This window comes from Amblyomma mixtum, chromosome 7, assembly GCF_055824585.1.
Source record: "Amblyomma mixtum isolate Tamu chromosome 7, ASM5582458v1, whole genome shotgun sequence".
Lineage (NCBI taxonomy): Eukaryota > Metazoa > Arthropoda > Arachnida > Ixodida > Ixodidae > Amblyomma > Amblyomma mixtum.
The window spans coordinates 64,906,279-65,044,101 of record NC_143018.1 but is presented as its reverse complement, the minus strand read 5'-3'; the positions used below and the strand labels follow the sequence as shown (position 1 = coordinate 65,044,101).

Genomic DNA, 137,823 nt, shown 5'->3' with positions numbered 1-137,823 from the left:
TCCTCAATATGGTAGTCATGTTTGATGTGTAGCCGGTCCAAGAGGCGGCGACCGGACGTGGTCTGTGCAAGACGCGTGTATTGGTTGACTAAGTGGGCCTCTCGAAGCTCCTGAAATGTGTTCACCACGCCTAAGGCCAGAAGTCGCTGGTTGGACGTGGTGACCGGGAGGTCGAGAGCCCGCTTGATGACTTTCCGGTGGATGACCTCCAGTTCGTCATCATCATGTTTGCGCAGGTGCAAGTAGGGGGTTGAGTAGAGGATTCTACTCGTTACGAAAGCATGGGCAAGCCGCAGTGCATCCTTGCTTCGTAATCCGCCCCGCTTGTTGGAGACCCGGCGGACCATGCGGCCCACCTGGTCTCCCACCGTGCGAAGTTTGGCTAGGGTGGTGTCGACTCTGCGTTGGTGGTGTATGAAGAGACCAAGGACGCGGATCTCCTTGGACTCCCGGATCGGTCCCGAGGGAAGACTGATGCAAAGCGATGTTCTGTCCCGAGGAGAGGGACGTATGTGCACAAATTCTGATTTAGATGGGGCGCACTGGAGTCCGCAGTAGGCCGCGTAGTCGTCGACTAGGGTCGCCGCTGCTTGCAGGCAGGATTCCATGTGGCCCAGGTTACCTTGCGTGGCCCAGATTGTAATGTCATCCGCATAAAGAGCGTGATGTATCCCGGGCAAAGAGGACAATTTGGAGGGAAGATGAAGCATTGCCAAATTGAAGAGGAGGGGAGACAGGACCGCGCCTTGAGGTGTTCCCCTCGAGCCGATGGTGTATGGCCCGTGTTCCGCATCTTGTATGCGTATGTAGGCTTGACGGTCTGTAAGAAATTGTTTTATGTAGTTGAATGTTTTGTGGCCACAGTTGGTGTTACTGAGGTGGTCCAGGATTACTTCGTGTTTGACGTTGTCGAATGCGCCTTTAAGATCCAAGGCCAGGACCACCTTGTCGTTGTGGGGACATTGGACAGGATCTAAGATGTCGTGGTGAAGCTGCAGAAGTATATCCTGTGCAGACTTGTGAGGGCGAAAACCGAACATGGTGTCCGCGAAAGTGTGCTGTGTTTCGAGAAAATCGGAGAGTCTGTCGCGCACCATCGTCTCCATCAGCTTGCCGACACAAGACGTGAGGGAGATGGGGCGAAGGTTCTCCACATCAATAGGTTTGCCGGCTTTCGGAATAAAGGTCACGAGAGCCGATTTCCAATCGAGAGGGAGAGGAGTCTCTCCGTCCCAAATGCTATTGATGTATTTGAGGAGCGCGGCGTAGGCTGCGTCGGGAAGGTTGGCCAAGAGCTTGACCGTAACCTTGTCGCGCCCGGGTGCAGTGCCCCGCTTCATTTTGCTCAAGGCCGCCCGGAGGTCGTGGAGCTGGAACGGATTGTCCAGCTCCGTGTTCTCTTCGCCTGCATACGAGTACGCCGCCTGCCGGGGGTCCTTAGTGGTGCACAGGTAGCGATCCCTGAGCGTGTGCGCTAGTTGTTTTGTCGTTCCTGTAAAGTTGTGCAAGGCCCTATGTAATTGGCGTTGGGCTTCCGTGCGTGTTTGTATTGGATCGATGAGAGCGCGGAACAGGCGCCACGTGTTGCGGCCAGACATCTGGCGAGCAGCCGCGTTGCACCGGTCCACCCAGTTAGTGTCGGCTAGCTGAGTAGCATATTCCGCTGCCTGTTGTGTGAGTTCGAGGATGCGGTTCTTTAGGCGTCTGTTATGTTTCTGTTTCTTCCATCGCTTCGTGAGGCTGCGACGGGCCTCCCAAAGGTGGAGAAGGTGGTTGTCCACGTCTGTTTGTGTTTCTGTAAGCTGTATCTGCTGTTCGTGTTGTGTGAGTGTAGAAGTGAGCGATCTGGACCAGGCGTCGTATCCCGACTGGAGGGGGTCTACAATAGGTAGAGAGGTGCGGAAAGTCGTCCAGTCAGGGATACGAGCTTGTTTTAGTGGGCGTTTCAGGGGACGCATGTAAATGGTTGTGTTGATTATACAGTGATCACTACCTAGAGTGTCCTCTGTATTCAGCCAGTCGGCATGTCGTATGTTGCGTGTAAATGTGAGGTCCGGGCAAGTATCTCGTTGAATGGAATTGCCGACACGTGTTGACTAGAAAAGTTAATTAGGTCCTTTGGGCAATTAAGCAATGAACTAAGCTCACTCCCACTTACTTGGAGCATCACTATACGATCCCTTCAATTGGTTGCATGGTTACTAGGAGGAGGAGGTAAACTTTATTAAACAAGAGGTCTTAGGCGCGGATTGGGGTCATGTTCCCCTCCCCGCGGTGGGCTCCTCTTCTAGGCCGGACGCCAGGTGGCCGACCGACGATGTCGTTCGGTGACCTCTTCGGCTCGCTCTGTGGCTCGAAGTTGAACCTCCGGGTCCGAGCTGAGCAGCGCGGCCTCCCACTGAGATTGGGTAGAGAGCTGCAGACTGTGCGATGGCTTGTCTTGAGTACATGAGTATAGGATGTGCGGTGTGTCTGCCTTTTGGTGCCCACAGAGAGAACAGACGGGGCTGTAATGCTCCGGGAACCATATGGAGTACATGTATGGATTAAAGAAAGTGTCTGTTTGGAGCTGCCGCCAACTGACTTGTTGTGTTTTACTGAGGGATGTATGTGGTTCTGGGAAGATCTGTCTTTCTTTCTTGAAGTGGGTAGTAATTTCTTTGTAGGTTGTCATTCGCTCCTTGGCTGACCTGAGCTCGGGGTAGCGCACCTCCCGGTTAACCACGAATCCTCGGGCAAATTGGTGCGCCGCCTCGTTTTCAGGATGGTCCGAATGGGCGGGGACCCAGATCAATGTTATCTGGCGGGTATTGGAGATTTTTTGTAAGATTTTGATGGCTGCTGAGTGGGCCCTTCCTTTTGCAAAATTTCGAATTGCTGTTTTGGAGTCACTTATGATGTATTTGGCAGTGGTGGAGGTAATGGCTAAAGCTATGGCAGCTTCTTCGGCCTCCTCCGGAAATTTTGTTTTATCTATAGTCGCCGATGCAAGGGGAGAACCTCGATGATCGACAACTGCCAGAGAAAAGGCGTCTCTGTCCGCATGTTCTGCCACGTCAACGTGCGCCGTGTCTTTCTGAACTGAAAATCTTTCGTGAAGTTTTTGTGCCCTAGCCTTTCTTCTGTCCGTATCGTAGTGTGGATGCATGTTTTTGGGCAGAAGAGGGACTGTTAAGTGTTCGTGCACGTGTCTTGGAATTGGCAAGGTGTGTGTACGGATTCCTTCATATTCTATTCCTGCTTTCTTTAGGATGAAACGTCCCGTTTCAGTGCCTGATAGTCTTTCGTATTGTGCAATGAGGTGTGCTTCTATCATTTCCGCTAAGGTGTTATGAATTCCTAACTGTAATAGTTTTTCATTTGGAGTATGACGTGGGAGGTTGAGCGCAATTTTGTAGGACTGTCTAATTAGAGAATCCAGGTCGTCTCTTTCTCTTACTGTGAGGGTGACGTATGGTGTAGTGTAGTTGACTCTGCTAAGAACGAAGGCTTGTATTAGTCTCCTGGTCTCGGCTTCTTTAACTCCTCCTCGCCGATTCGCGATGCGTCTGATGAGGAAGGAGATTTGGTTGACAGTGTTTCTCAGTTTCTTAATTAACGTGTCGTTTTTTTGGTTAGACTGTATCAGCATTCCTAATATTCTTAGTGTTTCCACTTCTGGGATGGCTGCCCCTTCCGCGTAGATTTTGCATGGTTACTAGCCAAAGTACAATTGGCCCCGTTTGAAATTCGCGCACTGTGACGTGACGACCGTTTCGACCTATTGAAAAGCGTGACATTTCTGTCGACAACTGCTGCTTACAACGATGAGAAATTAAAGGCTTCCGCCTTAATAAAGTTCCACCACCGCCACCACCACGGCCGCCTCTTGCATTTCGACTCCATCGATACGCGGCACCTCTCGAATAATTTCGAACACCTGGGGACCTTTGACGTGCACTGACATCGCGCAGCACACGGGCGCTTTTATTACGAAAGCAATACTACTCGCACTTTCAAGGCTTCGCGTGACCCGGCCGCAGTTACGTTTGACCTTTACGGGAGTGAATATGGGCGACCAACTCGCTCCTTCAGATAGCCCGGCTGCAGTTATGCCGCGGCGCGCACCTGTGGCGCTACTGCCGCTGTGACGTCCTACCAGCTGTAATCTTTTCTTTCTCTCAGTCGCAACAGCATCAGAACAAAATAAAAAAATGGCAGAGGCTTAGTTTGGTTAAGCCCAGAAGGTTGCGAAAGCAAATTACGAGCAACTTTAGCGACTAAAGTAGTGAAAGGCGAAAGCCTGAGGGCTGCACGGAACGTCGGAATTAGCTTAATGTGCTATTGAGGTGTCCACTAAACCACAGAGTTGGTAAGGCGCCTTTCCTTTCTTCCAAATCAACGCAGTCTACAACGCTGTCTATGTCAGAGCGCATGAATGAACGCCGGGATTAGCTTAAAGGGCTGTTGAGGCGTCCAATAAACCAGAGAGTTGGTAAGGCGCCTTTCCTTTGCTCCAAATCAGCGCAGTCTACAACGCTGTCTATGTCAGATCGCATCAATAAACGCCTGATTAGCTTAAAGTGTTATTGAGGTGTCCACTAAACCACAGAGTTGGTAAGACGACTTTCATTGCCTCGAAATGAACGCAGTCCTCTCTCTTACTGCCTGGGATCTGCGGCGCTCCGTAGCTACCGCTGGGACCGCGCCCACGAACCGACTTGGCAGTTCAGATTTCACCTCGGTATGACGTCAGAGACGCGAGCGCCTCCACGCGTCATCAAACTGGAGGCCGTCTAAAGGTCAAACGTGACTACCGCCGGGACCACGCTGAAGGCTGAAAACCTAGCGCAGTATTGCTTTCGCAATAAAAAAAAATTCGCTGTGGCTTAGCTCGGTTAAGCCCGGTAATTGCGAAAGCAATATCCATACGTACGCCATGGTACAGCTGGTAGTGTAGCTGGTGGTGGTGCTTGTGGTTAGACTTGTGGTGATGCATCGGTTATATAATCCAATCCAATACAATCCAAACCAATCCAATCCCATGCAATCCAATCCAATCCACTCCACTCGAATCCAATCCACTCCACTCTAATCTAATCTAATGTAATCTAGTATAATCTATTCTAATGTAATCTAATGTAATCTAATGTAATCTAATACAATCTAATCCAATCAAATTTCATTAAATCCTATCCAATCAAATCCAATGCAAAGCAATCCAATCCAATAAATCCAATCCAATTCAATCCACTACAATGCAATCCAATCCACTACAATTCAATCCAATCCTATCCAGTGCAATGCAACCCAATGTAATGTAATCTAATCTAATTCAATCCAATCCAGTCCAATCCAATCCAATCTAATCTAATCTAATCTAATCTAGTCTAATCCAATCTAATGCAATCAAGTTCAAATGAAAGTCAATGGTGGTCACCGCCGCGGCACGATGGTGGTCACCGGCCGCGGCACGGCAACGGCGTGAAAGTGCAAGTAGTATTGCTTTCGCAATAAAACTACCGAAGACGCTTTGAGTCGTCGCGCAGCGGCGGCCGGTAGCCCCGCGTGACCTGTAGACGCGGCGCACTGCGTTCCAAGACTCTTTCAGTCGTCGCGCAGCGGCGGCCGTTAGCCACGCGTGACCTGTATACGCGACGCACTGCGTTCCTTCAGTTGGAGGCGCTGCGCTTTTGCTTTCGCAACCTACCAGGCTTAACCAAGACTAAGCCTCCGCCATTGTTTTTTTTTTTTGCGTGTCGCCTCCACCGAAACGCGGCCGCTGCTCACCAACAGCGACAAAATCTTATCGCCGTTACGTACAGTCGTTCTCAAAAGTATACAGCCCATGAGGTACGCTTCTGGGCTCTGCAGCGTACTCACGAACTCTACTCTCACGAAGGCGGTATGAACTGAAGTCCTCAACCCTCCCAAGCTTAGGGTTGTCAAATGTGCTGAAGAGCCCCGCTACACGTCTCGGAAGCAAACCGCTTGGGCTGTATATTGATCTCCCAGTGGCGAACAACACAGTTTTTTTTCTTAAATCTCTCATGCTCCGTGGTTTCGGTGACTACTGGCTTTCGTCGTCTTCAAAATTACGCTTCATACTTTCAGGGTATTTACCAGGATGAAACTGAAATTAGTTACGAAGAAATGACCTTGTAGGTGAAGTGTGAAAGCAGAAAAAATGTTTTTAATACTTTTGCTTCCATTTGTTCTTATGGAAGGTTGCGCCCCCAGTCGGCTCCGGCGTCCAAGAGCACCCATTATGTTTGTAAACACCGTAGTGGAGCAAAAGGTAGTTCTTCTTAGAAATCGTGGGTAAATAAAGTGGGTACAAAGATCATTCTAAAAAATTTCCTGACGATTACGTTACTTCCTAATGCGAATTTTGAGCGCAGCTCATCATCTGTTTCAGCTTTTCGATAGATTGAGGCAAAGAATTCGAGCAAGACATGCATGTACAATTAGAGACAACTTGCTATTTTTCAGACATATTCCTTCGTCAAGAAACACTTCACTAACATTTCTTGATTGTCATGAAGGAAGCTTTGTGGTGGGAGAAATAGTTGGATATATGCTCGACTTGCTGCACCCATGCCTGGTTCTCAAAGAAGAGGTAAATGCAAGTGTTTCGCGAGGTTGTCACAGCCGTAGGAGGCGCTACGAGCAAGAGGAGCGGGATGTTCTTCCACATAAGTGGTAAGAAATTCTTGTTTGTCTTTATATTTAGGTCCCTCCTACTAACATTGGTGTGGATCGACGGGCGGTTAATGCGAGTCGCAGGAAGTGCACGACGTGTTTGGTGAGCGCGCCACGGGAAAACTAGACAGCGACTACCAGCAAGCCGTTGGCCAACTTTGCGGCGCACAGCTCCCCAACTTCATCTGACTTGCCAAAATTTTGATCGGTTTCGGCTTGGGCTGCACGCATCGTGATCCGCTGATGCCGAGCCGGCGCTTCGGCAACCGGAGAACACCAAGCGCTATAGCGCAGTCCCCGCCACGGAGGAAGAGGGCGGAGGGTACACGCAGTGGCGAACGGCAGCGGCTATGCGTTTCGGCTTGGGCGTGCGGGAGAAATGGCGCCAGGAGTGCGCGCAGCTAGAGCCCCGCGCTGCCCCGGCTGCGGAGCTGGTTACGAGAGACAACGGCGACGCCGCGAAACGCAGGAACGGGCACCAAAGACTTGCGCTCTAAAAGCTCATCTTTCAAGACATTACTACCTAAATCGACAACTAGGAGCGCATTTCTTTTAGGGAAGATGTATTTGCCGTAAGTGCGGTTTATAGGCAACCTGCCATACTTGCCGTCACTACATTTTTACAAGACTGCAGCAACGCCACAAATTTATTAAGCCGGACTCAATATACCTGCCGTGCACTTCCTGCACAGGCTGGCAAATGTAACTTGCTGATAGCCCTTTCCGGGCAAAATGTTTTCATGGTCCCCAAAAGTACCTTTACTTGCTAGAAAGAGTGACACCGGCTCGATATTCGATTTTATAATTGCTGGAAGTATATTATAGTGTTCAATGCTTGTTTGCACGGCAAGTTAATCTCTTCACTAGAAGGCTTCATAACGATGGGAATAAAAACACTATAGCCTTTGAAATCTGATGTAAACATTTATTCGTGCTGCTGGTCGAATTCTCTTTGATGACCTTTGGATACTAGTCTACAATTTACCGGAATTTGTTACTTCGCAAAGGCATGACTTTGTGAGCTGGGTCAATACTCTATTGAGCCGTTTGTTCTGACCAACCCTATTAAACCACAGAAAACAAACGTATGGACTCGCAGAAAGATTATACGTATAAAGGCTAACTTAAATCACGAAAAAAGGGAAGCAGCAGAAAAACAGAAGAAAAACAGAACAGGCAACAACAAAATCCAATCCAGTGATACATTTTCAATGGTGGCACAGAAAGATTTTTCTAGTACCTGACGGAAATGCATCCAAAATAGTCCCGATGCGAATATCTTAGCAGTGCAAATACTCAAAAAAATCAACCCTTACAAAAATATTTTCACTTTAAGTTGACATTTTATTAAATCTCCTTCAACTGAACTTTTTGATAATAAATTCACTTGGTAATCACATATTCTGTTCAATTACTGTAACAAACTGGCCACTGCGTTCAAAGTGAACCATAATACAGTTTTGAAGGTGACTCAACTCGGCTCACTCGAGAAATTCTTCAGAGTGAAAATTGATGTCAACATTGCCAAAGAGGTATAAAATCATTTCCTAGGGCAAAAAGTAATACAACGTGTCCTCTAACGTTTTTAAATCCTGATGCATACGCTCCAAATATACGCTTTCCAGGCTTCCACGAAACCAAAACCATGTGCGCAACTTTGGCTGAAGCAACGTTTTCTAACCGGAACCACGAACTTTTATAGCAAATACCCTCTCCCAGCTCTCTGTAAGCAGCGAGAAAGAAGCTCGCGGAGTCGTCATTACAAGACACCGTGCACATGCGACAAGTATATTCACCGCCATCAGACATGGGTGCTCATGCTTACTTATTCGGTTCCAGTGCCACTATTCAAATTCGTTCCGCAATCTTACTATACCATCAAGCAAACTGGCTCGCTCGTCTTGAAGGACATTCAATGACATTTCCTTTTGACCTCATTCAACCGCGGTCCTCCACCACACGAGAGGTAAAACAAAGTCACAGCTGGCGGTCAGAAAAGTTCGCACCGCTGCAAAGGGTTCATGCGTGAGCCTGGCACGCATCCGAATGCGTCAGCAAACTCCGCGACATGCCTAAATGTCGTGTCGCACTGTCCATCGGCCACGCCCGGAGGTCCGTTGGTCCTCACGCACCGCACGTAGCATGCGGCAACGAAGAAGAGCTGCTCCGGGGACAGGAACTCGAGGCCGCGGACACGCTGGTCTTTGCCATCGTGGTGCGCTCGGTACGCGTATAAAGCAGTTTTCAGAGAAAGGGGCTCCAAGTACTGCGCGTATGTGGTACGCTCGACCTGCTAACGTAAATATCTGGGCTTTCAACTTGGAAGAAGTTATATCCTGCTGCGTTTCATTATGATCTTGAAAAGGCAGCTCGGGATCACATGTATGGAAACCAATTTTTAGAATATTTGCGCGAATGGTCGAGAAACAATTGTTAAAGAGTAAACGCTAGGAAAACTAATGCAATTATCCTTCGTCCAAAGAACAAGCCTATCTCCATGAATTTTGATCTAATGCTGAGTAACACTAGAAGTTGTAGACACTATAAAATATTTCGCTGGGAAGCTCACTGCAACCCTGAGTTGGGACAAATATATAAGTACTATCCGCAAGAAAGTGAAAAGTCATTTTTCTTTCTTTGCTTTGATGGGGATATTAAGCTTACCTTAAGCCTGATGTTCTCGAAACACACTGCTGTCCATGTATTCATAGGGCACTGGGTGCTACTTCAAGCTGCATTACGCAGCTTTTTGCCTAGTGTCCGCTTTTTCAACTGTAATGTCTCTGGAGAAAGTAAACTTTAAATTACATATGTCATTTACTATCTCTACCTTCCGCCAGGTGACAGCAGTAAGCCTAACCGCTCACAGAAATGTGACGACCAGGTCATATGAAATCGTATCAGTTGTTTGACCAGTACTTATTCGCTACATAAAACGGAGCGAATCGCAAACAAACAAAATTCTTATTACTAAAGTCAACCCTTGTTTTTGCATTGAACACAACAAAGTCAGGGGCAGAAATAAACACTTTTGGAACTGTGAGGACTGGAGACAACAGGAACTTGTAGAGACACCTACGATACCACAGCGGTCTATCGAAAGCTAGATGGTTGGTGTAACGCTGGAAGGCAGAAAGAGATAATGTGCTTCAGAGAAGAAACTTTAGTTGTTGAGTCCCAGCAGAAAAGTAAGAAAAGATTAATCGCCGATGGCAGCCTGGGGCGACAAAGTAGACCATAGACATAGAAAAAAAAGAAAGCCGCAGGACGCTGCTATTAAATGGAGAGAAGAAATATTTTCTTGGGTTAAGGTTGCAGCGGTAGGCACAGGAACCGAATAGCTGGAAAGCATTGGGAAAGGCTTTGTTTTGCAATGCATGCACTCTGGTTGATCATCATGACTATTTTCATAAGCAGCACCTGCCCTCTCCCCTTTATTATACTGCCTCAATCGAAGGTCCACAGTCAACACGGACAATAATTGCTTATTCTTTCCAATTTTAATTTTTGAAACAGGCCCACAAGCGGTACGCCGCCCGAAACCACTATGGCAACTGCACAGTGCAGTCCTGCCAAGGATGTTTCACAAAGAGTATGCCAGGACATTTTTATTCTCTTGAGATAAAATACACACCTTCATATCTGAGGACGAAATGTTTTCAAGCGTGTGAAACATTTGATCGAGCAATTTTACTGAGGTCGCTGGACTGAGCGCCTTCAATAGTAATTCGTTTGGTGGTGGGCCTCCCAAGAAAACATAAAAACAAAACAAAAACAAACAAAAACAATAAAAACAAAATCTAGGGGAGCTGAAGCGCGGTGGTCAGCACCGAAAGCGAAGCTTCTGCACGTAGATGTTTGAACATTCTGCTGGCCATGATCGCCACGAGACGTGCGCCGCCTGCCCGGCAGGCTACCCTCCTATGGTGCTGCTGTCACATGTAGGCAGCGTGCAGACCGCAAAAACTGGTGGCGATACGTTCTGTGTGTACGCGAGCTGTTCAGATGTCCTCGCTGCGTGGGCCCAGTGACGGCACATGACGCTGTCGAAATCCCACGTGAACAGAGGCATGCGAATTTGTGCAACACGTTGCTGGCGCACTGCTGGCCGGAAGTTGAGCGCGGACGAAGCCATCGTACGCGAAGTACGAGCACTCCCCGACCTCCAAGAATCTTAAGCTGGTCGGCCTGCCGCACTTTAAGAAAAAAAGGGTGCATGAAAGGGGTAAAAAGGACATAGCATTGACTTTTACACCCTTCAGAGGACACTAGGAATAACTTTGCACCCTTTAAAACACACTTCTGGTCACTTATGCCTTTTTTAGAAAAATTACACCCTATTTGCGCTCTCTACAAGTGTTGATAACTGCGCGTCGGTTCCTGTCCCTAGAACAAGGGGAAGACTATAGTTTGTTTGCTCGTATGTCACGAGGGGGGCTCGTGGAGCATTTTGTGTACAGTGCCTCGATGCACGCGGCGTCTTATATAAGGTATATAATGGAAGGTATATAACAGTCATTTCTGTTTTGTGGCATGTACCAGCCGCCATGAAAACTTCAACCAAGATTAGCTGCATCACGCGACTGCAGGAGCTTGGCGGCAGAAAGGGTCTCGGCGAGCCGAACGTATGACCGCGCTGGAGAGCTCAGAAATTGCCGCGATGTCTGCTTTGAGGAAGCATATGGACATAACACGCTTTTAAAAAAAAAAAAAAAACGAACGTCGCTTTTGTCGGACGTGAAATTTTTGGCTGCTGTATGAGAATTCCACTTTCCACGAATACCGGGTACAGTTAACGCAATGCGCGCAACTATAAGATTCGCTATAAGTGGGCTCGACTGTATTGCGAAATCTAGTCTGATGCAAGCAGTAGGAAACACGTTCGTGACAAGTTTGTGAGAATTCGGGTGGCCAACTGCATTGATAGCTTCGGCACCCACAGAAATAACGACGTTCAGTTCGAAGAATAACAATCGAGTCAGCCAGAGTCGACAAAATGTAAGCAGAAAATGGTGCTGAGAACGGTGGAATAATTTGAGCCATTCATACACTCTCGCATATAAAAAGGTACATGGCCAGCTGGTGCGCCTCGTTTGTTGTTTTTTCCTGCGCCACTGAAGAAGAATGCAGGGCTGTCAACGTTGAGAAAGGCAGCCGTGGTGGCTCAGTGGTAAGGCGCTCGTCTACCGACCAGCAAATATGTCACACGAAGACCATAATGGTCGGCGCCTGGCACGAGCAGAAGCCCTAGCCCAACATTATGGCAACAAATCAGGTGTATACTACGTGCAGCCCCCGGTCCTCACCACGGGGGATGGTACACGGTCGCGGTGGTTCACAACAGCAACACAGTTAACGGCCTCACCTTCAGAGCCAGCGGTGCAACACAAGCAGAGGAGGTCGCGATTGCACTCGCGGTCTCACAATTCAGTTCAAAATACATAATCACCGACTCGCGAGGGGCCTGTCGGAACGTCGAACAAGGCTGCACTCCCTTCCTAGCCTATAGAATCTACCAAAATTGCATACAGGATACAGACCCCGCACACCGTTTCCTTATATGGGCCCCTGATCATCAGGGGTTGGCAGGAAACGAGGCAGCAGACGCAGCAGCCCGCGCGCTCTCTCACTAGGCTGTTTTCTCCTCCCCCCCCTCCCCCCCTCCCCCCCCCCCCGCGCACCCGATCAGGAACCCGATTTTAATCCGGTCCATACATTCAAAGAAATTACAACCTATTATCAAGGCAGTCATCGCATTTACCCTCACCCATGTAAAGGCCTGAAGAAGGCGGATGAGCGGCTCCTTCTCCGCCTTCTCACCAATACATTTCTGGGCCCGGCAGCACTAAAACATTTTTACCGCTCCTTTAACGGCAGCTGCCCGCACTGTAGTGCGGTGTCTTTTGACACCTATCACATGGTGTGGGCCTGCCCCTCCAACCCTGCTATTCCCCCCTTCCCCAACACAACCCGGGAGGACTGGGAGGCGAGCCTGCTCGGCTGCCACGACTTACAGTCCCAACAAGCCTTAGTCGGGCGCGCTCGGGCGGCGGCCACCGCCACTGGGGCCCCATACTAAGGACCTCCACCTAGTGCTTGTAAGGATCGGTTCCTTACAGGCTGATCCAAACATACCTCCTGTCCCTTCTTAATGTTGTCACCACCACCACCTCCTCGTGTACCGAGCTGGAGTACCCGGGTTTGAACCCGACCGCGGCGGCTCCGTTTCGATGGAGGCGAAACGCAAGAGGCGCCCGTGTGCTGCGCGATGTCAGTGCACGGTAAAGATCCGCAGGTGGCCGAAATTATTCCGAAGACCTCCACTACGGCACCTCTTTCTCTCTTTCTTCTTCCACTTCCACCTTCCTGCCTTCCTTTACGGTGCGGTTCTGTGTCCGCCGAGATATGTGTGACAGATACTGCGCCATTTCCTTTCCTCAAAAACTTAAGTAAGAAAAGCAACGGAAAACAGAAGTCGCAGCAGGCATGAATTAAAGTCACGGAATCCGAATGTTGCACACAACACCACTGGCATGTGGCTGGTGCTTCATAGGGCAGAGGGGCCGCTGCGTTAACGTCAGATTGCGCGAGTAGATAAAAGCAAGCAATACGCTATAAATTCCAGCAAACCTCGCCGCGAATTCTGCAAGCTGCAGTTATTGCCACCCAGAGCTTACGGAGACACCTGTCTTCGCTAGATATAATCACCGATTAATCGAGGGATGGTATAGAAGCTTACGTCACGTCTTCTAGCCTGCATCGTAAATGCGCCATAGTCCAGCGTCATTCTCTTTCTTCAAGGCAGCAATCGAGGTCCTGAAGCGAGGTAGTGCGTCTCTGTCGCATACGTGTGAAAGATGCACCGCGATATTTCACTCTGAAGAGACGCTAGCCTCTTGAGGTAGTGCGTTTTTCAATATCTGTACTTTTTCAACCCTCAAAAGCGAGACCTGATACAGACGCTTGTATAGAACAAAAATAAGCCAATTTTCAGTTGACACCTGTTCTTTCCGTTAGGTCGCTTTCTCACTAGTAAAATTTTAGCCCGAAAACCTGTACAAGCCACACCGTAACATGCGTGGGCGAATCACGCAAGGTCATTCCCAGTACACAAAAAGCCCTAGTAGCTTCTTAACAATGCTGAACACTTCGCTTTGCTCTCACCTTAGTGTATGTGGCGTTGTCCATACACTGAAAGTGTTCCGTGAAGGCTTGTACTGCCTCCGGAGTCACAACGTAGGCCCACAGAAACAGCAGGCTCAGCGCTTCAGCCACGCGACTGCCGATCCCAGCGTAGTTGAGGGCGGGCGTGGCTCTGTGGTCGTAGTACGGGAAGCTGAAGGCATACGGCAGCAGAGACATATCGGGTTCCTTCCTCTCCGTTTGGAGTACGTACAGGCCCAGCTGTAGGATGATCTCGGACAAATGTCGGGAAGACGGGTCCAGGAACGACGCTCGAGCTGCGAGTTGCCAGTTGGCCACCAGCGACTCGCCCATGTCCAGTAAGCCTTCCTGGTGGGCATCCTCGGCGTCTGCATACCGGGTTCCGAAACGGCATCAGGGAACGCCGCATCCGTTCGTGATCTAGCAGTCCTTGGAAATTTAGAGTAGCATCTCTACGTGGGACAATCTCAGAGTAATTTTAGAGTCTCCATGTTACTACGTCGCAAGAATGTCCCGAACAATCACGCTGCGGCCCTCGAGATTGTTATGTGCTGGGGCTGGAAGGTGAACACTTTGTGATAGGTACTCTGTCTGCCTGTGTTGCCTAGGCGCTCTCTTATGACAGCTGGGGTGAAGGTGGGGTGAGGGAAGAATCATGTCGGAATTCCGGAGACAGGCAGACGACCATTGACTGTGTGGCAAAGTCAGTAACATAGTCTATGTGATATAGTCACAGTACACAGAAATAGCTAGAGCGAGAAACAGACCTCTGTTTTAAGCCTTCCTGGATATAAACGGTCCGTGGTACAACGTAAATATTGAATTCGTGTGGAACATACTGAAAGGTTAGGGCACTGGCCATGAGATAATTGATTGCCTAAAAGAAATGTACCAAGGAAATAAAGTTGAAATTGCATGATTAGCGATAAGAAGGATTACAACGGTCGAGGTACGCAGAGGATTATGACAGGGTTGTCCTCTATTGTCGCTGCCGTTCTTGCTGTATACCATACATATGAAAAGAAGGCTACAAGAAATAATCTAGATTGTAGTCTGTTGTGAAGAATCGGCGGAAAATCATGGAGCAGCGTCTTCCTGGTTGTGTGTGGACGGTATTTTACTATTAGCTGATGGCCAGGAAGATTTCCGGATTGTGTTTAGTTCTTGTGGAGACAAAAGAGACGCCCTATAGGCTTCTCTTTTGCCGCAGTTAAGTCAGGTATGTAAATTTTCAACCATTTCACTGATCAGGTACTACTGGCAGAATACAAATATCTCGGGGAATGGGTAAACGAAGGGCCGATATAAATGGGAAAGTACGAACAAACTGTAGGCGAAAGGGCTAAGAGATGCCGCGATAATCAAACTCGATAAGTTGTTGGACATGTTGGTCACGATGTTCAGGGTCATCCACTCTTAGTTAGAATGCGCTAGCGCATGGCCGTGCTCTTTGGAGGGTCACTGCGTCAGAAACGGCTGCGCTTCGAAGCGAAGTGGCAGATGACGCGAAGCACCACGTCGAGGTAAACCTTCTCCTGCGCCATTGTGCTGCGATGAGCGACTGTGTCGCACGCGGTGGCCCTCTGAAGAGTGCGGCCATGCGCTAGCACATTCTAAAAGTGGACGACCCTGTTCCTTATCTACAGCGCGATAAACGGGACAAGATGAGAAGAAACATGTAAAGACAAACACAGCGCTGACTGATGTCACAGCGCTGTGTTTGTCTTTACATGTTTCTTCTCATCTTATCCAGTTTATCGAGCTGTAGATATAAAATATGGATAATGAAACTTAGGGCATTATCCGGGCGCAACAAGTATGAAGTGCTGAGAGGTATTTATAATGACATAAGGCGCCAGGGCTTGCTTTTGGGAATGCCGTTATGTGCCTAATGGCAGATGTTCAGTCGGGACTAGAAACTAATCAAGAACTTTCGCAGGCTTATAGCACTAGGCGGACACGGCAGAAGCACTAATGCGGCAGTACAAGGTGACATGGGCTGGGCATCGTTCGAAGCACGGGAATCTCAGAGTACAATATTATATTGTGAGACAGGAGACAGAGCGCAGGATGGAGCGAGCTTTAATGGCACCCGCAAGTATGGCGACCAACCCTTCGAAGAAGAAGATGATCGATGATGATGGATATGTACAGATGAAGACGAAGATCGCATGTTGTGCTTTGAGCGATGATGATGGATATGTACAGATGAAGACGAAGGTCGCATGTTGTGCTTACACTTTCTCCCCTCGCGTACGAAAGCGACCGGCCCGGGCGCAGATTAGAGTACAGTAGGGCGACGGGCGAAGGGTTTGAGGCGGGAAACATGAACAATCTCGGCACCTCGGCAACGACGATCATTAACAGGATGAACAGGGGCAACGCGATAGTTCACCGGGGACGTTTGTTCGAGTACAGTATACGGACCAATATAACGGCTCAAAAATTTTTCACACAATCCCGGGGTACGCACTGGAGTCCACAGCAGTACCTCATCACCAGGGTGAAAAAATATGGCACGGTGGGAGAGATCATAGGTGTTTTTCCGGGAGGCTTGGGAGGCGTCGGTATTCAGGCGGGCAATGGCACGGCAGTAGGTAAGACGAGAAGTAAACTGTTCGTGAGAGAGTCTGGAAGAGGTTGAGGGGGCGGAGAAGAAAGACGCTTCGAGGGTGAAGGTAGGTTGACGTCCATACACAAGGAAGAATGGGGAGAAGTTGGTGGTTCTTTGCACGGCACTATTGTATGCAAAGGTAACGAAGGGAAGCATGGTGTCCCAGTTGCGGTGGTCGGGCTGGATGTAGGTGGCTAGCATATCGGACAGCGTGCGATGAAAGCGCTCTGTGAGCCCATTGGTCTGAGGGTGATAAGCTGAAGAGGTTTTGTGCACGGTTCTGGAGGCGTGAAGAACTTCGGCAATGATGCTGGAGAGGAAGGACTTGCCGCGGTCACTAATGAGGACACGAGGAGCTCCATGGCGCAGAAGGATGGCGTTCAGGAAGAAGTGGGCGATCTCTGAAGCAGAGCCGGAAGGAACAGGGGCCGTTTCAGCGTATCTAGTTAAGTGGTCGATGGCAGTGACGATCCAACGGTTGCCCGTTGGTGTTAATGGTAAGGGACCGTAGAGGTCAATCCCAACGACTTCAAAAGGGGAGAAAGGACAGGGGAGAGGCTGTAGAAGGCCCGCAGGGGCAGACGTGCTCCGTTTACGACGTTGGCAAGAGATGCAAGACGCAATATATTTTCCAACAGCGGTTGAGAGGCCAGGCCAAAAGAAACGGCGCTTGATGCGGTCATAAGTTTTCTGAAAGCCTAAGTGGCCAGCCGGGGGATCATCATGAAAGGCCTGCAAAACTTCTCGGCGAAGAGAACGGGGTACGACAGGGACCCATGAGTCACCGAAGGGGCTGTAATTGTGCCAAAGAAGGATGTTGTCGACTAGCTTGAAAGAGTTAAGTTGGCGACGTAGGCGGGCATTCGGTGGCCGCGTAGCACCGCTCAGACGGTCGATAAGAGTCCGGCAGTAAGGGTCGGCCCGCTGCGCTGAGGCGAGATCGCCAAGACTGGGAGCTGGCATGAAGTCAATGGGTGCGGCGGTCAAGGTTGAAATAGCCGTCGAAGGGGTAGTTTGGCAGTTTGAGGATGCGGAGGACACGGGTTGCGGATGCGGAGGTTGGGTTTGGGCGAGGGGACAACGAGATAGCGCATCGGCGTCCTGGTGTTTCTTGCCCGATTTATAGGTGACGGTAAAGTCATATTCCTGGAGACGGAGAATCCAGCGGCCGAGGCGGCCGGACAAGTTTTTCTGCGAGGACAACCAGCACAGGGCATGATGGTCAGTGACAACTGTGAACTGGCGGCCGTACAAATAAGGGCGAAATTTCTGAATGGCCCAGACAACAGCGAGGCACTCTTGCTCAGTTATCGTGTAGTTCTGCTCCGCTGCAGTCAGTGTACGACTGGCGTAGGCGATGACTTGCTCGCACGAAGAGTGCTGCCGCTGCAGAACTGCACCAATGCCGTGTCCACTGGCGTCCGTGTGTAAAATCGTTGGAGCATTGTCGTCGAAATGTGCTAGTATCGGATCAGATGTGAGAGCCTTCTTTAAGGTAGTAAAAGCGACCTCACAGGCCTCAGACCAAACAAACGGCTGGTCAGCGCAGAGGAGCTTATGCAAAGGGGCCGCAATAGAGGCAAAGTTGCGTATGAAGCGCCGGAAGTATGACGCTAGCCCCAGAAAACTGCGCAGGTCTTTGACGCGCGATGGGCGAGGAAAATGCAAAACTGCAGCCACTTTATCGGGATCAGGCTTTACACCCTTCTGGCTAACGACGTGACCGAGTACCTTGATAGAAGTGGAAGCAAAGCAACATTTCTTGGTGTTTATCTGAAGGCCGGCCTCAGAAAGTGCGCTTAATACTTCATCAAGACGAACAAGGTGTTCAGAAAAAGTCGAAGAAAAAATGACTATGTCGTCGAGGTAGCATAGGCATGTTTTCCACTTCAGGCCTCGGAGAACGGTGTCGATCATGCGCTCGAACGTGGCCGGAGCATTGCATAGGCCGAACGGCATAACGTTGAATTCGTATAATCCGTCGGGAGTGGCGAAAGCAGTTTTTTCCTTGTCGGCCTCATGCATAGGTATTTGCCAGTATCCGGATCTTAGGTCGAGACTAGAGAAAAATTGTGCACCTTGGAGACAGTCGAGGGCGTCATCAATCCGAGGCAGCGGATAAACATCTTTTCTAGTGATCTTGTTAAGGGCGCGATAGTCAACACAAAAGCGTACTGAGCCATCCTTCTTTTGAACCAGCACGACAGGCGAAGACCAAGGACTCGAAGAAGGGCGTATGATGTGGCGCGTGAGCATGTCGGCTACGTTATCTTGAATAACCTTGCGCTCACTAGAAGACACACGATACGGGCGACGGCGAATGATGCCCGAACCATCTGTGTAGATGCGATGCTTAGCTGCGGTGGTTTGGCTCAAGGTTGTTGCCTGGGTATCGAAGGAAGCGGCATGCTTCCTACATTACCCAGCACCTCCACCACTTGTGAGACAGGAGACAGAGCGCAGGATGGAGCGAGCTTTAATGGCACCCGCAAGTATGGCGACCAACCCTTCGAAGAAGAAGATGATCGATGATGATGGATATGTACAGATGAAGACGAAGATCGCATGTTGTGCTTTGAGCGATGATGATGGATATGTACAGATGAAGACGAAGGTCGCATGTTGTGCTTACAATATGAATAACGCCTGAGGGCATTCGACAATAACAGGTGGGGAGATAAGGTGTTTAAATACTCCGCTGACTCAAAGTGGCGGAAGAGACTACGAAGCTAACCAATATGTATGCAGGAAGCAAGGATGGAGATATGAAGTTTAAAAGACAAGTACAACCCGCAGAACGTAAAAACTGGATTAATAAAATTTAAAAGAAGCATTTTGTAGGACTATATTGAAAATGGAAAAAGAAGCTCCGGAAGGAATCGTTCTGTGATAACTCAAGAGTAGTGCCCTATTCGATGAAGCTAGATCAGGGTGTCTGAGGACTCGAAGCTACAAAAAAGTTTAATTCAAGAAGGTGACACGTGAAGCTACAAAAAAGTTTAATCCAAGAAGGTGACACTAGTTCAACACGTGGTAAGTCTGTAGAGATAATTGAACATCTTGTAGGTGGTAGAAATTTCCGGAGCCTTTCACTACGGCGTCTCTCATAGCCTGTGTCGCTTTGGGACGTTAAACCCCATAAACCAAGCAACCTGTACTAGAATGTGGCGATATCGATCCGGATGTCGATGCAGGTACAGTCACTCTCCCCGAGACCCTTCGGGGTAGAGAAACAATGTTTCTGCAGTACACGTTAGCAAAAAGCTGGAAGATTGGTGGCTTAAAAGCAGGCAGGGGACGTATGGTTACAAGTGCAGGATTATAGACTCTATTTAAAAAAAGAGATGAATTTATTGAACGATTTATCACACCGGTAACACTATTTAAGAAACATAAAAAAAGCCCAGCATGGTGGCAACTGCCACCACCCCGTTTCAAAGTGGACGCTGCTATCTTCCGTCAATCCAGTTGACAATAGTTGAGTTCAGAAAAAGTCTGCAGAGACACTTAAGACAGCTTACGTGTGAGAAGCCGTAAGCCCACCCGCTCACTTTGTCAACGCAGTCGCCGCGTGGTGCGGCGTGATGTAACCGAATGCCACGCAGCTGGCAAGCTCTGAAAGGCAGCCGCCGTACCACAGCCCGCGCTCCGCCTTATATGTAGGAAGCGATAACTAATGGGTTAATACCCATATATGGAGTGTTGGTCTTTCTCTACTTAACATTCATAAACCCTGGGATTCCTGATACCCCTCCTGGCGCAGTGGTGCAGCGGTTAAGCGACGCTTCACCGCCCTGCGATGACGGGTGCGGCCACCGGTGGGGCTTGTACGATCCAAGTTGTCCCGAGCAACCTTGCGCGACCAATGATTAATTTAACCCCAACCAGCCAGGTTGCATGAGTACGCCAACTTTCATGGATACCATCGACTGTCAACACACACACACTAACTTTGTCACCGAATAGCTCATGCGATCGTTCGATGACACATGAGAGGAGGAAATGAGCCCAGACATTTCAAGCTCCCTACAACATTTATATTACGGGAGTCCAGTACAATTGCTTGGTGTGGCGGGATGGTTTTGTTCAATGGCGGGAAAATAACAGCCTTAGTTCGTCGTTCAATTATACGCATGAAGTTTAATGTTGCCCATTCACCCGGCACTGTCACGATGCAGTGACATGCGGATATTTATTCTGAAATATTCTTTCCAGAGAAAAAGACGCTGGCTTCATCTCTAACATTAATAAATATTATATCGCGGTTTAGGTTTACAATATCGTAAAGGTATACTATATTAAAGTGGAAAGGTGAAAAAAAACGAAAAAAAGAAAGACGGGCATTAGTTAGCTAAACCACTTCCTTCCTCTGGCGCAAACACGACTGTGCAATTGGCGAAGCCTAACCGCGCGGTGCAATTTTGTTGTGCACAGCTTTGTAATGTTTGCACAAATGTGGTTAATATTTGTACCTTTCCATACGTATCCAGTATATAAAAAATAATTATGATGGGAGCTGTAGCAACCGGTCGGCGGCAGCGCCGGGCCGAACCAAACCAGTCAAGCAGCCGGGGCAAATGGTCGGAGTTTGTTCAATGGCTTGCGTTTTTAAAGCCAAGGAAACAGAGCAGGAAACAACAGGGTTTGTCGAGCGGCGCGCGTGGTCTTCGGCGCAAATGATAGCAAAGTGATAGGAGGCACGCGTGACCCTGACAGCGCAGTTCGCAGCAGGAGCTAATGCAGGTCAGCACGGCACACCTCACGTTACTTGAAGGTTTTATGGCTGTTTCACATGACGCGATTGTAGCCGCAGCGCTGCGGGATTTCCGACGTTTTGCGACAGAACGGCGCGTCTGCGTGACAGAACGTACCTGAATGTACCAGCATCCGCACGACGATCAAAGAAAACCAGTATGCTGCAGTTTAAAGGATTCATTCATTGTATGTCTCTTGATTTCCTGAAAACTTGATTGCCTGCAAGGCAACTGTAGGCCTTCTGGGAACTGCTTTCGCGCCAGCCGTAGCACAAGCGCCTGTTCGCGCATAGATACCTGATTTGTCGTCGTAGTTCTCGCCTCCAGGTTTTTCGAAGTACTGCAGCACAACAGATGTCGAGTTCCAGTCGTGGACCACGGTCAGGTTCTCATCATGAAGCTTCCAGCGGAGAAGCTGCCGACGCAGAGAGTGACGAACGTCCCGAATAAGCGCCCGAGCCTCTGGCCGAAGATTGCCGGGGAGAGTGGCGCCGCTGAACCTGAAAATGTGCGCGATGTGTTCGTTCAGTTGTATGGTGTAATGAAATAATGGAACCGAACATCTCTGAGGCTCAGGAAGCCGCCCGCTGTTCTAGTTTCTTACGTCGTCACCGCGGCCCCATCGTGGTGCAATGCAGACTTAGATACAACTGGCGGCGAAACGAATCTCCATTACTCTTGGTCGTTGGGCGTGGCATACATAGTGCTAGTGGAAATAGCGCTCTGAGAAAAATGTGAAGTCAAAGGCTACTTTCAGAGGACGGACAGAAGGGAAGGGTATGAGCGATGTGCGCAAGCGATATGCAGAAACACAAAACAGCCGAGTCCCCGCATGTAGTAGCATCCAAGCGACAAACGGAGTGCACTTCAATCCGCACGAGAAGCGACGAATGAAAAAACCGTCCCAATGTTTTTCCCCTCACTCGTACAGGGATTTTTTTCATATAGCCGGCAAATTGCTGAAAGCGATGCAGTGCGGTCTGCTTGCACAATCCTGTATGCGCTATTCAACACTGCAACGGACAAGGTTCCCTCTTCCCATCTACACGCACATCTTTGCATGAAATAGGGATACAAAGAAAATAACTAGCAGTTAATCCTTTTGCTAGATGCTTCGAGAACTATTTTTTCATAATATTGGGACCCCATAATTAACCACATCAAAATGATACCTGCAGTACTGTTTCAAATTATTGTTCGTTTGCCTCTGGTACTCCTGTCACGCTGCCTCCGAGACTTGCACTTAATAGTCGCTCAATAGGCAGCGCATTCAACGGCTTTGGAATAAAAGACAGCCAGCACTGTTACGAAGCAGTACTTAGGCTTTCTGATCGCTGCTCTGAAAAAATTATCCTCGATCTTGATGCATTATCAGTCTTGTCTTCGGACCAAAATTTTGCACATTTTTCTCAAAAATGCTTCGTCGATTGAAAGTCATTCATTTAATTCTTTATCAAGGTAGTCTAAATGCCACACAATTGCCAATTGAGCTTCATTTGGACATCACCAAAGTTCATTTTATCTACCACTGCTAGCTCCCCCAACGAAGAGTTGACTCTCCGTTAGAATGCAAGTTATTGCGAGATTTAACTAGTTCTGGAATCCAGAGGAAAGGACCAGAAACATGCTTGCGCCTGTCTCGGAACCTCTTTAAGCAAGAACTTGGTTTCACTTTTCTAAAGGACAGGTGTGAAGTATTGCCACAGTTCAAAACCAAAACTATCAGCGCGTGGTACACTACGACCCACCTGTGAAGCAAGGCGGCGCCGGTGACCACGAATGTTTTGCTGAAGCAGAACGCGCCATGCCCGAGATCCAACTTCTGCCTGGTGCCGTAGAAGTTCAAGAGAAGCTCCTGGTTTCCAAACCACGCCGCCACCTGAACCGTGCACCAGGACAGCAGAAGGTGCATTTCCTTGTCACCGTACTCTGCCCACATCTTCAAGAACTCGTAAAGAAATGGACGTGAATTGGTGAGAAACTGGACATCTTCATCCTCGTTCGTCACCACTCCGTAGTCCAGCAAGGCTAGCTTCCACCGCTCAAGCGTCAGGTTTGGGACCATTTGGTGCAAATAATAGTCATTCACCTTCAACGGCTTATGTGTGGCCGTGCTACTCCAAAGATAGTACAAAACTTTATCTTCAAGGTCTCGCGTTTCCTTATATGTCACCGAATCACCGTGAGTTAAAGTGCTGCTTGCTACCATGAGGTTTCTTTTCAAAACTTCGAAATAATGTTCCCTGCTGCCAGGGGAGCGAAGATGCTCTTTTGCCCTCCGGCCTAATATGTAGAATTCCTGTGATGGTCGCAACAGCACATTCTTTTTTCGCCCACTAGAGGTTACATCCACACTGAGGATGCCATCCCAACGAAGTCTGATCGACAGGTGCAGGAGGGTCCGGAGATGATCTGGATGCTGCGCCCTGAGAGGCCACACGATGTTCGCCGTTTGCAGGGCCAATATCACGTTCGGCAGTTCGTTGCAGCGGGCTCTTCCAACGCATTCGCAACTGAGGTAGAACGCTGCTGCGCGTTGCATCACACTTTGTCCACTCTTGGGTACCTTCATATCTTGAACAATGTGGGACACACGGGTGAGAGTGTACAGAAGTGCATCGTCACTGACGCTGACCTCATAGCGACTACTCCAGCCATCGCAGACGTATTGTGTGAAGCTGTCGCAAGGGTTCACTGAGGAGTTGATGGACTCTCGCAGCCGCTTCGAGTAGGCGGCGCATGCCAGCGTGTCGCAGGTCTCGTAGTGACGGTTCTCGACGCGCATTCGAAATGCCAAAAGCGCCGTCACTATAAAGGCCAGAAAGACGCAGGGAATCCCGGCGCAGGTCTTCATGCACACGCGGTTATTAGTGGCATCAGGACTCTGAAAGAGTGTGTCATGGGAAGATGAATTAATTCTCCACTATTCCGTGAACAAACATAAGGGTGTCGATATGTCTGATGTATTAGAAGCACATGGGCCTGTATAGCGTATGCGGACTTCCCTTTGCTTGTGACAGTGAGAAGAGCTAGACATTTTAAGAGAGCAAAATTGAGAAGTCGCTTGCTGTACAGGTCTTATTCATTAAATATATATTCCGGCGCAGTTATTTTTAAAAATAAGTAACTGGCCACTGCATCCGTAGCTGGGACCTTATGAAACTTTTGGCATTGAGAATTTTGGAAGTTCAAGGCATCTCACACGTATCAGCGGAATAACTTTGCAGGATGTGAGTATGCGGTAGAAAAATTATTATTGCGCAGTGAGATAATTGACTGGCCTAAAATGTTTCAGGCAATGAAAAGAGGTGCGTGATCTGTCCTCTAGTATTAATATCACGTGACTGGATCGCGATGCAGAGCTCGAATACTTTTTCCTTAGAGCGCTCATGGCGTGTACTTTTGCATATGGTCTCCATTTAATTCTGGCGCTATACACGCCGTCGGTGTAGAATGTCTCAACTGGTCGGTTTGCATGAGTTATCATCCAGGTAAAGAATTACGAACGGCGCCGTGCTGTATCCAAGAGGGCTAGATTCCCTGTAGCTGCTAGAACCAGTGAACGATGGTGCCTGTTCCTACCCAAGAAGTAATGAACCACTTTAACAGCTTCATTAAGGCGAAAGCCTTTAATGGCTCATGCTCGCGGTGTTCGTCCATGCTCGCGGTGTCCGTCCGTGCGCTAGAATCGTGCCAATTAAAGTGTCCACTGTTCCAAGAGGGCAGTTCTGCGCCTTCCCTCTGGTTCAGGTGTCCACCAAAATGTGTGACTGATACTGCGCCATTTCTTTTCCTCAAAAATCAATTTACGAATTTACCATATGCTTTCCAATCTCCCGCTCCATTGGTTTCGCAGCTTAAAGCACGACAAAGGTGTCCACTCCTGATTACAACGGACAACGGCGACGGCAACGGCGACGGCAACGCCGCGAAACGGAGAAACGAGCGCCAGAGAACTGCGCTCTAAAAGAGGTTTCGGGGAAATGAAAGGCGCAGTAACTGTCTTGCACTCTGCTCAATACTGGGGCCAGTGGTCGTCGCCAATATCGTTACTGTGTTGGGCGATATGGGCTTAATTATCCGATATGAGGCTGGAATCAGGGCCAGTGTCCGATAATGCTCTCTCTCTCTCTCTCTCTCTCAACCGTGATATTATAAATCACAAGTTGGCCGGAAGGCTTTCCCGCCGATGGATGACACATTGGTGAACTGTGGACTCTCCTCCGCCTAGCGGCGCGACCTCCTCCCTTCCTTAGCAACCAGCGCGCCGAAGGGGGGCGCTGTTGTGCATAGCAACAGTGACGTCACACAGTAGCGGGAGAACGAGCGCGCGCGTCGACGGTGGCAGCTGCACCGCCAATCCTTTGCCAGACGTGTGCTACTACTTCCGAGAACTGTTACTAATTCCGAGAAACGAACACCCACTATTAAACGGATGTTGTTTTCTTATGCTTATACGGGCTCATACTTATATAACGACGTCCTGGAAGTGTGCGCCATTGAAGGGGTACAATGCAAATATTAACTGCAAAACTCTGTGAGCTTATCAACGTCTGGCCTTTCGAATGCAACATGTTCTCATCAGGGCTTTCTGTGAGGCCTAGCTAGGCTTGTGGTAGAAGGAGTACTGAAACCAGTCATGCTGTTGTCCACAATAATTGCTAAAAACTTATCTTTCGGTTTCTGGATGCGTTGCTTACCATAATTTGAAGACCCGAGCGCTTCTGCCCCTCATCAGGACGCTCCACGGCGGGCTGCGCACGCGCGCTCAGAGACCTTGCGTTCGGCTGGCTTGCAGGGAAGCTTGGTTTGGTCGGTTCCTCAGCCTCGACGCCCACTTGGACTCGAATCGCGTTGCGTATGGTGCGCGTCGTGTAGTGCGGTTCTGCGTCAGTGCTCTGGACTTGCTCAGCTGGAACGGTGGTGAAGTCACCTGGAACGCCGCTTGGGGCAGCACCTGAGTTGCTTGCTGTTGGAAGCGGCGCTTGGCCCTCGCTCGAAGGTGGCATTACGGTACGCTCGGTTTCCATGAGGCCGAGCGGTTGTAATTGGCTCGCGGTGACGTCACACCGCTCAGTAGTCGGGAGCTGGGACGACGTTGGCTGCTCATCGCTTCTGTTGGTACCAGGAACGCCTGCTGCTCTAATTGTGGATGTCTCGGTGAGCGCTTTACGCGTGCCTGTCTGGTCAGGAGCCTGCTTACCATCATCGGCGACTTGTGTTCTTGTGTCGCTGCGATGCTCGGGTGACCTCTCGGCGCCTCTTTTTCGCTTCTTATGCGAGGTTTTGGACGAGTCCTTCTCCCGTTCCGTGTCTTTCGCGTGTTGGGGTGATTTCTTTTTCGCCCTCTTGGAGATTCTGGAGGACTTTGACACCTTCGTGGTTTCCTTGGACGCAGAATCGGGATCCATGGCCGACGCCGCTGGAGTGCTGCTTCTTCTTCAGCACGTTCGAATGCTACGCGTGGCCACGTTTTCTTTTGAACGCGAACAAAAGTAAAGAAAAAGAAAACACCAAGTAAGCGCCTTTCCAGCTGGTCAGCAGCAACAGCAACGAAAATTTCATATTCTGTCTAGCAGTCTAACAATAACAATAATTTTCGATGCTGGACTCGCGGGCTTCGTCGGCCATAAACCCATCGCCGCTCGGCGTCCGCGTGTATGGACGCAATTTTTTAAATACCGACGAGTGTAAATCAGTGGTAAGGTCCCTATGCCACTCAACCGAAATACTCGGGTGCGAACCCAGCTGCGGCAACCGCGCCTCGATTAAGGCGAAAGGCAAAAGGCGACTGTGTTATGTCAGCGCGCGTTAAAAATCTTTAAGTGGTCGAAATTATTCCGCTGCCATCCACTTCGGCGCCTATTTTTATCTTTCTTTCTCACTTCCACCTTCCTCCCTTCCCTCGCGGCGTAGTTGAGGTGCCCACCCAGATATTGGAAAGTTACAGCCCCATTTTCTTTTCTTAAAACCAATTTTTAATTTTTTTCCAAAGCATCTACGGTTGTAATCAGGACGTCAGTGGGGTAAATTGGTCTAACTGCCTTGGGTGACGATCCTGGCAGGTACTTAAGTGTCCCCCTTGATGCCTATTTTGAAAGCGAGAACTATTGGACTTTGCAGACGGGAGAGATACGGGGGAGACCAGAGAAGTGAACAGAGGACAGCCTCTCAATGTTTGCTAGCAAGGTCTTTTTTATCAGTATACTCTGATATGTACTAATCCAAGTACTGTATTGTTCACGTCTAAGCGTTAATAGGCTACGCATGATTTTCGCGGTATTTATATTTACTTCTGAATGGGATAGGTGCAGCAGGACGAATTTGTTAGGAGGATAAACGAAGGGGGGCTGGAAGTAGGACACCTGTTTTTACGGCAATTTGTGAAACAGTTTCTCTTGTTTCTGGTTGTCACCGATCATTTCACCCGCACGGTGTGCCAAGTGGACTTGGCCGCGTGCTACCAGACTTTGTTGTGTCCGCCAAAAATGCTTCAGGGAGCATTTCCGGTTACTGCATAAAGAAAATGCAGCAAGTGCTCGTTTTCTGACAATGCGTTTCTCCAACGAATATTTCTGTGAAGTAAACGAAAAAAAACCTGTGCCAGACCTTGTGCGATGTTTTTCGACAGTGGAGGCCCAGGCACTGACGTTTTAAAAAGTGTCAAGAAAATGCAGATGCCTTCAGGATCGAAGGCTCCTTCTCAAGCTACATGTGGGAAGGTTATTGTTTATGAAGGTTTCAGAGACAAGGGATCTCTTTCTACTGTGCGGATCGCATTATTTAATTTTCAAGCAACCAGAAACAATAGACCATGTTTTCGTACACCGCTGGGAAGATGTATAGTTAAGGACGTATTACAAAATATAATAAAGAAAAATTTTCTATTACACTCACACGGCATTTGCTAATTACGTGTAGGCAATGAAGGCGGGGTACTGTTTCATTTAATTATGCTGTATATGGCGCTCGAGAATGGCAGATTACCAGCTAGATCCGGAAGCCAGACGTGCTCGAATTTACTTTCGTGAAAGTATGCATTGCTTTGCGTCAATCTGAAAAGAGACATCAGATATTCCTGACTGGCACTCAAGAGTACAGCCCTTACTACTTCTGAGGTAATTTTAATTTTATGAAACGAACCTGTGGCTGGGGCTGACCACAACGTCGTCAATATACAGATATATATTGGCCTGAGTGACTTCCTTGCACCGGTTCTTGAGCATGAAACGACCACCTCAACCATGACGTAATCATGCAAGGAAGTCGCATGCTACTGCGCACACTTCTTGCTTGCACAATGACCTCAAAGATGAACCTATTCAAAGGAAGACGCGTTGTTCACGCCACAAAAACAAAAACAATTCGAGATACCAGTTGACTAAAAGCTTTATTAAGTAACGTCAAGATTGAGAGCCAGGAGTTTGGGATCGGCACACTAACAAACGAACACGTCATTGATAATTACAACTTAGAGCATTCCTGTAGTCCACAGAAACTTAAAAAGTCATTTACAATGCCGTTATTAGCATTTGAGCATTCAGGGTGAGAATACGTAATAAAAATATGCCTGCAATTTCAAAAATGATGTTCTGCAAATATTGTTTGAGCATGATGCAGGATAAAAAAACATATTGAAAATATGTCCCCCTCCTCCCTTTAAAAAGGTCATGCTGTAAGACTTTCTTAAAGGCACCCATTTCATACGTCAGACGGATTAATAAATCCAGCAGGCAACCGGGGTGAAGTCGCTTCTTCCTTATGGGCGTCAAGGCGTGGCCACCACAGAAGGGAGCGTCGTACCTGCACACAAGGAATGGAAAAAAATGATTGTAGGGGGCACTTAAGCTTCGCTTTAAGGGTATCACGCCATAGCGTTAATGGGTTGTCGCCCGTATGTTTGGAATTGGCCATTCTCCACTTTCAATTCTTAAGTCTCTGGGAGTCCGCATACCACTCCTGGCGCAGTGGCGGGGCCGTTGAGCGATGTGCCACTGCCCTGCGATGGCAGGTGCTGCCACCTGCGAGGGGCTTGTGACCCCCAAATTGCTGTTCTCGAGCAACCTCTCGCTAACAATCATTAATTTAACTGCCACCAGCTGCCGTGGTTAGTTTGGTCACAAACCAGTGGACAGGCTGTGATAGCGTCAAAAGGCCACGTGACCCAGGTGGCCCAACTATGTTGCTTCTGCGGGGATTCTTCGCTCACGACGCCGACACCGACAATGCCGAAGGCGACGACGGCGACACCGGATTTTCTCCACAACTGGAGAGTTCAAATAGTATAGACACCTAATTTTGGTTGCTTGTTTTCTGGTGTACAATGATGCGGAAGACACTACTATTCGTGAATCACCATGTGGTATTCGCCTATGACCACTAAATAATTTGTAATCGAATTTTTCTGCCATGCAGTTTCGGTTTCAACAGCCGAACGACCGTTGTGACGTCAAAGTGTGGCTATGCGTCACACGAGGCATGGAAAAACTTCGATATAATCGCTGCTTCATCGTTTTAATTCATTGCTGTGCTGAAGCCAACCTTCCTCAAGAGTCGCAATGGCAACGAATGTAGAAGCAGCGATTATATAGCAGTTTTTTCATGCCTGAAGTGACCTTTAACCACATTTTGATGTCACAGTCATCGTTCGGCAGAACCGAAAAATCACGGGAAAGAAATGCGATTATACATTATTTAGCGGTTGTAGCAGAATACCACGTGGTAATCACTGTATAATAATGTATTATGCATCATCACAAATAAGAAAACAAGGTCTCTATACACTCTTAACGCTGTCGGGATAAAATCGAAGCCACTCGTTTTCGGGGAAGAAAAAAAATTATGGGATTGAAATGCTGCCGATAGTATGATAAAGCTTATCGCGCAAAACAACAAGCCCCCGGCACAATGAAATAGCACCCTAACCAAAGCAAACACTTAGATTTTTATGGCTCTACACTGGTGGGAAATTTCAAACGAAAACGATATGGAAGAACAAGTAAGCACGTTAGGCGGTGTTCACACACAGGAGGTAAGCCTCTCCATGTGGTGGCAAATCTGTATCACATGATGGCAACGTCGCATGCTTCCCTCAATTTCAACTCGTAGACACGTGCAAGTTGCTCCTTGCGGATATTAGATGCTAATCTTGCTATTTTTACTATGCCCGGTACAGCAAGTGCCAAAGCTCCGAAAAGTCTCAGTGCGGTTTGGTCACAGAAACTTCTGCCTCCATGTTAAAGCGATTTGATGCATCATACCCAACAATTCTGTACTAAAGTATTTTAAAACGAGAACCAGCTTACGAAAGCACGCTTGCCGCAATATTCCCCACTTGTTTGATTATGCGCTGATAACATGAGCTACGAGAATTTCGTACTATTTTGTTGTTGTGCTTTAACATACATTGCATATCTCTTTTCTATCTGTCGCTAGGCTTATTACTTTGTTTTTTTTTTCATGTGTTCATGTAATTTTGCTATGTACTGCATTTTTTTATTCATATCATCCGGCCCATTCTGTTAAAAAGTGTTAAAAATGTGGCGCCCTCATTACACAATGCCCTACGAGCCTTTAAGGTATTTCAAAATTTCAAATAAATAAATAAAAATCATAAATCTGAAAACAATGTAACTATACTGGGCTAGCCTCGTTCCTGCACTAGGTGACCTACTCCTGGCTTCTTCATGACAGGCGTCTTCGAACTAAGCTCGATAACGCCGCGAGCGTTGTTAAAGTCGGCTGTTACTTCGATTACTTTAGTTTTCTATCGCACTGGTAACGCTCAGCAAACTGCTGCCATTTTTTGCGTATTTTATAATGGACTTAATAACTTACAACTGACTACGGAGCTTCCGACTTACAGTAAACTCAGGTTTTAGATGTGTAGTAGGATAAAAGTTAAGAAACTGGGAGTGGATTTCGCTGGGCCACGATCAGCGGCGTCCTGTATTACTCCGCTAGCCAATGACACCAGATAAGAAAATGAGTTTTCTAATGTTTCATTTCATTAAACAGGCCAGGAGCCAAAATTCCTGACCTTGTATAACTTTTTGTTCTGAAGAGCTTTTTGTTAAGATAAAAAGAAAAGCTTTAAGAACGGACTACTTTTCGTCCTATAGTCGGATACAAGTTAAGTCTGCAGTGAAGCTCCGTCCACATTTAGGGCCGCCGCACAAAATTCCTCCGTGACGAAAATAGTCCGTTCTTAAAGCTTGTCTTTTTATCTTAACAAAAAGCTCTTCAGAACAATAGGTTATACAAGGTCAGAAATTTTGGCTCCTGGCCTGTTTAATGAAATGAAACTTTAAAAAACTCATTTTGTTAGCGGTTGTCATTGGCTATAGCGGAGTAATACAGGACGCCGCTGATCGTAGCCCAGTGACATCCACTCCTGGTTTCTTGAGTTGTATCCTACTACACATCTAAAACCTGAGTTTACTGTAAGTCGGAAGCTCCGTAGTCAGTTGTAAGTTATTAGACACTTTTAGTTGGCCGTACGTAACGGGCTTACGTACGCAACGCTCACTACGTTGCGTACGGTACGAATGGCGCGTTCATCACACTTTTAATTAGCCGTACGTTAGCGTCCTTCCGAGTGGACGTACCAAGCGCACCCTAAAATTCTCCGCTGTGCTTCTCCGCGCCATCTGGCGCAAGAAATGACAACTGATGTTTGAAAAGTTCTTGACATCGGCCAAGCCAAGCCTCTAGCCAATCCTCCTCCAGCCGTTCTCGCTGTTTTGTTACTGTAGTTTTGCTTGCTTCAGGTTGTGATCCTCGTGTGCTCCGCGACTGCCACAGCAGCTATCGAAATGCCGAGAAGCATTTTACTGGTAACGAAGCTGGCTGCATCGCAAGTATTTTTTTTTTGTTCCAAGGAAAACTATGCAAGCAGAAGAAAATGAAATAATTGACTAAAAGCTAGAGAAGTGCTCCGCCAGGTGTCGTTGCTACGATGTAAACACGGTTAGGCCTACAGCTTGAAAATCGCCAAATTATTGGAAAAACAGGGGCTAGTTATCGCTTATACTTCTGCGTGTAGGCGAGAGTGTGCAAAATAAAAGCAAACCGCTACCATTTGAGCGAGCTATACCGTCGGAGAATGCAGCGGCGACATGTATTTATTTCGAAGCGGGCGAGCTGGGCGCCGCCATCTTGTCAACGCAACCCGTAACGTGCCCGTAGCGCACGCACGCAACGACACGATGCGTGCGTACGTACGCAAGCGGCCCAGCGGTACGGAACGTTCTGCGCATGCGCACTCGCGACCCGCAACGTTCCTGCGTGCGTAACGCCATTCCGTACGGCCAACTAAAAGTGTCTATTAAGTCCAGTATGAATACGCAAAAAATGGCAGCAGTTTGCTGAGCGTTAAGATAAAAAGAAAAGCTTTAAGAACGGACTACTTTTCGTCATGGAGGAATTTTGTGCGGCGGCCCTAAATGTGGACGGAGCTTCACTGCAGACTTATTTATTTATTTATTTATTTGAAATACTGCGGACCATGCATGGTCCTAGCAGGAGGGGCACATTCAAACACTCTTCAATACAAAAAATGACAAGCATATGCATAGAGAAAAAATAATAAGTCAGACAATCAATCAGAATTGAACATATAGACAGGCATCGCATCGCAATACAAAACAAACAAAACTCATGAAATAAAGAGATGACGTTCCAACTCTGCTACAAAATTGCTGGACAGAAAAATATGAGAAGGTAATGCATTCCATTCGGATACAGTTCTAGGGAAGTAACTATTTTTAAATGTGTTTGTGCGGGCGAAAATTGGTGCCAGTGAGTGTTCCTGCGTATGCCTGGTTCTTCTTGTAAAATGAGCTTCTTGTAAAATGTAACTTGTATCCGACTATAGGACTTGTAATTTCTAGCGAACATGTGTGTTGGATGTACTCACCACGGTCTCTGAAGAGCTTTCTGCCCTTTAAGTCGGCCCAGTCGAGTTTTGTTAAGCGTGGGATCGCAAATACATGCGCAAAGGCCGCGTTGCATAGGTTATTTGCGCATGAAAGGAAAACCAGTTTCCACGCAAGAGTCATGAGGCTCATCGCTGCAGGACATCCCATGAAAGTTTTGTCGAAAATAATCGAGCCGATGAGCCGTATGTGGTGTTTTATGTTTATTTTTGCACAAACTACAGTTGATAAGCGAGAAAACAATTTCCGCTCTCAGAAATGGTTTTAATGGGCAAGTGATTTCATAAAAATATGCCTTTGTTACACGTACTGTTTTGGCTTCCCAATGCGAGCGATTCTTGTGATGAACCCTAAGGGGATATTGCGGGTTTAACTTGCTACCATGTCCCCAACAGGAGATATAAGTTTACTCTTTACTACCGGAAAGTTAATCGGGACGAGGGTACATACAGCAGATCAGAATGTCAGGTAGTGCTCGCATGCATCAACAAAGCTACATTGATAAATATAGATTACTTGATCCCGCGATTAGCGTTTTTGTCGCCGACACAAGTTCCAACAAAAATACTCCTTTCCTGACATGCTGCACAGCTAAGCCTTAGGTACACTGAGCTGACCCTTACTGCGAGCAGCAATTGCATTGACAAAATCGGCAACTGCTTCCAGACCACCTGCCTTTATGAAGTTGAGGTACATTTCTAAAAGAATGGTCTATAAGTGGCTAGTTTTTTCAAGGACTTAGCATTATTACTTCCAAGCTCCTTCCCCTTTCCTTGTGTTCTCGCAGACAAAGCTTATGAGACCCATTTTCTGTGGGCACTGGCTTCAATTTTTAAGTTACACAAACCTACAGACTATGCTTAGTGACAATCATTGAACTGGAACTACATGCACTGCTGAAGACCAAAGGCTCACTAACTTATGCATAAAGCATGACTTGTCTCGTCACTGTTGTCACCACAGTGGTTGACGCCGTCGCATGTTAAATTGCTTGAGATGCAGAAGCCGTTGAGGCACTCAAAGTCCCGGCACTGGAGACCTGTAAGCAAAAATATTTCCAGCTGCTAAAACAGCTACAACAAAAATTCAACAGCAGTGGTCTAACAAGTATATCACTTGATGCATGCTACAAATTAAATGAAGGTAAGCCTTATATTAAGAAAAACTTCCTTGCGGTATAGTTACCTGAGGTTCAGGAGGTCATAAACACCTCGTCTAACGACAAAAAATAACAACTGCAAATAAAAAGGTTTATGTGCACTGTTAACATCATATTGCTGCATTTGTATTGGGATACACTGCTGCACTACTCTCTGGCTACGATAACACTGCTGTTGTGCACAGATGCAAACAGCACAATCAAGTGTGTTGTGTGAGACTTTCGTGCACCTCACAACATTTTCATCACGATAGCATTGGGCTTCTCAGCAAGTTCATATCACAGTGCCCTTCGGTGTAACTTGCTCTAGACGACTGTTTCTCACCACGAGGTCGGTTGTCCTTGTAGGCAGTGATGATCAGCCTGAAGCCATTTCCTTGTGGGCTCGAGTCGTTCGTATTGTACTTGAGGGTCACAAAGTTCGTTTGTGTAAAGATGGTCCCCACATCCGAGTGGGTTCTCCCACATGAAAGATCCGCTTGTGACCACAAGGAATATGTTGACCGAATCTCACAATCTGGCACCAGAGAAAATTGGACTCTTGTTCCCCTCAATAGTTACCATGTTGCACGCGAAAAATTTACTTGCGATGTATTGATGTATGATCCTGAGCAAAATATGACATACGTATGCGCAATTCAACAACTTTTCCTCAGCAACTCCCAAAATAAGCAGCATGATGCATTCATACATTTTAAAGTTCATGAGCAGAATTTTGTGTCAGTGCACTTTTGCGTTGTGTTTAACAGGATTAGAATTCTTGAATAAAACACCTGAATATGCAGCCGGCTCAGTCCTAATAGCAGCCAAGCATTCGAAATTTTAATATAGTGCCCTTTACCATGCAGGGTAATAGCTAAGAATAATATTATTTTTTTTCCTTTATCGAGATGAAAACTGTTGGGCCATGGATGTAATAAGAGCATTGTGCTTGAGAAGAGAACAACATTAAATATTGTTCGCAATAATATTTTCATAACGATTTCATTCATTCATCAAGAACAATTTTTGTGCATTTACCTTAACAGGATTAATTAAGTGAGTTCACCACTGCGCCAGTAGGAAATAAACTCCAATGCCACCAGTGGAACAATCATAGGGCGCCACGAAATCTGAAAATCTGAGCACTCCCAACATTCGGAAGTTGGCCTACCCCCCCCCCCCCCCCCCCGCCAAAATTCCAAGGGACCTCCAAAATTTTCAAACGAGGCCCATCTCAAAATATAGATTATGGAAAGCGGATTAAATTGTACGGATTAAGCGGGAATTACCTATTGTATAAGGTGGATTAATGGGTGCGATAAATCCGATGTGGTCATCTAAAGGACGGAACTGTAACATTCTAAAAAGTCACCAATATAAGCCATACAAGGGCACCGGAATAGGTTCCGACCAGGGTTTTGGCTGAAAAATCCCAAGAAGAACATTAGGCACTCATTGTAAGCAAATTTACAGGCAACCTAAATGTCATACTGTTTTCTTCTTTAAGAATGTGGTTAATAAGGCCCCAAGTTTATCCGCTGCCCTCTGTGTGCTTACATGTGCATTTGTGCTGCCTTCACTGCCAAGATTTGCTAAAAATGGTAAAATCAGCTTGCAAGCGAAGGTCTCTTTCTACACTAGTTTATACGACATGGCATTTGCATAGGCGACCACAGTTCTTACTCAGAGCTTAGTGAAATAGACGCAGATACACTTCAATTACGCATTTATCCTAAAAAGTGTGCTCTCTAGAAAACATCCATGCATGCTACCGACAGCTATTTACTTCCGACGAACTCTGTTCAAATTGCGCATGCGCGCGGCCCTTTTAACATAAATCATGCATAGATGCGAAAGCAACGCATTTTTTCCTGGCATTTAAAAATTCTGAACGCTAACGAACAACCATAAGTACGCATTCTCCTCAGCACCTTGGGATTCCCTATGGCGCCGGCGCCATCAAAAATCACTAGATGATCGTGGCAGTCCAAGGCCAGCTTTTCAAAGCGAAGCATGAAGCGCTGTAAGATGGAGTCAGTCTGGAAGCTGATCACACAGTTCAGGTTGTTCTCTCCTTCGGATGTGAGCACAGCGCCGTCAATATTCCTGTAGTGAGCGTAGTGCGCTTCTCTCATGCACAGTGACGAGGTATTCACTGCAAACATAGTAAAATAAATGTTTGGAGTATCGACTCCGCATACAAATATTTAATATTTCATTTTCTCCGTGGCAGGCATAAAGAAGAATGCCTCGCATCCTTACACAGAAATGCATGCATCACTCATGTGAGCCAGTTACTCAGAGTGCATAAATTTAATTGGATTGGATTGGAGTAAACTTTATTTGTGCCTGCAGTTGGACGCTCGCGCGCCCCGACGAGGGCCTACGTCGTCTAAGAGGCTGCCGTTACTCGGCGCGGGTCTCCGCTCGCCGTTGCCGGCTCGCTGGATCCCTGCCTTTCGAGCGCCCCGAGGACCTGCTGGACGGCCCATAGCTGTTGGTCATGGTCGTTGCTCTTCGCGGCTGCCTCCAGCCGCGGCGGGATTGTTGCTGATCTTGCTTCATTTGGATTTTTGATGCAGTCCCACAAGATGTGCGTGTGATCTGCCGGCTCCCTCCGGCAGACTCTACACGTATCGGTCGGGTAGGTCTCGGGGTACATGCGATGCATCAGTCTCGGGCTCGGTAGCGATCCGATCTGGAGCTGTCTCAGTAGTACCGCCTCCGCTCGACTCAGCCTCGGGTGCGGGGGTGGGAGAGTCCTGCGAGCCAGGCGGTAGGCCTTCGTGATTTCGCTGTAGTCGGTCATGCGGTCCTTGGCTCCGAACCACGTCGGACGGTGTGTTGCCGGGGCGCGGTTGGTTAGCGCTCGCGCCGCTGCATGAGCCGTCTCATTGTGGTTCGCACTGCGTTCCGACGCGTCGCCCGCGTGCGCCGGAAACCACTTGATTCTTACTTTTCTGTCTTGCAGTTTAGTCGCTCGTAGTACGCGCTCGGCCTCCCTGCAGACTTGGCCTTTGGCGAAGTTTCGCACCGCCTGTCTCGAGTCACTCAGCACCGTGTAGCAGTCTGCGTCAGCAATGGCCAGGGCGATGGCCACCTCCTCCGCTTGTTCCGCTCCGGCGCCTCTCACGCTCGCTGCCGTCCTCGTGGCGCCGGTCGACGCCTCTATGACGACCGCTGCGAAGGCGTTCCGTTGGTATTCGGCCGCGTCCAAGTACCGCGCGTGCTCGTCGTTGGCGTGCAGGTCGATGAGAGCCTTTGCCCTCGCCGCTCTTCTTTCCTTGTTATACTCGGGGTTCATGTTCTTGGGTATGGGGTCGATTCTGGTCTGGCGTCGGACCTCTTCGGGGACGGGGAGCTTCGTCTGCGCGTCGTTCGAGTGTCCTATTCCCAGGTCGTCCAGTATCTTCCTCCCGGCTTTGGTCGTGGACAGCCGCTCCAGTTGAGAGGTCCGTTGCGCTTCGGCTATTTCTTCGAGCGTGTTGTGGATCCCGAGTTGTAAGAGGCGGGTCGTGCTCGTGGACTCGAACAGGCCCAGCGCCGCCTTGTACGCTCTCCTGATGATTACATTAATTTTGTTGCGTTCGTGTTGCAGCCATCTATGGTAGGCTGCAACGTACGCGACGTGGCTGATGATGAAGGATGGGACGAGCCTGATTAGGCTCTCCTCTCTCATGCCAGCCTTCCGGGAAGTGACTCTTTTGAGGAGTCGCATAGCGTTGGCCGCTTTTGCCGTGAGACGGGCGATGGTTTCGCCGTTTCTTCCATGCTTTTCGATGACCATGCCTAGGATCCTGATTTTGCTGACCTCGGGGATCACGTTGCCGGATTTGGTTACGATTCTAATTTTTTCGCATTCGCGTTGTCTGGTCTTGCATCTGCCATTGTTGGTAGGTGGGAGTATTAGGAGCTCCGATTTGCTCGGCGAACATCTCAAGCCGGTGCCTTCCAGGTGGTCTTCTATCGCGTCGACGGCTGCTTGCAGAGCGCCCTCGATGTGGGCGTCACTGCCGCCGGTCACCCACAGTGTGATATCGTCCGCGTAGATGGTGTGCCTGACGTCTTCGATGTCCGCGAGCTTCTCAGCCACTCCGATCATTACCAGGTTGAACAGCATCGGCGAAATGACCGATCCCTGCGGTGTGCCGGTGCTCCCGAGCTTCTTCTCTTGCGTTTGTAGGTCGCCTGCTCGTAGCTGGGCGGTCCTGTCCGTGAGGAAGTCCTTGATGTAGTTGTAGGATCTTTCGCCCATGTTGAGCTTAGAGACTTGGGACAGAATCGCCGAGTGTTTCACATTATCAAAGGCGCTCTTTAGGTCGAGACCCAGGATTGCCTTGTTGTCGCGGGCGCTGCCGCCATTGTCTATGATTTGGTATTTGAGCTGCAGCATCGCGTCCTGCGTGCTGAGGTGCTGTCTAAAGCCGATCACCGTGGCCGGATACAGCCCCTCTCGTTCCAGGTAGTCTTGCCACCTGTTGAGCAGGACGTGCTCCAGCACCTTGCCCACGCAGGACGTGAGCGAGATGGGCCGAAGGTTGTCCGTGTCCGGTGGCTTCCCCGGCTTGGGTATCAGGATAGTCTTGGTTGTCTTCCACTGCTTTGGTAGCGCGGCCGCTCTCCAGCACTTGTTGAAGTATTTTGCGAGGTTCTCAATCGAGCCGTCGTCGAGGTTCTTGAGCGCCTTGTTCGTGACGAGGTCCGGGCCAGCTGCCGACCGGCTGTTGAGGGCGTGCAGGGCCGCGCGGACCTCCTCGACGTCGATGTCACGATCGAGCTTCGCGTTGGGTAGGCCGCCGTACGGCGCGTGTTGTTCGGTGGGCGTAGTGGGCAGGTATTTGTCATTGATGCGCCTGGTGACTGCATCAGCACCCTGTACCGAGACAGCCCGATGTATGAGCTTGGCGAGTCTATCCCTTTGGTATAAATTTAAAAAATTCCTTGTTTTGCTGCTGGGTTGATATTTGTCACCTCATTTTCCATACCCTTCTCCTCTAAATTTGTGGGCTTAGCTAGCTTCGGTCCAACTCACGGACTAGTTCACTTTGGTGACCCTGGCTCAGGGCATCCTCGAATATTGCATTGAAACAACGTTTTCTCTCTCTCCCTCCCTTGTCCTGTGCATTGTAAAATTATTACTATTAATAAGTATTCGTGTCCCGCGTTTGTCGCAAAAGTCGCTGACTGCTCTAAAGGGCAATTCGGTTAGTCGCTTTTCTAGTTATCTCAGTTCGCCTGTTTTCTGACGCCTGCGAACTATGTTATTACTATGGCACAAAGAGCATGGTTTTAGCAAAAAAAAAAGCATTTGTAAAGAATAACGGCAGGCTTCTCTGAGAGACCTTGTATATGCTCTATTGACATATGGCCAAAATGCATGCATAGCTTAATTAGCTAAATTATGCATATCAATCAGTGGACTCGAAAGTAGAAGCCATGTATAAAGACATCTGAAAGTACGCTCCCTTGTCTATTAGCCGGAAAAGATACACTTTAGAAGCCGTTTCTGTAAAAACGAAAGCACTGCGCCATGTCGCAGCAAGAAAAACAGTTCCACAAATGTACGGTCAGGCCGGAATTAAACGCCAACACGCATAATCTGTACTTTTCCACTTTTCAGCACGATATCTGTTTACAGCTGGATTACGAAGCTGTACTTCGGTAGACCCTTTAACATGTACCAGGCCAGCTACTAAGTGCACAGCACTTCCAACAATTTCGGGAAAAAAATTCGAAAATTAGATAATTTTAAGATACTTTTACAGAAATATTGAAGGTAACCGTCTATTCTTCTGAGGTAGCCAATATTTGTTTAAAGTGTTTGTATCGATCGCATCGAACAATCAAGACTCCCACAGAAAACCAATGGTGAACGCTTTGACGATAGCAAAAATCTTAACAGAAAAGAATTCAAGACTGCTGTCGGCTCATCTCCGGATATTTTTATTATTATATTGAAAACTTCCATTATATGTAAGAATTGAGATCATAAAAAGTTTCGCACTCAAAATGTTTTTGTCCAGATTTGATGGGTATGAATATTTTGTTTTGGTCACAGGTGGTGTTCGCGTTTCATTCCGGCCCGACTACACAAGCGCCAACGGCGATGGTGTTTTGACTCAGCTAGCATGCACAAAACGTATTAATTGAATGTTGATTAGCGGTTCCTACGATTACTATGATTCCCAGTCTCAGCCAGAACCGTACAGGGAGTAGCCGCGTCGCGATCGCGGAGTACCCGCTTCTTGTCACGAGCGAGGCCGATTGCTATTCCAAGGCGCACGGCAGCTGAGTCACAGCCTAAAACGGCGGTGCGTGGGCTCTCGCCCTATCCCGCCCCCAGCGTTCTTTTTTCAGGTACCCCGGGGGTCGGCGGAGCCGTGCACGCCCACGAGGCACAAGGACGGCGCATACATTACCCCGCACGGCTGCAAGTGCGAAGCAAAGCTCTCTTGTCCGCAGATACTCACAGTACTTGTTCTGGTCCGCGAAGGCGCCGTGCGTGCACATGAACAGCGATAACAGCAGAAATTGCCCTGCTGAAAAAAGTTCTATGATGCAATAAACTCATACAGTTTATCATACAAATATCATAGACATATCATACAAATCTTAGGAAATTATCCTTCAAATGTCATACATTTCTGTAAAATCATACAGTCATCATAGAGATGTCATAGAATATCATACGAATTGTATTATATATCATACAGATTGTATGATGAATGATATGATATTCTATGATGAATGATCTATGAGGTTATTGCATCATAGAACTTTTTTACAGCAGGGTGGAGCACGTATAAAGACCAGTGGTCTCGTTGGACGTTAGCCATGGTCAGTCCGGCCTGCGGATTACGTTAAGTCGGCTTTCTATCACGCACAGCCAACGCCTGCTCGGCTCGCCTCCACACGCGATAGTATCTCTCGCGTCATCCAGAGCTATCCGACGCCTTCCGCTAACAGGTGGCGCCACCGAAGCTTGGACCGCGGGGGGTCCTGCCAAGGCGATTCGAGTCTCCTTCGACGGCCGCAGGCGCTACTGCCTCTTCTTCCCACTAAAAACAGTGCGCGCGACTCGGAGAATATGCACGGCAGACGGGCATATCGGACAGGAAATGTGAGCTAGCAACTGCAGCACTGGGAATTATGCATCCCTGCACGGTGCGACAGCGTTGCAGGAACTTTAGCAGCAAGCACCTCGGAACCGGGGGTGGTCGCCCCCCAACATTTCTCCAGAGGGGACAGAGCCTCGCCCCCTCCCCCCACACCCCGGTCTTCAACTGCTTGTGCTCAGATCAGATTGCGGTTGTGATAACTAGGTTTGCAAGAGTTAAACCACATTCAATGTTTTTGCTAGCGAAGGTCCTCACGAATTGATAGTCGTTTTCCATAGTTCATCCTTTCGCTAAGCGAAGCAACCTTCCGTGCTCATCTGAGTGAAGTTGTCAAAAAAACCGAACTGGGATGCTATGCAGAATGCTTCGAGTTCTGCTCCGCTACGGGGCAGAGAGAGTAACCCCGTTGTTTCGTTACTTTCGCCAGAGACGGCAAGCCTGTAGCATGCAGTCAAAGGGTATCATGAGAAAGTACAAGGAGCAGGAAGGCACATAACCAACACGACAACTTTAATGCAAACTCCAACGTTGTACAATTTCAAAAACAATGCCGAAATCTCGCAAGCTTAGACCGAACGGATCCTTAGCGAAAAACACGGCTTTAAAGAAAAACAAGCAACGCTGCTCGTCACTGCACTCGTGTACAGCACACTTCTGTACACTGTCCCGTATCTAACGCTAACACAAACACATTCTAGAAAACCCGAACCTTCAACATGAGGAGCAGCTTGACATATCCCGCAAAGTTTCGCAATAGCACAGCGTAAAAACTGTGTAAGTTTGAAAATGCTGCAAATGCTTTAATTGGAAAATCTGATAGCAAAGTGTTATCATCGCCATTGTTCTTTCAAGATGTAGTTAACAAGCATCCATAAGTCAAGCATGCCTGAGGGCCGGAGGAGAGGAGGCAGGGTAGGGAGAAGAGACTTCCTCCAAAAGGCTTTCTATGGGGGCTGTATCTCTCCGTACTTTATCACATGAAACCCAGCTCTAATTTCCTTTACTGCAAATGTTATACTCGCCATTTATTTTGTTATTTTTCTTGAAAACAATTTCTTGAAACAATTTCTTGAAAACACCGACATAGCGCGATGACAGACCCCGTTGTCTAGCTCGCACCCAGCTGCACAAAAGCAGCTGGTGGGCTGGCCTCTGAGAGTCCCTGAGAGCCACAGCTCCCAGCCACCCTACGCGATATCAAGCCGACGCATCAGTAGGCTGTAATTATAAGGCTCAAGAATCTATAAATGTTTTCCCCAGTACCATGAAATATGAACTTATACTGCGCGATCTGAGTGTAAGTTATAACCCCTGATGGTCGACATTAATCCAGAGCCCTCCGCGTCGACGTCTCATTCTCTTTTCCTTCTGTCAATCTACCCTTGTACCCTTCTCTACCATCAAGATTGAAGTGTCTGCTGAGAAGAGAACGATTTACTGCGCCTTTCCTTTCGCACGATAACAATTCGTTCATCTTTCTTGGGACCCGCCCCGGTGGCTCAGTGGTTAGGGAGCTCGGCTACTGAGCCTGAGTTGCCGGGTGTGAACACGACACGACACGGCGGCCGCGTTTCGCGTTTCAGAGACGCGCACAGTCATCACACTTCAAGAAAGGAATACCCCAGTCAAACTCCTGAACTTTTCAACCCGCCTACCCGCGAGCACATCCACAAACTGAGTGGCCACACTAGTCCACCGGAACTAAACGGCCAAAGACCACCCGATGGACATAGCAGATGTAGATTTTCACTTAGTACAACTACTTCTCAAAGCCAGAAAAGGCCCTAGTCTCTACACATTAAACGTCTACAGTCCCTCTAAAGGCAAAGTAGTCCCTTGAAAAAGTCACTTCAAATCAGCGCCAAACACCCACTCATGATGCTAGGCAACTTTAACGCTACACACGTTCATTGGGGATATGCATCCAACTGCCGCAAAGGAGCAAAACTTTGGACCCTTTACGAAACCGAGAGAATCACACTCGCAAACGACCCGCAACAACATACACGCATTGGAAACAGTGATCAAAACAATACCATTCCCGATCTCGGCCTCCCAAATAACATCACGCACTGTCACTGGTCGAACACGCACACCTCTCTAGGTAGCGACCACTGCATCGTTCAGACCTCCCTCTCACCAACTTCCGTTGCTCACCGCGCTAGAAAACAACTCAAGATTACAAGCTTGGATCGGTTCCGCAATCTCCTTACAAATGCCTCACTGAAATCGAACATCTAACATACTAGATGGCAGACCTCACTAAGGATGTAAACATGGCCACGTATGATATACCGAGCACTCGGTACTCGGGGGGGATCGATAGCAGTCTAGTGCACATGTGGGAGGCCCACTCCAGCCTGCAAAAACGGCGGCTTAAAAACAAGCACAAGCGCTCCCTGAAGCTTAGGATCTCGGCCCTGATAAAACACGTTGAAGAACACCCAGCGCAACGTAGCCGACCACAGTGGGGACAGGTGCGTGACCGCCGAGCTGGAAACCTTGGGTTAAAGGGCCCGTGGAAATTCCCACGCTGCTTACTAGAACCCGATCACACTAGGACCACCAAACATCGTCGTGTAACATGCATGATCTATAGCCTAGACAAGGACGATGACACCCTGATCCAGAACTTCAAAGCCACTTATCTCATGACAACATCCAAGACTTCTCTTCCACCCTACTATAGAGCGCAAAACCCCGAACTATTCGAGGAGATAAGTGGGAAGTCCGAGCAGCCATGCTTCAACTTCGTACCAAGTGTGCTCCCGGAGCCGATCATATCACAAAGAAAGCTCTAAGAAACTTAGTTGACAACTCTATCCATGCTATAACGAGCCTCAACAGGCACTGGAATGAAGGCACTCTCTCTGAAGAATGGACCCACGTTTAAGTTACCTTCATCCATAAACCCGCAAACCACTAAGCCTCTCAAATTTCCGTCCAAGCTCCCTCACCTCTTGTCTCGGCAAGCTTTTAGAACACGCAATCCTCAACAGGTTGAACACTCACGTGCAAACCAGCAACCTATTCCCCCACTCGATGTCGGGTTTTCGAAGACCCCTTCACGCGAGACATAAACCTTCAATTATCCGAACACATCCTCCACACTCGGCACTGCAATCGAACCCGAGTGCTGCTTGCCTTAGACTTCCAAATGGCCTTTGACAACGTATCTCACACTGTAATATTAGACGCTCTATCCAATCTGGCTGTTGTAAGTCGAACGCACTACTACATCGCCGCTCTTCTCCAGGACCGCACAGCAGCAATCCGGGTCGGTTCCGTGAAATTCTCCGCTTTCCCTCAGAGTAAACGAGGAACGCCTAAGGGTCTGTACTCTCTCCCTCTCTCCTGTGTTTTGCCGCGCTGCGCACCTGTGGCGCTACTGCCGCTGTGACGTCATACAAGCTGTAGATTGTGTTTTCTATCTCTCAGTCGCAACAACATCAAAATCAAAGCATAAAAAATTGCCGAAGATGCTTTGAGTCGTCGCGCAGCGGCGGCCGGTAGCCACGCGTCTAGACGCGTGGCTACCGGCCGCCGCTGCGCGTGACCTGAAGACGCGGCGCACTGCGTTCCAAGACGCGTTCAGTCGTCGCGCAGCGACGGCTAGTAGCCACGCGTGACCTTTAGACGCGGCGCACTGCGTTCCTGCAGTTCGAGGCGCTGCGCTTTTGCTTTCGCAACCTACCAAGCTTAACCAAACCTAAGCCCTCGCAAATTTTTAAGGCGGGAGCCTTTAATGCCTCATCGTTGTAAGCAGGAGTTGTCGACAAAAATGTCACGCTTTTCAATTGGTCGAAATGTTGTGACGTCACAGTGCGCGAATTTCAAACCGGTCAATTGTGCTTTGGCTAGTAACCATGCAACCAATTAAACGGATGGCATAGTGATGCTCCAAGTAAGTGGGACTGAGGTTATTTAATTGCTTAATTGACCAAGTAGCCTAAGTAACCTTTCTAGTCACACCAGATAATTAAATAAAACAGAGTAGGAAATTGGTCGAGTTGGGGAATCGAAACAGGGCCTCCGGAGTGCGAGACGAGTATGCTACCACTCCGCCATGCCAGCTCGATGGTTTGGAATGAACAAAGGCGCGTCTAGTAAATACGGTGGCTTTGTTCACTCCCATCTTCCTGCCTTCCCGTTACGGCGAGGTTCAGGTGTCCACCGAGTTATGCCAGGCAGATATATTTCCTTTCCTCAAAAACCAATTTACAGACGAGCAATGCGTACAGCCGAACAGGGGATGGCTTTCTCTGGACTCCCTGGAAGCGTTGCAAGACGGTGTCGCGTTAAGAGGCGAAGCTTAACATCTTAACCACACATCAGTGACACCAGCAGCACCAACGCGCTCAAGGCTTCCGGCTCACCGCACTTAGGTCAACAAAGCGCCCCCCTGATTTTTTTATTTTACTTTCGCGCGTGGTCAAAAGAATGCGTGTGCACGTGATGCGTCGGCACGTTACGAAGAAGAAGCAACCTTCCTGCAGCGTCGCTCATGGATCTCGACCCTCCGGCCAAGGACAGCTCGAAGACGCCAAAGGCGTCCAGAATCTCCAGGAAGTCGACAAAGAAGGCAGCCCAGCACGCGAAGGAAACCGAACAGGAGAAGGACTCGCCGAGAGATCACCCGATCATCGCAGCGACACAAGAACCCAAGAAGTCGCCGATGAAGGTAAGCAGGCTTCTGACCAGGCAGGCAAGCATGAAGCGCTCGCCGAGACATCGAAGATTAGAGCAGCAGGCGTTCCTGGTACCACCAGAAATGATGAGCAGCCAACGTCGTCCCAGCTCCCGACGACTCAGCGGTGTGACGTCACCGCGGGCCGATTACAACCGCTCAGCCCCCCGGCAACAGAGCGTACCGTAATGCCAGCTTTGAGCGAGAGCCAAGCGCCGCTGCAAACAGCAAGCGACGAGTCAGCTGCTGCTGCCACAAGCGGCGTTCCTGGTGACCTCGCCACCGTTCCAACTGAGCAAGTCCAGAGCACTGACGCAGAGCCGCACTACACGACGCGCACCATACGCAAAGCGACTGCAGACCAAGTCGGCGTCGAGGCTGAGGAAACGACCAAGCAAAGCTGCCCTGCAGACCAGCCGGACACAAGGTCTCTCAGCGCGCGGGTGCAGCCCACCGTGGAGCACCCTGAAGATGGGAAGAAGCCTTCGGGTTTTCGAATGATGGTAAGGAACGCACTGCGAAATACGAGTTATAACCGATTTTCATGAGTGATGACGTCTCTAGCGCTGTACTTCATTCATCACGGACCCCATTGGGCCCAACAAAGTATACCGCAGAGAGCCTGTTGCATTTCACGTGGAAGATCTTTTGCACTATCGCAAGTTCAAGGGCATTTAAATATGTTCATGAGCTCGCAAAAGTTTTCAGTAAAAATTACCACTTTAACCCTTTGTCAAGGAGGCTCATGGGCCACCATGGTATTAAAATGAGTCAATTTAAACGTGCGCCAATAATATCACTCTGAATCAGTGTGCTTATGTCCCACCATTGCATCTACTTTTCTTGTTTTGTTCTTTCCCACTCGCTGCCGCTCGCTGCCTGCTGATTGTGGGCTCAAGCTGCGTATTTTCAAAATAGGGTGATTTTGTCCTGCAGCGCTGCATTGCCGTTTTGTGGCACGTATTAATATTTTTGTGGAGATTATAAGCGAGAGTTGTTGCTAAGAAAAAATTATAAAGGAAATATATGTACTTGAACGCACACTGAACCCAGGAAAGCAAGAAGTGCTGCTGAAATGTTTCGTTCCCACCTGGGTAGTAACAGGCTCCAGTGCCTACTGGTCATAGCAGCTACAGAGAATTTTGCGCGTTGTTGCATTCGGCGAGCTTTATCTTGACATTAACTGATGCATGTACAACAGTTAATGATGCAGCTCCACTTATTCGAACATTACGGACAAGCGGTGTGCATATCGCAATATTTAAACGCAGATCATAAGCAAAAAAGCACAAGGGACGCGCGTTATCTAGAAAAAAATTTACTCCAGCTTTTCGCCGCTGCCCAGTCGCCTGGTATTGTTTCTGGAGGCTACAGTATGAACGTCCTCTCATACCTTGAGGCATTTTAGGCGAGTCGATTACTAGGCTGCTCCGAAATAAATATTTGCCTGATATTCGCGTTCCATAAAAGTTTTGTGCCCGTAGCAGGCGAGAGGAGGGCAAAGCGTGGCACGGAGCAAAACGCGACATCTTGTTACTTTCCGCCCCATCGCATTTCAATGAGCTAACATGCTACCATGGTATTTATGCGTTATGAGCTGCCGCACGTGCATCATAGAAAGCGGCTGAAAAGGCGCAGCATTTTGTCATTTAGATTTGTCACAACTGAGCAGCTAAATCAACCTGGCGTCCTAGGTTAGTGCAGGTTAGTAATTACAGTCGTTTATTGGTGTCGTGTAATGCCAAGTTAAAGAATTTTCGCGCCCCTGGTGACTGAGATAAAATCATTCTAGCAGCAGGCTAGAGGCTGTGCAAAACGAGACATTATATTATGGCTCGGTTGCACTAAAGTAAATGATTCATTATGTCTAATGGCAAACAGCTCGAATAAAAAAAAAATGGTTTTATTGCATTCTCCAAAGCTGAGCACGTATTTTTACGCTTTCTAGGGAGCTCTGAACATAAAAAAGAAAAACAATAAATGCCGACTAGCGCAGCGAAAACGTGAAGAAGCCTGTGCAGAGATTCAAGCTCGGGGATATCGTAGCTCTACCCTGCGTGGTAAATTATGGGTGGGGATGTTCAAAAATGGCTTTATTGCATTCTCTAAAGCTGAGCACGCATTTTTACGCTCTCTAGGGAACTCTGAACATACAAAAGAAAAACAATAAATGCCGACTAGCGCACCGAACACGTGCAGAAACCTGTGCAGAGATTCAAGCTCGGAGATATCTGAGCTCTACCGTGCGCGGTAAATTATGGGTGGGGATGTTCAACAAGTGCCATGCAGGGGTGTGAATCCCGCCTCTGGCAATACTGGACAAAGTCGTTTTGGAATCGCTTAAGATGTATTTAGCATCCCAATGTGCAAGGGCTAAGGCGATGGCTGTCTCCTCTGCCGCCTCAGGCGTAGAGCCCGAGGGAAGACGGTGAGTTAGGGAGTTGGGTAGAGTTGGCTTGTAACTACCTGCTACTGCTTCAAGCGTTGTACATGCGGCGTGCGTCTACGCAATTGGGGTCCTGAGCTGGTCCGTAATACTTGTAAAGGTTATTAGCGCGAGTTGTGCGGTGAAGGATGTGATACACGAGATGGACGTCTGGAGGAAGGGGTCGAACAACGATAAGGGTGCAGATGTAGTAAATTTAAATAAGGTTCGTTGGGTGATTCGGCGGTGATGAAGGAGGAGACTACTGATGATGCAGATCATGAAACAAAGAAATATATTTACAGAATTTACAACGCTGAAAACTGAAAGTTAAAGAAACTAAGTCACACAGACAAATCAATAACTGCAACTTAAATGAAAAACAACCTCACACAGTGCAATAATTCTACTGTACCTTACTTATTGACTAAATGCATTTGTTGAAGCTAAGGTGCTGTGAAGGATGCATGCTAAGCACGGAGGTTCTACCTAGACTGATGTCCAAAGCTTTCGCGCCCCATTTTATAAGGGTTCCAGGAATAAAGAAGCTAGGGCGACAGTATCACTCGAGTAGGCTCAAAAACATTGAGTATAGGAGTTAATGGAGCAAAATTCCTACGCCTTCATTGTAGGGATGAGGAATATGGCGAATTTACTCAGTCGGTCCTGTGCACTGTTATATTTTACCCCACAGAATGGGGCAAAATGCGAAAAATTGAAGTTCTAAGTTCAATTATATTTGACTGTCTTCCTATTAAGCAGTACCCTTCATATTTGGTGAACGTGATGCCGGGATGGTAGGGAATCAGACGAAAATATTTGTTTTTTCACGTCTGCGAAGAAATACTGCGACGGTTTGCATATTTATGCCCCGTTTTGCCCCACTCTCCCTAAGTAGCCAGCCTCCTTGATCATTACTACAAAAAAACGTAATCATTTACTTGCTACACTCCTGAATCATTCGTAACTTCCATCTGACTAAGAAAAGGCCCCGGGCAAAACGAGATGTGCACTTGCTTTAAGCAGTGCGGAGAGCCGAGAATTTTAATAGAACACAAATGGAGAAGGGTTGCAATGATGGGCAATAAAATTTAAATACAGGCGTTTTTCCTTTTACAAATCATGAATTTGTTACCGCATCCTCAATTAAGTGTTTATGAACCCGAGTTGGTCGAATTTCGATGGAGGCAAAATTCTAGAGGCCCGTATACTGTGCGATGCCAGCGCACGTTAAAGAACCCCAGGTGGTTGAAATTTCCGGAGCCCTCCAATACTGCGTCCCTTACAGACTTCGCCGCTACGGGATGTTACGCCCCCGTAAACCATAAAATGTATTCTACATGACTCAGGTTTAAGAGTCTTCGTTGAGGATGCGGTAATAGATTCATGATTATTAGAAGGGAGTGCGGCTGGATTTAACTTTTTATTGCTCATCATTGCAACCTTTTTTCATTGTGTTCTGTTAAATATTTCGCCTCTGCATACTCTTTAATCAAGAGCACATTTTCTTTTGGCCGGGACCTTTTGCTTGGTCAGATGGACTTTAAAAGCAGGAGTGCAGCAGATAAAGGATTACTTTATACAACTTCATGTGCTTTCTCATGTACCGCGCATACAAAACTCTTGAACACGAAATAGCAGCGACCTAATTAATTTGCTGTGGTGCACCCTTTCAGAGCCATGAGGTCCCCAAGAAGCGCATCTGCGTCAAATGTTGCGCCGGGATATCCTGCCTATTGCTAGCCATCTTCGCCAGTGTGCTTCTGGCATTTCGAGCCCCCTCCCATGAACGTCACTACGAGACCTGCGACACGTTGGCATGCGCCGCCTACTCGAAGCGGCTGCAAGAGTCCATAAACTCCTCCGTGAAGCCTTGCGACAGCTTCACACATTACGTATGCGATGGCTGGAACAGTCGCTATGAAGCAAGCGTCAATGACGTTGCGCTCCTGTCCGCTCTAACTCGAATGTACCACATTGTACGAGATATGAACGTACCAAAGAGTGGTCAAAATATGATGGAACGCGCCGCAGCGTTCTACCTCAGTTGCGAATGCGTTGGAAGAGCCCGCTGCAACGAACTGCTACACGTCGCGCTGGCGCTGGAAGGAGCGAACATCGTGTGGCCTCTCAAGGCGCACCGTCCAGATTTCCTACGCTCTCTGCTGCACGTGTCGATCAAACTTCGTTGGGCAGGCATCCTTGCTTTCGAGGTAATCGCTACTAAGCGAAAAAAGTACCTGCTGCTGCGACCACCGCTAGCTTTCTTCATATTAGGCCGCAGGGCAAGGGAGCAACTTCGTTCCCCTGGCAGCAGGGAGCATTATTTCGAGGTATTGAAAACAAACTTCAAGGCCGCAAGCAGCACTGCGATCCACGGTGACCTGGTTACATTTGAAGAAACACGAAATGTCGAAATAAAGATATTGGACGTGCTTTGGAAAAACGCTGCCGCACATCCGACTTTCAAGATGAAAAATGACCTTTTCTACAAGTCCGTCCCAAACCTCACGCTGGAGCGGTGGAAGCGAGTTTTGGCCGACTATGGAGTGTCGTTGCGTGAGGATGAAGATGTCGACTTCCTGAGCGATTCAGTGCCCTTCGTTGGTACCTTCCTGAATTTGTGGAAGAAGTACGGGGAGGAACAGATGCACCTTCTGATGTCCTGGTGTACGGTTCAGGTGGCGGCATTGTTTGCGAACCAGGAGCTGCTGATCAATTTCTACGGCACCGAGCAGAAGGTACAGCTCATACACCGGGCGTTCTGCTTCAGCAAAACTTTCATCCTCACCGGCGATACCCTGCTTTACAGGTGCGTTGTAGTGTACAGTACTCTGATACTTTGGTTCAGCGATAGCTGGCGGCATTGTCTATCAGCGACCATACCTCGGAAAAATCCCGAGTGCTCACTCAAGCTCACTCACAAAACTTTGGTCAACCTACGTGAGCCTCATACTCATGAGGGCCTCGGCACATTCGAAGTCGTGAACTCAAACTCATTTACGATTACAACTCACTTGAGCTCACTCAAATTCACTACCCATCAGGTGTCAAGAACTCAGACGAGTCACGACTCACTGAGACTCGCGACTCATCAAGGCTCACTCAATCATTTCAACTCACGACTCATTTGGTCTCACTCGCTCATTTCGACTCACGACTCAATTGGACTTACGACTCATTTGGGCACGCTCATTTTGAATCATGACGCATGTGGACTCACTCAATTACTTCGACTCACGAGTCGTTTGGGCTCACTCATTTCGACTCAGGACTCATCTGGGCTCATTTAAGCGCAATGAGTATTACGAGCGCACAGTAAACGCGACCTTACTGACCCCGATTCATAATAATCTGATTGTGAGCACGGATCACCACGACTCGGATCATGATTAGAATGTGAGCCCGGATTCACGTCGACTCAGATCATGATGTGAACGTGAGTCTGGACTCACGACTCAGGTCATAATCTGAACGTGAGGCTGGACTCACTCACGACTCCGATCAGGATCTGAAATGACCATGAGTGAGCCCGGGTGAGTCCACTCATGAGAGTTCGCCCACTTATGTCAGCGACCCATAATCAAGTTCTTGCATAAGCCGGTTCCAAGACCCGCGCAAGCATGATGATTGGCTTTTCCTCAGGATTTCCGAGCAAGCTGCATTTACTACTCCTTTACGACCTAACTGAGACAGACAGAAAAAGTTTATTTGTTGCGAGTTAGTAATTCGTATGTCGAAGAAGCTAGTTCGCTTAGGTAAGAATGGAATGGTGTCTACATTAAGAACTGTCTGCAGTCGTTTGGCATACAAAATACCTCCAAAATAATTAGGATGTTCCTCATTCCGCTTAACCTCTTTGTAACTGTGTAATCGGTGGGGCCGAAGACGATGCGGTAAAGACACTAAAGATAAGCGTAATTCACAGACTCAACTGTCAACAGAGAACCGCGAGGAAGAGTTTCAGAGAAGTGCTGGGTGTTTTGTGCTGTAGAGCCGTTGAATGCGCTGCCTATCGAGAGACACTTCTTTTTCGCTCTTAAAATGCCACAAACTAGCAGCATGAGATAAAAACACGAAAAAAAAAAATAGAAATAACACTCCTGGTTTTGTGTTAGTTTGTTTCTTCCAAATACGAAGGAAAAATAGGTCGTGAAGCAGCTAGCAAAATAATTAAAGGCAAGTTACTTTAATTATAGCGCTTTTATTTGCATTGTAACACAAGGGATCGAAATGAGCGCAACCCTACCCATTCAAGATTTTAACGCCGCGTGACATCTTGTGTTGTTATAACATCTTGTGTTGTGCGCTTGTGTTATTCACAACATAATCTAGAGGACCTCCGCACTTCGTCGATTTCAGAGGATTCCTGGATATCTGAGGAACTTATTTGGATGTGCGAGGGGCGAAACATGAGCGACGGGATTTTCGTTCATAGCGTCTCGTGCTCAGTGAAGAATATTTGATTTACTGCTGAAACACCGGCGCGTGCACTGCCGTAACTTCGCTCGCGGCGTTCACTATTCCCTTCATTTCTCTCCTTATAATTGAGTGAAAGTGGCTTGTCTCTTCTGAATTCCTTCACTCAACTTTTGGCATTTGCGCAGTGTGTCACGATCAACGGTCAAGAATGTACTGCCGTAGTGCCCTCACTCTTGTGTACATGCCCGCTTTGCGTTGAGCGGGTTGTCAGGACGATTTAAGAAATGAGAAAGAACTAAACAGCGGGCTGCTTCCTGAACCACACAGATCTTCAGCTTCATTGTAACATTACGCCACGAGAGGAAAGTGACACATGGCGCACATTTCCAGGTTCAGCGACGCCACTCTCCCTGCGAACCTTCGGCCTCAAGCACGGGCGCTTATTTTGGACGTCCGTCAGTCTCTGCATGGGCGGCTTCTCCGCTGGAAGCATTATGATGAGAACGTGACGGTGGTCCACGACTGGAACTCCACCTCTGTTTCACTGCAGTACCTCGAGAAACTGGCAGGAGAGGACTACGCCGGCAAATCAGGTATGTATACGTGCGGATAGGCACCCGGATAAACACTTGCCTTAAAACAGTTCCCGTTAGTCCTAGAGTTTCGTTGCGGGTAGCCAAGTTGGAGTCTATGTCACAGGAAATGAATCAGTTCATTAAACCCCAAAGTTCTAACTTTCTCTGATAGCGTGGTGGCTGCAAGATTTCTTCCTGATCCTAAATCCGGTGACACTACAAATGAGCACAAATATACCGCCCCATTTCCCCTACCTGTGCTGAATCAAATATCACTGAATATATCCTGAAACTCCTTGTAACATTTATTGCGAAAAACAATCTAATCGTTTCTAAAACGCGGCTATAGGAAAAGGCTACCAACTACAACCCAATGATAAACGAAACTCCCTTGTACGTCCAAGATGTCCACAAGACATCCAAGGGAGTTTTAGTGCACATTGGGAACATACTTGTTGAGAACTGTTCATGGCCTCACATTCGCTCTTGACAACCGCAGCCACGATGACGTCTTATTCCTTCCTTAATCAAACGCTTTTGGGGCCAAAGCAGCGATGCGCTCACCAAAGCCAACCATGAATCTTTAAACCGATCTTACGGTCTTCAGCCGTTTCCTGGGAAGAGCGACGCCAAGTTAAGCTTCTTGCGCGTGAAATAAAAACAATTAAATGAATTAGCCCTGACTCGGGTTTGAACCCGTGCTGGTGCGAAGAGGTCAACTTCGTTGTCAGTGCAATAAAGCACTATGATACCACCTCTTTTTTTTCTTTATATCACTATGATACCACCTGAACCGATCACACGTCGTGTTAAACTGAAACACACACACGTTATGCATTGCACATCATCGTCTTCATCAACTTCGATCTGCAACGCGAACCGATCAGATAAGCTTTACCGCGACCAGAGCTTAACCCGACTCGAATATCGTCCACAGAGGTGCCGATGACCAAGCAAAGTAAAACCATCAACCAATCAGGCTAAACACATGCTTTCGCACGTCTTCTCGGTATAACTCCGTTAGAACCCTACAATTTTTATCACGCGTTGCACTCAGAAAATATGCTCCACATTCAGCGCTTCCTTGTCTGTCATACTGTTTCGAAGTGGTTGAAATATCTTCCAGGCAGGTACCATTAAGTGCAATTCCAAGGCCACGCATCAGGCCTTTCTCTAGTAACGTCTGGTGTTCAGTATGGTTCGAAGAAATGCGTGTGGACCCATCGTAGTTCTAGTTACATCAACGACCTGACGTCATATCTCAACGAAACAGTGTGAACATCCGAAGGGGCTGCATTATTTAGAAAAATTAGGCCGCATCAAGATCATGTATCAGGGCATGTAATTCGAAGGCAAGATAACCGCTGGTCCTTAAGGGTAACGCAGTGGATTATAAGAGAAAGCAAACGTAGCAGGGGACGGCAGAAAGTTAGGTGGGCGGATGAGGTTAAGAAGTTTGCGGGGATACAGTGGCGGCAACTGACGAAGGACAGGGTTAATTGGAGATACATGGGAGAGGCCTTTGCCCGGCAGCGTGTTCGCCAAATGCAGCCGGTACAGCCAGCGATGACAGCGCCGCCCACCGGCAGGTAGCAGCCACATTAAGGCTGGTTATAAATATTCATTCAGAACGACGGCTTGACATCGCCGCTATGGCGCAGTGGATTAGAGGCACGTGTCGCGTATGGAAGGTCGGCCGTTCGACTCCGCTCTCTGTACTGTAATTTTATTGTTTTTTTAATTTCATTTTTTTCCATCTTTTCCCTTTTAGGTCGCAAATCGTGATGCTTAGTGGCATATAACGCCGTTTAAGAGGATTATTATCCCTTTTAGGTAAGCCGTTGTGACAACCTTCAGTCACCGTGATCATTTCGCCGTGGTTTCAAGCCTTGTGGCTGTACAGGCTGCAGTTGGCGAATACGCCGGCCGGCAGTGGGTGTAGTCAGGCTGATGATGATGATGATGATCATGTAATTCTCAACCACAGAACAGCGAAATGGGGTCTGGAATAAAAAGTGGCGTCTAATCTCGATAAATTTTTACGACCACATAGAGAAAAATCAACCGTCTCCTTGGGATCGCTGACTGTTGGTTTCTGTCATGTGTATGCACTTACATATAGTATGTGCACGCACTGCAGATATGCTCTGACACTTTCACGTGCGCCCTTTCCCGCTTTACTGATCGCTATCGCCGAGCGCCTGGCCTGCGTTCGGCAATAACCGGTGCTCGGCTGCTGACCCGAAAGACGCAGGTTCGATCCCGGCCGCGGCGGTTGAATTTTTTTGGAGGAGAAATTCTAGAGGCCCGTGTACTGTGTGATGTCAGCGCACGTTAAATAACCCCAGGTGGCCGAAATTTCCGGAGCCCTCCACTACGGCGTCTCTCATAGCCTTAGTCGCTTTGGGACGTTAAGCCCCATAAAAACCAAAAACCAAAACCAATAACCGTGAACGACTTTTCTAAACAAGAATGCTTTTCTAAGTCATTCACTTTCCAGCCCACGCAGATGATATTCTCATTGGTCACCACGTGATTGCTAGGGGATGATGTTTTGCGACTTACTGCAACTGAAGGTTACGCTGGGCCTGCTGGCTTCTAGGAAGTCTCCTGTGGAGATGGTGCTGTGCAGTGCGTTGAGACAGGTCACATGTGGACGTAGTAAGATTGTGCACCGTTTCCGTTGCCGGATTACAGAGCCCGGGGATGTCCACCAGGACGGCTTAGTGGACATGGGCGGGTCGTTCGTGGCCAACTGGCAACTCGCCGCTCGAGCTTCGATCCGGAACCGTTCTTCCCGGCGTCTCTTCAAGGTCATCCACGAGCTGGGACTGTATGTACTCCAGGCTGATGCGGAGGAACCCGACGTGTCCCTGCTGCCGTACGCCTTCAGCTTTCCTTACTTCGATCATGGAGCCACTCACGCGCTCAACTACGCCGGGATCGGCAGTCGCTTGGCGGAAGCGCTCAGTCAGCTCTTCCTGTGGGCCTACTTTACGTCCCCTAAGGCAACACGTGCCTTCAAGAACCACTTTTATTGTATGGAGAACGCCACATCCAATGAGGTGAGAGTAGAGCCAAGCCATTCAGAGTTGTTAGCATACTACCAGAGTATTTTGTGTACAGTCTTGGACGCCTCATTACCGCCTCCTTGGCGACGGAGGGGCGTAATGCTGTCGCACCGAAACAATCCCCTTATTATTCAGCTTGTGGTATTCATACATTGATGTACCCTTCTACGCACTGCGCGTGTTTTCCAGGAGAAGGCATGCAAAATGCAGCGCGGAGAACTCCTTTGACGTCCGCTTTTTCGTTTTTGGCCCTTCGCGCGACGGCATCGCGGCGAGTTGAGAACAGAAATGCTGTTTTACAGCGCACGAGTTACGGAAAACTAGAGCAATATGCCGGAGCTGAATCGGCGATTTTCGCGCAGACCGCAAGATGGTGCACGAGCAATGATCTGGAGTGGTGGACACTGCGTTCTTCACACTGCCTTTGCTTTATTAATCTTTTCTTAATGGACCAATTTCCTTTTTGCTGTTATGTGTCAATCTCCGTTTATAACAAAACGAGCTGACCAACAGTATTGAACACGGAGTGTTGCTTTCTACGTGTCTCCATGGTTTTCGAGCGAAAATTAACTTATGATGCCAGATCAGGACAGACGTCTGGCATCAAGCACGTAGGTACAGACGCGTCATTACGGAGTTATATTTTGTAATACAAACTTAAAACGCTCGCATCTGAAGCGCGAAGCATGACTTTTTCTAGCTAACGCGTGCATATTGCGTAGCACTATAGAAAAAGCACGATAGCCGGAGAGATCAGCTTCAGCATTGGTACAGCTTGCTTATAAAATCAATCTAAATTATTTCCCGCAAATAATCTCCTGTCGAGAGGAACTTTCTAGCAAACGTTTCTGGCAAATCGACAATGATACAATATCTCTCGCGACATTCGCTCGCACCTCGGGCGTGCCTCAGGGACAGCAGGGACGCAGCCGGTTTCGAAAGCTTGTTACTGCATGCTACGCCTGCAAGCAATGCGTGTGAGTCAGCACACCGACGTCCAGCTCTGCGGCTGCGGTATCTTCCTCTAAATCGCATATCACTGCGCACTTCTGTCAGCCCAGATCTAATGGGCGCTGAAACTCCCTCGTACATTCACAGGATGTATAAGGGAGTTTCAGTCTCTATTGGGGAGATTAATTCTCAAAAAATTAACGGGTCAGTAATCGCAAGCCCGGAAAGATATATGCAATCGGAATCTACGAAGGTTATCAGTTTAGCATATGCACTGTGATAAAGTGCTGTGGTGCAGTTTATATTTGCAAAAAACGGTCTACCGTAATGTCAAAAGCACAGACTGATGGTCGAGTTGGCATTGCATTGCACACCACATATCTATCTTCGTCCGTGTGCGTTCGTACGTAGGCTCCATCGCAATATCGGCGGCCCTAACATTCCGAGCTTCATGAAAGTTTCCGGTTTGAATATTCACTCTCGCAGATCGACCGGAATTCATTTTCGCCGTACCTGGAGCCCCTCTCCCTGAAGACTGCTCTGTACGCGTACCGAGCGCGCAACGCCGCGACAGACGTTCGTGTCCGCGGCCTGGAGTTCCTGAGCCCAGAGCAGCTCTTCTTCCTCGCCGCGTGTTACGTGCGCTGCGCGAGGACCACCGGGCCTCCGGGCGTCGCCGACGGGCAATGCGACAAGGCGTTTCAGCATGTCGCCGAGTTTGCTTATGCGTTCGGATGCGCGCCAGGCACGCGCATGAACCCCTCGCATCGCAGTGAAATTTTGTGACCCCTTCGTGTGGTGTTTTTACTCTCGTGTGGTTGTGATTTGAGTGAATAGCATGGAAAACTTTACTGAATGTTCGTCAAGACAACCGAACCTGATACTCTTAGTAGAAAATTTGTGGAATGAATTGTAAATTGTGGCACTGTTACCGCTAAAGAGAGTTTTTACATAGATATGTTGACAGTAATCGCCACCGTAGTGTTATATGCAAGAAGTCAAACGCCACAAAGTTTCAGAAATCTTTCGGCAGGGAATTGGACTTCGTGAGGGCATTATATCAACGTCAGGAAGGCTAAGGTTTTATTATTTTTTCCTTGGTAAATTCTGGACAATGTGCGACACTGAAGCGATTCGATTTCTTCATTTGAATGGCATCCAGTCTTTCCATTACTACGCGTAACAAAGAAGAAATGCCGCCAGCGGATTGAAGGTTTTGTCGATTAATAAATATTGATACAACATCTTTCACTCAAATCTTTATTTTTGTCTTAAGCCTCCGTTTTCCTATCTATGGAGATATTTAAAAAGCGTATTACAAGAAAGGCAACGCTTGGTGATTCGCGCATCACCAGCTAGGTGGGGGGCTAGATCGCTGCTGCCACGCACGGAAGTGCGTCATAACCAAGTGACAACATATTTAAACAAAAAAGCGCATAAAATCGACATAAACTTTTACAATATTTAGTTGCAGCTTACACACCTGTAATACAACTGTAAGGTTTTGTTTTTATACTTAGTGTAAATATTTTTTAAGCGCATGGTTGAGGCGAGGCGGCGGACATGGCTTGAGGCAGAGCTCGCACACATGAACAGCAGAAAATGAATTTCGTGCAGACCGTCGGGTCGAAGACATTTAATTCTCCCATACGGAGATACTCGATGCCTATCAAGCGTACGAAAGCGTACCCCATGCCGTGCTTTTACCCATGTTCTTATTTCCCTGTGGGACGTGGGGCCTCCGGAGCTTCTGCTGGCCAACGTTCTACGTCTCTGTGAGGAAAACACGGTCGTCGCGCACTTCGGGGCCTCGATCGGCCCCATCGCAGGGAAGAAAGGTCGGCACCAAGGGTGTCTGTTGTCGCCACTCGTATACTCTCTATGGCGAGCATCGAGCGAGAGCTGCTCACGTCGCAGATTGGTTTCCGCCTCAGCTGGCATGGATGACGACCGCCGCGGACGATCTAGTGCTGCCTGTGGAATACCCCCCAAGCGTTTGCAATTTCTGCTAAGCAACTGTCAGAATGTGGTAACTGGTCTGAAAGTGCGGCGCAGTTCCAAGAATAGACTGTGGTTTTCGTTTTGGCTCGAACCAACATGGCGGATTAAGAATTGCCTTTGGAATATAGGACCTCCGCCCAGAGTTTATAGTTCCGATCTCTGGGAGCGGAGTTGTTTCCTGAAAATCCGTTACGGCCTTCACAAGGCTACCGACTGGCTACCGTTCCCTTCCGTGGCGCCGATTTGATCAGCCAGTGGAGAGTATGCTATTCTGAATGTGTGGGCAAGCCGACAAAACTGCGGAACACTTGGCTCTCTGCTGCCGAGGCCTTTCTACTCCACCACGGATGATAAATTCTACAGGCGTTTCGGTCTCCATTTCCCACCCAGCTAGAGAAAATCAATTGTGGTCACAGCAGCAAACGCAATATCCGAGCCCCAGTGGAGACGATCGAGAAGCACCTTGCTGGGTGGTGGGTGCTGTATGCCGACGATACTAGGAGCACCTAAAAAACAACTGTTTGGGGTATCATGTGGCAGCAGTCACTGAAATGGCCACCAAGCTTACGATGGGCTGCTGTCATTTCTGTTCCAGTTTGTGTGTGTGTGTGTGTGTGTGTGTGTGTGTGTGTGTGTGTGTGTGCGTGCGTGCGTGTGTGTGTGTGTGTGTGTGTGTGTGTGTGTGTGTGTGTGTGTGTGTGTGTGTGTGTGTGTGTGTGTGTGCGTGCACGCGCGCGTGCGCGCGTGCACTGTGCATTTGTTTGTGTACTCTGGCTGGGCACCACACCAGCTGCGCTCATCTGATTCAAAGTGCAACGCCACTGTCATCAGGGCTAGCTGGGCTCTCCACTGTACCACAAGGTTGAAAGAAGTTTCGTGCAGGATCTGAGATTTGGCGTGCGTAGCAATTTCATGGAGTGCAATTTCTAACTACGTACAGGGCTTCGATGGCGCACTGCTCTCGATGCCACTGTGATGCTTCAAGCCATTGAAAGCAAAGAAAGTTCCTTGTGCCCGCCCCTCAAAATTGTTATTTTTTTGGGAGGTTATGAAGATTGTGTGACGCCTTCAAATACGCAAGACCTGAAGTGTTCTGGAGCCAGACCATTTGTCTGGCTTTCATTCGTTACTGTCACATAAAGTGAAGTGCATATCTGCGCATGTTTCTGTAAAGAAGCTCTCCTGCAGTGCGGCCCGAGATAAAAGCCTCCATCTCCAACTTTTGTTTTTCAAACGAACGCAGCTTCTGACTGATCCTTTGCTCATCATCATGCGCTCACCAACCCTGACCATGAATCTTCTCAACCGACCTTTCGGTGTTTGCCTAGCAACAACGAACACCACATTAAGTTCGTTGTGTGTGAAATAAATATAATAAATATTGCTGTGACTGGAATGCGAACCTGCAGCGTAGCGAACAGATCAGCTTCACTTGCCAGTGCTCTAGAGCACTATGCTATCGCCAAAGCCGATCGCGCCTCGAGTTAAACTGCAACACGCTCTTGCACTCTGCATTGGACATTGTCGCCTTCATCAGCTTCCAGGCGCGAATAGATAGAATCACCTTAGCCTCGATCAGAGCTTTAAACTAGTCTAATATCCTTGCCGACGACCCAGCAAAGCAAAACCATGAGCCAATCAGGCTAAACACATGCTTTCGCACGTGTATTCCAGTTAACTATGTTAAAATCTTCCCCTTTTTCGTCTGTGTTCTCAATAATTAGATTATTTCTTGTCCGGCAAAGTGGGACCTGCAGTTGGAAATGGGGCATTGCATATCTTGGTTGCACATACGAGGATGTATGCGCTGACGTAAATGCGTGGCCTGAGTGAAGGTATCTTTGGGTACTGTTTTTCGAAACGCTTGAACAGATTCTTCTAGGATATTCACGAGGAAAAGCTATGTACTGCATTTTCTTAGCTGTGTATTTGCATGTTTTTCTTTCTTGAGTCCTTTTCGCCAAATTATTTATTCTGCTGCTGTTCCATCCACTCTTCCAATTTGAACCACTGCTGTGGGTCAGCGACCATACCGCGGCGCCTAGCCATGTCGGTATGACTTCACCCAAGGAGAAATTCAGAAATTCTCATTTTCTGTGAATTGCACGTGCACCCTAAAGAACCCCAGGTGGTGAAAATTAACCTGGACCCATGATATGGCATCCCTCATAGCTCGCGTGTCTCTGACGGATGGTAAGTGACACAATTTACAATTTAATTTTTGCCAATTTCTAGGAAGATCAAGTTAGTCTTTTGTCTGAAGAAGTTAATGTACAATCCCTCCATAATAGAGTAGGGAGATATTTACACATATTCGCGTTTAATTTTTGTGTAAGAAGGTGATCGGTGCCATAGGTGGAGCACGACACTACGTGGGAACACGCAATTTCCTCCTCCTCATTATCCCTCGAAAGGATAGAGCAGGCCAAAGAAAACGCTTCAAACATCTGAGTTCTAAGACACTTTAGCTGAGTCCTAGAGCCAAAAATACTATGCTGATATGACTTTATAGTCACTTAAGTTTGACGGCAGTGCCAAATTTAAGAGAAGAACCTTGATTGTTTGGCTGAAAGGCTCTTGGGAAAGCTGAAGAAAAAGGCTACACCTTCTCCTCAGGGGCACCAGGAAGAGACACGAATGAAGGTCGTGTCCATCCTGTATCTGCACGGTGTCCCTCATCGTCCAAAAAAGATCGCAGCATGACACAGTGTGCAGGTGGTGTTCTCCGCTCATAAAGTTTGGAAAGTGTGTGCTGCAGTGAATAAGAAGCTGGGACTGGCCTCTTCCAGAAAGGACGTTCAAAGGAGCACTGTGTCGTTCATTAGTTTCAAAAAAGGGGTGGTGTGTAGGATTCCTGTGTCATGCGGAAAGATATACTATGGTCGAACGGCTAGGTGCAGAAACGTCAGACTGAAAGGGCACGAAAATTCCCTTGACAAGAAAAAATCCCCTCCTTCTAACCTCGTGCTGCACTGCTACCAACTGAAATTGAAAACCCGAGTGCGGAACAGTGGGAGAGGATACTATCCAGCGACATCCTGAAAGTCCAACAAGGACTAGTAAAGCGTGCACGCAGGGCAGCTACCCTCAGCGGAGCCCTGTACTAGGGGAACGGACCCTGATGATAAGATGGAAGACTCCATCTGAAGCCGCAAAAAAATATTGTAAACTAGAGCAAATAAACGTTTTCCACAACCACCAGCGCTGCTACCAACGCAAAGAAAGATCATCCTTGCTTGCCGGACTTGCATAATACGTCAAAAGCATGCAACAGTAGTAACCATGTAGGCAGGAAAATTCTCAAAGGATAATGCATTTCGAAGAACTCAGACATGTGTGTGCCAAAACCCTCTGTGGCTTCGCAGAGAGACAAGACAGCGTTCCTTGATGAGTGGATTTCCTCGCCAGTGTAATCCTCGATGTTTTCCTGTTTTTTGTTTCGTTTAAGTCTCGTGCGTTTTCACCTTATTTATTTCCTGAGTGTTCCATTATACGTTCAGTTGTTCGACAGCGCCAGTGTCATCTCCTCTTTCGTTGGTCCTTTGTCTGTGTTGCGCTGGTGTTAAAGATGAACTACATCCAACTCGCCCAATACAGCGCACTGGCAAATTTAAAGCAAGAACAATTTGTCTGCAGCAGCGATCTTTTCTTGTCGGGCTCAGCCCAAATCTAAGCACCTACTCGAAGGGAAACAGCGTAAATGGGCGGCCATCATGAAAAATCACAACAATATTTTATGCAAAGAATTTATCAACTCTTATTTGTGGTACCCGAAGAACAACCGAAGCATTTCTTCTCGAACACTTTGGAAAGGAAAATATACAGGGAAAAATGAATACAACTCTACAGAGCAAATAGAATTCAATACAAAAACAAGAAGCGAATATGTGTATTATGAGCGTAGTTATATACAAATAGAAACAAAGACGCTGGTGACAGTAGAAATGTAAAAAAAAAACTGAAGCAAAATGTTCATATGTTGTAGGTCTAGCAGAGCTTTTCTGCATCAGCATGAATTCAGCGGAGCAAAGATCTTATTTATTGTGCTGCTTTGCATGTTGTGGCGAATAAGGAGCACAAAGAGACGATCGGTGGTGACAGCGGGAAAACAATAGAATGCAGTGCTGTCGAACATATAAGACATAAGAAGTAGCGAGGTGTCATTTGTTGTAACGGAGTAGATACATGCGCTTGCTTGTGAAAGAGGCGTACTTGACAGCACGTCAGCGACAGCTGCTGCTGCCATTCGGGTACAATATAGGTGGTTTCTTAGTATGCGCGAAATGTGCTGCCTTACTGTTTTTCGTCCGAGCTTGCACTTTGGTTCGCTGTCGCAGTTGCTCATTCTAACAGCGAACGAAAGTTCTGTCGAGCGTTGCACTTAGTAATTCCGGAGGCAAACATTAAGCATCACCACACGCTAGTAGTAAAAATGCTTCAAATATGGCCGCTTGTGAAATCCAACTACACCTTTTGCTTATGCATAAAGTGGTGTATTCATAATCATTGTCAGCTTCCCTACGTTCCCTGAAGGAGAAGGGCCTCTCCCATTTCCCTCCAGTTAACCCTGTACTGTGCCAACTGCCGCCAACATTCTGGAACATACCGAAGTTCTCTGTCCAAATTACACCAAGTGAAAAAACACTTTCCCATACGAGCTGTGCACGAACCAGCGCCGGCGCCAATAGAGCAGACTCGTCGCATCAGACCACTCGGCCATCGCGGCATCTTCACGCGCTCTGTGCTCTGAATGGCGTGTAACACTTCATAAAGTGTATAAATTATCGTCTTAATCTTCCGTCAATTTGCCCGTGTATATTCAAAATATACAGCATAAATATTGATTCAAAGAGTCTCGTGTCGCAGAAAAGCCAGCGTCGGCACCGTTGACAGTGAGAAAAATATTGCCACGTATCACTGTAGTGTCCGTTCGTTCGCGCAAGGCCCCAGGAAAGGGGTGTTATCACTTTTGTTTGTGACGCGAGAAGCGACCGGACTAATCTCGATTGATCACAGCCATGAAGAGTGGCATCTACGTGTTTCCAGATTACTCTAGATGATCTTGACCTGTTATCTCGAAGTTTCCTTGCCGCCTTTAAATTGAGCGATGCCACGAGCGGCGGGAATTCGTAGTTCGACGACTGACGAGCACGTTTGTTGCTTACGCCGCTGCGGAGTGATTCAGTTCTTTTGCGGGCGCAAGTCAGCCGAAATAAAGAGCTTCGTTTCCAAGTCTTGTTGGTGTCTTCCTGACTGCTGGACTGCCGTCACTACAACGTGACAATATGCTCAAAAAAATCTCCAGGGAAACAAACTAGGTGGGCCATCTGGGTCACATAACCTCGTGATGTCATCACAGCCCGCCCATCATGTCAAGTGTCAGTTAAATTAATGATTGCTCGCAAGAGGTTGCTCCGGAAGAGCAGCCTCTGTCTCATAAGGTCTGTCCACCGGTGGCAGCACCTGTCACTGCAGTGTCATTGCAGTGCCAGGAGTGGTATGAGGGCTGCCAAGGATCTTTCGATGTAACGTAGAGAGTGGCCAATTCCGCATACATGGGCATTAAACCATGAACGCCCTAACGTCATACGGCCGCCGCGGTGGCTCAGTGGTTATGGTGCTCGGCTGCTGACCCAAAAGATGCGGGCTCGATCCCGGCCGCGGCGGCTGGAATTTCTTTGGAGGAGAAATTCTAGAGGCCCGTGTACTGTGCGATGTCAGTGCACGTTAAAGAACCCCAGGTGGTCGAAATTTCCGGAGCCCTCCACTACGGCGTCTCTCGCAGCCCTAGTCGCTTTGGGACGTTAAACCCCATAAACCAACCAACCAACCCTAACGTCATAAGCTTGATGCGGAGCTTGAGTGCCCCTTTAGGTTATTTTGACCTAACAATGCACTTTTATCTTTCATAGAGATTTGTGGGGCGTAACTTTTAGGTTTATGTTGGCGTTCAGATTGATCCTTTCCGAGCCATTCTGAGCCACCTTTATTTCTCTTATTAACTTTAATTACTGCCTGCCAGTTTCTAGTGCCATATTGTGCAAATACAGTCGATGCCGCATATAACGAACATGAACCCCACGCTCCTATCGTTCTTTATATCGGGATGCTCGCTGCAATTTGGTTGTCCATAGTATAGATAACCACCACGAGGCGAACCTTTCGCGGAGTGCTGCGCAGTCGGTATCCGCGAGTCGCCATAGGCCTGGCCAAACTTTGAACCTGACAGGTGCGTTGTCGCCCATCGCTAGAAAGGGGTGATCGGCACCGTGCCTTTTAGGCCTAAAGCGTCTCGCAATGAAAGGTCGCCTTTAATTATGGGGCACACATTAAAGGCGAGAAATCACGAAAGTATCATCATTTCTGCGTTTACAGCCTTTACGTTTTGTAAGGACGCTGTCTTTGTGGGTGCTGCAGCGGTGGCCGGTTTCCTTCCACAGGAAATGTTCAACATCGTCCAAGCTTGTGTCCTAGCTACAATAAATTTTTCAGCTAGAGCAAGGGTCGAAAAGGTCAAACGCGTTTGGTGAGCTCAGCACGGTCACGGTGCAAGAGCAAGGGCCGTTTCGCAAGCTTGCATGCAGCATAACATTCGCGAATCGCAACCGCATATTTACTTTTGGTGAGTGGCCGTATGAGCCCGCACATTTGACTGGGTAAGCGCTCGAGTTCCCTCAGCTTGTAACGTTTGTTCTCACTTCTACGGAATCGATGATCAGTGCAAGGGACACAGGAGATGACTAGCACGACTTACGAACGCGCTCCAGTGCTGGATGAGATCGCGTCTTCTTGCCTAGTTCTTCTCAGGCACAATGAAGTCTATTTTTATATGGCCTGCCATAAAAAGGTTAGCGGAGCCCCGCGTCTGAAGGGAAGGACGAGCGCCTTTAACAATCCACGAGACTGCCTCTCATCCTCAGAAAAGAGGTCGTTTCTCGAAGCGGGCCAGCCCCATATTCTGCTCAAGCCGAGGTGATTTTGCGCACCAGCATCATCATCATCATCATCATCAGCCTGACTACGCCCACTGCAGGACAAAGGCCTCTCCCATGTCTCTCCAATTAAGCCTGTCATTTGCCAACTGCAGCCACTGTATACTCGCAAACTTCTTAATCTCATCCGCCCCCCTAACTTTCTGGTACCCCTGCTACGCTTGCCTTCTCTTCGAATCCACTCCGTTACCCTTCAGCGGTTTTCTTTGTCAGAGCTAGCTGTCACGGTCTCCCAGAGCTCGAGAGAAGTAGCGGTAACTAGATCACCCGGAGGTATCTTTATTTTGCAAGCCCACAGGATATGATCATATGATCGTAGTTGGCTCGTTGGCCGCAGTGTTTACAAGTCGGGTTGTACCTCTGCATTCTTACTGCATTCAAATCATGCACTCCATTCACTCGTCACGTGGCAAAAAGAAGCTTTGCTGGTGTAATCGTATGTTCGTGCGCCTACCCCAATTTCATGGAGAAGCACTAATCCGACGCTTTGATCCGATGTACAGCAAGTCCGTTGCGTACGTGGACGCAGCAAGTGGCAAGTCGGGTGCGGCGGTCGCCTCAGTGGTCGACGGCCGCGGTGCCCCCGTATCGGCAGCCACCATTAAAATCCGCAACGCGGAAACAGCTGAAAAAGTGGCGCTAGCGCTCGCTTGCGTTGGAACGGAAGCCAATTTTTTAATTAGCGATAGCAAAAAGGCCGTCTATAATTTTAGAAATGGCAGGATCTCGCGGGAAGCGGCAAAGATTCTGGCCAATAGACAGCTAAACAGAAAAGTTAGCCAAATTTAGACTCCCGCACACGCGTCCATTCCTGGCAACGACGCGGCCCACGATTTAGCCCGAGCTCTCTACTTCCAGGTAGCTGTGCAGCCGCCCGACTGCCGGAACATGGACGAGCGTCTGCAAAATTATGAGGAAATTGTTGAAAATTATAGCTTACAGAAGAGACTGGTGCCACCACCGGATAAAAGTCTAAACAATAGGGAGGCAATCGCATGGCGACGCCTCCACGCTGGGAACTTCGTAAACCCGGTCTGGGCATACCATGTGCATAGAGATAACAAAGAAAAGGATTAGTGCAAGCACTGTGGGGCGAGGGGGACCCTCGACCACATAACTTGGGAATGCGCTAGTTCCCCAGGGGCTAACGAAAACATAAATTGTAGAGAAACCTGGGAAGCCCAGCTGCAGAGCGAGGCCCCTGCTTCACAGCAACAAGCCCCTCCGCCTGGCGGAAGAAGCCGCGAGGAATCAAGACCTCTTCGCCTGCTTCTAATCGCGGAGGTCCCGGCCCCCGCCACCAGAGCCTGCGTGCCGGGGACGGAGAGTAGGGGGCTTCCTTATCTGGCGGAAAATAAAGTTGTTATCATCATCATCATCATCAAAAGCTTTGCTGCTCGTTGAATGCCTGCATGTAGTCAAAGCCACCCACGTGCCTTGTGGTAGTTCTGTATACGTTCTGAATCTCCACATACATCTACCGTGCGACATTGTAGTTCACTATACCTGTGCTCTGTGCCAATTTTTCACGTAACAACCCAGCAAAGCCGAAACCGAAATTGAAAGGGAAAACTAACGATTTCCTGAAGCGTCTAAAGTAAACAGAGGCATATCTTATCTAACCTTGCAGTTCATAAAATTTCGCGTATTATTTTGGCCAGAAAGTGTAATTTGAAAATTTGGTGCCAGCACTTTTTCATTTCATCAACAGTTATTTAAAAAGATTAGCCTGAACTATTGTTTGACTGGCAACTATCCCCACAAAGTTACCGCCCATTATGTAAAACAGTTTCTTTCTTACACCCATTTCTCCCGCGTACTTCTAAGTAATGGAACGATCTTCCTGGTGAAATTGTATCTATTACTGACGTAAATAACTTTCGCAAAGCTTTGGCTGGTGTTGTGTAAACTCTGACGATTTTGTTCTGCACTAATGTATTTTGTTTAGCTAACATTGTATACACAGGACTAATCTTTGATCTACCCGTTTCCTTTTTCTCCATTGTTTTGTTCTATATTTTCTGCCCACTCCCCTCTGCAATGCCTGCAAGACCCTGAGGGTAAAATAAATAAATAAATAAATAAAAGTGTAACATTATTTTGTATTACCACTCTATGTAGAGGCTTTCCAACATGTGAGGTATGCTGCGCTATCTATGGCGTTTTTGTAAACGATTTTGCTCAGTTTTATTTTACATTGTGAAAAAACAATAGTTTCAAAAATGCCTGCAGGTAGCGGAACAACGTGTTTATTTTAATGTTTGAATAGGCAAGGCTGGTTTGGTAAAGGTTACATTTCGCTGCTATCCCATAATAAAGCTCAGCGCGCACGTGATTTTTGAGCGTATAAAACGGCTGCGATGGGGTGGTGACGATTCGGTTCGCAGCCTTCGGGCTGCGGCCGTGTATCTGTTTTTTCAGCAGCGTCCGTTCCGGCGGACGCGGTTGCTGCGACGCGCGTCTTTACTCTCTAACTCTGTCCTCTTATCTTTCAACTCTCTTCTATCTGCACGTGGCAGCGGTGGTGGCTCGGCTTGAGCCAGCTGGCAGGCCTGTGCACTTTTTCTTTTCATCCTTCTCTCAGTCGCAACCAACCAAAAAACTATCTGTCCTCGCTTCGGCGAGCGCGGCTTCGGCCGCCTATCTGTTTTTATGTGTTGCATATTGCAATCACTCAGTTCAGCCCTTGGGCGCGGCCGGGCAGCCACCAAACCACGTGACGTGACGTCGCGACAGCCGGAGGAAAAGCTGGGCCCCAACTCGCGCGGTCGCGCGCGGTCGCGCGCGGCCGCAGCCACCACCTGACTCCCGCTCCTCCCGCTAGGGGCGCTGCGCCGGCGCGTGACGTCACGGAGGAAAAGCTGGGCCCCAAGTCGCGCGGTCGCGCGCGGCCGCAGCCACCACCTGACTCCCGCTCCTTCCGCTAGGGGCGCTGCACCGGCGCGTGACGTCACGGAGGAAAAGCTGAGAAAATCGAGTGCCGCCAAGCAATACCTCGCGCAAAAAGACCGCGCAGTATGCAACACATTCTTGGCTTAACCAAGCTAAGCCTGGGCATCTTATTTTCAGCAGCGTCCGCTCCGGCGGACGCAGTTGTTGCTGCGACGCGCGTCTTTTCTTTCCTTTTTTTCTCTTTCCTCTGATATTTTAACATGGCAGCGGTGGTGGCTTGGCTCGAGCCAGTAGGCAGGCTCGTGCGATTTCCTTTTCGTCCTTCTCTCTGTCACAACAACAGCAGTTTGCAGCGGGAGGTGGTGACGAACCGCGGCTAGGGCCACTAATCTGTTTCTTCAGCCACCTTTTCTCTTTCCTCTCTTCTTTTACCTCTCCTCTATCTGCACGTGGCAGCGGTGGTGGCTCGGCTTGAGCCAGTTGGCAGGCTCGTGCACTTTTCTTTTTCATCCTTCTCGCAGTCGCAACCAACCAACCCCACCCTGTCCAGTGCCAACGGTCTTTCGAATGCTGTGCTGAAGGAAGCTGTCTTCACTCTGAGCGACAGGTTGCGGGAACACTTGGCACGGCCGTCCACAAGCTTTGTAAGTGTGCTTTCTCTGTTAATTTCCCGTCTTTACCCCTGTGGCATGACACGAGCGGTTAGCTTGGCTAGCTCGTCGTGGTTAGTTCTTGAAACCTGAATGCTTGTGGTATCGCTTGCAAGCTCCTACCAGCGGTACTGTTAAAGAGAAGTCCTCGTTGATACTTCAGGCTGCTATTTAGACGGATAGTATCCCTAGGAACGCTTTGTACACCCGAACACAGCGCTTTTTGCCGTGCTGGATGTAATGTATCCGTACCGCTGACCATAGCGCCCATCCTCGACACACCTCACCAAACTGCGCGAAGTGCAAATTGCAGTTGTGAGAGTCCGCGTAGTGTTCTCGCTTTTTTGTCGATTTAGAATTTCTCGGTCCCATCGTGCTGGGCTGTTGCAAATATGCCTGGAGAAGCGGACGACCGTGTATCAGCTACGCAGTGGCCCATTCGTCGTCGAGCTTTTTTCTGCGAGCTTTTTAAAGTTTTTTCTTTATTTATTCTCAGAAACGGTACACAAACAGTTGGTTGGACCGATAGCAGGCTAGTCAGGTGTCCAAATACAAAACAAGCACAATATTACTGCAGACCGTGTAAATAAAAAACTCAAGATTAACACACACAATTGAATTCATTCCTACATTTCCATGGAAATTAAATAGTGTTTTAAAGATGCCGAGAAGTTATTTTTTTCTTTGACTTAATTTGGGATTTCATTCCGCACATCGGCTACGCTGTATTCTAGGAGTCTCCGGCCCTACATATTGTAACAAGGTGGTAAATTAAATAGATTCTTAGTTGCAGCTCTTGTTTGTTTCATTGGTAATCTAAATAAACTAAGGGGCAGGGGGTTGTTAGATTTTATTACGTTGTTTACTATTTCAGCTATCTCCAGTTTATATGCCATTGATAGGGGTAAGATACGAAGCCGCTGAAAGAGTGGCCTGCAGGAGCATGTACTATTTGAATAAGTTATCATACGAATAGCTCGTTTTTGAAGGCGAGAAACAGGATCTAGGCATGTTTTATATGTTCCACCCCGTGATCCCGGATCCTCGAAGGCGCTCTCTCGTCAGCAGGCGTCCACCAGCCTTGTCCTTATCCCGCCGTCAAAGAAGCTACACCATCATGCAGCCAGGTCGATCCCAGATCGCCGAGGTTGCCTTTAAGCGGTTGTCTTCTCTCCAGGCCTTCACGCTGCGCTGCAACGAAGGTGACTCCCTGAGCCACGTAGCGGAGCTCCGTTGATCCCAGATCCTCGAAGGCGCTATCTCGTCAGCAGCTGTCCACCAGCCTTGTCCTTATCCCGCCGCTGTCAACCAATTTGTTGCGAGCTACGGGCTGTGGACTCGGTGAAGGCACTGGTGAAGGAATTGGGTCTTTATTCACAGAATTTGACCCAAAAGAAAAAAAGGACCCCAGGCCCTTGGAAGGTACAGACTGGCTCTCCGAGCAGCTGCTCTCTTCCGCTGCCGGAGGAAGACTCTCCTCGTTGGCTCCCGTGCGTTGGTTTACTTCTAAACCAAGTTCAGCTGCCAACAGCAGCAATTCGTCTTTAGTCAATTTCTTTAAATCCATGGTTGGCGAGAGCCGACTACAAAATCTGCAAACTAATCACAGCCTGCTGTGAATAAATGCAGTCGATTGCTCAGATAGAACCCAGTTCTAAATCATCTGGCAATACGTAGTCGCTTTAGCACTCACCCAACCAGGAGCCCTCGATTGCCACCGTGACTTCCGAAGTCCGGAACTGCCAAGTCCGTCGATCCCAGATCGTCGATGTTGCCTTTTAGCGGTTGTATTCACGCCTGGCCTTCACGCTGCACTGCGACGAAGGTGACTCCCTGAGCCACGTAGGGGAGCTTCGTTGATCCCGGATCCTCGAAGACGCTTTCTCGTCAGCTGGCGTCCACCAGCCTTGTCCTTATCCCGCCGCTGCCCCCAGTTTGTTGCGAGGTACGGGCTGTGGACTCGGTGAAGGCACTGGTGAAGGAACTGGGTCTTTATTCACAGAATTTGACCCAAAAGAAAAAAGGACCCCAGGCCCTTGGAAGGTACAGACTGGCTCCCCGAGCAGCTGCTCTCTTCCGCTGCTGGAGGACGACTCTCCTCGATGACTCCCGTGCGTTCACTCTGCTCCCTCGGACGCCGTGCCCACGAGACCAAGCAGCGCGTTCTCGGGAGGAAGCGTCCCTGGGCACTGACGGTCGTGTTCTCGAACGCCGTGTCCACGTGTTCGCGTCCCTCGGCTTTTACGTTCGCGTTTTCGAACGCCGAACATGAGACCCGCGTCCCCGTCGAGGCCGGCACTCTGCGACGCCGAGTATGGGTCGGTACCACCACATGCTTCCAGGCAATAAGATAATTGACTGTACACAAAGGCGAAATACAGAATGCGTAGAATTGGAAGATCAAAGCAGGCCCTGGCCTTTAGTAAAACATGACAACCATAGGCTAATTTGGAGCAAATATTACTAATTTGTTCTTTTCAGTGCATATCAGACGCGAACAGGACACCAAGATACTTGCATTGAGGCACCCTCCGCAGAGTCATGTTGTCGATAGTTAGAGATATATGTTCGTAGTGAGTAAACACGGTGTACTTTATTTTCTTAGTATTAAGGGTTAGCCGATTACTTTTAAACTACTGCGAAACTTCACTAAGCTCTTCATTAATTATATATTTAAGTGCCTCTAAATTTTCCCCTGTAAAACGTAATGCTGTGTGATCGGCATATATTACAGCTTTTGAGTATTTCAGCGTTGATGGAAGGTCATTAATATACAGGGAAAAGAATAGCGGCCCAAGCACGGAGCCCTGAGGCACACCTAGATTAATGCTTTGCGGTAGTGAGGCTAAATTGTTCACGACAACATATTGTTTCCATCCTGTAAAATAGCTCTTAATTAGATCACAAATTTTCCCTCTTAAACCGTAGGCTTCCAATTTCTGTAGTAGTATTGTGTGATGAACCGTATCGAAAGCTTTTGATATGTCTACATATACTACTATGGCCAGCTTGTTATTATGCAGTGCAGAATTTATCAGTTGTGAAAGAACAAGAACTGCGGTGGCCGTATACCTTTGGGGCCTGAAGCCACCTGATTATGACATACAATGTTATATTTATTTAGAAAAATTTGTATACGTTTACAAAGCGCCTTTTCGAAAACTGTATTAATTGGATTTAATACCGATATTGATCGGTAGTTTCGCAGATCAGATCGCTCACTGCCTTTATGAATAGGTACAGCCTTTGCAACCTTCAGCTCGTCAGGATTTATTCCATTTGCCAATGAATGGTTAAAGATGTGTAGTAGATGGATTGCTAATATATCAATGTTGTTTTTTATCAGTATAACGGGTATTGCATCAGGTCCTGCCGCCTTGCCGGCTGAAAGGCAGCCGACTGCAGTGATTATTTCTTCTATGTCAGGCAGAGCAAAACTGTTGGTAACACGTTCCGGCATCTTCGCCGTAGGTGCGTCAGCATGAACCTGCGCGGTAACCGTAGGCCCAATGGAGGTAAAATAGGTATTAAATGATTCTACTGCGTCTTCCTCAACTGTCTCAGGAAGTGTTGCTGTACTGGATCGCAGGCCGATTGCATCGTTCACTATGTCCCAAATTTTTTTTGTATGCGCCTGTTTCACCATTGATGAATAATATTCCTTTTTTCTTTTTCTCATAAGAGACACAAATTCCTGCAACGCTTAAACTGGGTTTGGTAGTATTCGTTTGATCTCAACTGCTTTCATTTGTGATACCATTTGTCCTTATCTTTTAACACGGCTAATATTTCAGTATTCATCCAAGGACACGTTGGCTGGCTGTATTTATTAGTGTTCGGCAGAGAGCTCTGTTCAATGGCATTTTTAAGGATATCTAAAAAGTTCTTACACTCAGTATTGACGTTTTCATCATATGCCGTAGTGAAGTCGGCTTGTTCTAATGTTTCACGTAGTGTTACATAGTTTATCTTACTACGTATTGTACACTGTGTCAACTGTACTCGTGGAGGCAGGTCTTTTTCTATTACAAGAAAAATAGGTGAATCATCGGCTACCACCTCAGCGCAGGTATCAGCCAGCACACCCGGGACAATATTACAGAGGGCGTGATTATTAGAGTACTTGAAGTACTTGTTACGTGGGTAGGTTCTGTAATTACGTAAGGGAAATGATTCCGGAAGGAAAGTGTAGCTGCTCTGTACTCCATGTGTTAGATCTAAATTGAAATCGCCCATTATGACAATATTGAAAACATTCTGTTAGCATCATTTCAAACTTCTCAAGGAACTGCGTTATCGATGTGTTTGGTGGCTGATAAACCACACCAACCTACAAACCATCCTGAAGTTTTATGAATAGGGTTTCAATGCAGTCAAAACTAACAGACGCCACTCCCAATAGCTGGTAGGAGACACTATCTCTGACAAACATCCCTACCCCACCTCCCCTTGCTCGTGTATCCCGTGGCTGGGATAAACATTTATAACCCGGGAAAGAGACTACGTCATCATGCTTGAGCCAAGTTTCACTCACGGCTAATACATCAAAACAGGAATCATACCTTGCCATATTTACAATCAAGTTTTTTAGGTTACTTCATATGCTGCACACGGTACAATGCAAAATTGAAAAGCTTTTATCAAGCATCAAATCGTCAACTTGTTGAAACATAAAAGCCATGTCAATAGAAACAGACAAAATGTCATGCTAAGATATAAACAAAAGAAAAAAAGAAAAGTCAGACCCGCCGCGGTGGCTCAGTGGTTACGGCGCTCGGCTGCTGACCAGAAAGACGCACGTTCGATCCCGGCCGCGGTGGCTGAATTTCTTGAAGGCGAAATTCTAGAGGCCCGTGTGCTGTGCGATGTCAGTGCACGTTAAAGAACCACAGGTGGTCGAAATTTCCGGAGCCCTTCACTACGGCGTCCCTCATAGCCTGAGTCGCTTTGGGGCGTTAAACCCAATAAACCAAACCAAAAGAAAAGTCACACGACGTTGGCCAAGCCACCTTCACTTGTGATGTGCAGAACAGTGGAGTTGTCTGCCCTACGCATCAATATTTTTCCTTCTGACAACCAAAAAACTTTCAATTGTGGTCCTTAGCTGCTTTCTTTGCTTTAGATAGTAGTACTTTGTTTTCAACGTACAGGTGCTCATTAACAAACAAGGGTTCTTGTTCTTCAAAAGCAAGCAGTCTAGTGTTCAGTTTGGTCTCTTTAGCAGCACTCAGCAGATAGACCTTGTGATAAACTTGACCACCACGTTTGGCTTATCTTTATCTTCAGCGCCCACTCGATGCAAAAAATCAATGTCAGACTCGGCAAGTTCAACACCCAGGCAAGAAGCCACCTTCTGAACAGAGTTGACAAGGTCCTCATTCGGAGCAAATGGAAGTCCCTTGATTTCAAGATTTATGTTCCTGGTGAACTGCTTTAGCTCTAAAATCTCTTTTTTTTGTCTCTTGCAGTTCCGTTCTCTGAAGCTCGTTTGTGTTCTGATAATGTTCATTTTGTTTTTTGACTTCCGCAAGCTGCCGACAAAAACCTTCCACATCTGTTTTTAAGTTTTCAAACCCCTCATTCATGAAGTCAATTGACTCTTTAATGCCAGAGAGCTCAGCGCGAATTTCACTGCTTCAGCCGCCCAATTTTTCGACGCTGCTTTTCATGTCGGATGCAAATACATCAAGTTTAGTTAGAAGTTCGGTAAGGATCTTCGCTACTTCCTTAATGCTCCCTGGAGGCTTATCCCCGAGAGCCCTGAAATCTTGTAGGGCATCCTTTGCACTGTCTATTTTCGCACTGAGGAGCTCGGCGAAAGCACCCGGCAAAGTTAGTCCTAGAGGCGACAAAAATTCCACCACAACACGCCTGGCAGCAGCAGCGACGGCAAGGTGACGATGCCGTTTACAATAAAGCATACGAACAAGCACCAACCTGAAAAATTGAAGACAGTATCTTGACAGTATCTGTGTGCGTGTCCGCAGCTGCTGCCAGTATGTGAAGATACGTGTTTCCCACGGCTGAACGTAAGCGATAGTCCAGGTGGCGCTCACTGTGGGTGCCAGGAACGCCCACCTCAGTTATCCTCTGACGATAACACGGGGCACTGCACCGATGAAATGCTGCAGGAAATTGTAAAAGCGGCGTAGCGATGAGTGCCAGGAGAACGGAAGAGGCAAGGCAGCTGCCAAGGCAAGCACCGGTAGAGCACCACCGGTAAAGCGTACAGAAGAGCCGTCCAGAGTCCAGTACCCAAAAAATTCAAGTCAGTATCTTGATATACTGTGTGCGTGTCCGCTGCTGCTGCCAGTTGTCTGCAAGACAATGTGTTAATGTTTGTTGAGTCTTACAGCACTCATCTTCAATTTGTGTGTAGTACTAGCGAGAAACAGGCGGAATAATTACAGGACTGCATTTAATCCAGCAGTTATACAGCGCAAAAGCCGGCATGCCAAAGTGACTGTGCTGTGCACAATTTATTGACATAAAAGCTTATTCAAAAAGTGCTGGCTCATTCTAGCCTACATGTTGAAAGCAAAGTTGAAGACACTTCAACACCTTTCGTAGAAGCACCAATGAGGTATGTGGACTATTGGAGGCTTCCTTTGTGTGCTAGGAAGCAAGTTAGTGAGTCACAAAACTCTCGTGTCATTCCGTATCTACCCACTGACAACTTGGAGCGCTGGGCTGCACTCAGCAGAGCTGGATCACCAGCGAACTGTACGGAAACAGACCACCCACCTTCAGGTGTATTAATGCTTCTGTAAAGAAGTTATCCTGACTGACAGATGAATGGCATGTCAGTGCGCCTTCTATACACACCGCTATTGGTCGCTGAGTCTTTTTTTCCCCCGTATGCGAGAGAGATTGAGGTATATACGTGTGTGTTGTCTTCCTGGATAAAGTTGGTAGTGCCTATCTCGTCCCCGAAGCCTGCTGTTGTTCGCGTTCCATTAAACTCGATTGAAAGGCGTAAACCATCTCTACTGTGGCAACTTTTTTTTTCCAATGAAGAGAAAGCTAGAGGGGTGGAGTGTATTTAAATGCATCGCTACACCAATAGGTCTGCCACAGAATGGTGGTCTGGCACGTTGATCGCTCTGCGGTTGCCTCATTTCACCGCTGATGGTAGCTGGCGCCATCTATACAAGCTGCTTGTAACCAGACATGCCTAAAGATATTTACTGTAATCTAGAAAGTGTCTTTGCGACGAATTTTGAATTGCAAATATGCTGATATGTGAGAAGCGCTCCTTAAATAATGAGTGTTACCAAGGTACTGTCTTTTGAGATGAACCTATAAACAGCATGTATGGACTATATTCTGCTGCATAGGAGGGGAGATATTGTTTCGTTTCTGTAGCTTTGGCTGCATCGCCAAAAATACGTTACTGAGTATCACCTCGAACAAACACTGCTGATTTGCTTAAGTTTCTAGCTAAAATTGTCAACTATTATGTGTTAGGTTATAACAAGCTGTGTGGCAGTGCTATGATTACGCTGCATTTTTTTCGGTATTGCAGCAGGTTTCTTCTGTTAGAAATTAACAATAGTAGCGGTCTTTTCTGAGGACAAGGGCAGACTTTCTAGATGCTGCGCGGTCCAATCAGGGGTTTGTTTTGCAGTGGCGTTCTAGTTGATATAAAACAGGCCCTCAAATTGGTGCCTTTTACATTGCTTCAAAAGATCAGCGTGCTTGCCTTTTTAACATCTGCCATCCACTGGTATTTAGACAAACACTCAACAGCAGATGTGTATTTATGTAAATGTTTGTTTAATCACCTGCTATGCCGATAATCTCTCACAGACCACAACAGCTGCAGTATTTGTGCATATGAAATGAACCTAGATGGCCACTGGGGAGAACCTATAAGAATTGTTTATGTTTACGTTCATTTGGCAGCAGGAGACTCGTTTAGTGCTGAGAAAGTTTAAATCTGGAACGTTTTCTTCTCGCTTATTGATTCATACTTGTGACGCCAGAAGCAAAACATTTGTCAGGGTTTGAACATCGTTACAGTTATTATAGTGCGAAAGCATTGGTTTTTTGGTGCAATTTGGCGAGAATCGAATTTCAGGGGTGGCCAGGGCCAATTTTTGGGAATGACCCGGGCCAAATTTGGAGGTCAGCATTGTGTTGTCCACGTTCAATTATAGTTGGACATTGATTTTGGTCTGAATTGGCCAGGGCCAAATTAGGCGGTCACCATCGGCTTGGGCATGGTCTAATTTGGGGTTTGCTGGGGGCTCAGTGGTTATGGTGCTCGGCTGCTGGCCCGAAAGACGCGGGTTCGATCCCGGCCGCGGCGGCTGAATTTCTTTGGAGGAGAAATTCGAGGCCCGTGTACTGTGCGATGTCAGTGCACGTTAAAGAACCCCAGGTGGTCGAAATTTCCGGAGCCCTCCACTACGGCGTCTCTCATAGCCTTAGTCGCTTTGGGACGTTAAACCCCATAAACCAAACCAAACCAATATGAATGCGAAAGCCTTTAATGTCTCATCGTTGTAAGCAGCAGTTGTCGACGGAGAATGTCACGCTTTTCAGTTGGTCGAAACGGTCGTGACGTCACAGTGCGCCAATTTCAGACGGGGCCAATTGTACTTTGGCTAGTAACCATGCAACCAATTGAAGGGACCATATAGTGATGCTCCAGGTAAGTGGGACTGAGCTTAGTTAATTGCTTAATTACCCAATTAACTTCTCTAGTCAGGCCATATAAATAAATAAAACCTAGTAAGAAATTGGTCGAGCTCGGGAATCGAACCCCGGTCTTCGGAGTGCGAGACGAGCATGCTATCCACTCCGCCATGCCAGCTCGATGGTTTTGAATGAACAAAGGCACGTCTAGTGAATACGGTGTCTTCGCTCACTGCCATCCTCCTCCCTTCCCTTCCGGCGAGGTTTAGGTGTCCACCGAGATATGAGAGCGAAATACATTTCCTTTCCTCAAAAACCAATTTACCGACGAGCGAGGCGTAGAACCGAATGGGCGATGGCGTTCTATGGACTCCCTGGCAGCGTTGCAAGACGCTCTCGCGTTCCACTCTCAGAGGCGAAGCTTAACATCTTAACAACACATCAGTGACCACACTTTAGGTAAAAAAAGTGCACCCCCCCCCCCCTGAATTTTGACGGGTGTCCACCGAGATATGTGAGACAGTTACTGCGTAATTTTCTTTCCTCAAATACAATTTTCATTTTCTTCATTACGGGCCATCTTCGCCTTTCTTCTTTCACTCCCACTTCCTCCGTTCCTCTACGGTGCGGTTCAGGTGTCCACCGAGATGACAGAGATTTACTGCGCCATTTCCTTTCCTCAAAAACCGTTGCGTTGAAACGGCAAGGCATCGCGCCGAACGGGTGGTGGCGTTCCGTGGACTCCCTGGCAGCACTACAACACGCTGTCGCGTTCCACTCCTAAAGGCGAAGCTTAAGCTTAATTAGCAGTTAATTAGTATTCAGGCATTAATCTGTAATTAACCATTCATTAGTGATTCGTCATCACTTAGTAATTAGTACTCAATTACATGTGACGCCACCAGTGCACAGAAGCAGTCAAAGTGGTGCGGAAAACGCTTTCGCCTCTACGCACTTTAGACCGTCAAAGTGACCCCTGAATTTTTGTCGGTATCTATATGTTATGCTTTTCTTTTTTTAACTTGTCGCCGTTGTTGCTAGGTGTTGGCGCGAGATCAGACAGCCAAGATTCTTGTTTGGTGCTGCGCTCAATACCTATAAGGAATCTTGGCTGACTCCGTTATCACTGTTGGGAAGTGTTGATTAGTGTGGCCTTGCCTTGGATCCACATACTGTCCTGAAATCATTGCAGTATGCTTGGAGAAACGGTTGGTGGTAGCGATACCTGTACCGACCTTGGCTCTTTTCTAGTTTATAGAAGCTGTTTTCACTGCAAGTAGCCCCTGTTTTATTGGAATGTGATAATCAAGTTATGTGGACTAGCTTCAACTTGTCCTCTGTGTGTCGCCTGATGTGCTAGTAATGGAGATCAGGAAAGTGTACTGGGTGCCAAACATGTTCTTTGCTCTTCCCTGCATGGCTTGCAGTGCTGTTACTGAGGGGGACAGTTGGCTGATATCACTAGCCTCTCCGGGCGCCCTGGCAAAGGCTGGTGTCGCTCTGCCCAGCACAAACCAGGGAGCAGTGCTGAGAGACCCAGTAGCACTGACTGACTTACTTGGCTCTCCACTCCTGGGTGAGACCAGGCGTGACACGTCCGAACAGCCCTCCTTGGTTGAAGAAAACAGCAGCAGCGTTTGCCGTGAGTTCCTGGCAACCCTCCCCCCCCCTCCCCCCTTCAACCCCCATTTTATGCCTTCATCTTTTGTTTCTTTCTGGGCCCATTGTATTAGGATTTAGCTGTGTCCCTGTTGAAGGTGAAAGTTGGCAAGGGTTTCAGTTTGCTTGATCCCGGAATTTTACTTCGTAATGGGTCTCAGTGTGCGACAGAGTAAAAGAGAACGTGCAGCTCCTAACATCGGTGTGCAACAAGTCATCTGTGTTAGCTGGTTTGCGAAGTGATTGACACAATGGTGATGCCATGCGTGACTTCACTTCTACACAAACTAAAATGGCTGCAGTAGTCTATGAGTGATTGGCCATATTCATGGCCAAGAGGAAGTGTTGCTCTGCTTTTTGCTCTGGGTTATGCCCTCAAATTCACATTAGTTTGCCGAAACTCGTTATACCTCGTTCTACCAAGAACATGCCAATGAACAAGTATTCTTCCACAGCTGCCATTGTTCTTTCCTAGCAGGTTGCCCGTAACTTGCACACCTCTGCCGGCCTTGAGTTGTCTTGCTTCTGCGCGAATCTGTAACACTTAGTCCGTGTTGTGTTGGATGCGCATTTGAGCTTATGCTGGTGGTCTTCTCTCTGCCCTTGCACGGCTGCCACGCCGGACTCATCACTTGCAGCTGTTCGGAAAGAGGCTGCAGTGTCTGACTCGTTGGGCAGCAAGGACGGCTTTGAAGTGGCCAATGCAGAGACCACCAGAGACCACCAGAGACCCCACGGCTCGAACCGCGGCAGCTGGCCCAAGGAAGGCAAGTGCAATCTTATCTTCCTGTCCACGTCCAAGAGTGTGCCTGGTCAATTCCTCCAGAGGAACCTCGGATTATGAACTGTCTGGTAGCCAGTGCATCTCGGCTTGAGTCAATGTTGTAACTATCTCTTGGGGGCAGGAAAAAAATGTGTTCGCTGGTACTGCTGTGTGTTGTGACCATTCTCCTTAATGCAGTCTTGTTTTCCCATGGGAGTTTCCCCTGTGCTTATTCTATGCCAAAGGGCAATGTAAAAGAAAAAATGGTGTGAAACAGAAACGACACTGGGTTGACGGGGAGTGCAATCTGATAACGGTGCCCCTTTTCAGGAAAGCTCCCTACACCGTAGTTAGGGTGGTTTTCAAGCACACTTTAGTTCTTAGAGTTCTGCTTCTAGCATGCGGGAGCACACCTGGGCAGACCTGGTGCAGCTCATAAATTGCACTGGTCAGTCATAACATTGCTGTATTAAGCACGTGCGCAGCCATTTGCACTGGTGAATGCAGTCACGCCTGGTGAGAGGCGACTGTCTCGTGGTAGCAACTTGTATTCTCAACTTACAAAAGAACAGCCATACCAGTGTGACTGGCCCCAGGAAGTGAATTGCCCGTGTGCATACCTCTTTCACTCATTTTCGCTCACTCTAAGGAAGGCTCTGAACAGGGTCTCTCTACAGCCATTGGCAGGTCCTTGCCTTTGGGTTATTGCAATTTTTCCCCTGCTGAACTTTTCCTGTTGCTGTGTTTGTATGATGGGGCGTCTTCTTCCTTGGGGGCCCAGACACCATCCAAAGCAGCAACGGCGGGGGACACCACTGTGACTCTGGGACAAGGTGCCATTCCGCGCAGGCCTTCGGGACAACCCCTTCCAGGGAGGAGCATGCTGCGTGAGTGCTCCGTTTGTTTACTCCTGTGCCGAATGTACGTGTTAATTCTTTCTCTATGGGCCCACACTCTGGAATTGTGTACTGGGTACAGTCGAGCTCGCATATATTGAACTCTCAAAACTCCCTAGAGCTTGACCTAACATTCTATACAGAAGTACCAGTCAGTTCAGCAGCACAAACATATTGAGATGGAAAAATGAATTTATTTGATAGCCACTTAGTGTATGCTGATTACAGAGCAAAATAGTCGTGAATTTTCTTGGTTTCTTTATCTTCATTGTCGTCGGTCTGCGGTGTTCCCAGCGCCACTGTCTCAGCGTGCCGGGCGGCTGTCCATCCCCTCCAGGGCCACTGTGCCTCGCGGCCGGCTCACTGTTGCCCCTTCGGCAGATACCACCTTTGGGCTGAACAGGGCCACCCGGAAAGGACGGCTGTCTGCACCCACAAGCACCCTGCAGCAGCCGAGCCAGGTGAGAGGTCTACTGCAGCTTCGGGCTGGTCACTCCACAGCAGCTACAATCTACACAGGTTCAAAGCTGAACTTCAACAAGGGAAAGAAGCCCATCTGTGATGCAATAAGCGAGAGAAACTGCAGTGAGAGCCAGACAAAAATCAGTGGCTTGAGGGGATTCCAAGGACTGGTACCTCTGTTACATTGACACCTCAAAGGCCTTTGAAAAAAAAAGCAGACTATTCCCAAATCTACAAGGTGTACAGTTACATGGCCAAGTGCCGCACCTTTGCAGCCTGAGGGGCAGAGTGACCCTGTAAAGAAACCCAGGTGGACGAAATTAATCTCAACTCCTCCACTGGAGCCTGTTTCAGATATTGAACAATACCTACCACTACCATCACCTGAAAGTGTTTTTCTCCTCGTTGCCCAGCGGCAGGCAGCACCAGTGTCTCAACCTGCCATACCTGGCCCCAGGCTGCCCTCCCTGCAGAGGTCGGTGGCAGGAGCCCCAGTTGGGGCAGCTTCCAGGAGGAGCCTCCAAGGTCGGTCCGCCTCTGCTACTCTCTGGTGCATGTGTGTGCCGGTATATTGACAGTGCGTGTGGATAGGGAACAGGACGGGGCATTTTGGTAATGCAATACCAGCAGGATGTACCTTCTGGGGCAAATGGCATAGATGTACACCCTCTATCCAAGGTTTATGGAAGGCAACTCTGTCGCAAAAATTTAATTTCTCTGCATCTATGGTGCGGTACTTAACATTCAGGCGTGTGTCATTTAATCCGCAGAGTCGCAGTAAGGTTGCATATGAGTCTTCGAGGATGCATGGAAAAGTAGCAACGAAATTAAATTTTTTCGGTACTACTTTCCGTAAACGTTTGACTGTGAGTGTACAGTATACTTTTGTTAACTTGTTCTCTTAAGCGTAGATAAGCCTGGTGCGAAAATTTTCTATGTATCGATTGTGCATTACTGAAATGTGTCTTCATCTCATTTGCACTGCAAATTAAACTACTCAAGCTATGCACTTACCACTTTATAAGAGGTGACCTCTGTACATATCTCGCAAGCGTACAGATAGCAAATATTGTACTCAGAACTGCTTTAGGAAAAGAATTAAATAATTTTGAAGCCACTTCATCCACTGGTACTGCAAGAAAAAAAAGGGGGGTGGGGTACAACTTTGCTCTGATAGCCTCAACTGCAGGAGAAGCTAGTCACATGATGGCAAGCAGTATCTATGGTGTGAAGAGTGGCGATGGTGTAGCTGGCATACATTGGTCCCCCCTGGGTGCTGGTGACGGGCAGTGTTGCCAGAGTGCTCTTTCTGGGCATGTCAGCAGCTGCAAAGTGCGCTCATCGTAGTGCTTTGCCGTATCGCTATTGCCTTATGGACAACGCGTGGAGCGCCTTTCACCCAGTCCCTGGGCGGCTTGCCACTCTGCCATCGGCGGAGTAATACGTAGTAGTCCGTAGTAGCAAATAGTCCGCACGTATTTTTTTTCTTCGGGCTTATTTTGCGGCTATATTGTCTGCGAATGAAACTATTTATTCATGGAAACCTAAAAAACAAAATAAAGCGAAAGCAAAGCCTTCACGGAGCTGGCTGAAAGGCACTCCACGCGTTGGTCGACTCCGCCCACCGTACGCGGCAGAATTAAAAAATAAAGGCGGGAGCCGGACGTTAATTCGATTTAATTAGGGAAATCGGCCACACAGGGCAATAAATCGACGTTTCTAGGAAAGCTAGGAATGTGAAGATCGAGTTTCCACGGCAAAAAGACAAGCTCAGTATCCTCTTCAGTGCACCTTTATGCGGGCACCAAATACCAGATTTTTAATAGCAGTGGAGTTCGGGATTTCATGTGGCTTTGACTTAAGCGGAACTGCCGCTTAATAAATGAGTGCTGCTTAGTTTTACCATGGGTGCACATTGGTGGGGAACGCATGGCAGTGCTGCTTCTTGGCATCTGTCCCTCCTTTCAGTCTGCCTGCCCACTGTTTCCCTGGGAAAGAGACCAGCTCTTTGCCTTGCATGAAGTCGGTGGAAGAAATGTGCGGGCTGGCGGAGTGGTGCACACCGGCAGCAAGTGCAAGATAGTAGAGAAAGCACATGGGGTCGTGTGTAGCAGCCCTAAACGGGGCAGTGTGGGATTCCTTTCTCGATAACGAAAGGAGTAGTCTTCGAAGTGAGTGGCGGCTGTGCTACGTATTGATCTACACTGGGAAACAGTGTTGCCCACCTTGGCTTGTCAAGTGGCCACCTTGTGCTGCTGCTGTGTTTGTGCAGTGCCAGCGAGTGGTGCACTGGCGAGTGGTGTTGCTAAGCGGGGCCCAGCACCCAGGCTGTCGGTGGCGCCCGCAACGACAGCAGCTGCTCCACGAACATTGCTGAGGCCACCAGCTAAGCCAGCTGCAACTGGTGAGCTGTGCCACTTGGGCTCCACATGCTCCACATACCGCGTGCTCTGCAAACAAAGCCCATAGCTCTGCTATTAGCTACCGGCTGGAGATCAGACTTTTGTCCTTGACTAGGCTACTAACATTCAAGATGTCTGTTGGAGAGTAGGCAAGGGACAAGGTAGCTCGAAGACAACAAACTGTCAAAGGGAGTGACCCATTGGACTACGCTGCCTAGAAATCTGTTGTTTGGAATGTGCACAAATGTTTCCAATGTGCAGATTGAAAAGCTGCATGTTCATAGCATTGTGCATGAAATGTACTCTTGCAGAGAAAGGACCATGAGTAACGTTAATTTCGTGCGCCACTAAGCAAATATCGGCCATTGCAGGTGGTTGACAACATGAGCATTCCAAAGTTGGTCGGTTTGATGCTTAAGGCTTATGCAAATCAGTGCCGTAGTGAAGCAGCCACCACCCAAACAGCACTGTGTGTTATGTTTTGGAAATGTTGAGGTCTAACTTGGTTCATTTCTTCTTCTTCAAAAAGAAGTGTCTGTGCTGAGCATTTTGAGCAGCGTTGTGCTTTGCCGTGTCACTATTGATTTATTGCTCAATTTACGCATTAGGAGCACTGATATAGCTTCCTTTCGATGCGCAGCAGAGTGCATGGATGCTTTACGAGATAGATTTTCAGCCTCATATGCGATGATTTCTATGTGCTAATTGAGGCATTCAGAGTAAGTCAGTACACCGTAAGCGGGTACCAAATGCCTGAGGTTTAATGGCAGTGGAGTCGGGGATTTCATGTGGTGGAAGAATTGTGCTGGCCGGCGGAGTGGTGCACACCGGCAGCAAGTGCAAGGTAGTAGAGAAAGCACATAGGGTCGTGTGTAGCAGCACTAAACGGGGCAGTGTGGGATTCCTTTCTCGATAACAAAAGGAGTAGTCTGCGAAGTGAGTGGCGTCTGTGCTACGTATTGATCTAAACTGGGAGACAGTGTTGCCCACCTTGGCTGGTCAAGTGACCACCTTGTGCTGCTGCTGCTGTTTGTGCAGCGGCAGCGAGTGGTGCACTGACGAGTGGTGTTGCCAAGCGGGGCCCAGCACCCAGGCTTTCGGTGGTGCCCGCAACGACAGCAGCTGCTCCAAAAACATCGCTGAGGCCACCAACTAAGCCAGCTGCAACTGGTGAGCTGTGCCACTTGGGCTCCACGTACCACATGCTCCACGTACCACATGCTCTACGTATCACATGCTCTGCAAACAAAGCCTATATCTCTGTTATTAGCTGCCGCCTGGAGATCAGACTTTTGTCCTTGACTATACTATGAACATTCAAAACGTCTGTGGTAGAGGAGGCAAGGGAGAAGGTACCTCAAAGACAACAAACTATCAAAGGGAGTGACTCATTCGACTGGGCTGCCTAGAAATCTGCTGTTTGCAGTGTGCACAAATGTTTGCAATGTGCAGATTGAAAAGCTGCATGTTATACCATTGTGCATAAAATGCACTCTCGCAGTGAAAGAACCATGAGTAACATTAATTTCGTGCGCCACTTAAGCAAATATGCATCAATTACAGGTGGTTGACAGCATGAGCCTTCCAAAGTTGGCCGGTTTGATGCTTAAGGCTTATGCAAATCAGTGCTGCAACGAAGCATCCACAACCCACGCACATTTTCTGAACAAAAAGCACTGTGTTCTGTTTTGAAAATGTTGAGATTCAACTTGGTTCGTTTCTTCTTAAGTGTGAGTTTAGCTTTTCCATAAAAAAGTGTCTGTGCGGAACATTTTCATGCCGGTTCTTTTTCTTACCTCGGCTTTCCTCTTAGTACTAGTTTTGAAGATCCACCGTGTGGTGGATAACTTGCGCATTATTCTTTGACGCAGGCCCAAGGACATCTTTGGCCGGACCACAGAAAGCGCAGACTCCAGCTGGCCAACCCACAGCACAGATGGCAGGGCAAGCACCCAAGCCCAATTCACAACCAGCAGCACAACCAAAGCCAAAGGCAGCCTTGGCACCTCAACTGGGCCTCTCCCACCCTGCACCTCCCAAGACCAGAGGTGCTTTGTGTCTCTTTTTTTTTTGTTCAGAAATTTTCGGGTCTTGCATTATACGTAGAATAAATCAAAACAGGACGACAGCGAGCCCTATCAGCAGCAGTGCAGTGCTGAGTATGTGGTGATGAGGTATCTGTCCCGTTGTGCAAACAGTAGCAGTATGGAGTGCCATATGGCAGTCACCAGCGGTTGGGTTTTTTCTCTACATTTACTAATGCTGTGTGCCTGTTCAGTTAGTGTACATACCCCTGGATGTATGCTACTTAGAGGAAACTGGGAATCTTTTTGCATTGCAAAATATTAGAGGAAATGTTTAATTTGGATGGACTCCTGACTCGAGCCAGTGTCCAGGTGTTGCTACATAACAAGCAGATGTCAGCGAGCGGATGCGAGCGCATGCGGAAGCGCTCGCGTCCGCTCGCGTCTTCCCGTGGGTGACCTCGCAGTCTTCATTAACGTCATTGCCCCATGCAAACTGACTGTTCTTGCTTCGCGCAGCGAGTGCATTCATTCGCGGCACGACCGTGGCTGCATCGCACTATCTGGTATCATGATGTTATAAGGTGCGGGCATGAGGAAAGCAGGGCTATGACTCGGATAGTCTAATATTATCGCTTCCAGGCGCAACATGGGGAGCGGCGATCTCCGCAATTTTAAAAGGAGGTTTTTCGCAGAAAAGTTTATATTTTAAGTTCACGGATTTTTCGGATTGTTGGATTATTCGGACCCTTTTTCGGGTCCCGCCGAGTCCGAAAAATCGGTCGGCGACTATTCATTTTTTTAGGACCACAGCGCAGTTCCAGAGGCTATTTGTTGCACACGGGCCATCGAGCAGAGCTTCCTTTTATTTCGCTGAACACACATCTCGAATATTCTTTTTCCATCTCATTTGACTCTGGCAGTGCACATTCAGGCCTTCTATCTTCCCTGGCTCCTGTTTGTGTTTACTCTCGCACGTTTCCGTTGTGTGTCCAGCAGCGGCTGGCGGCCTGCCTCGGCCGGCTGCGTCCAGTGGGACATCTTCGAGCCGTGCTACTGCACCGCCTCTGCTGCTGCCCAATGTGGAGTCCCCAGTGGCGACCCACCTCTCCTCCACTCCAGGGCGGTGCGTACCTTCCTGCTCTTCGTCGTGGTAACTCTGGTTCAGACCATGCATGTGGGACAGTTTACCCTCCCGAGTTCATTATTCCCATCTTCCAGGACAGATTTTGCTCTGCTAGCAGGTCTGTCACTAAAGTCCCTGTTGCTCTCTGCTGGTAGTGTGTCACGTGACCTCGTGACGTTATCACAACCTGCCCACCGTGTCAAGTGACAGTTAAATTAATGATTGGTCATAAGATGTAGCTCCGGAAGAGCAACCTAGCTGTGTCTCACAAGGCCCACCGGTGGCAGCCCCTGTCATTGCAGTGTCAATGCAGTGCCAGGAGTGGTATGAGGGCTACCAAGGATCTTTGAATGTAACGTAGAGTGGCTAATTCCGCATATATGGGCATTAAACCACTAACGCTCTAACGTCATGCCATTATGGCGGAGCTTGAGTGCCCCTTCCAGCTATTTTGACCTAATAATGCACTTTTATTTTTCATAGAGATTTGGGGGGCGTAACTTTTAGGTTTATGTTGGCTGTCACATTGATCCTTTCCGAGCCATTCTCATTCGCCTCTATTTCTCTTCTTAACTTTAATTACTGCCTGCCAGTTTCTAGTGCAATATTGTGGAAATACAGTCCAGACAACATATAACGAACATGAACTCCACGCTCCTACCATTCGTTATATCGGGATTCTCACTGCAAGTGGGCTGTCCATAGTATAGATAACCACCACGAGGCGAACCTTTCACGGAGTGCTGCGCAGTCGGTATCCGCGAGTCGCCAGGCCTGGCCAAGCTTTGAACCTGGCGGGCGCGTTGTCGCCCATCGCGACAAAGGGGTGATCGGCACCGTGCCTTTAGGTCTAACGCGTCCCGCAATGAAAGACCGCCTTTAATTATGGGGCACACATTAAAGGCGAGAAATCACCCGAAAGTATCATCATTTCTGCGTTTACAGCCCTTACGTTCTGTAAGGACGCTGTCTTTGCGGAGTGGTAACCGCTGACAGACTTCGCAGTGTGGGTACTGCAGCAGTGGCCAGTTTCAGTGCATAGGAAATGTTCAACACAGTCAAAGCTTGTGTCTTAGATAGAATAAATTTTTTGGCTAGTGCAAAGGTCAAAAAGGTCGAACGCGTTTGGTGAGCTCAGCACCGTCATGGTGCAAGAGCAAGGGCCGTTTCTCAAGCTTGCGTGCAGTATAATATTCGCAAATCGCAACCGCCTATTTACTTTTGGTGAGTAGCCGTACGAGCCCGCTCATTTGACTGGGTAAGCGCTCGAGTTCCCTCGCCGTGTAACGTTTGTTCTCACTCCTACGGAATCGATGATCAGTGCAAGGGACACAGGAGATGACTATCACGACTTACGAACGCTCTCCAGTGCTGGATGAGATCACGTCTCTTGCCGTAGTCCTTCTCAGGCAGGATGAAGTCGATTTTTACATATGGCCTGCCATAAGAAGGTTAGCGGAGCCCTGCGTCTGAAGGTAAGGACGGGTACCTTTAATAATCCACGAGAGTGCCTCTCATCCTCAGAAAAGAGGTCGTTTCCTGAAGCGGGCCAGCCCCATATTCTGCGCAAGCCGAGGTGATCTTGCGCACCAGCATCATCATCATCAGCCTGAATGCGCCCACTGCAGGACAAAGGCCTCTCCCATGTCTCTCCAATTAACCCTGTCATTTGCCAACTGCAGCCACCGTATACCCGCAAACTTCTTAATCTCATCTGCCCACCTAACTTTCTGGTACCCCCTGCTACGCTTGCCTTCTCTTGGAATCCACTCCGTTACCCTTTAGCGGTTATCTTTATCAGTCTCTGGGGCCAGAGCTAGCTGTCACGGTCTCCCAGAGCTCGAGAGAAAGAGCGGTATCTAGTTCACCGGAGATGGCTCTATTTTGCAAGCCCACAGGATATGATCGTAGTTGGCTCGTTGGCCGCAGTGTTTACAGTTCGGGTTGTACCTCTGCATTCTTACTGCATTCAAAAATGAAGCTTTGCTGCTCGTTGAATGGCCTCATGTAGTCAAAGCCACCCACGTGTCTTGTGGTAGTTGTGTATAGGTTCTGAACCTCCACATACATCTACCATGCTACATTCTAGTTCACTATAACTGTGCTCTGAGCTAATTTTTCGCTTAACAATTCAGCAACGCCGAAACCAAAATTGAAAGAAAAAACTTACGTTTTCCTGAAGCGTCTAAAGTAAACAGAGGCATATCTTATTTAACTTTGCAGTTCATAAAATTTCGCGTATTATTTTGGTCAAAAAGTGTGTTGAAATGAAAAGGTGCTGCCATCAAATTTTCAAATTAGAGTTTTTTAGAAAGATTAGCCTGACTGGCCACTAAGGTTTTAAAGTGTAACATTTTATTTGTGTTACCACTCTATGCAGACGCTCGTCCAAAATATGAGGTATGCTGCGCTCTCTATGGATGCTTTTAAAGGGACACTGAGGAGAGAGTGAAGTTGGCTTGTATCGACAGAATACCAGCTCCTGATAACAAAAACGCCAATCATACTGACAACAAGGCTCTTGTAACGTAGAAAAGAGCAAGAACCAAAATACAGGTATCGCCGCCACAGGCCAAACTCGCAAGTACAAGTGTGATGACGTCATAGGAGAAAACAGTTTTGCTAGAACCAATGGTTCTACTAACACTGGGACACGAGAAGGCACGAATCACTGAGGCGCAGCAAATGAATGCGCAAATCTCCTTGACGTCGCCAGATGGCGCCACGTACCCGGCAGCTACGCGCGTGCCTGCAGCATCGTGACCAATCAGCGCCTGCTCACCGGCGATAGGCGGGCTCCCGATATTCCGCTAACGGTAACAAGGTACACGGTATGCTGGCAAGAATTAAAGCGCAACAAGACGGCACAAAGTAGGAGAAAAAACGACAGGACAGGATAGCGCCTGTCCTGTCGTTTTTTTCTTTTACTTTGTGCCGTCTTGTTGCGCTTTAATTCTTGCCAGCTATGAACCAACATGCCCCGGAGAGTGTTTTACACGGCATGCTAAACGTGTCTATTTGCGAGAACTTCGTTGACGACTTCAGGAATGGGATTCATCGTAACGCTGGCAAAACTCCGGTGCAAACGTAAACCAAGCGACGGTAACGATGGCCGCAATAGCCGACAGATGCCTTCAACGTGCGGCTGGCGGTAGCTTTCTTTTCGGCTGCTGCTAGGCCGCTCTGCTGGCAGCCAGAAATCACGGAGTCTGCGTTACGTCATGTGACGTCATGTTTCACGTCACTTAGTCCTGTGTTGTCATAAGAGAATCTCAAGTTGGAATCAAAGCGGCGGGAAAAACTTTTTCAACTTCGAATCCAAGTTGGTTAGAAATAAATGCATCTTTCGCTGCGGGCCAAGTGGCAACAAAGCCATGAAATGCCGAACTATCAGGTTTTGCTATAAAAAAAATATTAATGGAGCTCTCCTCACTGTCCCTTTAAAAACGGTTTTGCTCAGTTTGTGACTTTTTGAAAACAATAGTTTTAGAAAAGCCTATAGGTAGCACAACAACTTGTTTATGTCAATGTTTCAATTTCCAAGGCCGGTTTGGTAAAGGTTAAATTTCGCTGCTATCCCATAATAAAGCTCAGCACTGTTGAATTGTATTTTGCTCCGTGCGCAGGCGCGCGATTTTTGAGCATATAAAACGGCTGCGATGGTTGCGTTCAGTGCCAACGGTCTTTCGAATGCTGTGCTGAAGGAAGCTTCTTCACTCTGACCGACAGGTTGCGAGAACACATGGCACAGCCGTCCACAAGCGTTGTAAGTGTGCTGTCTTTGTTAATTTCTTCTCTTTACCCCTGTGGCATGACACGGGCGGTTAGCTTGCTTAGCCTGTCGTGGTTAGTTTTTTAAACCTGAGTGCCTGTGGCATTGCTTGCAAGCTCCTATCAGCGGCACTGTTAAACAGAAGTCCTCATTGATACTTCAGGGTGCTATTTAGATGGACAGTATCCCTCGGAAAGCTTTGTACGCTCGAACACAGCGCTGTTTGCTGTGCTGGATGTTATGTATCCGTACCGCTGACCGTAGTGCCTATCCTCGACACACTTCGCCAAACTACGCGAAGTGCTGCAAATTGCAGTGGTGAGAGTCCGCGTAGCGTCCTCGCTTTTTTTTTTTGTCGAACAAGCATTTCTAAGTCCCATCGTGCTGGGCTGTTGCAAATATGCCTCGAGAAGCGGGCGACCGTGTATCAACTACGCAGCGGCCCATTCACCGTCGAGCCCATCTCTGCCAGCTTTTCTTTTTATATTGCCTTACCTTCTGCCGTTAGCTGTCAGAAAGCCAATGTGTTGTGAGGGTTTGTTGAGTCTTTCAGCACTAATCTTCAACTTGTCTGTAGTACTAGCGAGAAACAGGTTGAATAATTACAGGACTGCTTTAATCCAGCAGTTATACAGCGCAAAAGCCGGCATGCCAGTGTGACTGTGCTGTGCGCAATTTATAGACATAATAAGCTTATTCGAAAGTGCTATTTAGGCTTCCTTGCTGTTCACCTGTGTGGTTCCTTTCCTGTCGCTGCTTGTACCGCATAATGCACAGTAATTGGTCACCTTCCAGAGGCAGATTTAAGGGTCGCTCTCGGGACAGTTCCATGTGAACCGTGCATTTCTCTGACTTATTTGGGCAAAAACTTGGCTCCAGCGTGGTTTTTTCATGTCGAATTTCTCGCTTTGGATGGGCGAGCCCCTGTCACTTGCAGGGTTCAGTTTTCAAGTCCGCGAGCTAACTGCAAAAAACTGCCAGCATTGCATTTACTGTAGGCTGACTGCAGCACATAAGGACCAAGCAGTGTGTGCTAGTTGGCATGTCATGCTTTTAATCCACTGTACAGGCGTTTGTTTTCACCTGCCCCTGTTTGCGTGGGTTGTGGCCAACGAGTGGTAGTATGGAGGTGAGCATACTTGTCTAGAATGTTGATGGTGTGCTGCGGAGCAAATGTACTGAAATCTGAATGCAGCTGCTTTGCTAGGGGCAAGGTGCCGGTGCCTGCATTATTTGTCTATCCGGCTGCCCTGAGAGCAAGCGTTCTCTTAAACTCTGTACATGCTCTTAAATTTTGGTTTCTTTCCTGTGCAGAGCACTGCAGAGCCCTCTAGACAGATGTGCTCACCATTTTACTTACACATTATTCCTTGACTGCAGCATTAGTCGCATGCCTGTCGTATATGTAGTACTGACGGGTGCTGCCCTCAAACTCCAATTAGATTATCTGAAAAGGAGTTGCAGTGCATGCAGGTGTAACTATGTACAGGCTGATGTCGTCATCGTCACAGTCCGCCCTGTGCAGGGCAAAGGCCTCTGCCATCTTCCTCCAATTAACCCTGTCCTGTGACAGCTGCGGCCATCCTATCCACATAAACTTCTTAATCTCATCCACCCACCTAACTTCCTGCCACCCCCTGCTATACTTACTTTCTCTTGGAATCTATTCCGTTAGTCGCAAGTACCATCTGTTATCTTGCCTTCGCATTACATACCCTGCCCAAGCCCATTTCTTTCTCTTGATTTCGACTAGTATGCCATTAACCTACGTTTGTTCCCTGACCCACTCTGCCCTCTTCCTGTCTCTTAACCTTGCACCTAGCATTTTACTTTCCTAATCTCACCTTTGTAAAGCTGAGTACGGCAAATTTCTCCTGGAGGGGCCATGTATAGCACTTCTAAGCACTGCCTTCAAAAATATTGGTAGAGGTACAAACCCCTTGCGTCTACTTATTCTTCTCGCTATAGTCGCATGGATGGTGTGGTTTCCTTGCTGTTAAGTGAACCTCCTGCACCAACTAGCCCACCAAACAGCCCAGTTGAATTCTTTGCTATGACAATAAACGGGAGGGTTCCAAAAATGGTTTCTGATCCCTGAATCCCACATGCTCTGCTGTGTTGTTCATGTGCCGTATTTCTTCAACAGTGTTCACATTACTTCCCAGATTGCATGAATAGTGACAGGGGTCTGTCTTGTAGGGAAAGGAATTTAATTTACGAGAATGACGCAGCACAAAGCGGATTTCAAATAAATGAACAAGGAACTGGGCGCAATGGCAGAACACTGTGAGGCGCGAACCCAATGATTGACTTCGAGTGGACCATTGTGCCAGAGCCGTGCCCTCAAAGCTCTTACTCGACTCACTGTATATTGAGCTGACGCGGCGCAATGTTAACCGCAACCTGCAACTCTCCTGCAGTTACATCTAATGAGGTAAAAGTGGGTTCTATAAAGTGTTTTTTTGTTCATTTTTTTTACTTTGCATTCTTTAACTGAAATATAATAAGCACTGTCTATTTATCATTATTTTTGTGCTTTGCAGGAATTGGGTGCTGTGGATCGCAGCTCTACTGTATTGTTGCTGCACCTGGCCTCGAGAACTGTCCTTGCTGCATGTCGCTCTGCGGAATTTCAGCATCAGTTTCGGAGGTTTCCAAACTGGACGTTCTCTTCTGTCCAGGACGGTGGTGGGGACTCTGTGCGCCTGGTGCAGTCGCCACCCATGAGCAAGTCGATGGTGGAGCGAGAGATGAGGCGCATCATCCAAAACATCGAGGAGATGGCAACCACACCCCTTGTCGACACACGTCAGATCACACTGGTCGACCTCTCAGTCTCGGACCCCGAGTTGGAGGGGGATGTGGACCCGGTGCCCCGCTGTGCCCTCTTTAAGTCTCCAGAGCAACCTGTTCCTGCTTTGCAGGAATTGGGTGCTATGGATCGCAGCTCTACTGTAATTATTGTTGCTGCACCTGGCCTGCAATTGCTAGCTGTGGTTCTAGTAAATGATGCGAACAATCCCTCATGAAGCAGAAGTATATATTCGCGATTACATCTTGGAGCGGCGATCAGGGGAAAGGAAACCTCCTATGTGCACAAGGGATTGCTCGATTTTTTTTAACAAAATGCGGCTGTGTTGTTTTCATAATTACTGAATTTGGGGAGGCCGAGTACTTCTCATAAAGTACAAGGCACAACCACATAATTCTTGTATGATCGAAAGCCAAAATATCCACATGCCTCATGTACTCCTCGACAGACTCAGCTGCAGCAGTGACTGTGCCATCTGCCACTTTTGTACGTATTTGCATTGCATGTAGCGTGACCTTGAGTGCATTCGTCAGCACCACAGCTGTAGTGGCACATGAGGAATGTCTGTTACACATCATGCTCCACATAAAATAATTTCATTGGCATCTATACCTTAATGAGCTCCTCGTGTACCTACCCTTTTTTTTCTGGCTGGCCAGATGTGCACATATATTTATCAAACGGGTCTGAATTCTGCCGTAATGCAGGCTGTCAGTGCGTGCCTCCTTTGCAAGATCACTGGTCTGTTGTTTCGAGAACTGTCTTTGCTGTATGTGCCACTGCGTAATTTCAGCATCAGTTTCGGAGGTTTCCAATCTGGTTGTTCTCTTCTGTCCAGGACGGTGGTGGGGACTCTGTGTGCCAGGTGCAGTCGTCCCCCATGAGCCGGTCGATGGAAGAGCGCGAAATGAGACGCATCATCCAAGTCCTCGAGGAGCTGGCAACCACACCCCTTGTCGACACACGCCAGATCACACTGGTCGACCTCTCGGTCTCGGACCCTGAGTTGGAGGGGGATGCGGACCCGGTACCCCGCTGTGCCCTGTTTCAGTCTCCAGAGCAACCCAGGAGGTGTGAGGTCTCGTGAACCCTGTGTTGGACTGATGAATCCCTGTTTTAACTGGTGGCTACAAAATGGTGTCTTCATATTACTAGCACAAGCAAATGGATGAGAGGTTCGAGATAATGAGGCGTTATGTCTTGGGGGCATAATTCTTCGTATTTCTTTCTAATGAGTATGGACGAGACAAAACCAGGATATCTGTAGTGGATCTCCACCAACTCCCATATTGCTGAATTGCCTATGCCTCCGGCAAAATCTTGTAAGGGACGAAGTGAGCAAACGTTGCCTAACTGTGCAGTATAAAGCAGGGTCGCACTTGCTGGCTCATTCTAGCCTACATGTAAGCAAAGTTGAGGACACCTCAACACCTTTGGTAGAAGCACCAATGAGGTATATGGACTATTGGAGGCTTCCTTTGTCTGCTAGGAAGAGGGGTGGAGTGCGTCACAAAGCTCTCATTACCCACTTACAACTTGCAATGCTGGGCTGCACTCAGCAAAGCTGGATCACCAGTGAACTGTACGGAAACGGACCACCCACCTTCAGGTGTATTAATGATTCTGTAACTAAGTTATTCTGACTGATGAATGGAATGTCAGTGCGCCTTCTATACACAACACTTTAGTCCACTGAGCGTTTTTGTTTCTCCTGTGTGAGAGAGATTGAGGTGTTTGCGTGTGTGTGTGTTGTCTTCCTGGATAAAGGTGGTAGTGCCTATCTCGCCCCCAAGCCTGCTTTTGTTCGTGTTGCGTTAAACTCGATTGAAAGGCATGAACTATCTGCACTGTGGCAACTTTTTTTTTGCCAACGAAGTGAAAGCTAGAGGGGTGGAGTGTCTTTAAATGCATCGCTACACCAATAGGTCTGCCACAGAATGGTGGTCTGGCACGTTGATCGCTGTGCGGTTGCCTCATTCCATCGTTGATGGTAGCTGGCGCCATCTATACAAGCTGCTTGTAACCAGACATGCCTTAAAATATTTACTGTTATCTAGAAAGTGTCTGTGCGACAAATTTTCAATTGAAAATATGCTGTTATGTGAGACGGGCTCCTTAAATAATGAGTGTTACCAAGGTACTGTGTTTTGAGATGAAACTATAAACAGCATGCGTGGACTATATTCTGCTGCATAGGAAGAGATTTTTTTTCTTTAGCTTTGGCTGCATGGCCAGAAATACGTTACTGAGTATAACCTCGAACAAACACTGCTGATTTGCTTAAGTTTCTAGCTAAATTTGTCAACTATTAGGTGTTAGGTTATAACAAGCTGTGTGGCAGTGCTAAGATTGCGCTGCATTTTTTTTCAGTATTGGAGCAGGTTTCTTCTGTTAGAAACTAAGAATAGTAGCGGTCTTTTCTGAGGACAAGTGCAGACTTTCTAGATGCTGCGTGGTCCAATCAGGGGTTTGTTATGCAGTGGCATTCTAGTTGAACTGAAACAACCCCTCAAATTGGTGCCTTTTACATTGCTTAAAGTGTCCAGCGTGCTTGCGTTTTCAACATGTGCCATTGGTATTCAGACACTCAACAGCAGATGTCTATCCATGTAAATATTTGGTTAATCACATGCTGTCCCCATAATCTCTCACAGACTACAACAGCTGCAGTATTTGTGCATCTGAAATGAACCTAGATGGCCACTGGGAAAAACCTATATCAATTATCTATTTCTACATTCATTTAGCACCAGGAGACTTGTTTGCTGCTGAGAAAATTATTTCAGTATGGAACGTTTTCTTCTCACTGTATGATTCATACTTTTGATGCCAGAAACAAATGGAATTGTCATGGTTTGAACTTCGTTACAGTGATTATAGTGCAGAAGCATTGGTTTTTTGGTGCAATTTGGCGAGGGTAGAATTTCGGGGGTGGCCAGGGCCAATTTTAGGAATTGGCCCGGGCAAAATTATTTGGAGGTCACCATCGTGTTGGGCATAGTCTAATGCGGGGTTGGCTGGGCGATATTTCTTGGCATCTATATGTTATGCTTTTCTTTCTTTAACTTGGCGACTTTGTTGCTGGGTGTTGGCGCCACTCTTGCTAGGTGTTGGCACAAGATCAGGCAGCCAAGATTCTTGGTTGGTGTCGCGCTCCTCAACACCTATCAGGAATCTTGGCCATTTCCATTATCACTATTGGGAATTGTTGATTGGTGTGGCCTAGCCTTGGCTCCACATACTGTCTTGACATCATTGCAGTTTTCTTGGAAAAACGGCTGGTGGTAGTGATACCTGTATAATTTTTTTTGCTCTATTCTGGTGTATAGAAGCTCTGTTTTCACTGCAAGTAGCCTCAGTTTTATCGGATGTGATTATCAATATATCTGGACTAGCTTCAAGTTGTCCTTTGTGTCGCCTGATGTGCTACTATTGGTGTTCAGGAACGTGTACTGGGTGCCAAGCATGTTCTTTGTTCTTCCCTGCATAACTTGCAGTGCTGTTACTGAGGGGGACAGTTGGCTGATATCCCTGGCCTCTCCGGCCCCCCTGCCAGGGGTCAAGGCTGGTGTCACTCGGGCCAACACAAATCAGGGAGCAGTGCTGAAAGACCGGGTAGCACTGCCTGACTTGCTTGGCTCTCCACTCTTGGCTGAGACCAAGTGCGACACGTCCAAGCAGACCTCCCTGGTTGAAGCAGACAGCAGCAGCGTTTGCCGTGAGTTCCTGGCAACCTTCCACCCTCCCCTTCAGCCCCCATTTTGCGCCTTCACCTTTTGTTTCCTTCTGGGCCCATTGTATTAGGGCTCAGCTGTGTCCCTGTTAGAGGTGAAAGTTGGCAAGGTTTTCAGTTTGCTTGGTCTCACAATTTTACTTCTTTATAATGGGTCAAAGCATGCAACAGCGTAAAGGAGAAAGTGCAACCGCCTACCCTCAGGGTGCAGCAAGTCATCTTTGCTAACTGGTTTGCGAAGTGATCAACGCAATGATGATGCCACACATGACTTGACTGGCACTTCCAATAAACCAACTCAAATGGCTGCAGTAGCCTATGAGTGACTGGGCATTTTCGTGGCCAAGGGAAGTGTTGCCCTGCTTTGTGCTCTGGGTTGTCCCCTCAAATTCATTTGCCAGTCGGTAAAGTACTAGATGGCTTTCAAGGTAGAGGCAGCTGTGGCCATGTGTACGTAGCGCAATTAAAAAGAAAGGAAATCACAAGTTCGAGTTCGCACCGCGAATTTATTGCAGGAAACGGGCTTTGTATGCTGTTGGTTTGTGGGCATCAGGGTACCAGAAAATCAATGCCTCTGAATCTCTTAAGTTCATTTTTGAGTGCCCAGCTCTTTGGTCTATAGTGCCAAATTGGAGTATATTTTTCTTTATTGGAACCTCTGCCTTATGCAATACACATTTGACAATTCATGTTATGACCACTTCCTTTGAATGATGGGTTAATTTGAATATCTTCTATTCTTGGTTGCAGTTGGTCCTGCGGTGAGAAAATTAAGATAATCTGGGAAATAACTCTGCATTGCTTTGCCAAGATCCTAGCAATTTTTGATTACTTTCTAGGACGAATGCAAGCTTGCAAAAATGACAGTAGGAAGTACTGTTACTGCTACACGAGTCTGGTGCTCCTTTGAACGTTGCGCTTAGTGGTTCGCTGAAGGCGATTGCCAGCAGCTGTCTTGTCTTTTTCGCATGAAAAGATGCTCGGCACATAGTCCAGGTGACTGCCATCTGACAGCAGCCCCTCTGCATTCAACTTGCGTTCATACGCACATAGAATGCCACTTCTAAATTTCTCATGCTGAGAGCTTGGCAAGGTGCGAACGAGTTGCAGGCGTTGATTCCCATGCGGCTCATAGTTCAACCAAAGAGCAACTGTGCAGATTAAGGCTCGAACTGACCAGATTCCCATGCAAGAATGTAATGTCAGCCGCGAAGCCTATCTGTTGCTGAACTTGTCCCTCTCCATGACTGCTGCCCGTGGCTTTCGCCCCTATTTGACTGCAAGACACTTGCGAAAGTTCATGCCACTTCCTTTCTTGGACCTTGCTGCTTAGCCACCCGATCCAGAATTTGTCATCAATCGCGAATTGTGTTTGAACGCACTGAAGCGTGGCACACCAAATGTGGACAGTCTCTTTTTTTGCTAGCACAGTGAATGACTCTAGCACCTTTGCATCTATGTGACATCATAGCCTGACTCATCTCTATATAATCGAGCACGTAGAATGTCTAGCTGAAAAAAAAAGCACGAAGGTAACATGTGGACTAGGAACAATCACACAAGGACATGCTTTTTTTCAGCTATGCATTTCAACCAACTTGCCCAACTTTCCGCTCCTCTTTGGGACATGCCAAAGCCATTTGGGGCCACTGTACCTTGTTGTTCTCAGTTTAGTGCATGAAAACTTGGGTTATACCTCGTTATGCCAAGAACTTGCCCACGCACAAGCTGTGTTCTACGCCTACCTCTATACTTTCCCACGCGGCTCCATGAGTGTTCCACTCCACTGTTGTCCTAACGTTACTGCCTGTTTATGAGATTCGATGGCACTTTGAGCCGATGGGGTTGGTTTCCACCTTTGAGCTCATGTCTTCTCTCTGCCTGTGTGCAGCCACCTCGGCGGACGTGCCGTTTGTACAAAAGCCGTTGGCCACCAGTGAAGAGGCTGTGCCGGTGGACTCGTGCGTCAGCGAAGAGGGCTTGTCTGTACCCAACGCGGAGACCACCTTCGCTGTTCCTGCCGTGCCCGCTACTCCATCTGCTACGGCTGCCGCCAAGAAGGCAAGTGCGGCCTGTCTGGCGTGCAGTCAAACCTACTTATAACAATACCAGTTATAACACTATATGGGTTGTAACAATGGTCAGTCGCGGCACCGTCAGCTTTGCGTTATGTTCTGTAATGAAGTAAACCGCTTATAGCAATGGTGGGGTGGCACATTGTTGTTTGGGAGACACTTTGGCATCTGTCTTGACTACTCTTTGCCAGATCTTTGCCTTTCTGCTTTTTTTTTACCATGGCTTCCGCATGCGTCATGTGCAGACCTCCACAGGCACGGGAGCTGCGGACGTCGCTGTAACATTTGTGCAGGGCACCATTATTCCCTCCGCGCCTGCAGGACAGTCAAACTGTAAGTTCAGCTATGTCAGTGCCTGGCCTTGTAGCAGCGCCTGGCCTGAATTACGCTCTCTTGCAACTACTTCTCAGTCGGCTGTTGGTGGCCTTTTGCGGTAGGAAAGCGGTGGCAAACATGCCACCGCTTTTTTTGTATACTTTTCTCAAGACTCCACATGAGGCTGTGCCTTTTCCTTTTTTTCGCAAATTAATTCACTGATTCTGTTTAGGGGCACTCGGAGATGTGCAAGGTGTTATAGACTACGTTGAGTAGTGTTTCTAGGATTTTATTTGTGGAGCGGGTATACGGCATGTTGTTGGTTTTGGTCATGTTGTGTGCGAGACATACCAGTACTAGTAGCCTCTTCATTCTGGCCTCTTTGCCATGGCCAAGCTGGCTAGGGAGCCACCAGTGCATCTAGCTGGGCAACATGACGGTGCAGAGCCAGTTGAGTGGCTGCAGTTTGCTGGGCTGTAATCGATAACTTTATTTTTTTTTTGCAATGGGGAGAAAAGTATCGGGACAAAGCACCTGACTCTGCCACTTCCTCAGTAGTTGAGCCGAAGGACTGCCACCTTGTATATTTCTTGATTTGAAGAAAATAACGCCAGAGCATGCACAGGTTCGTTCACTCCGTCAAAGCTCCTGGTCGATAGTGTACCTAGTTACATCTGTGGAAACACTGTAACCAGGCGAACTACCAGAAAGTTTGATATGTTATAATTGTTTTTTACCACGACTCTCCGACATTAAAAAACTCCAGTTTTATTAGATATATGCCTGAAATAATGTTATCAGTACATGGTTTTATTCTGGGATTTCTTTTCTGACTGATGCTAGAGATACAGTAGATGCCGGGTTTTGAGAACAAACTCCTTGCGCTATTGCATAAAAACTATTCCACTGTGCAGAATGAAACTGCGCATTCCAGCTCTGTAGCTTTCACTCCATTCCCAAGTAAAGTTGTCGCAAAGTACAAGAGTGGCAGCTGCATTTCGGTGCTGTTGACTGTTCGCCAATGGCACCTTTCCTGCGAAAAGTGCACATTTGTTGAGTGTGTGGAGAGTAGTGAACGTAATGCAAAGGCTGAATTCTGGTTAATACTAACCAATGTCTCAACTGTCAAGTTGCATCCTCTCTAGGCCAGATGCTTCTCTGGTGTCATCCTTCGCAGGGGTGTACAGTTAGCCCTAAGTTCTGTCGTGCCAAGTTGACATGTCCAGAAACAAGTTTTCTTCCGTGGCTGCCATAGCGCATTCCTAGGAGGCTGCCCAAATGTCTCGCACCTCTGCTGGCCTGAAGCTGTCTCGGCGTTGTACGACTCGGTGTGACACCTTGAACTGGTGCCACCTTTGGGCTCATGCTTGGGATCTTCTTCCTGACTTTGTGTAGCCGCCATGTCAGACGGGCTGCCGACCATCCTTCTCGAAGAGGCTGCGGCGGAGGACTTGTGCGCCAGCGAAGAAGGCTTGGCTGTGGCCAACGCAGAGACAACCTTTGCCATTCCTGTCGTACCCGCTGTTCCTCCTGTGACAGCTGTCCCTAGGAAGGCAAGTGTGGCATGGCCGTGTGGTGCATGTGTTGGTTCTTAGTGAGCATATGCCAAGAGAGCAAGGGAGGTCTGGGGGGGGGGGGGAGTGGGGAAGTTTTGTGTTGAATCTGCATCTTCACAAACCACCTGAACTAGAGCCCCCATGTTGAAGCATTCGCATGGCAAGTGGTGTGCAGCTCTGTTAATTTTCAGGGTACAGTAAGAAGCCGGACGTTTTTTCCTCCCCCACCTGGAAAGCCACAAATTGCGAGGCAACTGTCCTGTGGTAGCAACTTGTTTTCTCAACTTACACAAGACAACAGCCTTCCCAGTGTGACTGGACCCAGGAAGGGAATTGCCTTTGGGCATAGCTGTCTCACTCATTTTCACTCTCTAAGGAAGGCTCTGAACAGCGTCTCTCTACAGCCATTGGCAGGTCCTTGCCTCTGGGTTACTGTTATTTTTACCCCTGCTGAACTTTTCCTGTTGTTGTGTTTGTATGATGGGGCCTCTTCCTCCTTGGGTGCCCAGGCCCCATCCAAAGCAGCAACGGCGGCGGACACCACTGTGACCCTGGGGCAAGGTGCCATTCCACGCAGGCCTTTGGGACAACCCCTTCCACGCAGGAGCATGCTGCGTAAGTGCTCTGTTTGCTTACTCCTGTGCTGGATGTTAAGTCTTTCTGTATGGGCCCACACTCTGGAAGTGTCTACTGAGTACAATCTAGCCTGTACATATTGAACTCGCAAAGAAACTCCTAAGAACTTGACATAACTTTTCATTCTATATGAAAGTAACAGTCAGTTCAGCAGCACACAAACATACTGAGATGTAAAAAAAATGAATTTCTTCGACAGCCACTTGCTGCGTGCCGATTGAGCAAAATAGTCGTGAATTTTTTGTTTCTTTATCTTCATTGCCTCGGAGGGAACACATTTAGAATATTCTAAGTGGAATCCAAACAGCTGAGACCTGTAGCCTTCCATTGATGCGCTATAGTGACGGACCATGCAGAGCCCATGGAGCATGTCAAAGCTCATGGGCGCATTCTTTCCACTCCTAGTTGCAACTCTCATCAGTGATGTCCTCGTCATCCGCGAAATTGACAATGTCTTCATTCATCTACAATCTCCTTCGGCTGCCCCATCACAAATAGCACCAGCAACTTCGGACAGCTGGTTTCACAATTAAGGACCCGCGACGGCTTCCTCAAGCTCTCTCAAAAAAGAATTTGAGCAGAGGCCAGAATGTCAAAAGGAGATGTATTCCTTCGCTTTTGGCATTCCATGAACCACACAGCATAGACAGAGCGCCTAAAAGGTCGTTTTTTGATCTCTTGAAGTCTGGTTTCTGCGGTAGCTATTTCATCGGTTTCCTAAAACCAACCTTCACCGCGCGATTAATCCCCTGGTCCAAGGATTGAAGCACAGACTTTGCGTTCGGCAGTAGAAAGCGGCACTGCTGGAACTAGGACTGCAGCGGCGGGTATAGACTTAGCGATCGTGGACTATACGGTTGTCGGTCAAAGCATTCTGCCGCTTAGCAAAAAAGTTTGCGGGTTATCCATGCTCTTCGATTGGACCTGTAGGTCACCAGAATAGAAAGCATATTGAGCAAGCATTGCAGAGACTTGCTTTTTCTGACCACAAGTGGTCGAAGCTTCGTCAATCCATCCATGTTGGCGGTGAGCAGTTCTGGATCTCTTCTCACCTCTCTTTCGGATTTCCTCTCACCTTGTTCAACTCTCTTGATAGTTTCCTTGTTTCGTGAAAAAGAGGAGGTTCTGCCACTTTGTGGCTGTCATCGCATGCGTATCGACAACGAAAAGCATGCAATGCACTATGATGCAGTTCGCATGGTCAGAAATTTTGCATCAGTTGTGCTCGCATTAAAAACGCATATTCTGGTTGGCTCCGTACATGCCCGCCGCCTGCCTCATGGAAAATCGACGCCGCCCTTGTCTGTGCATGCTGCGCAGCACTAACAGCACCTGCAGGCCAGGCGGGAACGCTAACCTTCTGAGATGCGCTGAGGGGAAAGCCAGCTTCTTGAGTAGACCGGAGTTACCTGAAGGTCGATCTATCGGATGTGATGGGTAATTTTTGTATGATGCAGCCATGCATTCACATTGTCGCTTTGGGGTGCTGCTCATGCTCAGTGGCTTCCCGCTGAAGCGGATCACTCTATTCTAAGTTTTTCTAATTGGAAGACTCAATGGAACCTTGACTTCTGCGGAACAAGCCTGAGCTGACTGCAGCTGCTGCAGCCGCGCTTCTCCGCATGAAATTAGGGCTCGCTCCGTCGCGCATGTTTAGTGAAAGAGGGCTAGCACGAGACACTTGGAGATGGATGTCCCGTTCGAACGCCCGAGGTGAGGTGGCGCTGGGCGCCCATTGTATGCCTAGCAGGTGTCGTCAAATCGGCGCTTAAAAGCAACAGCTGCGCAGTGACTCAATCGTAGTTAAGATTTGTTTTTGGAGACCCACAGATAGGTCTTGCACACCACAAATCTGTCGGCACCACATGCGAGTCGGCTTCCCCAATATCCAATGGCCATTTTTGCAGACAGTTGACACAGCTTCAACGAGTATGACAAAACTTCAATGCTTTTTTTTTCCTTGTAATGGCCTTGCGTATTTTATAAAGTAGATTATGAAAATGCCTGTGGTGCCATTCAACCTCCTCTGTGAGCCAGAAGTATTAAAAATATCCGCTTCGAAATTATTCAAAGCAAATCGCTGTTTGTTTCAAACCAAAAAACCACTGTTTACACATGACTGCTGGTCTTAAATATTGCTGAGCATCTGTCGTGACACACTCAAAACTACCTGCCAATCCGCACTGGGTGGCCAAGTCTGTGCTTCAGTACATTGCCTATAACATTTGCGCATCCTTGTTGCATCCAGCTGCTGATGAACTCATGCCTCCTGCTCATTGTTTCCATTTTTTTTAACTGTGGTCACGCTGACCTTTCTCGTGTCGTCGTTCTGTGGCCTTCCCAGCGCCCCCGTTCCAGCGTGCCGGTCGGCTGTCCGTACCCTCCAGGCCCACTGTACCACGTGGCAAGCTCAGTGTTGCCCCTTCGGCAGCAGCAGACACCACCTTTGGGGCGAACAAGGCCACACCAGAAGGACGGCTGTCTGCACCCACAAGTGCCCCGCAGCACCAGAACCAGGTGAGGGGTCTAATGCAGCTTCCAAGCTGGTCTCTTCTCCACAGTAGCTACAGTCTACACTGGTGCAAGCTGAACAAGCAATGTTCCTTGAACCAAGGCATGTCTCCAACTGCCCCCAAGAACCCCAGGTGGTCGAAATTAATCCCAACTCCTTTACTGGAGCATGTTTCGTAGCCCATATGCATGTTTCAGACATAGAACAATACACACCGCTACCATTGCCTGATAGCTAACAACATAGAATTTCTGCACCCCGTGCCCCTCAGAAGCACGTGACACTGGCTTCTACTGGCATTTATAGGTCATGCAGGTGACAAACGTGGTGAGATTTGCCAGTGCCTGAAAGCGTTTTTCTCCTCGTTGCCCAGAGGCCTACAGCACCTGTGTCTCAACCTTCCATACCTGACCCCAGGGTGCCCTCCCTGCGGAGGTCGGTGGCAGGAGCCCCAGTTGGCGCACCTTCTAGGAGGAGCCTCCAAGGTCGGTCTGCCTCTGCTACTCTCTGGTGCATGTGGGTGCTGGTATATTGGCAGTGCGTGTGAATAGGGAACAGAATAGGGCATTTTGGTGATGAAATTACCAGCAGGAGGTACCTTCTGCGGTAAATGGCATAGATGTACACCCACTGTCAAAGGTTTATGGGAGGCAAATGTGGCGCAAAACACTATTTTCTCTGCATCTGTGGTGCAGTACTTCACATTCAATAGCGTGCCATTTAATCCGCAGTCTCAATAAGGTTGCATATGAGTCTTCGAGGATGCATGAAAAAACAGCGATGAAATTAAATTTTTTCGGTACTACTTTCCGTAAACTTTTGACTGTGGGTGTAGAGTACACTTTCGTTAACTTGAACTCTTAAGTGTAGATAAGCCTTGTGTGAAAATTTTTGTTTTACCGATTGTGCATTACTGAAATGAGTTTTCATCTGTTTTGCACTGCAAGTTACACTACTGAATCTGCACTTAATGAGGCGTGAGCTATATACATATCTTGCATGCATACAGATGACAAAAATTGTAATCCAAAATGCTCTAGGCATGACATCATTTTGAAGCCGCTTCATCGGCTGGTATTGCAAAAGAATGGGTACATTTTACCAACGACTGCTTGAAAAAACCTAAAATGGAGTACGTATCCATACCCGAGCCGAACCATAAGCGAACTTGCATTTTACAATTTAAAATTGCTTCGGTAAGTATTGTGAAGCATTTCACTTAAAGAGAAGGCTCAGAAGTTGCAAATTTCGAAAATTTATTTTTCCCACCAAACTGAGCCCCGCCCAACTGCACGCTAGCGCTTGTAAAAACACTCCAAACACCAAGGAGGCCAGTTAGCTAAAGCTGAAAATGTGACTGAATAGTTTAATAGTGTGGTACTATTGAGCAGACAGAAATATGGTACATAGGTGGACCATTGGCTGCTTGCCGGCACTTGAAACAAGAGGGAGCACACTTGTCCCACGGTCCTAAAAAAGGGTTATTTCGTGGAGTACTGTGAAATAGCATGGCAGTGTAAAAAAACTTTCCTACCTAAACCAGTGTTGCCAGCAGTAATGCTTGCTGTGGTCACCACCACTGACACAATGCTGCTTCCGGTTGTTGCCAAATTGCTTGGGCAGGACTGTCTTTGCACTCCTGGTGCTAGCCCAGTGGAAGCGGATGCTTGAGTGACAGTCCATACAGATGTTTTGACACAAATGCTCACAATGGAATGGTCTATGCAGTAAAACTTCGTCAAGGCGTCCCCCGCGGGGCTGCAGAAAAGCTAGGCAGAAAGCAGCAGTACGCCCTTGCTCAAAAATGGCTTGCATATTTCTACGAGATTTTGTATAGTTCCCACGCTCGATATTTCGTTTCCCAGTGTTGACCATCAAGCAGAAGCTAAAATTCAGATTTGCCCTCATGCGAGACGTTCATGCTGAGAAGCACTGCAAGCGGGAAGCATGTGGTCTGTGATAACGCCAATACTGTAACAGCGCAGTGAAACGGGGGCTTAATCTCAGCCGTGTTCAGGCTATCAGAGCAACGACAAAACTTTGGGCGCATTCACGTGGCTCTGACTAGGGCCGCTTGAACGTCCACTCCTGTGAAATGAACGGAGTGGCGGTGGCGTACACTGGCACCCTTGGGCACTGGTGGCAGGAGAGGGGAGATTGCATTCTGCAGTGTGGCAAGGGTGCTCTTTCTGAGCATGTCAGCAGCTGCAAAGTGCGCTCATCATTGTGCTTTGCCGTGTCACTATGGACTCATTGCTCAATTTACGCATTAGGAGCACTGATGTCGCTTCCTTTCGATGCACAGCATAGTGCACGGATGCTTTACGAGATAGCTCTCCAGCCTCATAAGCAATGATTGCTACGCACTAATTGAGGCATTCACAGTAAAGTCAGTATACCGTAAGCGGGCACCAAATGCCCGATGTTAATGGCAGTGGAGTCTGGGATTTCACGTGGCTTCGAATTATGAGCGCTCATTAATTAGGTGGCAGTTCTGTTAAGTTTTGCCGTGGCATGTGAGTGGAGGAGCGAAAGGTGGTGCTGCTTCTTGGCATCTGTCCGCTTTCGGTCTGCCTGCCCACTGTTTCCCTGGGAAGAGACCAGCTCTTTGCCTTGCACGAAGTGGGTGGAAGAATTGTGTGGGTCGGCGGAGTGGTGCACACCGGCAGCAAGTGCAAGGTAGTAGAGAAAGCACATGGGGTCGTGTGTAGCAGCACTAAACGGGGCAGTGTGGGATTCCTTTCTCGATAACAAAATGAGTAGTCTGCGAAGTGAGTGGCGTCTGTTCTACGTATTGATCTACACTGGGAGGCAGTGTTGCCCACCTTGGCTTGTCAAGTGACCACCTTGTGCTGCTGCTGTTTGTGCAGCGCCAGCGAGTGGTGCACTGGAGAGTGGTGTTGCCAAGCGGGGCCCAGCACACAGGCTGTCGGTGGTTCCCGCAACGGCAGCAGCTGCTCCACGAACATCGCTGAGGCCACCAGCTAAGCCAGCTGCAGCTGGTGAGCTGTGCCACTTGGCTCCACATGCTGCACATACCACATGCTCTGCAAACAAAGCCTATCATCATCATCATCATCATCATCATCATCATCCTGACTACACCCACTGCAGGGCAAAGGCCTCTCCCATGTCTCTCCAATTAACCCTGTCCTTTGTCAGTTGCCGCCACTGTATCCCCGCAAACTTCTTAATCTCATCCGCCCACCTAACTTTCTGCCGTCCCCTGCTACGTTTGCTTTCTCTTGGGATCCACTCCGTTACCATTAAGAACCAGCGGTTATCTTGCCTTCGCATTACATGCCCTGCCGAAGCCCATTTCTTCCTCTTGATTTCAACTATGATGTCATTAACCCGCGTTTGTTCCCTCACCCACTCCGCCCTCTTCCGATCTCTTAACGTTACACCTATCATTTTCCTTTCTATAGCTCGCTATGGAAAGCCTATAGCTCTATTATTAGCTGCCGGCTGGAGATGAGGCTTTTGTCCTTGACTATACTACGAACATTAAAATGTCTGTGGGAGAGGGGGCACGGGAGAAGGTATCTTGAAAACAACAAACTATCGAAGAGAGTGACCCATTGGACTACGCTGCATAGAAATTTGTTGTTCACAATGTGCAGAAATGTTTACAATATGCAGATCGAAAAGCTGCATGTCCATACCATTGTGCATGAAATGTACTCTTGCAGTGAAAGAACCATGAGTAACGTTGATTTCGTGCGCCACTTAAACAAATATGCAGCAATTACAGGTGGCTGACGACATGAGCCTTCTAAAGTTGGCCGGTTTGATGCTTAAGGCTTATGCAAAGCAGTGCCGCAATGAAGCAGCCACAACCCATGCGCATTTGCTGTCCAAACAGCAGTGTGTGTTATGTTTTGGAAGTGTTGAGATCTAACGTGGTTGGTTTCTTCTCAAGTGTGAGTCGAGCTTTTCCATGAGGAAGTGTCTGTGCAGAGCATTTTCATGCCCGTTCTTTTTCTTACCTCGGCTTTTTGCTTAGCACTAGCTTTGAGAATGCACAGTGTGCTGCATAACTTGCACTTTATTCTTTGACGCAGGCCTGAGGACATCTTTGGCCGGACCACACAAACCACAGACTCCAGCTGACAAACCCACAGCACAGATGGCAGGGCAAACACCCAAACCCAATTCACAGCCACAGCCAAAGGCAGCCTTGGCACCTCGACAGCCGCGCTCCCGTCTTCCACCTCCCAAGACCAGAGGTGCATGTGCTTCCTTGTTTTTTGTCCTGAAATTTTCGGGTCTTGCATTATGCATGGAATAAATCAAAACAGGGCGACGGCGAGCCTTATCAGTAACAATGCAGGGCTGAGTAGTGGCGATGGAGTATCTGTCCCGTTGTGCAAACAATGGCAGTCACCAGCGGTTGGGGTTTTGCTCTGCATTAACCACTGATGTTGTGTGCCTGTTCAGTTAGTGTACATACCCCTGGATATAACTGGGAAGAAATATTTTTACATTGCGAAACACTAGAGGAAAATGTTTAATTTTGATGGACTCCTGACTGGAGCCAGTGTCCAGGTGTTGCTACATAACGAGCAGTTTTCCTAATATACCTCCTCCAGCCTGAATTGCACGGTGCATAATTGGTCGTACGCCTCTGATGTCGCGTAGCTGCAGGTGTGATGCCATGCTGCTTTGAAGGTTGTCACCAAAAATAGACTGGCCGCACAGTTTTTTATTCGCTTTTTTTAGCACCGCAGCGCAGTTACAGTGGCTATTAGTTGCACACAGGCCATCCAGCAGAGCTGCATTCTATTTTTCTGAACACACATCCCGGCCATTCTTTTTCCATCTCATTTGACGCTGACAGTGCACGTTCAGGCCTTTTATCTTCTCTGGCCCCTGTTTGTGTTTACTCTCGCACGTTTTCATTGTGTGTCCACCAGCGGCTGGTGGCCTGCCCCGGCCGGCTGCGTCCAGTGGGGCATCTTCCAGCCGTGCTGCACCGCCTCTGCAGCTGCCCATTGTGGAGTCCCCAGCGGAAACCCGCCTCTCTTCCACTCCAGTGCGGTGCGTACCTGCCTGCTCTTCGTCGTGGTAACTCTGGTTCAGACCATGCATGTGGAGCAGTTTACCCTCCCTAGTTGCTTCCTCTATAACTAGCTCATTATTCCCATCTTCCAGGACCGATTTTGCTTTGTTAGCAGGTCTGTCACTGAAGTCCCTGTTGCTGCCTGCTGGTAGTGTGTGTGCTTGACAGCTTCGGGGGTTGCTTCCCAACTCTATTGAATACCGCATAATTTAACATCTCACCACTGCTTCTGGCAGGCTGTTTGCTTGGTTACCAAAACTTGATACACCAGTTAATCTTAATCTTAGCAAAGTCCTTCAATGCTTTCTGGTCAAGAAACTTCTCCACAACGCTACGAGAAAGCTTCAAATGCTGCTCGCGGCTGCAGCGCTGCGGCCTCGCTATCTGAGAAACTGCATCGTCTGCATCGTTGTCGCGAAAGAAACCCCTCCGCTGTTAGCTTGATGGTGAAATTCGATGTTTACTGTGCCTTTGTGGGCCAGGTAATGCAACTTGCATGCGCGGGACGATGTCAGCACTTGCTACGCGTTGGTATGCTGCTCTGGTTACAGAGGCACGACAGAGAAAATCGAGCTCGTCGGTTCCCTGCCTCGGTGACATGGAGCTGCCGAGAAAAACAAAGCGAGCAGTGGCGCGGCAAGAAATGAATGGTGTCTCCTCTGCCTCCAAATGATGTGCTTGGTTCTGAAAAGAATTTAGTACTCTCGCACTTCAAAATGGGCAACACAGGCCCCCCTCTTCCGACGAGTAGACCTAGCGAGAGCGCAGGATTCGTGAGCCTGATTCGTCAATTAGGGAGAGCAAATTTGCATGTTTCCGGGTGCAAGTGGTGATCCTGTGCAATTCCGGCGACAGTGACCTGAGATTGATGATTGCTTATGTCGCAGCACGAGCATACAATTAGCGGGAAGCGCAGATGTGATCCGATCTGCCGCGCCGTACTGAAAGGATTCGGCACCGGTCGTTTGCGTTGCTTGTGGACAAAAACTGGGCCGTTTTAATCCATGTACGGTATCGTCGAATGGACTTCTTTATAAAACAATTCAAATTAGATTATTGGTCACATTGGAAAAAGCAGAGCAGTTTCGTGGCCAGAAAAGCATTGGAGTGCTCTGGCATGGCTAATTGTGTCCCATGTTCCAATGAGAGCACTCCACATTGTCGCTCAGGGATGGCAGGCCAGTCAACTCTCTATAACTGGGTACACTTAGATTGTGTTGTGCCCACAAGTTAAAGCAGTTTTCTGCTTGTTAAGAAGCTTCTGTTCCCAAAAGGCATCAAGACTTTTTGGACCATTTGTACTTGCAGTACTGAGCATAGGAAAGGTAACAATTTTGGCACCTAATAATGTCTGTAAGGAGCAACTTGCATGTGTCTACGAGTTGCACGTGATGGAGACGGATGCTTCCATCATGCGATGCACACTTGCCACCATGTGTAGAGGCATGTGTCCTGTGGGTGAATACCGCTTAACGTGCGTACTTGTTCGTTTATATCATTTTCATTAGATATTTGCCGCCAATAAAGGACCACCAAAATTTACATGCTTATTTGGAATGTTATTGCGATGAAGGCGAAATTCTAGAGGCCCGTGTGCGGTGCGATGTCAGTGCACGTTAAAGAACCCCAGGTGGTCGAACTTTCCGGAGCCCTTCACTACGGCGTCCCTCATAGCCTTAGTCGCTTTGGGATGTTAAACCCCAATAAACCGAACCAAACCTACTTCATTGTGCAGGGGTCTTGTTGTTTTCTGCGATAAACATTTCCACACTTTCTTGGAACATTTCAGGCCCGTCATTTCTTTTTTCTCCCTGAAAGTGAGTGGCTTATGTTTTTTGTTTTTGCTTTGTTATGTGCAGGTCCGACGCTCCCCTCTGTGGCGGCCCTGACCTAACACCCATCAGGAAGCAGTGACTTCAATACGCTTCCTTGATGGATGTATTAATTTTTTGACATGTAAAAATTAAAATTTTTATGAAGTATTTTAACACAATTTCATACGGTGGGAAAAGAGGGGGCATTTTCTATTATGTAGTTTTATCCTGCATCTTCATCAAAGACAACTGCAAAAACATCATTTTGGATGTTTTTGTGGGCTGCAGGCAGATTTTAAGACTTAATTACCGATGATGTTTTGATTTAATATGACATTGTCACTTGGTTGCATTTTTTATTGTGCATTTTTTATCCTGCATGACCAAAGGCTAATGACGACATTAATTTTTTTCATAGCTTTTTTGGGTTGCAGGCAGATTTTAAGATGTATAGTCAAGCTCGCTTATAATGAACCTAACGGCCATGCGTAGTATTATATTTGTTACCCAATGTTCGTAAGTGTATTACAGCCCAAAATATTGAATCCGCCGAAAATGATGTTTTTTTCCTTGAAGACTGTCATGTTCTCCTCACCGAGATCTACACTGCCAACAATCTGCTTTAGGGACGGCATAAAACTAATCGCGGTTGGAAGCATCCAAAGCAGCTGGTGGCAAGTCTGCCTCAGTAATCTGTTCCCTAGAATGAGGGGATTGCTCGTACTTTGCGTTCAAAAGGCAACATCAAGCTAACCGCCATGCGTGGTAGCTTTGCTTCTGACGCTGCCACTGTCCCTTCACCCAGCCGGTGCACAGGAAGGCAGTGATTACCCTTGGAGGCGATTGGCGTGTGCTTGGCCGGCATTTACCTGCATTTTTCGTGTTGCCTTCTTTAGTGCTTTTTTTTTGGGTGGACATGTTTTTCAGAGGCAGTGTCGCTGGAGTTGAGAGATGCTCTTCTGTCTGAGGTAGGCCAGAATTGCGGATTTTTAAACTTGGGGGAGCATGTTTATGGCACCTCCGCGTTCACTACAACCGACTCGTGCGGCTACAATTGTCCATTGCATCCGAGGCTAATTACCATTGCCCTAAAGCAGTACTTTGACAGTGGCACTGCGTTCATTCATAGCAAGCAAGTGTTCATGTTATCTGGAGCAGTTATAAGTGGGCTAGGCTATAATTGACATTGATGTGTTCACTTTCAATGACTGTGAATTGGGTGCATATTTTTATTACGCGTTTTTATACTGTGTGCCCACAGTCTAATGATGGCATTGTAATTTATTGTTTGACGCATCTGCAGACTTCAGGCAGGTTTCAAGGTGTAATTATCTATGAATTGTTTGTTTATTTTTGTACAGCTCCCACAGTGCTGGGTGTCAGTCTTGATGTTGCTTAATAAAGCTTTTATTGAACTTGCTTCCTCGCATTGTGTTTTATGATGTGAACACTTTGAATAAGTCTATGTTTGAGAACACTGGGCCAACAAGGAGCATGTGCGGTAGCACGGGACTTCCCTGATGACACGGTTGAGGTGGTCGTTCCATGCACGACGGCCGGGGCAAGTAAGTTGCGCACACCAAAACGCTGGCAACATAGAGGAATTCTACAATATTAATGAGAGGGTGGCAATTATCATAGTTAAGCTTAAGCCTACGCCTACGTGCCTACTTCTAGCTGTAATTACCAAATAGTAGAAAGCTTCTGTGAGCAACATAGAGGAATTCTACGATATTAATGAGAGGGTGGCAATTATCATAGTTAAGCTTAAGCCTACGCCTACGTGCCTACTTCTAGCTGTAATTACCAAATAGTAGAAAGCTTCTGTGAGGAAGTAAAAAGACAGCACAGTGTACTGATGGGCAATTTGATTGCCAAAGTAGGGAAGAAACACACTGGAGACCAGGCAGTAGGAGACTATGGCATAGGCTCTAGGAGCAGCAAGGGGAAGTTATTGGTAGAGTTCACAGTGAGAAATAATTTTTGGTAAATGAATACTTCCTGCTGAAAATGAGAAAACGATAAAAGGGGGGTGGAAGAACCCCAATAATGAGACTAAAAATAAAAGGCCTCACATACTATGTGCTCACCCCGGCATCGTGCAAGGTGTGGAGGTCCTCGGAAAGGTGCGCTGTTGTGACCACAGCATGGTAAGGTCTCGAATTAGCCTAGCCTTGAAGAGCGAATGAAAGAACTAGTCAAGTGGAAGCCCATCAACGAGTTAGTGGTTAGAGGGAAAGTAAAGGAATTCAGGATATCGTTACAGAACCAGGGTGTCGAACTGAACCCTCATTTTTGCCCGGAACAGTAACCAAACCGACCCAATATTTTTTTCGCCATCTTGGAACTAAACCCAAACCGGAACGAATCAGACACTGTCCCGAACCAGTTCAGGAATCTGTTCAGTCCCACTTTTTTTTTGCATCCTGGCATGCTTTGCGTCTTTTTTTTTCCCCGACGAAATGTGATGTGATAGCACGTACATTTAGCCACCAAAAGCTGTCTGTGCTAGGCAGTGCAGAAATGGCAACCAGTCTACGTGACAACAAAATCGACGGAAGTTTGTGTCTAGGAAGAAACCTAATTAGCGGTTCTCTAACGTGCTTTCGGCAATTCCTAAGCATTGTACACCAGATTGATGTGACATATTGTGTTTATTAAAGCCTCCCCCTTTCACATGTTTGCCTATGTTTTTAATCAATTTTTAGCATTGCTCTAGCTCATAAAGTACGGAGTGAAAATAGCTTCCCTTTCTTCGTGCCGTGTACGATAAATATGAAAGATAGGCGAACGACCCAACCCACGTTGTGAAACATTTACTTTTGGTGGCATTCGTTGCCTCAGACAGCAGATACTAAATACCTTTCATGATGGCTCAGTGACCATGGTGCTCAGCTGCTGATCCTAAGTTCGCAGGTTCAGTCCTGGCTGCGGGGGCCACATTTCAGTGGGGACGATTTGCAATAACGCGCGCTTGTGCTGTGCGATGTCGGCACACGTTTAAGAATCTCAGCTGGTCAAGGTTAATATGGAGTCCTCCACTAATGTGTCCCTGATAGCTCCGTGTCGCTTCGACACGTTACATCACAGATGTTACTAATATTATTACAAAATAAAGGATGCATAAGTTGGCTCAGTATTTTCTTTTACAATGCGAACATTCTTTGTTGCACGTGATGGAAGTAAGCAAGGAAAGGCGGGCTTGTGGCAGTGGTAGAGAAACTCAAGAGGAAAAATAAATAAATATATATATCGATTACAAAAGGGGACAGTGTGGAAATGAATGCGGTCATTGGCAAGCGATAATAATTACACCCAGTGCCGCCGCGGTGGCTCAGTGGTTATGGCTGCCTCGAAAGACTCGATCCCGGCCGCAGCGGTCGCATTTCAATGGGTGACTGTGCGATGCCGTGCGACTGTGAATGTGGATGTCAGTGCACGTTAAGGAACCCAAGGTGGTCGAATTTTCCAGAGCCCTTCACTACGGCCCTCATAGCCGTAGTCGCTTTGGGACGATAAACCCACAAAACAAAACCAAAACAAAACTCTACCGACTGTTGCGTAAATCAGAGAAAATCGAAAAAAAAAACTCTCTCGGCCTAACCGCACGTTTGTTCGGGCTCAAATTTCGCACAGAGGTTGCATTTGGCGGTCAGTTTTGTTTTATGCCACATTTAGGTGGGGTACTTGCCTGATTCGGTCCGAATTATTTGGAAATCCCTATTGTCTGCGGCTACGAAAAACCAAAACCGAAAGACTTCGCAGCAGTTGGAGGCCATTCTGCACATCGAGGACCCCGACCAGCAACCAGGACTGGTTCGCAGGGCCCACGCTGCGGCGCAGGCCAGTGGGCTGCAGGAATAGGCGGACCACCCAAGGCTCCAGTAATTTCCATTGTTTAAATAAAGTTTTCAGTGAATAAATCATCAGTTCGTTTGTTTGTTTTTTTTTGTCACGGATGTGTGCGGCGGGGATTAAGTTGACATTATTCGCGGTAGCTGATTGTGATGTCGTGATATGTGATCAGCCGGTTACATCGCGCTGTCTGGGTCTTCAGTAGGCGCCGCGCAGTTGAAGGAAATTGCAATAGCTCTCGCGGCCGCCGATCGAAAATCGAGAACGATTATCACAGACTCTCACCGGGCCTGTGAACACTATCTTCCAGGCGAAATGTCACCTCTTGCCTCTCAAATTTTAAGACGGCCTCCCGCCGATCCAACTCGCACAACCGCAATCTGGGCTCCTGGCCACCAGGGTCTACGAGGCAATGAGGCCGCTGATGCGGCCGCCCGAGCGCTCACACACCGGGCTCCTCATCCTAGCTTTCCTGGCTCAGAAACTCATAAACCGCTTCTGCGGTTCCGCGAAATCTTCATTCATTACAGCGACAGCCATCGCCTCTACCTGGCACCTGCCAAGGGGCTGAGTAAGGTGGAGGAGCGAACTCTGTGGCGCCTGCAGACAGTAACTCTTCTCTGTCTGCCATCCCCAAACACTTTGATCCGAACATTTTGATCCGAGCCCGCACTGTGGAGTGAACTGCGATATCTTTCACATGGTGTGGGCACGTACTCAGAATCCTCACCTTCCCCCTTCCCCCACCCGAGAGGCTTGGGAGACTGCGCTCCTCAACTGCTCCCCACTGGAGTCCCAAAAAGCTCTATTAAAGCGGGCGCTAGACGGGGCCTCGTCGTGCGGTGTCCCGGACTAAGGATAACGACCACGTAGCGGGGTCTTCTGACCCCCAAACTCTCTTCGAGTATTAAAAAAGTTTTTCACCCACACCGCCCCCATTACCTCGGTTTTACGTACGCTCGAGCAGCGGAATAGGCCGCCTCGTTTCCGGCATTGCCCGAATGGGCCGGTACTCAGACTACTTGGACGTGGAATTTTATAGGCGGGAGCATGTATCTGCCCGCGGGAAAAATTTTGAATGGCGGTTTTTGAATCGCTCCTAAATAACAGTTGCAGTGGAAGACGATATCGCTATCGCGATGGCTGCTTCTGGGGCTTCTATCGAGGTGTTTGCCCTGACGGAGCCTGTTGTCATATGTTGTAGGTTTCTGGAGAGTACGCAAAATGCGTAAGGTGATGGGTGGGAGTACGCTGCGAAGTCTGCATAGACTACAGCAGGTTCGTTTTCAAGTGTTTTATGCAAGGCGCGGCCTGCGCATCGAGCCTGGTGGTGAACTGGATACATGTTTTTAGGGAGGGGGTGAATAGCGAGATGATGTACTGAGGGAACCTTGTCGGAGTTAACGGGAGGTCTTGATCGTCTCTTTGTGCTCCTTATTCGCCACGACATGCAAAGCACCACAATAAATAAGGTCCTTGCTGCGCTGAATTCATGCTAATGCAGAAAAGCGCGGCTAGACCTATAGCATGAGAACATCTTGCTTCAGTTTTTTGCATTTCTACTGTGAACATCGTGTTTATGTTCCTATTTGTCTCTACTCTCATAATAAACATATTCGCTCCTTCTTTCTGTATTGAATTCTATTTGCTCTGTATAATTCTATTCATTCTTCCCTATATTTTTTCCTTTACAACGTGTTCGAGAAGGAATGCTTCGGTTGTTCGCGGGTGCCCCAAATAAGAGTTGATAAATTCTTTGCATAATTATTTGTCATTTTTAATGATGGCCGCTTCGCTTCGAGTACGTACGAAGATTTGGACTGAGCCCGACAAGAAAAAATCGCTTCTGCGGCCAAATTGTTCTTGCTTTAAATTTGCCAGTACGCTCTATGGGTCGAGTTGGATGTAGTTCATCTTTAAGACCAGCGCAAAACAGACAAAGGACCAACGAAAGTGGAGATGGCCCGGTCACTGTCTAACAACTGAAGATGTAATGGAAAACTCGGGAAATAAATAAGGTGGAAACGCGTGACACTTGAATGAAACAAAAAGACAGGAAAGCATCAAGGATTGCAATGGAGAGCAAAAGCACTTATCAAGGAACGCTGTCTTGTTTATCTGCAAACCAACGGACGGTTTTGCCACACACGTGTTTGAGTTCTCAGCGATGCAATTTCCTTTGAAAATTTCCCTGCCTACCTGCTGGTGACTACTCTTGCATGCTTTTGAAGTATTATGCAAGTCCGGCAAGCAAGGATGATCTTCATGTTCTTTGCATTCGTAGAAGTACAACACGAGGTTAGAAGGGGACTTTTTCTTCTCAAGGGAATTTTCGTGTCCTGTTAGTCAGACGATTATGCACCTAGCCGTTCGACCATAGTATGTCTTTCCGCACGACAAAGGAATCTTACACACCACCCCTTTTTTGAAACTAATGAACGACATAGCGCACCTTTAAACGTCCTTTCTGGAAGAGGCCAGAAATAAGAGTTGATAAATTCTTTGCATATATAATTGTCTTTTTTCATGATGGCAGCCCATTTACGCTGTTTCCCTTCGAGTAAGTGCATAGATTTGGGCTGAGCCCGACAACAAAAGATCGCTTCTGCAGCCAAATTGTTCTTGCTTTAAATTTGCCAGAACGCTTTATTGGGCGAGTTTCTTACTGCTATGAATGCAAAGAACATGAAGATCACCCTTCCTTGCCGGACTTGCATAATACTTCAAAAGCATGCAAGAGTAGTAACCAGCAGATAGGCAGAGAAATTTTCGAAGGTTATTGCATCGCTAAGAACTCAGACATGTGTGTGGCAAAACCGCCCGTTGGTTTGCAGAGAAACAAGACACTTTCCAAACTTTATGAGCGGAGAACACCACCTGCACATTGTGTCATGCCGCGATCTTTTTTGGACGAAGAAAGACACCGTACAGGTACGGGATGGACACGACCTTCTTTCGTGTCTCTTCCCGGTGCCCCTGAGGAGAAAGTGTAGCCTTTTTTCTTCAGCTTTCCCAAGAGCCTTTCCGCCAAACAAGCAAGGTTCTTCTCTTAAACTTGGCACTGCAGGCATACCTAAGGGACTAAACAATTGCAAAGTTACTCATATCACCAGAGTATTTTTGGCTCTAGGACTCAGCTAAAGTGCCTTAGAACTCGGATATTTGAGGCGTTTTGTTTGGCCTCCTCTATCCTCTCGACGGATAATGAGGAGGAGGAAATTACGTGTTCCCACGTAGTTTTGTGCTCCACCTAGGGCACCGGTCACCTTCGTACATAACAATTAAACGCGAATGCGTGTAAATGACTTCCTACTCTAATATGGAGGGATTGTACATAAACTTCTTCAGACACAAGACTAACTTGAGCTCCTTAGAAACTGGAAAAAATTTAAATTGTAAATTGTGTCACTTCCCATCCGTCAGTGACACGCGAGCAATGAGGGATGACATATCATGGGTCCAGATTAATTTTGACCACCTGGGGCTCTTTAGGGTGCACGTGCAATTCACAGAAAATGAGGATTTCTGAATTTCTCCTTGGCAGTAGTCATACCGACATGGGCAGGCGCCGCGGTAAGGCCGCTAACCCACTGCAGTGGTTCAAATTGGAAGAGTGGATGGAACAGCAGCAGAAGAAACAATTTTGCGAAAAGAACTCAAGAAAGAAAAACTTGCAAAGACACAGCTAGGAAAATGTAGTGCATAGCTTTTCCTTGTTAATATCCTAGAAGAATCTGTTCAAGCGCTTCGAGAAACAGAACCCAAAGCTACCTTCACTCAGTCCACGAATTTTACGGCCGCGCATACATCCTCGTATGTGCAACCAAGATCTGCAATGCACCATTTCCAACTGCAGTTCCCACTTTGTCAGACAAGAAATAATGGTCTAATTATTGTGACCACAGACGAAAAAGGGTAGGGTTTTAACATAGCTAACCAGAATAGACTTGCGAAAGCATATGTTTAACCTAACTGGCTCATGGTTTTGCTTTGCTGGGTCGTCGGCAAGGATATAAGACTAGCTTAAAGCTCTGATCGAGGCTAAGGTGATCCGATCTATTCGCGCCCGGAAGCTGATGACGACGACAATGTGCAATGGAGAGTGCAAGAGTGTGTTGCAGTTTAGCTCGGGGCGTGATCGGCTGTGGCGATAGCATAGTGCTCTAGAGCCCTGGCCAGAGAAGCGGACCTGTTCGCGATGCTGGACGTTCGAATTCCAGTCGCGGCAATATTTATTTCATTATTTCCCACACAACGAACTTAATGCGGTGTCGCTGTTGCTAGGCAAAGACCGAAAGATCGGTTGACAAGATTCATGGTCGGGATATCTGAGCGCATGAGGATGTGCAAAGGTTCAGTCAGAGGCTGCGTTCGCGTGAAAAACTTAAAGGCTTTTATTGAAGGCCGCACTGCTGGAGAGCTTATTTACAAAAAGATGTGCAGATATGCATTTCGCTTTGTGTGACAGTAATCAAAGAAAGCCAGACAAACCTTCTGGCTCCAGAACACTTCAAGTCGTTCGTACTTGAAGGCGTCACACAATCTCCATAACCTCCCTCTCAAAAAAACATTTTGAGCGGCGGGCGCAAAGAACTTTTTTTGCTTTCAAAAAGCTTGATGCATCACAGTGGCATCGAGCGCAGTGCGCCATCAAAGCCCTGTACGTAGTTAGAAATTGCACTCCACGAAATTGCTATGCACGCCAAATCTTCTAAGATCCTGCATGAAAATTGTTTCAGCCTTACGGTACAGTGGAGAGCCCAGTTAGCCGAGACAGCCTGATGATGACTGTGGCCTTGCGCTTTGAATCAGACGAGCACAGCTGGTGTGGTGCCCAGCCAGAGTACACAAACACATGCACAGTGCACACACAACTAGTCACTCCGTAAACAGAATGCAAGCACACGCATGAACACACACACATATACACACACGCGCGCGCCCACGCGCACCAACACGCACACACACACACACACACACGCACAAACAACTGGAACGGAAATGACAGCAGCACATCGCAAGCTTGGTGGCCATTTCAGTGACTGCTGCCACATGACACCCCCAACCAGTGTTTTTAGAGGTGCTCCTAGTATCGTCGGCACACAGCAGCCACACCCAGCAAGGTGCTTCTCGATGGTCTCCACTGGGGCTCGGATATTACTTTTGCTGCTGTGATCGCGATCCAGTTCCTCTGGATGGGTGCGAAATCGTGACCCAAACGCCTGTAGAATTTGTCACCCGTGGTGGACTAGAAAGCCCTTGGCAGCAGGAAGCCAACTGTTCCGCACTTTTGTCTGCTTGCCCACACATTCAGCATAGCATACTCTCCTGGCTGATCAAATCGGCGCCACGGAAGGTTAAGGCAGCTTGTCGGTAGCCTTGTGAAGGCCGTAACGGATTTTCAGCAAACATCTCCACTCTCAGACGTCGGAACTATAAACTCTGGGGGAAGGTCTTATTTTCCAAGGTTAATTCTTAATCCACCGTGTTGGTTCCAGACAAACAGAAAACCACAGACTTCTTGGAACTGAGCCGCGGGTTCAGACGAGTAACCGCATTATGGCAGTTTAGCAGAAATTGCAAACCCTCGGGGCGTATTCCACAGGCAGCGCTAGATCGTCCGCGGCGGTCGTCATCCATGCCAGCTGAGACGGAAATCAATCTGCGAGCTAAGCAGCTCGCGCTCGATGCTCGCGATATGGAATATACAAGTGGTGACAGCAGACATCCTTGGCGGCGACCTTTCTTCACTGCGATGGGGCCGATCGAGGACGAAGTGCACGGCGACCTTTTTTTTGCTCACAGAGGCGTAGAACGTTGGCCAGCAGAAACTCCGGAGGCTCCACGTCCGACAAAGAGGCAAAAACATCGGTAAAAGCACGGCATGGGGTACGCTCTCGTACGCTTGCTAGGCATCGAGTATCTCCGTATGGGAGAACTAAATGCCTTCGAGCTGGAGGTCTGGACGAAATTCATTTTCTGCTGTTCATGTGTGCGAACTCCGCCTCAAGCCATGGCCGCCGCATCGCCTCGACTATGCCTCAGCTCATGCGCTTTAAAAACTTTTGAACTAAATATAGAAACAAAACCTAACAGTTGTATGATTAAAGGTGAGTATTTAAGCTGTATCTGAATACTCTAAAAGTTAATGTTGATTTTATGCGCCCTCTTTTTTAAAGGGACACTGAGGAGAAATTGAAGTTGGCTTGTATCGACTGAATACCAGCTCCTGATTACAAAAACGCCACTCATACTGACAACAAAGCTCTTGTAACGTAGAAAAGAGCAAGAACCAAAATACAGGTATCGCCGCCACAGGCCAAACTCGCAAGTACAAGCGTCATGACGTCATATAACAAAACAGTGTTGCTAGAACCAATGGTTCTAGCAACGCTAGGACACGAGAGCACAAATCACTGAGGCGCAGCCAATGCATGCGCAAATCTCCTTGACGTCGGCAGATGGCGCCACGTGCCGGTCAGCTACGCGCTCGCCTGTGGCATCGGGACCAATCAGCGCCTGCTCGCCGGCGTTAGGCGGGCTCCCGGTTTTCCGCTAGCGGTATCAAGGTACACGGTATGCTAAAGGTGTCTATTTGCGAGAACTTCATTGACGACTTCGAGAACGAGATCCATCGTAACGCTCGCAAAACGCCGGTGCAAACGTAAGCGAAGCGACTGTAGCGACGGCCGCAATAGCCGATAGATGCCTTCAACGTGCGGCCGGCGGTAGCTTTCTTTTCGGCTGCTGCTAGGACGCACTGCTGGCAGCCAGAAATCACGGAGTCTGCATCACGTCATGTCACGTCATGTTTCACGTCACTTAGTCCTCTGTCGTCATAGCCGAATCCCAAGTTTGAATCACAGCGGCGGGAAAAACCTTTTCAACTTCGAATCCAAATTTCTTAGAAATAAATGCATTTTTCGCTGCCGGCCAAGTGGCAACAAAGCCATGACATGCCGAACTATCGGATTTTGCTATAAAAAATATATTAATAGTGCTCTCCTCAGTGTCCCTTTAACTTCGTTGTGACGTACTTCCGTGCGTGGCAGCAATGATCCATCCCCCCCCCCCCCCCTCCTCGCTGGTGTCACCAGGCGTTGCCTTTCTTTTAACATCCTTTTCAAATATCTCCATAGATAGGAAAACAGAGGCTTAAGACAAAAATGAAGATTTGAGTGAAGGATGATGTATCAATATTTATTAATCGAAAAAACTTCCAGTCCGCTGGCATTTCTTCTTTGTTACGCAGAGTAATATACAAACTGGATGCCATTCAAACGAAGAAATCCAACTGCTTCAGTGTCATGTACTTCGCCCAGAATTTGCCAAGGAAAAAATAATGAAACCTTAGCCTTCCTGACGGTGATATAATGCCTTCACTAAGTGCAATTCCCTGCCGAAAGATTTCCGTAATTTTGTGGCGTTTGACTGCTTGCATATAACACTACGGTGGCGATTACTGTCAGACATACACATGTAAAGACTGTCTGTAGCGGTAACAGTGCCACCATTTACAATTCGTTTCACAAATTTTCTACTAGGAGTAGCAGGCTCGGTTGTCTTGACGAACATTCAGTAAAGTTTTCCCTGTTAATCACTAAAATCACAACAACACGCTAGTCAAAAAACCACACGAAGGGGTCACAAAATTTCACAGCGGTGCGACGGGTTCATGCGCGTGCCTGGCGCGCATCCGAACACATCAGCAAACTCGGCGACGTGTCGAAACGCCTTGTCGCACTTCCCGTCGGCGACGCCCGGAGGCCCGCTGGTCCTCGCGCAGCGCACGTAACACGCTGCGACGAAGAAGAGCTGCTCTGGGTTCAGGAACTCCAGGCCGCGGACACGAACGTCTGTCGCGGCGTTGCGCGCTCGGTACGCGTACAGAGCAGTCTTCAGGGAGAGGGGCTCCAGGTAAGGCAAAAATGAATTCTGGTCGATCTGCGAGAGTGAATATTCAAACCGGAAACTTTGATGAAGTTCGGAATGTTGCGGCCGCCGATATTGCGGTGCAGCCTACGTTCGAACGCACACAGAGGAAGATAGGTACGTGGTGTGCAATGCAACGCCAACTCGACCATCAGTCTGCGCTTTTGACATTACGGTAGACCGTCTTTTTGCAAATATAAACTGCACCAGAGCACTTTATCAAAGTGCACATGCTCTACTGATCACCTTCGTTGATTCCGATTGCATATATCTATACGGGCTTGCCAATACTGACCCGTTAATTTTTTGAGAATTATGGAAACGGAAACTCCCTTAGACGTCCTGTGGACGTCCGTGGGAGTTTCAGCGCTCATTGGGTCTGGGCTGACAGGAAAAGTGCGCAGTGATATGCGATTTAGAGGGAGATACTGCAGCCGCAGAGCTGGACGTCGGTATGCTGACTCGCACGCATTGCTTGCAGGCGTAGCGTGCGGTAACAAGCTTTCGAAACCGGCTGCGTCCCTGCTGTCCCTGAGGCACGCCCGAGTTGCGAGAGAATGTCGCGAGAGATATTGTGTCATTGTCGATTTGCCAGAAACGTTTGCTAGAAAGTTCCTCTCTACAGGACTGACACCCTGTAAGGAGACTATTTCCTGGAAATAATTTAGATTGATTTTATTAGAAAGTTGTACCAATGCTGAAATTGACCTGCTCTGCTATCATGCTTTTTTTATAGTGTGACCCAATATGCACACGTTAGCAAGAAAAGTCATGCTTCGAGCTTCAGATGCGAGTGTTTGAAGTTAGTAACACAAAATATAAGGGAGTAATGACGCGTCAACGTGCTCGATGCCAGACGTCTGCCCTTATCTTCCATCATAAGTTAATTTTCGCTCAAAAACCATGGAGACACGGAGAGGGCAACACTTCATGTCCAGTACTGTTGATCAGCTCGTTTTATTATTAACGGGGATTGACGCTGAGGAGCAAAAAAGCTAGCCCATTAAGAGAAAACTAATAAAGCAAGGGCATTGTGAAGAACGCAGTATCAACCACTCCAGATTATTGCTCGTGCACCGCCTTCATCCCCGATTCAGCTCCGGCATATCACCATGTTTTCCCGTTGCTCGTGCGCTGTAACACGGCATTTCTGTTCTCAACTCGCCGCGATCCCGTCGCGCAAAGGGCCAAGAACGAAAAAGCGGACGTCAAAGGAGTTCTCCGCGTTCCATTTTGAGCGCCTTCTCCTGGAAAACCCGCACAGCGCGGAGAAGGGTAAAGCAATATATGAATAGAACAAGCTGAATGCTAAGGAGATTGTTTCGGTGCGACAGCATTATTCCACTCTGTCGCCAAGGAGGAGGTAGTGAGGCGTCCAAGACTACACAGAATACTCTGGTAGTCTGCTAACAACTCAGAATGGCTAGGCTCTACTCTCACCTCATTGGATGTGGCGTTCTCCATGCAATTAAAGTGGTCCCTGAAGGCACGTAATGGCTTATGGGACGTGAAGTAGGCCCAGAGGAAGAGCTGACTGAGCGCTTCCGCCAAGCGACTGCCGATCCCGGCGTAGTTGAGGGCGTGAGTGGCACCATGATCGAAGTATGGAAAGCTGAAGGCGTACGGCAGCAGGGACACGTCGGGTTCCACCACATCAGCGTGGAGTACATACAGTCCCAGCTCCTGGATAACCTTGGACAGACCCCGGGAAGAACGGTTCCGGAACGAAGCTCGAGCGGCGAGTTGCCAGTTGGCCACCAGCGACCCGCCCATGTCCACCAAGCCGTCCTGGTTGACATCCTTGGAATCTGTAATCCGGCAACGGAAACGGTATACATTCGTACTACGTCCACATGTGACCTGTCTCGACGCACTGCACAGCACCATCTCCACAGGAGACTTCATGGAAAAAACAGCGCTAAACGAAAGGACAACGAAAAAGAGTACAACAGGACCGGCGCTGACTGATGATAGTCAGCGCCGGTCCTGTTGTGCTCTTTTATGCGAAGCATATTAACGTAGGTTTCGGGCCTTCGCGCGACGGCCGGCGGTGGCCACCATTGACCTTCAAGTGACCTTCAAGTAGGTCACATGACATGACGCCACGTGATGACGTCAAAACGGCTGCAGATGGGGCCTCATACCGCGCCGTCGGTCGCCTCCCGGCGGTGGCCACCATTGACCCTGAAGTGTGATCACATGATGGGACGTCACGTGATGACGTCACACCGGCTGCAGATGCGGCCTCATATCGCGCCGTCGGACGTCGCCCGGCGGAGGCCTCCACGCTTCGGTTCGCACCGTCGCGCGCGACGCGGCAGCGGCGCCACCATCGCTGCATCACGTGATGTGACGTCACGCCAGGGATGAGGCGGCGCGCGCCCGCCGTCGCGTCAGTCTTTGTGCCCGCAACCGCGCCAGCGTCTTTGCGGCGGGCGTGTATGCGGTCAAGATGCCTCCAAACACTAAGGACATGCTTCGCATCCACTGGGCTTAACCGTGATAAGCCTCCAATTTTTTCGTTGTCCTTTCGTTTAGCGCTGTTTTTTCCAAGAAACATGTACCAACTAGCTCAACTCTCCGTTTTACAGGACACTTCCTAAAAGCCAGCAGGCCCAGCGTAGCCCTCAGTTGCAGTAAGTCGCAAAACATAATCCTCAAGCAATCACGTGCGGACCAATGAGAATATCATCTGCGTGGGCTGGAAAGTAATTGATTTAGAAAAGCGTTCATATTTAGAAAAGGCATTCAAGGTTATCGCCGAACGCAGGCGAGGCGCTCGGCAAAAGCGATGAGTAAAGCGGGAAAGGGCGCACGTGAAAGTGTCAGAGCACATCTGCAGTGCGTGCACATACTCGTACAATATGTAAGTGCATTCATAACAGAAACCAACACTCACCTAACCCAAGGAAGGGGTTGATTTTTCTCGACGTGGTTGTAAACATTTATCGAGATTAGACGTCATCTTTGATACCAAGCCCCATTTCGCTGTTCTATGGTTGAGAATTATATCATCTTCAGGCGGCCTAATTTTTCTAAATAATGCAGCCCCTGCGTTCGTATGAACTGTTGCTTTGAGATTAGACGTCAGGTCGCTGATGTAACTAGAACTACGATGGGTCCACACGCATTTCCTCGGTCCATACTGCACACCAGACGTTACCATAGAAAGGCCTGCTGCGTGGCCTTAGAATTGCACTTACTGATACAGGCCTGGAAGATATTTCAACCACTTTGAAACAGTATGACAGAAAAGCAAGCGCTTTAGTTTGAGCATATTTTCTGAGTGCAACGCGTTTTAAAAAATATGGTTTTACGCAGTTATACCTAGGAGACGTGCAAAAGCATGTGTTTAGCCTGATTGGCTGATGGTTTTACTTTCCTTGGCCGTCGGCTCGTCTGTCGACGATATTCGACTCGGGTTAAGCTCTGGTCGAGGTTAAGCTTATCTGATCGGTTCGCGTTGCAGATCGAAGTTGATGAAGACCACGATGTGCAATGCATAGCGCGAGTGTGTGTTGCAGTTTAACACGAGGCATGTTCGGATGAGGTGGTATCATAGTGCGTTGTTGCACTGACCAGCGAAGTTAACCTCTTCGCGCCAGCACGGGTACAAACCCCAGTCAGGGCTAATTCATTTAATTTTTTTTTACTTCACGCGCGAGAAACTTAACTGGGCGTGGCTCTTACCAGGCAACGGCTGAAGACCGTAAGATCGGTTGAAAGATTCATGGTTGGCTTTGGTGAGCGCATAACTGCTTTGGCACCAAAAGCGTTTGATTAAAGGAACAAGGCGTCATCGTGGCTGTGTTTGTCAAAAGCGAATGTGAGGCCATGAATAGTTTTCAACAAGTACGTTCTCATTGGGCACTAAATCTCCCCTGGATGTCCTGTGGACGTCTTGGACGTACAGAGGAGATTCGTTTATCATTGAGTTGTAGTTGGTAGCCTTTTCCTAAAGCCGCGTTTTAGAATCGATTAGATTGTTTTTGCCCATGAATGTTACAAGGAGCTTCAGAATATTTCCAATGATATTCGATTCAGCACAGGTAGGTGAAATGGCCCTGTATATTTGTACGGATTTGTAGTGTCACCGGATTTAGAAACAGGAACAAATCTTGCAGCCACCGGGCTATCAGAGAAATTTAGAACTTTGGGCGTTAATGAACTGCTTCATTTTCTGTGACATATACTCCAACTTGACTGCCCGCAGGGAAACTCTAGGACTAACGGGAACTGTTTTCAGGCAAGTCTTTATCCGGGTGGCTACTGCGCGTATACATACCTGATTTGCCGGCGTAGTCCTCTCCTGCCGGTTTGTCGAAGTACTGCAGTGCAACAGAGGTGGAGTTCCAGTCGTGGACCACAGTCACGTGCTCATTAAAAAGCTTCCAGCGGAGAAGCCGCTCATGAAGAGACTGACGGACGTCCAAAATCAGCGCCCGTGCTTGAGGCCGAATATCCCCAGGGAGAGTGGCATCGCTGAACCTGAAAATGGGCGCTATGTGTCACTTTCGTCCCGTGGCGTAATGTTAAAATGAAGCTGAAGATTTGGAGGGTTCAGGAGGCAGCCCGCCGTTTAGTTCTTTCTCATTTTTTATATCGTCATGACACCCCGCTCAGCGCAAAGCGGGCATGTACACAAGAGTGAGGGCACTACGGCAGTACATTCTTGACTGTTGACCGTGACACACAGCGTAAACGTTAAGAGTTGAGTGAAAGAATTGAGAAGAGACAAGCTACTTTCACTCTAGTCTATGGAGAGAAGGAAAGGGAATAGCGAACGCAGCGAGCGAAGTTACGGCAGTGCACGCGCCAGTGTTACAGCAGTAAATCCAATATTCTTCGATAAGCGCGAGAAGCTATGAACGAAAAGCCCGTCCGGCATGTTTCGCTCCTCGCTCATCCCAAGAAGTTCCTGACATACCCAGGACTCCGCTGAAATCGACGAAGTACGGACGTCCACTAGATTATATTGCGAATAACACAAGCGCATTACAAAAGATTGTATCACGCGCTGTTAATATCTTCAACCCGGCGGTTCTATGTTGTTTACCCGGCGGTTCTATGTTGACAGATGAGTCTGTGAACTACGCTTATTTTTATTGTCTTTGCTGCGCTGTTCTTGGACCCAACGATTGCGCAGCTACACAGAAAGCTAGGTGTGATGAAAAACATCATAATTATTTTGGAGGTAGTTTGTACGCCTAACGACTGCAGACAGTTCTTAATGTACACACCATTCCTTTTTTACCTAAGCGAACTAACCCCTTCGACATACGAATTACTCACTTGCAGCAAATAGTTTTTCTGTCTGTCGGTCTGTCTGTCTGTCTGCCTCAGTTAGGTTGTAAAGGACTGGTAAATGAAGCTTGCTACGGAATCCTGACGAAAAGCAGATCGTCATTCTTGCGCGCGTCTTGGAACCGGCTTGTTCAAAAACTTGATTATGGGTCGCTGACACAGGTGGGCGAACTCTCATGAATCGACTCATCCGAGCTCACTGTTCTAATTTCAGATACCGATCTGAATCGTGAGGGAGTTAGACTCACGTTCAGATTATGATCCTAGTCGTGAGTGAGTCCAGACGCACGTTCACATCATGATCTGAGTCGAGGTGAGTGCGAGCTGAAGTTCAGATCACGACCTAAGTCGAGGTGAGTCGGGGCTCACATTCAAATCATGATTTGAGTCGTGGTGATCCGTGCTCACATTGAGATTATTATAAATCGTAGTCTAACCGGTCGCGTTTACTGTACGCTCGTAATTGTTATTGCACTTAAATGAGCCCAGATGAGTCGTGAGTCAATGTGAGTGAGCCCAGATGAGTAGTGAATCGAAATGAGCGAGTGAGATCAAATGAGTCGTGAGTTGAAATGATTGAGTGAGCCTTGATGCGTTGCGAGTGTGAGTGATTCGTGACTCGTTATGAGTTCTTGACACCTGATGGGTAGTGAGTTTGAGTGAGCCGAAGAGAGTTGTAGTCGTAAATGAGTGAGTTTATGAGTTCGAATGTGCCGAGGCCTTTATGAGTGTGAGGCTCAGTGAGCACGTAGGTTGACCAAAGTTTTGTGAGTGAGCCTGAGTGAGCACTCGTGATTTTGCCGAGGTATGGTCGCTGATAGACAAAAGCCGCGAACTATCGCCGAACTATCGCTATTAGAGTACTGTACACTACAACGCACCTGTGAAGCAGGGTATCGCCGGTGAGGATGAAAGTTTTGCTGAAGCAGAACGCCCGGTGTATGAGCTGCACCTTCTGCTCGGTGCCGTAGAAGTTGACTAGCAGCTCCTGGTTCGCAAACAACGCCGCCACCTGAACCGTACTCCAGGACATCAGAAGGTGCATCTGTTCCTCCCCGTACTTCTTCCACAAATTCAGGAAGGTACCAACGAAGGGCACTGAATCGCTCAGGAAGTCGACATCTTCATCCTCACGCAACGACACTCCATAGTCGGCCAAAACTCGCTTCCACCGCTCCAGCGTGAGGTTTGGGACGGAATTGTAGAAAAGGTCGTTTTTCATCCTGAACGTCGGATGTGCGGCAGCGTTTTTCCAAAGCATGTCCCATATCTTTCGTTCGACATTTCGTGTTTCTTCAAATGTCACCAGATCACCGTGAATTGCAGTGCTACTTGCGGCCTTGAAGTTTGTTTTCAATACCTCGAAATAATGCTCCCTGCTGCCAGGGGAACGAAGTTGCTCCCTTGCCCTGCGGCCTAATATGAAGAACGCTTGCGGTGGTCGCAGCAGCAGGTACTTTTTTCGCTTAGTATTGATTACATCGAAAGTAAGGATGCCTGCCCAACGAAGTTTGATCGACACGTGCAGCAGGGAGCGTAGAAAATCTGGACGGCGCGCCTTGAGAGGCCACACGATGTTCGCTCCTTCCAGCGCCAGCGCGACGTGTAGCAGTTCGTTGCAGCGGGCTCTTCCAACGCATTCGCAACTGAGGTAGAAAGCTGCAGCGCGTTGCATCATATTTTGACCACTCTTGGGTACGTTCATATCTCGAACAATGTGGTACATTCGAGTGAGAGCGGACAGGAGCGCAATGTCGTTGACGCTGGCTTCATAGCGACTGTTCCAGCCATCGCATACATAATGTGTGAAGCTGTCGCAAGGGTTCACGGAGGAGTTGATGGACTCTTGTAGCCGCTTCGAGTAGGCGGCGCATGCCAGCGTGTCGCAGGTCTCGTAGTGGCGTTCATGGGATGGGGCTCGAAATGCCAGAAGCACAGTGGCGAAGATGGCTACCAGCAGGCAGGATGTCCCGGCGCAACATTTGACGCAGACGCGCCTCTTGGGGACCTCAGGGCTCTGAAAGGGTGCACCCGAGCAAAATCAATCGGGCCGCCGCTATTTCGGGGTCAAGAGTTTTGTATGTGCGATATATCAGAAAGCACATGAAGCTATATAAAAAAATTCTTTGTCTGCTACACTCCTGCTTTTAATGTCCATCTAACAGGGCAAAAGGTCCCGGCCAAAATGAAATGTGCCCTTGATTAAAGAGTGTGCAGAGTTGAAAATTTTAGCAGAACACAAATGAAAAAACGTTGCAATGATGAGCAATAAAAAATTTAGATACAAGCATACTCATTTCTAATAATCATGAGTCTGTTACCGCATCCTCAATGAAGACTTTCTTAAACCTGAGCCATACAAAATACATTTCCTGGTTTACGGGGGTTTAACATCCCAAACGACGAAGGCTATGAGGGCCGCCGTACTGAAGGGCACCGGAAATGTAGACCACCTGGGGTTATCTAACGTGCACTGGCATCGCACAGTACACAGGCCTCTAGAATTTCGCCTCCATCTAAATTCGATGGCCGCGGCCGGGATCGAACCCGATGTGACTCAGGTTTCATAAAGGCTTAATTGAGGTTTCTGTAACAAATTAATGATTCATAAAAGTAAAAACTCCTGGATTAAAATTTTTATTGCTCATGGTCACAACCCTTTTTCATTTATGTTCTATTAAAATTCTCGGCTCTCCACACTGCTTAAAGACAAGGCACATCTCGTTTTGTCCGGGGCCTTTTGCTTAGTCAGGTGGGCATTAAGAATGAAGCACGAGTGTCGCAAACAAAGGATTACGTTTTTTTTTTGTAGACTGCTTGGGGAGAGTGCGGCAAAACGGGGCATACATATGCAAACGATCGCCGTATTTTTTCTCAGACGTAAGAAAAAGAAATATTTCCCACTAATTCCCTAGCATTCTGCCATCACGTTCGCCAAATATGAAGGGTACTTCTTAACTGGGACACAGTCAAATATCGTTAAATTTAAATCTTCAAAATGTCGCCTTTTGTCCCACTCCGTGGGTTAAAATATAACAGTGCACAAGACCGACTGAGTAAAATCACCACATTACTCATGCCAGCAATGAAGGAATAGGAATTTGGCCCCATCAACTGCTATAGGCAATCTTTTAGAGCCGACTCGAGACATAGGCTGTCGCTCTAGCTTCTTTGTTTCTGGAACCCAAAAAATGGGGCGCAAAAGCTTTGGACATACGTCTAAGTAGAGCCTCTGTGCTTAGCATGTATCTTTCTCAGCACCTAAGCTTTAACTGATGGATTTAGTCGATACGCACGGTACTGTAGAGTTCTTTCTCTATGTGAGGTTGTTTTTCAATTAAGTTAAAGTCATTTATTAGTCTGTGTGACTTCGTTTCTGTAACTTGCAGTTTCACCCTTGTAAATTTTGTAACTCTATTCCTTTCCTTTATGATCTGCATCAACAGTAGTCATCAATAATAAGATGACCGGCATCATCATAACAGGCATCATAACATGATAACAGGCATCATCAGTAATAACATTACACGAATAAACGACTGTAATTACTAACTTCACTAACCTAGGACACGAAGTACATTTAACTACTCATTTCTGAAAATCTAAAGGACAAAATGCTGCGCCCTTTCAGCCGCTTCCGATGTTGCACGTGCGGGGGTCATCGCATAAATTCCAAAGTAGCATGTTAGCTCATTTAAATGCGACGGGGTGGTAAGTAACAAGATGTCGCGTTTTGCTCTGTGCCACGTTTTGCCCCACTGTCCCCTCTTACGGGCACAAAACTTTTATGGGATGCGAATATCACGCAAATAGTTTATTTCGGAGCAGTCTAGTAATCCACTCGCCTAAAAGGTCTCAAGGTATGAGAGGACGTTCATGCTGTAGCCTCCAGAAACAATACCAGGCGACTGGGCTGTGGCGCAAAGCTGGAGTAAATTTTTTCCGAGAACGCGCGTCCCTTGAGCTTTTTTGCCTATGATCTGCGTTTAAATCTCACGGTATGCACACCGTTTGTTCATAATGCTCGATAATGAACTGCATTATTAACTGATCTGCATGCATCAGTTATTAACTATATAAAGCTTGTTGAATGTAACCGTACTGATTAAAAACGTGCAAAATTCTCTGTACCTGCTCTGACTAGCAGACACTAAAGCCTGTTACTTCCCATTTGGGAACGAAGCATTTCAGCAGCGTTTCTTGTTTTCCTGTGTGCAGTGTGCGTTCAAGTAAATATAGTTTTTTTCTAACCTTTTCTTAGCAAAAACTCTCGGTTATATCCTCCACGAAAATATTAAAACGTGCCATAAAACGGCAATGCAGCAATGCAGGACAGACACCAGCCAATTTTAAAAATACGGAGCTTCAGGCCACAATCGGCAGGCAGCAAGCGACAGCGAGTGGGAAACAACAGAACAAAGTAGAAGCAATGGTGGGACATATACTCTCTGATTCAAAGTGATGTTATTGGCGCACGCCTCCTTCATGAAGGATTAAAATGCAAATTTTTACTGAAAAATTTTGTGAGCTCATGAACATAATTAAATGCCCTTGAACTTGCGACAGTGCAAAAGCTCTCCTACTTGGAATGCAACAGGCTCTCTGTGGTACACTTTCTTGGGCCTAATGGGACCCGTGATGAAAGAAGTACAGCGCTAGAGACGTCACCACTCATGGAAATCGGTTAAAACCTATCCTTCGTTATTCGCAGTGCGTTGCTTACCATCAGTCGAAAACCCGAAGGCTTCCTGCCATCTTCAGTGCGCTCCGCGGTGGGCTGCGGCCGCGCGCTCAGAGACCTTGTGTCCGGCTGGTCTGCAGGGCAGCTTGGCTTGGTCGCTTCCTCAGCCTCGACGCCCGCTTGGTCTGCCTTCGCTTTGCGTATGGTGCGCGTCGTGTAGTGCGGCTCTGCATCAGTGCTCTGGACTTGCTCAGCTGGTACGGTGGGGAGGTAACCAGGAACGCCGCTTGTGGCAGCAGCAGCTGACTCGTCGCTTGCTGTTGGCAGCGGCGCTTGGCCCTCGCTCGAAGCTGGCACTATGGTGCGCTCTGTTTCCGTGGGGCCGAGCGGTTGTAATCGGCCCGCGGTGACGTCACACCGCTCAGTCGTCGGGAGCTGGGACGACGTTGGCTGCTCATCGTTTTTGTTGGTTCCAGGAACGCATGCTGCTCTAATCGTCGATGTATCGGCGAGCGCTTCATGCTTGACTGCCTGGTCAGAAGCCTTCTTACCATCATCGGCGATCTCTTGGGTTCTTTTCTCGCTGCGACGATCGGGTGACCTCTCGGCGCCCCTTTTTCGTTTCTTACGCGAGGCTCTGGACGAGTCCTTCTCCTGTTCGGTGTCCGTCGCGTGCTGGGGTGCTTTCTTTGTCGACTTCCTGGATATTCGGGACGCCTTTGGCGTCTTCGAGCCGTCCTTGACCGGAGGATCGAGATCCATGACCGACGCTGCAGGAAGGTTGCTTCTTCTTTGTCACGTGCGAACGCTTCACGTGCACACGCATTCTTTTGACCACGCGCGAAAGTAAAATACAAAGACAGAATGCCAAGAGAACGTACAAACCGAGACTGGTGCACCGCTAGAGGGGCCGCAGAGAAGGAGATTTGTAAAGTTTCTGTACATACGGAGTCAACACAGGCTGCATGGCAGAATCGGACGAGGCGAAATTCGAATGCGGCTAATGCAGATATGATGATCATGAAATCACTTACTCCAAGTGTCCGACAAATAAGCGAAAGCTCGAGTTAGAAAGGACAGGACGACCGAAACAAAAGTGCACTGTTAGTGGTTGTAAGAACAGATTCGCTGCATTGTCGCAAGAGCTGTTTGATGATGCAACTGGAGAAGATGATCCACAGAACAGGACATTGCATTCATGCATAGCGTTCTTGACACAGGAACATAGTCGGTTGTGTTCAGTCACAGGATATACAGCGTACCAGTGCCATTCCATGCCTGATAAAACAGCAAAAGCACAGACGGAAACGCCAGGAAAAGCTGCAGTCTATATTAGGGCGAACATTCACCAAACGCCACTTGACTTGAGCAAATGGTGCTGCACCTAGCAGGAAGTAGTTGTAGTACTCGCGCGGCCAAACAAAACGCCCCTGGTATTTATAAACCGAATGATGGCACAAAAGCGCCGTTATAATAAGCAGCTAGCTGATAAGAGGTGGGACGATTGATGCAATCGTTAGGACTCAGGAACAACCAACAGGGCCCTCTGAAGGAGGAGGAGGAAGAACATTTATTTCCGCCGAATATGGCGCGGCAGCCACCTCCGGGTCCGCACGCAGGCGTCCGGGGAGGCAGTCTGTCGCACCGCGGCCGGAGGACATCCGATCCCGTCTAAGAGAAGAGGTCTTCAGCCTCGGCCGCCAGGCGGACGGCGAAGCGCCGAGTTATTTCGTCGGAGCTTCTCAGCGTGGTCTCCCATTCATCGCTAGTTTTAATCGCGTTGTGCCCAGGGGCACGAACGCATCTCCAAATTATGTGATCTATTGTTGCCACGTGGCCGTAAAATTTACAAATTTCGGTTTCTACACCGTCCCTCTTCCGCCCTCTGGCACCCGTCCAACCCCTCCACAGGGGAGAGAAGAAATTTTGAGCTTGGAGTCTTCTCCAGTCGTACGACTCCTTTTTACTCAGGGATCTATCCGGTGGATGGACCGGAGGATATGTCCGCACTCTGGAGGACTTTTCGCGCCATGGAAAAGTTTGGCATGGAAAAGTTTGGAGTAAACTTTGTAAATTTCCAGCCACAGCTCTATAAGGACGCCATTAGCTGCCAGTGTAGACTACTGGCGAAGGTAGCAGTGTACGCTTCTAGGCAGGCACACGAAGAGAGCCTTGAAAGGATGGAGGAGGCAACGAAAGAAGAAAGACAGCAAGGGGCGCAGTTGTGGAGGGCTACGGAAAAGTTTTGGATCACTGCGGCGACCCGCATTGGAGCCATTCGGAAGCCAAACGTCCACAGGCTATACGACGTCCGTGGCTGTTCTGACGTCTATGTACTATATCGACGTGCATAGCTATTTTGACATCTAAGTGTTTTTTTTCGCGTTTAATTCATCACCTAATTACACCTCATCAACCAAATTTTTCCCACCGCAACATTTTATCTCACACTGTCTGTCACGATCATACTTTCAACTTTCACACATTGCTGTTCAGAGAGCTACTTAATCGTGTAGACAAATTTGCGGACACTTATCGCTGACGCAACAAAGCCCTACAATGCTCTCGCATTAATAATATAGGTCACCAGGAATTATTTACGTGCTCTGAGACCGCACATCCGAACGCTTTCTAATCTGAGAGCGTTAGCTGCATCATAGGAAGAAAAAATGGGTCCTCGGTCGTAACATTACCTGGCTGCCTGGGGGCAAATGATATCACCAAAGCGAACAGCAAATGCATATACAGATTCGAATGCGATCGCATTCGTTCCCAACACATGATGTAATTAGGTGTCCCTGTAAATTTTTCATTTACACCTCCATCCACACTCCTGCCTAGCAAAGCACCGAGAATGCTGAATGAAGGAGGTTGAGAGGTTGGTTGGTTTATTGGGGTTTAACGTCCAAATGCGACTCACGCTATGAGGGACGCCACAGTGAAGGGCTCCAGAAATTTCGACCACATGAGGTTCTTTAGCGTGCACTGACATCGCACAGTACACGGGCCTGAAATTGTAGACGCCCGTGTACTGTGCGATGTCAGTGCACGTTAAAGCCCAGGACGTCGAAATTTCCGGAGACCTTCACTATGGCGTCCCTCATAGCCTGAGTTGCTTTGGGACGTTAAACCGCAATAAACCAAAACGTCTATGTATGTTTTATTTTATTATTTTTCTTCATTTTGTTTTGCTTGGTACATTTGAATGCTTCTCCATTTTTTATTACAGTTCAGTGTTTTAGAGCGCAGCTCTTTGGCGCCCGTGTCTGCGTTTCGCGGCGTCGCCCTTGCCGTTGTCCGTTGTAACCAGCAGTGGACATCTTAGTCGCCCTTTAAGCTGCGAAACCAATAGAGCGGGAGCTTGGAAAGCAAAGGCGCATAACCGGGCTCTTGGAACAGTGGACACCTCAACAGTGCTTTAAGCTACGTGGCGGTAGTGACAGACGTGTGCTGCATGCGTTGGCATTGACAACGTTGCGCCATTTTAAGGAAATGAAGTGCGCATAACTAGATCCCTAGGGGAGTACACTAGTGAATCATGCTTAGGCACGTGGGCTGATAGAGAGAGATGTGGCCTGCAGACGTCGACAACGTTGTTGGTGGTGGTGGTGAAAAGCATTTATTACAAGTCACACACAGAGAGGTAGTTTAAGAGGTGGCCCCTAGTGCACCACCCCCCTCACAATACTAGGTAGGGTCCCTACTCCGGGACCCCATT

At 48.0% G+C, this 137,823-nt stretch overlaps 5 protein-coding genes, 2 long non-coding RNA genes and 1 pseudogene across 8 annotated transcripts; 4 read left to right on the top strand and 4 right to left on the bottom strand.

The window, feature by feature from the left end:
* Positions 1 to 8,489: 8,489 nt before the first annotated feature.
* On the bottom strand, positions 8,490 to 14,210 carry LOC149336327 (neprilysin-1-like). Its single transcript, XM_089554697.1, has 2 exons — positions 13,846 to 14,210; positions 8,490 to 8,971 (listed from the first exon to the last, which is right to left on the bottom strand). The coding sequence occupies exons 1-2, from the start codon at positions 14,176 to 14,178 to the stop codon at positions 8,672 to 8,674; spliced, it is 633 nt and encodes a 210-aa protein (XP_089410823.1). The 5' UTR covers positions 14,179 to 14,210; the 3' UTR covers positions 8,490 to 8,671.
* A 5,175-nt stretch (positions 14,211 to 19,385) lies between these two features.
* On the bottom strand, positions 19,386 to 27,256 carry LOC149336326 (uncharacterized). The gene is made up of 4 exons (XM_089554126.1): positions 25,914 to 27,256; positions 22,962 to 24,097; positions 21,511 to 21,713; positions 19,386 to 19,408 (listed from the first exon to the last, which is right to left on the bottom strand). Exons 1-4 carry the CDS (start codon positions 26,622 to 26,624, stop codon positions 19,386 to 19,388), a joined length of 2,073 nt encoding a protein of 690 aa, XP_089410252.1. The 5' UTR covers positions 26,625 to 27,256.
* Positions 27,257 to 28,586: 1,330 nt separating this feature from the next.
* LOC149336325 (uncharacterized) lies at positions 28,587 to 34,805 on the bottom strand. Its single transcript, XR_016284561.1, has 3 exons — positions 34,634 to 34,805; positions 34,069 to 34,188; positions 28,587 to 29,016 (listed from the first exon to the last, which is right to left on the bottom strand). It is a non-coding gene; the product is annotated as an uncharacterized LOC149336325 (long non-coding RNA).
* A 10,985-nt stretch (positions 34,806 to 45,790) lies between these two features.
* On the top strand, positions 45,791 to 46,643 carry LOC149336324 (uncharacterized; annotated as a pseudogene).
* Positions 46,644 to 50,199: 3,556 nt separating this feature from the next.
* Positions 50,200 to 58,785, top strand: LOC149336323 (uncharacterized). Its single transcript, XM_089552822.1, has 4 exons — positions 50,200 to 51,332; positions 53,333 to 53,535; positions 56,215 to 56,582; positions 58,026 to 58,785. The coding sequence occupies exons 1-4, from the start codon at positions 50,488 to 50,490 to the stop codon at positions 58,323 to 58,325; spliced, it is 1,716 nt and encodes a 571-aa protein (XP_089408948.1). The 5' UTR covers positions 50,200 to 50,487; the 3' UTR covers positions 58,326 to 58,785.
* A 10,747-nt stretch (positions 58,786 to 69,532) lies between these two features.
* On the top strand, positions 69,533 to 81,088 carry LOC149336322 (uncharacterized). Of its 2 annotated transcripts, XR_016284255.1 has the most exons (4): positions 69,533 to 69,547; positions 69,946 to 70,068; positions 80,142 to 80,356; positions 81,012 to 81,088. It is a non-coding gene; the product is annotated as an uncharacterized LOC149336322 (long non-coding RNA). The 2 variants fall into 2 exon arrangements; XR_016284254.1 differs by lacking the exon at positions 69,533 to 69,547 and having other exon boundaries at positions 69,558 to 70,068.
* A 27-nt stretch (positions 81,089 to 81,115) lies between these two features.
* LOC149336321 (uncharacterized) lies at positions 81,116 to 113,753 on the top strand. Its single transcript, XM_089554125.1, has 22 exons — positions 81,116 to 81,140; positions 81,918 to 82,023; positions 82,327 to 82,493; positions 82,908 to 83,019; positions 84,767 to 84,898; positions 85,935 to 86,066; positions 86,768 to 86,944; positions 87,917 to 88,046; positions 91,776 to 91,812; positions 94,362 to 94,391; positions 94,500 to 94,772; positions 95,469 to 95,701; positions 98,128 to 98,348; positions 100,255 to 100,424; positions 102,149 to 102,286; positions 102,444 to 102,924; positions 105,290 to 105,462; positions 105,831 to 105,942; positions 108,328 to 108,459; positions 109,522 to 109,686; positions 110,374 to 110,497; positions 112,379 to 113,753. The coding sequence occupies exons 2-22, from the start codon at positions 82,017 to 82,019 to the stop codon at positions 112,431 to 112,433; spliced, it is 3,201 nt and encodes a 1,066-aa protein (XP_089410251.1). The 5' UTR covers positions 81,116 to 81,140; positions 81,918 to 82,016; the 3' UTR covers positions 112,434 to 113,753.
* Positions 113,754 to 123,367: 9,614 nt separating this feature from the next.
* LOC149336320 (endothelin-converting enzyme 1-like) lies at positions 123,368 to 135,372 on the bottom strand. Its single transcript, XM_089552821.1, has 5 exons — positions 134,148 to 135,372; positions 130,306 to 131,441; positions 128,406 to 128,608; positions 125,561 to 125,928; positions 123,368 to 124,132 (listed from the first exon to the last, which is right to left on the bottom strand). The coding sequence occupies exons 1-5, from the start codon at positions 134,865 to 134,867 to the stop codon at positions 123,833 to 123,835; spliced, it is 2,727 nt and encodes a 908-aa protein (XP_089408947.1). The 5' UTR covers positions 134,868 to 135,372; the 3' UTR covers positions 123,368 to 123,832.
* Positions 135,373 to 137,823: the final 2,451 nt, after the last annotated feature.

Bases quoted from the DNA above. Each gene is read 5' to 3' on its own strand.
- LOC149336327 (XM_089554697.1), bottom strand. From the start codon at position 14,178: ATGGGCGAGTCGCTGGTGGCCAACTGGCAACTCGCAGCTCGAGCGTCG. The intron at 8,972-13,845 runs GTGAGAGCAAAG...TTACGTTAGCAG, and splicing joins ACAACGCCACATACACTAAG to GTCGAGCGTACCACATACGC.
- LOC149336326 (XM_089554126.1), bottom strand. From the start codon at position 26,624: ATGGATCCCGATTCTGCGTCCAAGGAAACCACGAAGGTGTCAAAGTCC. The intron at 24,098-25,913 runs GTAAGCAACGCA...ACACTCTTTCAG, and splicing joins GCTCGGGTCTTCAAATTATG to AGTCCTGATGCCACTAATAA. The intron at 19,409-21,510 runs GTATCTATGCGC...ACTTTTTTGTAG, and splicing joins GAACTACGACGACAAATCAG to CTTCGAGTCCTCAGACACCC.
- LOC149336323 (XM_089552822.1), top strand. From the start codon at position 50,488: ATGTACCACATTGTACGAGATATGAACGTACCAAAGAGTGGTCAAAAT. The intron at 51,333-53,332 runs GTGCGTTGTAGT...GCACATTTCCAG, and splicing joins GGCGATACCCTGCTTTACAG to GTTCAGCGACGCCACTCTCC. The intron at 56,583-58,025 runs GTGAGAGTAGAG...TCACTCTCGCAG, and splicing joins AGAACGCCACATCCAATGAG to ATCGACCGGAATTCATTTTC.
- LOC149336321 (XM_089554125.1), top strand. The intron at 108,460-109,521 runs GTGAGCTGTGCC...TCTTTGACGCAG, and splicing joins AGCTAAGCCAGCTGCAGCTG to GCCTGAGGACATCTTTGGCC. The intron at 109,687-110,373 runs GTGCATGTGCTT...TGTGTCCACCAG, and splicing joins TCCACCTCCCAAGACCAGAG to CGGCTGGTGGCCTGCCCCGG.
- LOC149336320 (XM_089552821.1), bottom strand. From the start codon at position 134,867: ATGGATCTCGATCCTCCGGTCAAGGACGGCTCGAAGACGCCAAAGGCG. The intron at 131,442-134,147 runs GTAAGCAACGCA...GCACCCTTTCAG, and splicing joins CTTCGGGTTTTCGACTGATG to AGCCCTGAGGTCCCCAAGAG. The intron at 125,929-128,405 runs GTATGTATACGC...GCCGGATTACAG, and splicing joins GGACTACGCCGGCAAATCAG to ATTCCAAGGATGTCAACCAG.